The 144,179-nt window shown below is 52.5% G+C and overlaps 3 protein-coding genes across 5 annotated transcripts; 1 reads left to right on the forward strand and 2 right to left on the reverse strand.

Annotated features, from left to right (window-relative positions):
* Positions 1 to 569: 569 nt before the first annotated feature.
* On the reverse strand, positions 570 to 15,133 carry DBI (diazepam binding inhibitor, acyl-CoA binding protein). 2 transcript variants are annotated; one of them, XM_082262287.1, is made up of 4 exons: positions 15,110 to 15,133; positions 6,086 to 6,203; positions 5,228 to 5,290; positions 570 to 727 (listed from the first exon to the last, which is right to left on the reverse strand). In XM_082262287.1, the coding sequence occupies exons 1-4, from the start codon at positions 15,116 to 15,118 to the stop codon at positions 654 to 656; spliced, it is 264 nt and encodes an 87-aa protein (XP_082118413.1). In that variant the 5' UTR covers positions 15,119 to 15,133; the 3' UTR covers positions 570 to 653. The 2 variants fall into 2 exon arrangements, with proteins under 2 accessions (XP_082118413.1, XP_082118412.1); XM_082262286.1 differs by lacking the exon at positions 15,110 to 15,133 and adding an exon at positions 14,756 to 14,774.
* Positions 15,134 to 36,356: 21,223 nt separating this feature from the next.
* LOC309559221 (UPF0538 protein C2orf76 homolog) lies at positions 36,357 to 63,643 on the forward strand. The gene is made up of 6 exons (XM_082262441.1): positions 36,357 to 36,450; positions 43,283 to 43,427; positions 48,923 to 48,973; positions 49,867 to 49,904; positions 53,234 to 53,315; positions 63,517 to 63,643. Exons 2-6 carry the CDS (start codon positions 43,295 to 43,297, stop codon positions 63,591 to 63,593), a joined length of 381 nt encoding a protein of 126 aa, XP_082118567.1. The 5' UTR covers positions 36,357 to 36,450; positions 43,283 to 43,294; the 3' UTR covers positions 63,594 to 63,643.
* A 10,581-nt stretch (positions 63,644 to 74,224) lies between these two features.
* On the reverse strand, positions 74,225 to 87,111 carry STEAP3 (STEAP3 metalloreductase). 2 transcript variants are annotated; one of them, XM_082260592.1, is made up of 6 exons: positions 87,039 to 87,111; positions 86,927 to 86,972; positions 85,994 to 86,475; positions 80,279 to 80,806; positions 78,255 to 78,419; positions 74,225 to 74,532 (listed from the first exon to the last, which is right to left on the reverse strand). In XM_082260592.1, exons 3-6 carry the CDS (start codon positions 86,471 to 86,473, stop codon positions 74,254 to 74,256), a joined length of 1,452 nt encoding a protein of 483 aa, XP_082116718.1. In that variant the 5' UTR covers positions 86,474 to 86,475; positions 86,927 to 86,972; positions 87,039 to 87,111; the 3' UTR covers positions 74,225 to 74,253. The 2 variants fall into 2 exon arrangements, with proteins under 2 accessions (XP_082116718.1, XP_082116719.1); XM_082260593.1 differs by having other exon boundaries at positions 87,066 to 87,087.
* Positions 87,112 to 144,179: the final 57,068 nt, after the last annotated feature.

The raw sequence follows: 144,179 nt of genomic DNA on the forward strand, positions 1-144,179 counted from the left end.
GGACATTAGAGTGTAAGCTCCTCTGGTACAGAGACTGATGTGACTGGGGGAGGGGACATTAGAGTGTAAGCTCCTCTGGTACAGAGAGTGATGTGACTGTGGGGGAGGGGACATTAGAGTGTAAGCTCCTCTGGTACAGAGACTGATGTGATTGGCTCAGTGATCTCTGTACAGCACTGCGGTATATGGGGGGGGGGGGGGTGTAAAGTCATCCGAGGGAGTACCAAGAGTCCTGAACCCGGCTTTTAGCAAACATTTGAATGGGTCAAGTCACACAAGGCCCCGCCCCTTTTGCAGCAGCTGTTAGATGAGCTTGTGGCCCCACAATCAGACCCTCATCTACAAATACAGAACATTCCCTGAGAAGACAGTGATCATCGTTCTGCCCCCAGAGCCCCCCCAATGACTGCCCACTCCGTACATAGGAGGTCATCACTGCAATAGTGGCATCCTATACCAGAGAGAGCGTGCAGCGTCTCCATAACACCTCCCTCCTCACAGGGTCCAACAACACCACCTATAGCGCCCCCCGACTGTAAGAAGAAAATAAACTGGAGCCACAGAGGATGAAAAGTAACCATGGAGATTTATTGATACATAAGAAACCGTTAGAGGCGGACGCCGGCGGGAGAGAGGAAACCTTCACCTTCTTCTCAGCAACCGTACTTCACCTTCAACTCCTCCACCAGCTTAATGTACTGAGAGCGAGCGTCCTCCTGGCTGATCCCTGCAACCAAACAATGGGGGTCAGACAGAACAATTCCCACACATCTACAAAAAAAAGAGCACACAGGGAGGAGCTTCCCCCCAGCAACACTTCCCCATTACCCCCCCCCCTTCACCCAGCAACACTTCCCGCATCCCCATTACCCCCCCCCCTTCACCCAGCAACACTTCCCGCATCCCCATTACCCCCCCTTCACCCAGCAACACTTCCCGCATCCCCATTACCCCCCCTTCAGCCAGCGACACTTCCCGCATCCCCATTACCCCCCCTTCACCCAGCAACACTTCCCGCATCCCCATTACCCCCCCTTCACCCAGCAACACTTCCCGCATCCCCATTACCCCCCCTTCACCCAGCAACACTTCCCGCATCCCCATTACCCCCCCCCCTTCACCCAGCAACACTTCCCGCATCCCCATTACCCCCCCCCCCTTCACCCAGCAACACTTCCCGCATCCCCATTACCCCCCCCCCCCTTCACCCAGCAACACTTCCGGCATCCCCATTACCCCCCCCCCCCCTTCACCCAGCAACACTTCCCGCATCCCCATTACCCCCCCCTCACCCAGCAACACTTCCCGCATCCCCATTACCCCCCCCCCCTTCACCCAGCAACACTTCCCGCATCCCCATTACCCCCCCTTCACCCAGCAACACTTCCCGCATCCCCATTACCCCCCCCCCTTCACCCAGCAACACTTCCGGCATCCCCATTACCCCCCCCCCCTTCACCCAGCAACACTTCCCGCATCCCCATTACCCCCCCCCCCCTTCACCCAGCAACACTTCCCGCATCCCCATTACCCCCCCCCCCTTCACCCAGCAACACTTCCCGCATCCCCATTACCCCCCCCCCTTCACCCAGCAACACTTCCCGCATCCCCATTACCCCCCCCCCTTCACCCAGCAACACTTCCCGCATCCCCATTACCCCCCCCCCTTCACCCAGCAACACTTCCCGCATCCCCATTACCCCCCCTTCACCCAGCAACACTTCCCGCATCCCCATTACCCCCCCTTCACCCAGCAACACTTCCCGCATCCCCATTACCCCCCCTTCACCCAGCAACACTTCCCGCATCCCCATTACCCCCCCTTCACCCAGCAACACTTCCCGCATCCCCATTACCCCCCCTTCACCCAGCAACACTTCCCGCATCCCCATTACCCCCCCTTCACCCATCCCCATTACCCCCCCTTCACCCATCAACACTTCCCGCATCCCCATTACCCCCCCTTCACCCAGCGACACTTCCCGCATCCCCATTACCCCCCCCCCTTCACCCAGCAACACTTCCCGCATCCCCATTACCCCCCCCCTTCACCCAGCAACACTTCCCGCATCCCCATTACCCCCCCCCCTTCACCCAGCAACACTTCCCGCATCCCCATTACCCCCCCTTCACCCAGCAACACTTCCCGCATCCCCATTACCCCCCCTTCACCCAGCAACACTTCCCGCATCCCCATTACCCCCCCTTCACCCAGCAACACTTCCCGCATCCCCATTACCCCCCCTTCACCCAGCAACACTTCCCGCATCCCCATTACCCCCCCTTCACCCAGCAACACTTCCCGCATCCCCATTACCCCCCCTTCACCCATCCCCATTACCCCCCCTTCACCCATCAACACTTCCCGCATCCCCATTACCCCCCCTTCACCCAGCGACACTTCCCGCATCCCCATTACCCCCCCCCCCTTCACCCAGCAACACTTCCCGCATCCCCATTACCCCCCCTTCACCCATCCCCATTACCCCCCCCCCTTCACCCAGCAACACTTCCCGCATCCCCATTACCCCCCCTTCACCCAGCAACACTTCCCGCATCCCCATTACCCCCCCTTCACCCAGCAACACTTCCCGCATCCCCATTACCCCCCCTTCACCCAGCAACACTTCCCGCATCCCCATTACCCCCCCTTCACCCAGCGACACTTCCCGCATCCCCATTAACCCCCCCCCCCCTTCACCCAGCAACACTTCCCGCATCCCCATTACCCCCCCCCCTTCACCCAGCAACACTTCCCGCATCCCCATTAACCCCCCCCCCTTCACCCAGCAACACTTCCCGCATCCCCATTACCCCCCCCCCCTTCACCCAGCGACACTTCCCGCATCCCCATTACACCCCCCCCCCCCTTCACCCAGCAACACTTCCCGCATCCCCATTACCCCCCCCCCTTCACCCAGCAACACTTCCCGCATCCCCATTACCCCCCCCCCCTTCACCCAGCAACACTTCCCGCATCCCCATTACCCCCCCCCCTTCACCCAGCAACACTTCCCGCATCCCCATTACCCCCCCCTTCACCCAGCGACACTTCCCGCATCCCCATTACCCCCCCCTTCACCCATCAACACTTCCCGCATCCCCATTACCCCCCCTTCACCCAGCGACACTTCCCGCATCCCCATTACCCCCCCCCCTTCACCCAGCGACACTTCCCGCATCCCCATTAACCCCCCCCCCCTTCACCCAGCGACACTTCCCGCATCCCCATTACCCCCCCTTCACCCAGCAACACTTCCCGCATCCCCATTACCCCCCCTTCACCCATCAACACTTCCCGCATCCCCATTACCCCCCTTCACCCAGCAACACTTCCCGCATCCCCATTAACCCCCCCCCTTCACCCAGCGACACTTCCCGCTTCCCCATTACCCCCCCTTCACCCAGCAACACTTCCCGCATCCCCATTACCCCCCCTTCACCCAGCAACACTTCCCGCATCCCCATTACCCCCCCTTCACCCAGCAACACTTCCCGCATCCCCATTACCCCCCCCCCTTCACCCAGCAACACTTCCCGCATCCCCATTACCCCCCCTTCACCCATCCCCATTACCCCCCCTTCACCCATCCCCATTACCCCCCCTTCACCCAGCGACACTTCCCGCATCCCCATTAACCCCCCCCCCCCTTCACCCAGCAACACTTCCCGCATCCCCATTACCCCCCCCCCTTCACCCAGCAACACTTCCCGCATCCCCATTAACCCCCCCCCCCTTCACCCAGCAACACTTCCCGCATCCCCATTACCCCCCCCCCTTCACCCAGCGACACTTCCCGCATCCCCATTACACCCCCCCCCCCCCTTCACCCAGCAACACTTCCCGCATCCCCATTACCCCCCCCCCTTCACCCAGCAACACTTCCCGCATCCCCATTACCCCCCCCCCCTTCACCCAGCAACACTTCCCGCATCCCCATTACCCCCCCCCCTTCACCCAGCAACACTTCCCGCATCCCCATTACCCCCCCCTTCACCCAGCGACACTTCCCGCATCCCCATTACCCCCCCCTTCACCCATCAACACTTCCCGCATCCCCATTACCCCCCCTTCACCCAGCGACACTTCCCGCATCCCCATTACCCCCCCCCCCCTTCACCCAGCGACACTTCCCGCATCCCCATTAACCCCCCCCCCCCTTCACCCAGCGACACTTCCCGCATCCCCATTACCCCCCCCTTCACCCAGCAACACTTCCCGCATCCCCATTACCCCCCCTTCACCCATCAACACTTCCCGCATCCCCATTACCCCCCTTCACCCAGCAACACTTCCCGCATCCCCATTAACCCCCCCCCTTCACCCAGCGACACTTCCCGCATCCCCATTACCCCCCCTTCACCCAGCAACACTTCCCGCATCCCCATTACCCCCCCTTCACCCAGCAACACTTCCCGCATCCCCATTAACCCCCCCCCCTTCACCCAGCAACACTTCCCGCATCCCCATTACCCCCCCTTCACCCAGCGATGCTTACCGCATTCCCCCTTCACTCAGCGATGCATCCCACGTACCCCCCCTCCACGCATCCCCGTTCCTTCAGCCCCCCCTTCACCCAGCAACACTAAACCACCCCCCCTCCCACCTCCTGCGCCCCCCCCGGACACTTCCCACATATACCCCCCCTCACATCCAGCAACGCATCGCAACCCCCCCCCCCCCAGCAACACTTCCCACGTCCCCGTTTCCCCCCCCCCCCTCACCCAGCAACAGTTCCTGCGTCCCCCCTTCACCCAGCGATGCTTAACGCATTCCACCTTCACTCAGCGACACTTCTCACGTACCCCCCCTTCCCACATCCCCGTTCCTCCAGCCCCCCCTTCACCCAGCAACACTAAACCACCCCCCTCCCACCCAGCCAGGGACACCTCCTGCGCCCCCCCCCGGACACTTCCCACATTACCCCCCCCCCCCTTCATCCATGACACTTCCCACATCCCCATTTCCCCCCCCCCCCCAGCGACACTTCCCGCATCCCCCCCCCCCTCACAGCTTCCTGCATCACCCCCACCCAGCGACACTTCCTGCATCCCCCCCTCACCCAGCGATGCTTCCCACGTACCCCCCCTTCATGCATCCCCCCCCCCTCACCCAGCAATGCTAAACCAACCCCCCTCCCACCCAGCGACAACAATCCCTCTCTATGCACATTGAAGACCGACCACACAGATCAGGCCACACCCACACAGATCAGGCTCCACCCACCTTTCTTGGTCTCCCAGGCGTCCCACTTGGCTTTTCCTTTGAAGTCCAACATTCCCGGCCGAGCTGCAGGAGAAGGAACAGAATTATCATCCGAGGAGAACCAATCACATCGCTGATCACACAGCGACCCGACACCGACCACACCGCCGAGATCAGCGCTTTACTTGAAGTTTAATCTGATTATATACCCCCTCCCCCCCCCCCATTCTATAGGATTTGTCATCTCAAAAATACAATCACAGATCTTATTTCTTCATTTATACCCAAAGGGGTCATTACTGGGTCTCTGTGCTTCTCTATGCAATGCAGGCAGATCGTGGCTGGTGTGACATGCAAATATTAAAATGCCTTACTTAATGGGTGGAGTCAGTCTGGAGGAGTGGGCGTTCCTAAGCAAAGGCAATGCCCACATGTGATGCTGAGCCTCCATGATTGATAGAAATGAAATCCAATGAAAGGGGCGGGGCCAGGGAGAGTCAGGCTGGGAGGAGAGATGATGCTGGATGTCCTCCAGCCAGGAAAAGGGGCGGGCTCCGACTTGCTGCAGCTTCTAATGCACACCGAGGAGCTCACAGACCTCTGAGCTCTCTAAAGGGAAAAACCGAGCGTGTAATCTTCCCTGCCCCCCCCTCCCGTGTGCCCTCCCCCCACCCCCCCCACCCATCTTGTAATCTTCCCCACCCCGGTGTGACCTCCCCCATCCCCCCACTCCCCCAAAGTGTGACCTCCCCATCCCCTCCACCCTGTGTAATCTTCCTTGCCCCCCCCCCAAAGTGTGATATCTCCAATGTGTAACTTCTCCCCTTCGCACCCCCCCCCCCCCACAAAATGCAACCTCCCCCCCATCTCCTCACTCACCTGTGTTCACATCCCCCACAGTGGCCTGCTTGTAGAGGGCGTAAACCTTCAGCATCTCCTCATCACTGGGAGTCTGCTTCAACGTCTTCACCTCCTCCGCAGCTTTATCAAAATCCGCCTGCAGGGGGCGAGAGAGGAAATAATCAGATACAGGAGATTCCTCCCTTCTCCAGCAGAGGGCGAGAGAGGAAATCAGATACAGGAGATTCCTCCCTTCTCCAGCAGAGGGCGAGAGAGGAAATCAGATACAGGAGATTCCCCCCTTCTCCAGCAGAGGGCGAGAGAGGAAATAATCAGATACCGGAGATTCCCCCCTTCTCCAGCAGAGGGCGAGAGGGGAAATAATCAGATACCGGAGATTCCCCCCTTCTCCAGCAGAGGGCGAGAGGGGAAATAATCAGATACCGGAGATTCCCCCCTTCTCCAGCAGAGGGCGAGAGAGGAAATAATCAGATACCGGAGATTCCCCCCTTCTCCAGCAGAGGGCGAGAGAGGAAATAATCAGATACCGGAGATTCCTCCCTTCTCCAGCAGAGGGCGAGAGAGGAAATAATCAGATACCGGAGATTCCCCCCTTCTCCAGCAGAGGGCGAGAGGGGAAATAATCAGATACCGGAGATTCCCCCCTTCTCCAGCAGAGGGCGAGAGAGGAAATAATCAGATACCGGAGATTCCCCCCTTCTCCAGCAGAGGGCGCTGTACACAACATCCACACACAGGGGGGAGGGGCCTCATAGCAATAGACGGTGTATCCTCCCCTCCCCCCCAGCACAGAATGGATTCCTATCTATGATGGAGAACAACGCTCAGAATCCAATGCCGTGTGCGGAAAATGGAGGAAATCATTCCTAGATTGTCAGCTCTGAGGATCAGCGCCCTCTGATGCCTCCTCTATGTATGGCAACTGTACTGTCCGACCCCCCCCGGGGTACAGCGCTGCGCAAACTATCTGCGCCATATAAATCCTTTATAATGATAACTCCTGGTGGTGATTGGTGGAGGCAGGGCAGCTCCTCCCTCTGATCATTAGGTAATCAAAGTCCCCCCCCCTCCTATTGGTCAGTTAATCGTAGTGATGGATCGGCAGGGGGCACCCAATCAGAGCGGGGCTCCCCTGGGGCTCAGTGGGAGGCTTCCAATCAGAGCGGGGCTCGGAAAGAAATGCCCAATCAGAGCGGGGCTCAACTTATTAGTCAGCTTATTTTATGATTAAACTTCAAACAAAAAACTATTTGGGGTGAAGGCGGGGGAGGGGAGGGGTTTACACCTCCATTGGGGAGATTTCCCTTCACTTCCTGTCCCATCACCAAGAGGTGGAATGAGGTAGGAAAGGTAATGGGGTGTCATATTAAATGTGGAAGGGTGTGGGGGGGGGGGGTTAACATCACCCCCTCATACGTTCTCCTGTTCAGGCTCTACTGACCACAGAAAACCCCCCCCCCACCCCCAAACTTCTCTTGTATGGCATCTCCTTAATAGGACTTTTAACCCTGCGCTAATGAGTTTATTGAATGATCCGGTGTTTTATGACTCCATAGGAGACTCCGATGCCCGGTGTGGGAAGGCATTGACTATATTATACATAGAGACATAACATGAGATCCATTATTACCCCCACATTATTTGGACTCTACACATTTGCCTCTTCTGGGGGGGGGGGGGGGGGGGGAATACGGGCCGTCTATGTCCGCCGGAGGGACCTGGTTAGTCCTGGACACGCCTACCTGCTCTATCCACCAATTAGAAGCCTCTCAGGTGGGGTTACTCATGCTGGTGTTTGGCCCCCCCATGTCTGCACGGCTTATTGTGATTTCTATCCATATCGCTATATTTACTATGTAATGGGCACTATAATCCGACTATGGGGCACTATAGACCATGGGGGGTTGGTTTATCCTGACCCCATATGTGGCATGAAGTTACTGTAAATGTGATGTATATCTGTTGTACACCGATTCTGGAACAAATTTTTATTGAATTGTTCTGCAGCCGTCCTCCTGACCAACTATCTGTACCCCTGAAGAAGTGGTTTGTGCCGCGAAACACGTAGGGTAGAGGGTTGTTCTTTAGCCTGTGGTGTGTGAAACACTCAGACTTACATCCGGTGCATAAAAAGTGCACACATGCAAACGTGAGAAACACAAAGTGCACAGGGTGTGCGGAATGGTCTTCCCTCCGAAGAGGTTGGACCCTGACCTCGATCCCCCGGGGCGCAAGACTCCTGACAGGGACTGAGGTACTTCCTATGGTTTGTCTGGCTGAAACCTGGCAAACCCCGTTCTCCAGGGGGACTGCTGAACAGCCCACCCCAAGTACTGGGTGGGGCTCCCCCGAAGGGAGACCCCATGAGAGAGGGCAAACTAAGCCAGAAGGCCATATCCACCTCCTCCCAAGACGTTCAAGGCTGGGCCGAGGATCCACACCCTACAAGTCGTGCATGGAAGAAAAGGTGAAAGTGAAGTGACAAACTACAAAGAAAAACCACACACACCCAACAAAAAGGTGGGGAGGGGGAAGTGGAGAGGTGAATTAGTGCCAATGTGAAAATACAAAGGCAGGCCTTCCGGTCGGAATAAAAATTCCTCTGGTCGAAGCCAAAAGGCCTTGCCCAAGAGGCCGGTGCTGAAAAAGTGTGTGGTGCAGTGACCAAGGTGCCAAAAAACTCACAGCGAGCTGCCCCTCACCAGTGAGAATTACGGCACCCCTGGGCTGCCACCCCAGGGGCACATACACTACGGGCTTTTTCGGTCTCGGCCCAAAGGCCAGACCCAGTGTAGCCCTTTCCTAGCAGGAGGTTTGGAACGTGGACAGCTTAGGGAGAGCCCGCCTCCAACTGGAGAAAAAGGCCCCCCTTATAGGCCTGATTCAACCCAGGAGGAAAGGCCCTCCCACCGCCATCCACACTCCTCACCAATTACATCCAGGAGCAATACTAACCGGCCCAGGACTCCAGCTTTCCCGCTCCCTTCAAACTGATAGGGGCGGACCCATTCAAATCAGAAGGCGGCGGACCCATCCGGCTTTCTCTGACAGTGCTTACTTCCTGGTCCTCCAGTTACGCCCAGAGCGCCCCGGTACCTTCCAGCCCCTGCCGATACCAACCATCAGGGTCCATACCCACTGATAAGAACGGATACTACACTTCATCTTAGCCAAAAGGCCGAGAAGCGATAGTGGGTTGTGTTGTTCTTAAAGCCCGTAGCGTGTGAAACACACTCAAAAGACTTCACCCGGTGCATAAAAAGTGCACACACACAAACGTGAACACACAAAAACTGCACAGGGTGTGCGGAATGGTCTTCCCTCTGAAGAGGTTGGACCTATACCTTGATCCCCCGGGGCGCAAGACTCCTGACAGGGACTGAGGTACTTCCTATGGTTTGCCTGGCCGAAACCTGGCAAACCCCGTTCTCCAGGGGGACTGCCGAAACAGCCCACCCCAAGTACTGGGTGGGGCTCCCCCGAAGGGAGACCCCATGAGAGAGGGCGAACTAAGCCAAAAGGCCATGTCCACCCCCTCCCAAGACTTTCAAGGTAGGCCCAGAGACCCACACCGTACTCGTCGTGCAGAGGAAGAAAAAGGTGATAGTGAAGTGACAAAACACTACAAAGAAAAAGCACACACAAACAAAAAGGTGGGGGAGGGGAAGTGGAGAAGTGAATTAGTGCCTAAGTGAAAAACAAAGGCAGGCCTTCCGGCCGGAATAAAAATTCCTCTGGTCGAAGCCAAAAGGCCTTGCCCAAGAGGCAGGTGCTTAAAAAAGTGTGCGTAGGTGCAGTGACCATGGTGCCGAAAAAGCTGCCCCTCACCAGTGAGAATTAAGGCACCCCTGGGCTGCCACCCCAGGGGCACATACACTACGGGCTTTTTCTACCCCGGCCCAAAGGCCAGACCCAGTGTAGCCCTAACCTACCAGGAGGCATCAGAACTTTGGACAGCTTAGGGAGAACCTACCTTCCACTGGGGACAAGCCTTTTGCAAGGCCAGATTCAACCCAGGAGGAAAAGGCTCTCCCACCGCCATCCGCCGTTCCTTACCAATCACATCCAGGAGCAGTACTAACTGGCCACGGAAGCAATCCAGTATTCTCGCTCCCTTCAAACTGGTAGGGGCGGACCCATTCAAATCAGGAGGCAATGGACCCATCCGGCTTTCTCTGATGTGGCTTACTTCCCAGTCCCGTGGTTGTTCCAGAGCGCCCCGGTTCATTTCGGCCCCCACCGATACCAACCATCAGGGTCCATACCGACCGATAAGAACGGATACTACACTTCATCTTAGCCAAAAGGCCGAGAAGCGATTTGGGGTTGTGTTACATCTACTGAACTACCCGATTGGTAGCGGATTTTTCTGGCCCAGCAGTATTTCTCGGTGACTCCACCCTCAGAGAGATGAGGATATGTTTGTGAATCTCCAATTATTGATTTCTGTATGACGAGTCCCCCTGTCATTCGATGTATTTCCTATATTAAAGAAATGCCTTTAATAGAATCTCTGTAGCAGTGTGAGATTATATTTGTCACAAGACGGCACCCTAAAAGTCCCCATAGATGCCCCATCCTTCTTCAAATTTGTTCTCTTGTATGGATCCCTCTGCATACGAGCCCCTCCCACCTTCAGTGACTCCTCCCATTTATATATCCCCTCTGATTGGCAGACAATGCCCCTCTGTTCTGGTTATTCCACACAAAGGATTAGAGGAACTCCGCCCACACAGTGCGCTCCGCCCACCACACTGCACTCCATAACATTCCATGTCACAATCCCACCATTGTTCTCCCCCCCTCCCCCCCCATATCAACATTCAGCCTCACTCATCAGGGAAGTTGTCTAATTTGTTCCCCACACTTAGTGAATCTGTATTTATTTATTTTGCTAGCAATGATTGTAACCCCCAAATATGATATTTCCTGGAAGCCGAGACCCCGGGGAATAAAATGGGGGGGGGGTGTTATTTTTATGTCACAAATATTTATCAAACACAAAATGTACAGAAGATGAAAATAAAAAATAATAAAGTTAATAATAATAATAATAATAATAATAATAATAATAAGTGTGTGGAGATCTCAAACATGTCACTCCTAAAACGGTGCACCCCGGCAGGACCCCAAATTCCCTATCGGTGACCCCCAACCTTCACAGGTGATCAGTATGGAGAGGAGCAGGAAAGGCCCAGAGTTCATCTCTCCACATCTAAGGGGGAGGGGGGGGGGGGTCGCTGCAATTAAATGTTTTCATACACTCACCCCACACTGCACTTTATATGTGGGGGGGGGGGGGGGGCATTTTTTCTCTTATTACCATCCTATGTGATATAAGGGGCAGATGGTCGCTCCTCTATATGGAGACATTGAGAGTCTATTAGACCCGCAATGCAGCTGTTCCAGCACAGATTGGTATCCATGGTTACACCGCCAGCTGTGACCCCGGGTTAGGGTTAACTGGTGTCCCCATTGGAAGGTTTCCCCTCTGTTCCTCTTCTGCTGACAACACAAAATTTGGGATTTTCTATCACTTTTAATAACGGTAACCAGGATATGTGTGTACATACATAGGGAAAAAGTATGTGACCCCCCCCTGCTGATTTTGTAGGTTTGCCCACTGACAAATGATCAGTCTATAATTTTATTGGTCGGTTTATTTTACCAGTGAGAGACGGAATAACAACAAAAATATCCAGAAAAACTCATTTCAAAAAAGTTATAAATTAATTTGCAGTTTAATGAGTGAAATAAATATTGGACCCCTTAGTAGTTGGTGGAGAAACCCTTGTTGGCAATCAGAGGTCAGACGTTTCTTGTAGTTGGGGTCACAGAGGTCAGACGTTTCTTGTAGTTGGGGGTCACAGAGGTCAGACGTTTCTTGTAGTTGAGGTCACAGAGGTCAGACGTTTCCTGTAGTTGGGGGTCACAGAGGTCAGACGTTTCTTGTAGTTGGGGGTCACAGAGGTCAGACGTTTCTTGTAGTTGGGGGTCACAGAGGTCAGACGTTTCTTGTAGTTGGGGGTCACAGAGGTCAGACGTTTCTTGTAGTTGGGGGTCACAGAGGTCAGACGTTTCTTGTAGTTGGGGGTCACAGAGGTCAGACGTTTCTTGTAGTTGGGGGTCACAGAGGTCAGACGTTTCTTGTATTTGGCCTCCAGGTTTGCACACATCTCAGGAGGGATTTTCTCCTCTCTGCTGATCCTCTCCAAGTCATTCAGGTTTGGAGATGTTTGGTAACTCCAACCTTCAGCTCCCTCCACATATTTTCTATGGGATGAAGGTCTGGACACTGACTGGGTCACTTGAGGACCTTTAATGTGCTTCTTCTGGAGCCACTCCTTTGTTGCCTTGGTGATATGTTTTGGGTCATTGTCATGCTGGAAGACCAATCTATGACCCATCAGGCTGAGGGAAGGAGGTTCTCACCCAGGATTGGATGGTACATGGCTCCGCCCATCGTCCCTTTGATGCGGTGAAGTTGTCCCCTTAGCAGGAAAACACCCCCAAAGCACAATATTTACATCTCCATGTGTGACGGAGGGGGATGGTGTTCTTGGGGTCATAGGCAGCATTCCTCCTCCTCCAAACATGGAGAGTTGAGTTGATGCCAAAGATTTCGATTTTGGTCTCTTCTGACCCCAACACTTCCCCCCAGTTCTCCTCTGAATCATTTAGATGTTCATTAGCAGTCATCAGACGGGCTGTACCATGTGATTTCCTGAGCAGGGGGACCTTGCGGGTGCTGCAGGATTTCAGTCCTTCAATTGTTTTCTTGGTGACGATGGTCCCAGCTGAGATCATTGAGAAGACTCTCCCGTGTAATTCTGGGCTGATTCCTCCCCGTTCATCATCATTGAACCTCCACGAGGTGAGATCTTCCATGGAGCCCCAGACTGAGGAGACTGACAGTTATTTTCTGTTTCTTCCAACCAACTGTTGTCACCTCTCACCAAGCTGCTTGGCGATGGTCTTGTAGCCATTCCAGCCTTGTGTAGGTCTCCAATCTTCTCCCTGACATCCTTGGACAGCTCTTTGGTCTTGGCCATGGTGGAGAGATTGGAATCTGATTGGTGGATTCTGTGGACAGGAGTCTTCTATACAGGTAACAAGCTGAGATTAGGAGCACTCCCTATAAGAGAATCCTCCTAATCTCAGCTCATTACCTGTATAGAAGACACCTGGGGAGCCCAGAGATCTGCTGATTGGTCGGGGATCAAATACTTATTTCACTCATTAAAGCGGAGTTCCACCCATTTTTAATAGGTTGGAATACATAGATCTTTGTAATCCCCTTTAAAACGGCTTTTACCAATGGAAACTTTTTTTTTTTTTTTTGCTAGTAAATACCTTAATTTTGGCTTTATTCCTCCTCTCCTCACTTCCTGGTCCGATCGGCGATGACATCATTCGGCGATCCGCAGTGTCTGCTGGGATGTATTCTACTTGCAGTAGCTGTATCTGTACTGAGCCGTGCCTGCCCCGCCTCCGCCCCGCCTCCGCCCCGCCTCCTCTCATTGAATTGCATTGTATGAATGTATTAAGGCCGTTCTCTGCCCAGCCTCCGCCCTGCCTCCTCTCAATACAACTCAATGAGAGGAGGCGGGGCGGAGGCGGGGCAGGCACGGCTCAGTACAGATACAGCTACTGCAAGTAGAATACATCCCAGCAGACACTGCGGATCGCCGAATGATGTCATCGCCGATCGGACCAGGAAGTGAGGAGAGGAGGAATAAAGCCAAAATTAAGGTATTTACTAGCAAAAAAAAAAAAAAAAGTTTCCATTGGTAAAAGCCGTTTTAAAGGGGATTACAAAGATCTAAAGTTCCAAAAATGGGTGGAACTCCACTTTAAAATGCAAATCAATTTATAACTTTATTGAAAAGCATTTTCTGGATATTTTTGTTGTTATTCCGTCTCTCACTGGTAAAATAAACCGACCAATAAAATTATAGACTGATAATTTCATTGTCAGTGGCCAAACCTACAAAATCAGCAGAGGGGGTCACAGGGGGTGGGGTGATGCAGTGTGTAAACAAGCTGGAGCCTGAACACCTGCACATGGCTGGGGGGATGGGGGAGGAGCCTGTACACCTGCACATGGCTGGGGGGATGGGGGAGGAGCCTGTACACCTGCACATGGCTGGGGGGATGGGGGAGGAGCCTGTACACAGCTAGGGGGGGAGGAGCCCATACACCTGCACACAGCTGGGGGGAGGAGCCTGTACACCTGTGCATGGTTGGGGGGGAGGAGCCTGCACACAGCTGGGGGAGGAGCCTGTACACCTGCGCACAGCTGGGAGGAGGGATTATTAGAGTGCACTACAAAGAAGACCCCGCCCAGGTCCCTCATCGCACACAGGATGATTCTATTAGGGAATCCCCACCCCCCAGAGAGGTCACTACAACACAGATCATCAGTGCAGCCAATAGAAATACAGAAGATTGTAGAGTGGGCGGAGCCTTGTATCAGCCAATCATGATTATGAAGCTGTATGGCACCGAATGTGAATATATAGGGGTGTTAAGTGCTATACAAGTAATAATAAATAGCACACAGGTACAGGGGTGGAGTCTGGGGGCAGTATTGGGGGGGGGGGGCAGACAATACAGAGCTCTCCCCTCCCCCATATACACAGTAGCTGTGGGTGGAGCAATATATATATATATATCAGTACGGAGTACCGGTGACATGTTGCAGCACTGGGTGTAGTGTATATATATATGTGTGTGTATAGTAGAAGTATATAGATATAGTATCAGTATACAGTAGCTGTGACATGTTAGGTGTAGTATATATACAGTGGATGTGTGTGGAGCAGTATATATAATGTATATAGATATATAATCAGTATACAGTACCTGTGACATGTTGGGTGTAGTGTATGTGTGTGTGTATATATATATAGTAGCAGTATATAGATAGGAGTACCTGTGACATGTTGGGGGTAGTAGTATATAGATATATAATAGAAGTACCTGTGACATGTTAGGTGTAGTATATATATATATATAGTAGCAGTATATAGATAGGAGTACCTGTGACATGTTGCCGCTCTGGGTGATTCTCGGTCAATGGTCGCACATGGAGCTCCGCACCTTTCACTCTCTGTCCTCTGCCTCACCCCGCCCCCTCATCTCATCTCTCCTCAGCCAATCAGCGAGAGGCCGCCCGGAGCAAGTGACTTGGCAGCCATCTTGTGTGTGGCAGGGAGGACCGCAGTGTGTGCAGCACGGATCATCTTCCCCCCGGAACTGGGACCACACAGGTCCGTTCCCCTCCCCCTATCATCTCACTGTTAGAGTTGTCACCTCATCCCTTTATATCAGAACACAGAGATATTACATAGGATGTGGGGGGTGGGGAATAATCTCACTCAGTGCCCCTCTCTGTATTCTATTACCTCACATCCGGTGTAATAATGGGCGTGTCCTGATATAAAGGGATGGGGTGACACCCCTGGTTACCATGGAGACCTCCATCAATCTACTTCCTGTCATTGTTATGGATGATTCCACCCTCCATAACTCAGTGTGCTTCCAATACTCCTCCCCCTCCCCACCACCACCTGCAACATGACACTGTCAGAGGTGTATGGGGTACAAAGAGGCAAAGATCACTTCTATGGACCCCATAACAGCCAATCACATTTCAGCTGTCAGTCTGACTATATAGGGAGATGATGAGAGGAGGTTTCTGATTGGCTACATAACCACCCTGAGCTCCACCCACAATTATCAACCCCCCCCCCCATACAGTGCTGGGGGCGGAGTTCCTTTAGTGTCTGTGATGTGATTGGTAGAGCAGAGCAATCAGATCCCCCCCCCCATGTACCGCATTCCAGCTCCTCCCCCACACTGCGCTACATATGAGGGCTCCTCTCCTCACACCGCACACAGCCATTAATGTCTAAACCGCTGGCAACAAAAGTCAGTACACCCCTAAGTGACAATCTCCAAATTGGGCCCAAAGTGTGAATATTTTGTGTGGCCGCCATTATTTTCCAGCACTGCCTTAACCCTCTTGGGCATGGAGGTCACCAGAGCTTCACAGGTTGTCACTGGAGTCCTCTTCCCCTCCTCCATGATGACATCACAGAGCTGGTGGATGTTAGAGACCTTCCCCTCCTCCACCTTCTGTTTGAGGATCCCCACAGATGCTCAATAGGGTTTAGGTCTGGAGACGCTTGGCCAGTCCATCACCTTTACCCTCAGCTTCTTTAGCAAGGCAGTGGTCATCTTGGAGGTGTTTGGGGTCGTTATGTTGGAATACTGCCCTGCCCCCCAGTCTCTGAAGGGAGGGGATCATGCTCTGCTTCAGTATGTCACAGTACATGTTGGCATTCATGGTTCCCTCAATGATCTGTAGCTCCCCAGTGCCAGCAGCACTCATGCAGCCCCAGACCATGACACTCCCACCACCATGCCTGACTGTAGGAAGACACACTTGTCTTTGTACTCCTCACCTGGTTGCCGCCACACACGTCTGACACCATCTGACACCAAATAAGTTTATCTTGGTCTCATCAGAGCACAGGAGATGGTTCCAGTAATCCATGTCCTTAGTCTGCTTGTCTTCAGCAAACTGTTTGCAGGCTTTCTTGTCCATCATCTTTAGAAGAGGCTTCCTTCTGGGATGACAGCCATGCAGACCAATTTGATGCAGTGTGCGGCGTATGGTCTGAGCACTGACAGGCTGACCCCTCCCCCACCCCTTCAACCTCTGCAGCAATGCTGGCAGCACTCATACGTCTATTTCCCAAAGACAACCTCTGGATATGATGCTGAGCACGTGCACTTAACCTCTGTAGTCAACCATGGTGAGGCCTGTTCTGAGTGGAGCCTGTCCTGTTAAACCGCTGTATGGTCTCGGCCACCGGGCTGCAGCTCAGTTTCAGGGTCTTGGCAATCTTCTTATAGCCTAGGCCATCTTTATGTAGAGCAACAATTCTTTTTTTCAGATCCTCAGAGAGTTCTTTGCCATGAGGAGCCATGTTGAACTTCCAGTGATCAGTATGAGAGAGTGAGAGCGATAACACCAAATGTAACACACCTCCCCCCATTCACACCTGAGACCTTGTAACACTAACGAGTCACATGACACCGGGGAGGAAAAATGGCTAATTGGGCCCAATTTGGAGATTGTCACTTAGGGGTGTACTGACTTTTGTTGCCAGTGGTTTAGACATTAATGGCTGTGTGTTGAGTGGTTTTGAGGGGACAGTAAATTTACACTGTTATACAAGCTGTACACTCACTACTTTACATTGTAGCAAAGTCTCATTTCTTCAGTGTTGTCACATGAAAAGATAGAATAAAATAGTCACAGAGATGTGAGGGGTGTACTTAATTTTGTCAGATAGTTCCTGAGCCTGGCCTGGAATTATCTCCCTGTATTCCCTGTACAGCAGAGAGTGGAAGCCAATCAGAGGTGCTGAGGCAGAGTGGGGAGATTCTATCCAATCACAAGCTGGGGGCGGGGAGGTGACCAAACCGCAGAGAAAAGTCCGGTCACCGGTCTGGCAGAGCTGTGTAATTCTCAGGACTGGATGGACAGCTATACAAATGCTTAGTCAGATAACCCCCTCCCCCCCATATACTGTATATATATATAATTATCTGTTAGTCTGGAGCTCAGCTTTATAAGGTGTTGTAGGTGGGGGATGGGGAGTGACCCCAGGACATGTATGGGGTGAGAAGTGTTTTTTCTAATAGCTGTAAGAAGGTCATATGACCCGAGGCTGCAGCCTCCATTCCCCAGTGCCTATAATGGGGTGTTTGCTGTACAGGTCACATGACCAACTATGGGGGCTCTGGGTATTAGGGGAGCCCCTGACCCCACCCCCTATGGTGGAATATTTCCGATCCCAGCCATTGGTACACGGCGGGTGTCACAGAGATGGGGTCACGGTGGAATCGGGTGAGGGGTTATCTGGTGTGAAGTGGATCAGAGTCCACATTATATCTGCAGATAAGTCTGAGCACTGATTGGTGACATGGGAGGGGGGAGGGTAAAGTCCGGGGGGGGGGGGGGTGACACAGTGACAGTGCCAATGAAAGTGCAGATTGCGGGAGATATGATGGGTGTGGCCGGACAATTCATCGCTGTCACCTTTATCTCTAATATGGAACAGCAAACGTCACAATGTGTCATTATTCTCTAACTATATATACCGATATATATACAGGGAGAGGGTATATACAGAGGATATATATCTACAGGGGGGGATTTCTAGAGGGAGGGATACATACAGGTGGGGATATATACAGGGGAGGGATATATATATTCAGGGGAGGATATATATATATATACAGGTTGGGGGATACATACAGGGGGGATTTATACGGGGGGGAATCATACAGGGGGGATATATACAGGTGGGGGGGGGATATATATACAGGGGAGGATATATACAGGGGGGATATACGGGGGGTATATACAGGGAGGGATATATACAGGGGGAATATATACAGGGGGGATATACGGGGGGTATATACAGGGAGGGATATATACAGGGGGAATATATACAGGGGGGATATACGGGGGGTATATACAGGGAGGGATATATACAGGGGGAATATATACAGGGTAGGATATATATATTCAGGGGAGGATATATATATATATATATATATATATATATATATATATACAGGTTGGGGGATATGTAGAGGGGGGATATATACGGGGGGAATCATACAGGGGGGATATATACAGGGGAGGATAGATACAGGGGGGGATAGATACAGGGGGGATATACGGGGGGGATATATATACAGGGGGGGATATATATACAGGGGGGGGGGATATATATAAGTGCGTCTCATAGAATTTCTCTACTATATTCTACTCTTTTATTTTCTGTTATATTTTTTTCTATTCTATTCCTGAGACTTCTTTTCTATTTCATTGACTTTGGAAATCTTTGTCTTTCGAATCGAATTGGAAAACGATTTCAAATTCGAATAGGAAAAACAAAGTAAATTCCGAAAACGAATTAAACAAATTTAACTGAACAAATTAATGCAAACAACGAATCGAAACAAAACGAAACTATTTTTCCATTCTGCACATGTGGAGCTCCTTTTGTATAAATTACTGCATCAATGCGGCGGGGCATGGAGGCGGGGCATGGAGGCGTGACATGGAGGCGGGGCATGGAGGTGTGGTATGAAGGCATGGCATGGAGGTGTGGCATGGAGGCGTGGCATGAAGGCATGGCATGGGGGTGTGGCATGGAGGCGGGGCATGGAGGTGTGGCATGAAGGCATGGCATGGAGGTGTGGCATGGAGGCGTGGCATGAAGGCATGGCATGGGGGTGTGGCATGGAGGCGGGGCATGGAGGTGTGGCATGGAGGTGTGGCATGAAGACATGGCATGGGGGTGTGGCATGGAGGCGGGGCATGGAGGTGTGGCATGAAGGCATGGCATGGAGGTGTGGCATGGAGGCGTGGCATGAAGGCATGGCATGGGGGTGTGGCATGAAGGCATGGCATGGGGGTGTGGCATGGAGGTGTGGCATGGAGGCGTGGCATGGAGGCGATCAGCCTGTGGCACTGCTGAGGTGTTATGGAAGCCCAGGTTGCCTTCAGCTCCTCTGCATTGTTGGGTCTGGTGTCTCTCATCTTCCTCCTGACAATACCCCACAGACTCTCTATGGGGTTTAGGTCAGGCAAGTTTGCTGGCCAATCGAGCACAGTGATCCCATGATCATGTGACCAGGTATTGGTAGGTTTGGCAGTGTGGGCGGTGCCAAGTCCTGCTGGAAAATGAAATCAGCATCTCCATAAAGCTGGTCAGCAGAGGGAAGCATGAAGTGCTCTAGAATTTCCTGCTAGAGGGCGGAGCTGACTTTGGTGGACCGACACCAGCAGATGACACCGACCCCCAAATCATCACTAACTGTGTGACATCTATATACAATATATCACTGACTGGAGAAACCTCACACTGGACCTCATGCAGCTTAGATTCTGTGCCTCTCCGCTCCTCCTCCAGACTCTGGGACCTTAATTTCCAAATGAAATGCACAATTTTGCACAGTCAGTGATGATTGGGGGAGCCCCCCGGGAGTGTGATAATGGTACCCCCGGGGTCACAGTTCTGATCTATACACCCCTCCCCCACCGTATAAAGTATAATATGGAGTCACTGCGTCTCACATGAGTGGTGTCAGAGGGGAGGAAGTGGCGATGGGGACGCGGTAGGCAGCGGGGGAGTTGGGAAACACGGGAGCGGGCGGTGATGAAATGCGGTCTGTGATTTCACAATGGTGTCTGTACAGAGATTGGAACCCTTCCATCTGTGCCAGAGACAAAATTATACCCCTCCCCCCTCCCCCTCATCGGCATTATAATCGTTTTATTATAGAAATCCTTTTCATTCTCATCTTCATTTATACACAAAGGGGTCATTACTGGGTCTCTGTGCCTCTCTATGCAATGCAGGCAGATCATGGATGGCAGGGGGCTGTACATAGCTTCCTGATAACAACCCAGCCCCCTTCCTCTCCTCCCTCAGTACTCCTCTCAAGAGCCCATATCAAATTGTGAGAAGCTCACAGTGTGCAGTGAAATCAGAGGAAGTTATTTCAGTCCAGGGGGAGGAGCTGATACACCTGTGCAAGACTGAAGGGGAGGAGTCAGTACACCTGTGCAAGACTGGAGGGAAGAAGCCAATATACTTGTGCATGACTGGAAGGGAGGAGCCGGTACACCTATGCAAGACTGAAGGGGAGGAGGCCGTACGCCTGTGCAAGGCTAAATGGGAGGAGTAAGTACTCCTGTGGAAGACTGGAAAGGAGGAGCAGGTACACCTGTGCAAGACTGAAGAGGAGGAGCCAGTAAATCTGTGCAAGACTGGAAGGGAGGAGCCGATACACCTGTGCAAGACAGGAAGGGAGGAGCCGGTACACCTGTGCAAGACTGGAGGGGAGGAGCCGGTACACCTGTGCAAGACTGGAAGGGAGCAGACAGTACACCTGTGCAAGGCTGGAGGGGAGGAGCTGGCTGTACAAGACTGGAAAGGAGGAGGCAGTACACCTGTGCAAGACTGGAGGAAGGAGCCGGTACAACTCTGCAAGACTGAAGGGGAGGAGCTGGTACACCTGTGCAAGACTGGAGGGGAGGAGCTGGTACATCTGTGCAAGACTGGAGGGGAGGAGCTGGTACATCTGTGCAAGACTGGAGGGGAGGAGCTGGTACACCTGTGCAAGACTAAATGGGAGGAGTCAGTACACCTGTGCAAGACTAGAGGGGAGGAGCTGGTACACCTGTGCAAAACTGGAGGGGAGGAGCCGGTGCACCTGTGCATGACTGGAGGGGAGGAGCCAGTACACCTGTGCAAGACTGGAGGGGAGGAGCCGATGCACCTGTGCAAGACTGGAGGGGAGGAGCTGGTACACCTGTGCAAGACTGGAGGGGAGGAGCTGGTACACCTGTGCAAGACTGGAGGGGAGGAGCTGGTACATCTGTGCAAGACTGGATGGGAGGAGTCGGTACATCTGTGTAAGACTGGAGGGGAGGAGACTTGAGGTGGGTCCCGGGAGAAGGATATAAAGATGCACTCTAGACAAATGTAAACATGTCTCTACCAACCTGTTTAATTCTCTTCTATGATTGGTCTGATTCTGATTCTTTGAAAATGTAGTCACCGTGTTCCCCAGACTAAGCCCCACCCTCTCTCTGAGCCCACCACAGCTCCTCCCACACATATACTGAAGCATAAGAGGTAGGTTGCATTGCATAGAGTCAGGTGACAAAAGGCTGAGGTCCCACCCAGAACCGATAAGAGAGATGGGTGGCGTGGATTGGAGAGAGCACATAGTGTAGGTAAAGTATAGAGTGTAGGTAGGTCATTGTTTTCAGGGACCGGTAGCTGTCCACTGACTGTCTGGAATTCGGGCATTATCTGTACAATCGAAGATTAGTAGGGGGGAGGGATCAGGTCAATGGGGAAGGGGTCAGTTCAGTGTAGGAGGGGTCAGGTCCGTGTGGGGGAGGGTCAGGTCAGCGGGGAAGGTTTAGGTCAGTAGGGGAGGGTCAGGTTAGCATGGGAGGGGTTAGGTCTGTGGGGGAGGGTCAGGTCAGCGGGGAAGGTCAGGTCAGGTCAGCGTGGGAGGGTCAGGTCATTAGGGGGACGGTCAGGTCAGCAGGGAAGGTTCAGGTAAACAAGGGAGGGTCAGGTCAGTGTGGAAGGGTCATGTCAGCAGTGGAGGGTCAGATCAGTGTGGGAGGGGTTGGGTCCGTGGGGGAGGGTCAGGTCAGTGTGGGAGGGGTTGGGTCCGTGGGGGAGGGTCAAGTCAGTGTGGGAGGGTCAGGTCAGCAGGGAAGGGTCAGGTCAGTAGGGGGAGGGTCAGGTCAGCAGGGGAGGGTCAGGTCAGTGTGGGAGGGTCAGGTCAGTGTGGGAGGGTCAGGTCAGTAGGGGAGGGTCAGGTCAGTGTGGAGGGTCAGGTCAGAAGGGGAGGCTCAGGTCATCGGGAGAGGGTCAGATCAGTGTGGGAGGGGTTGGGTCCATGGGGGAGGGTCAGGTCAGCGAGGAAGCTTCAGGTCAGCAGGGAAGTGTCAGGTCAGTGTGGGAGGGTCAGGTCAGCAGGGGAGGGTCCGATCAGTGTGGAAGGTTCAGGTCAGCAGGGGAGGGTCAGTGTGGGAGGGTCAGGTCAGTAGGGGGAGGGTCAGGTCAGCAGGGGAGGGTCAAGTCAGTGTGGGAGGGTCAGGTCAGTGTGGGAGGGGTTGGGTCCATGGGGGAGGGTCAGCTCAGCGAGGAAGATTCAGGTCAGCAGGGAAGGGTCAGGTCAGTGTGAGAGTTTCAGGTCAGCAGGGGAGGGTCAGGTCAGTGTGGGAGGGTCAGGTCACAAGGGGAGGGTCAGGTCAGTGTGGGAGGGTCAGGTCAGAAGGGGAGGGTCAGGTCAGCGGGGGAGGGTCAGATCAGTGTGGGAGGGTCAGATCACTGTGGGAGGGTCAGATCAGTGTGGGAGGGTCAGATCAGTGTGGGAGGGTCAGGTCAGAAGGGGAGGGTCAGGTCAGTGTGGGAGGGTCAGGTCAGCGGGGGAGGGTCAGGTCAGAAGGGGAGGGTCAGGTCAGTGGGGGAGGGTCAGATCAGTGTGGGAGGGTCAGATCACCCAACTCTGAGAAGATGGAATCAGAATCCTGCGATGACTCGGAATCAGAATTTCCTGTTTCAAGCAGAACTCCGCATTTTTTCTTCTTCAGTCAGATGACCAGCATCAGTCTGCCCACTTCCTCTGAGAAAGCCCCTCCTCCCCTCCTGGAGACTCCTGGGATGTATGACATCATTGTGGCCTAGGCCAGACACCAGGAAGTACCTGAAGTAATGTATACATGTAATCTCCCTTCCTGTCTAATTACTGATACTAGCAGGATAAGAGTTCATGGTAACTGAGAGAGTGAAGTTCCACTTAGAGGTACAGCTCTGCACCACAGGCACCCCTCCTTATTCAGATTTACCAGAAACCGAGGACTTTTCCAACACAGGAGGGGTGAACCTGTAGGGAGGTAGGTGGTGGTGGGGGATCCTGTGGATGGGAATAGGTGGCCTGTAGTGAGGACCAAAGCTAAACATGGTGGGGGGGGGGACATACTATCTCTTATGGATTAGGAAGGAGGTCCTGGGGGGGGCTCAGAGGGGTGGAGCTGACCTGTAGCATGCTGACACACAGGAGGACCAGGAAATAATAAATAAATAGGAGAAAATGTAACCGCTTGCTGACTGGCCAATAGTAATTTTACTTTTGATTGGCTGAGCAGGCACAGCAAGGTAGCAGTACATCACCCCGCTAATGCACACCCCCTGGGGCACGCAGCTGTTCAACCCCATGACTGCTGTGTCTGGTGGAAACAGCGGATCCAAGTGATCGCTGTGAGTGGCCGGGGTATTGTGTGATCACTGTGACCAATCATAGCGATCACATGATAACTTGATTAAAATGACTGTCTATTGGCTTATTATTGTGATGTCTGTAATCCACCCACATAGTACATGCACAGCAGCCTTGTACCATGTGATAGCTGCAGCCAATCACTGCATCACAATAGTAAGCAAGCTTTCATGAATGAAAGCCATCCATGACAGTTAAAAGGATTGCTTATACCAGCGACCAGCACTATAACAACCAATCACAGTGCTGACACTGAGCTACTCTAAAGACAACATAAAAAAATTAAAAAGAAAGTTTAAAACATAAAATATTTTTTTTTTTTTTTTTAACATCCTCTCATACTCATAGTCATGCTCTTGTTACGAAAAAAAGTGTAAAAAACAAAAAAACAAAAGTTGTATGTAAAAAAGTTGTAAAAAAATAAATAAATAAATATATTAAAAAAAATAATAAAAGTCATGTAGGAAAAAAAAATGTATTAAAAATAAAAAAAATAGAAAGAGTTATTAATAAAAGTTGTGAAAAAATTATATATATACATTTTACAACTTTTATTAATAATTCTTTCTATATGTAAAATAAATCCACAAATCAAACCAAGGCGCACACCGGATTATTACAGTGGATCCTTTGCGCTTAGGAGTACAGACCCTAAAACAGTAAACAATATTTATATATAGTAACAATTCTTTCTTTGTTTTTGATTTTTTAATATATATATATATATATGCATATTAAAAAAATAAATAAAAAATAGAAAAAAAATAATAACTTCACTCTCTCTCAAACTGAGATTTTGGTGGGAGGTTGTAAATTTGGGTACAGTGTTGTATGACCATGACTATGAACGCGCAATTGCTAAAGTAGCGCAATCCATTATAAGATTGGTGGAAAAATCTTTCTTGGTGTGAGCGCTGCCTGTCTGCTGCCCATCTCTTTCCAGAACTTCCCAGATTCCCAGCATGCTTTGCAGCTTCTCCTCCATTTTCAAGGACTACATATCCCACGGTACCTTGCTGATTCCTGTACTGACTCCGCCTCCTGCAACTCCTCCCTTCAGGCCGCACACCTGAGTGAGATCTAAAAAGACCTCAGGTCGCATCAAAGTCGGACCAAAGTAGTGCAGGGGCCAGGGGGTACTTTGAAGTCGCACAGATATGAATGGTATGCGTTGGAAATCATGGGGTACGACGACTTGTCAAGCGACTTTTCAGTTCTAAGTCACAGGAAAAGTCGCAGAAGGGGGCCTAAACCAATGACCTGCGGGGGAGGGGGGGGGGCTTCTGAGAGAGTCACCTGTGGAAAATCCAGGGTGTTGCAGTTTGTCGCCATTTCAGGCCTCGTTCACACCGGAGCGTATTGGAATTGCGGGCAAAATCACGCGGTTCCCAGAATCGCAACAAAATGTGCAACACGCTTGCGGTGTGATTATTTCTTAATGGCACCTCAAACACAATGCGATTTTACCACAATTGTGTGCTGAAACGCACAAAAATCACGGCAAAACACACAATACCAAGCGCTCCGGGGTCCGTACCAAAATGTGCTACTTTTTTTGAGTGGATGGGGGGGCATTCATACTGAATGGTGCCGCTCCGAAAATGCACCAAAAACATTACGCTGCTCAGGTGTGAAGGGGGCGTGGCAGGCGCTGCTCAGGTGTGAACGGGGCGTGGCAGGCGCTGCTCAGGTGTGAAGGGGGCGTGGCAGGCGCTGCTCAGGTGTGAAGGGGGCGTGGCAGGCGCTGCTCAGGTGTGAAGGGGGCGTGGCAGCGCTGCTCAGGTGTGAACGGGGCGTGGCAGGCGCTGCTCAGGTGTGAAGGGGGCGTGGCAGGCGCTGCTCAGGTGTGAAGGGGGCATGGCAGGCGCTGCTCAGGTGTGAAGGGGGCGTGGCAGCGCTGCTCAGGTGTGAACGGGGCGTGGCAGGCGCTGCTCAGGTGTGAAGGGGGCGTGGCAGCGCTGCTCAGGTGTGAACGGGGCGTGGCAGGCGCTGCTCAGGTGTGAAGGGGGTGTGGCAGGCATACACAATGTTAAGGTTGCCATGTTGGGTATCTATTTACTCTGTGTAACTTCATCTTTTATGTTTTGTCAACATTTTGGGGAATTTACTGCGTTTCTGTGCATGAAAATGAACTTTAGTGTATTTTTTACTGAACATTAGCGTTTTGGAAACCATGGTGCTAATATTGTGTGCAAAAACCGCTCTGTCAGCGCGAGGGGCGAGGGACGAGGGGCGAGGGGCGAGGGACGAGGGGCGAGGGACGAGGGGCGAGGGACGAGGGACGAGGGGCGAGGGACGAGGGACGAGGGGCGAGGGGCGAGGGATGAGGGGCGAGGGACGAGGGACGAGGGGCGAGGGACGAGGGGCGAGGGGCGAGGGACGAGGGGCGAGGGACGAGGGACGAGGGGCGAGGGACGAGGGGCGAGGGGCGAGGGATGAGGGGCGAGGGACGAGGGACGAGGGGCGAGGGACGAGGGACGAGGGGCGAGGGACGAGGGGCGAGGGGCGAGGGACGAGGGACGAGGGGCGAGGGACGAGGGGCGAGGGACGAGGGGCGAGGGACGAGGGACGAGGGGCGAGGGGCGAGGGATGAGGGGCGAGGGGCGAGGGACGAGGGGCGAGGGGCGAGGGGCGAGGGACGAGGGACGAGGGGCGAGGGACGAGGGGCGAGGGGCGAGGGGCGAGGGACGAGGGGCGAGGGACGAGGGACGAGGGACGAGGGGCGAGGGACGAGGGGCGAGGGACGAGGGACGAGGGACGAGGGGCGAGGGACGAGGGGCGAGGGATGAGGGGCGAGGGACGAGGGACGAGGGACGAGGGGCGAGGGACGAGGGACGAGGGGCGAGGGACGAGGGGCGAGGGGCGAGGGACGAGGGGCGAGGGACGAGGGGCGAGGGGCGAGGGGCGAGGGATGAGGGGCGAGGGACGAGGGACGAGGGACGAGGGGCGAGGGACGAGGGACGAGGGGCGAGGGGCGAGGGATGAGGGGCGAGGGACGAGGGGCGAGGGACGAGGGACGAGGGGCGAGGGGCGAGGGGCGAGGGACGAGGGACGAGGGGCGAGGGACGAGGGGCGAGGGACGAGGGGCGAGGGACGAGGGACGAGGGGCGAGGGGCGAGGGGCGAGGGATGAGGGGCGAGGGGCGAGGGACGAGGGGCGAGGGACGAGGGGCGAGGGACGAGGGACGAGGGGCGAGGGGCGAGGGACGAGGGGCGAGGGGCGAGGGACGAGGGGCGAGGGACGAGGGGCGAGGGACGAGGGACGAGGGGCGAGGGGCGAGGGGCGAGGGATGAGGGGCGAGGGGCGAGGGACGAGGGGCGAGGGACGAGGGGCGAGGGGCGAGGGACGAGGGACGAGGGACGAGGGGCGAGGGACGAGGGGCGAGGGATGAGGGGCGAGGGACGAGGGACGAGGGGCGAGGGACGAGGGACGAGGGACGAGGGGCGAGGGACGAGGGACGAGGGGCGAGGGACGAGGGGCGAGGGGCGAGGGACGAGGGGCGAGGGACGAGGGGCGAGGGACGAGGGGCGAGGGGCGAGGGGCGAGGGATGAGGGGCGAGGGACGAGGGACGAGGGACGAGGGGCGAGGGACGAGGGACGAGGGGCGAGGGGCGAGGGGCGAGGGATGAGGGGCGAGGGACGAGGGACGAGGGGCGAGGGACGAGGGACGAGGGGCGAGGGGCGAGGGGCGAGGGACGAGGGACGAGGGGCGAGGGACGAGGGGCGAGGGACGAGGGGCGAGGGACGAGGGGCGAGGGACGAGGGACGAGGGGCGAGGGGCGAGGGGCGAGGGATGAGGGGCGAGGGGCGAGGGACGAGGGGCGAGGGACGAGGGGCGAGGGACGAGGGACGAGGGGCGAGGGGCGAGGGACGAGGGACGAGGGGCGAGGGACGAGGGGCGAGGGACGAGGGGCGAGGGACGAGGGACGAGGGGCGAGGGGCGAGGGATGAGGGGCGAGGGGCGAGGGACGAGGGGCGAGGGACGAGGGGCGAGGGACGAGGGACGAGGGGCGAGGGGCGAGGGATGAGGGGCGAGGGGCGAGGGACGAGGGGCGAGGGACGAGGGGCGAGGGGCGAGGGGCGAGGGGCGAGGGACGAGGGGCGAGGGACGAGGGGCGAGGGATGAGGGACGAGGGACGAGGGGCGAGGGACGAGGGACGAGGGGCGAGGGGCGAGGGGCGAGGGGCGAGGGACGAGGGACGAGGGGCGAGGGACGAGGGACGAGGGGCGAGGGACGAGGGGCGAGGGGCGAGGGGCGAGGGATGAGGGGCGAGGGGCGAGGGACGAGGGGCGAGGTGCGAGGGACGAGGGGCGAGGGGCGAGGGACGAGGGGCGAGGGATGAGGGGCGAGGGGCGAGGGATGAGGGGCGAGGGGCGAGGGATGAGGGGCGAGGGGCGAGGGACGAGGGGCGAGGTGCGAGGGATGAGGGGCGAGGGGCGAGGGACGAGGGGCGAGGTGCGAGGGACGAGGGGCGAGGGGCGAGGGGCGAGGGGCGAGGGACGAGGGGCGAGGGACGAGGGGCGAGGGGCGAGGGGCGAGGGACGAGGGGCGAGGGACGAGGGACGAGGGACGAGGGGCGAGGGACGAGGGGCGAGGGACGAGGGACGAGGGACGAGGGGCGAGGGACGAGGGGCGAGGGATGAGGGGCGAGGGGCGAGGGACGAGGGGCGAGGTGCGAGGGACGAGGGGCGAGGGGCGAGGGACGAGGGGCGAGGGATGAGGGGCGAGGGGCGAGGGACGAGGGGCGAGGGACGAGGGGCGAGGGGCGAGGGGCGAGGGACGAGGGGCGAGGGACGAGGGACGAGGGACGAGGGGCGAGGGACGAGGGGCGAGGGACGAGGGACGAGGGGCGAGGGGCGAGGGACGAGGGGCGAGGGACGAGGGGCGAGGGACGAGGGACGAGGGACGAGGGGCGAGGGACGAGGGACGAGGGGCGAGGGACGAGGGGCGAGGGGCGAGGGACGAGGGGCGAGGGACGAGGGGCGAGGGACGAGGGGCGAGGGGCGAGGGGCGAGGGACGAGGGGCGAGGGACGAGGGACGAGGGACGAGGGGCGAGGGACGAGGGACGAGGGGCGAGGGGCGAGGGATGAGGGGCGAGGGACGAGGGGCGAGGGACGAGGGACGAGGGGCGAGGGGCGAGGGGCGAGGGACGAGGGACGAGGGGCGAGGGACGAGGGGCGAGGGACGAGGGGCGAGGGACGAGGGACGAGGGGCGAGGGGCGAGGGGCGAGGGATGAGGGGCGAGGGGCGAGGGACGAGGGGCGAGGGACGAGGGGCGAGGGACGAGGGACGAGGGGCGAGGGGCGAGGGACGAGGGACGAGGGGCGAGGGACGAGGGGCGAGGGACGAGGGGCGAGGGACGAGGGACGAGGGGCGAGGGGCGAGGGGCGAGGGATGAGGGGCGAGGGGCGAGGGACGAGGGGCGAGGGACGAGGGGCGAGGGACGAGGGACGAGGGGCGAGGGACGAGGGGCGAGGGATGAGGGGCGAGGGACGAGGGACGAGGGACGAGGGGCGAGGGACGAGGGACGAGGGGCGAGGGACGAGGGGCGAGGGGCGAGGGACGAGGGGCGAGGGACGAGGGGCGAGGGACGAGGGGCGAGGGACGAGGGGCGAGGGGCGAGGGGCGAGGGATGAGGGGCGAGGGACGAGGGACGAGGGACGAGGGGCGAGGGACGAGGGACGAGGGGCGAGGGGCGAGGGGCGAGGGATGAGGGGCGAGGGACGAGGGACGAGGGGCGAGGGACGAGGGACGAGGGGCGAGGGGCGAGGGGCGAGGGACGAGGGGCGAGGGACGAGGGGCGAGGGACGAGGGGCGAGGGGCGAGGGGCGAGGGATGAGGGGCGAGGGACGAGGGACGAGGGGCGAGGGACGAGGGACGAGGGGCGAGGGGCGAGGGGCGAGGGATGAGGGGCGAGGGACGAGGGACGAGGGACGAGGGACGAGGGACGAGGGGCGAGGGGCGAGGGGCGAGGGACGAGGGACGAGGGGCGAGGGACGAGGGGCGAGGGACGAGGGGCGAGGGACGAGGGACGAGGGGCGAGGGGCGAGGGGCGAGGGATGAGGGGCGAGGGGCGAGGGACGAGGGGCGAGGGACGAGGGGCGAGGGACGAGGGACGAGGGGCGAGGGGCGAGGGACGAGGGACGAGGGGCGAGGGACGAGGGGCGAGGGACGAGGGGCGAGGGACGAGGGACGAGGGGCGAGGGGCGAGGGGCGAGGGATGAGGGGCGAGGGGCGAGGGACGAGGGGCGAGGGACGAGGGGCGAGGGACGAGGGACGAGGGGCGAGGGGCGAGGGATGAGGGGCGAGGGGCGAGGGGCGAGGGACGAGGGGCGAGGGGCGAGGGGCGAGGGGCGAGGGATGAGGGGCGAGGTGCGAGGGACGAGGGGCGAGGGGCGAGGGACGAGGGGCGAGGGATGAGGGGCGAGGGGCGAGGGATGAGGGGCGAGGGGCGAGGGATGAGGGGCGAGGGGCGAGGGGCGAGGGACGAGGGGCGAGGTGCGAGGGACGAGGGGCGAGGGGCGAGGGGCGAGGGGCGAGGGACGAGGGGCGAGGGACGAGGGGCGAGGGACGAGGGACGAGGGACGAGGGACGAGGGACGAGGGGCGAGGGACGAGGGGCGAGGGGCGAGGGATGAGGGGCGAGGGGCGAGGGACGAGGGGCGAGGGGCGAGGGGCGAGGGGCGAGGGACGAGGGGCGAGGGACGAGGGGCGAGGGACGAGGGGCGAGGGACGAGGGGCGAGGGGCGAGGGGCGAGGGACGAGGGGCGAGGGGCGAGGGACGAGGGACGAGGGACGAGGGACGAGGGGCGAGGGACGAGGGGCGAGGGATGAGGGGCGAGGGACGAGGGACGAGGGGCGAGGGGCGAGGGACGAGGGGCGAGGGGCGAGGGATGAGGGGCGAGGGACGAGGGACGAGGGGCGAGGGGCGAGGGATGAGGGATGAGGGGCGAGGGGCGAGGGATGAGGGGCGAGGGGCGAGGGACGAGGGGCGAGGGACGAGGGACGAGGGGCGAGGGACGAGGGGCGAGGGGCGAGGGACGAGGGGCGAGGTGCGAGGGACGAGGGGCGAGGGACGAGGGACGAGGGACGAGGGGCGAGGGGCGAGGGATGAGGGGCGAGGGGCGAGGGACGAGGGGCGAGGGACGAGGGACGAGGGGCGAGGGATGAGGGGCGAGGGACGAGGGGCGAGGGATGAGGGGCGAGGGGCGAGGGACGAGGGGCGAGGGGCGAGGGGCGAGGGGCGAGGGACGAGGGGCGAGGGACGAGGGGCGAGGGGCGAGGGGCGAGGGGCGAGGGGCGAGGGACGAGGGGCGAGGGGCGAGGGGCGAGGGACGAGGGGCGAGGGACGAGGGACGAGGGGCGAGGGATGAGGGGCGAGGGACGAGGGGCGAGGGATGAGGGGCGAGGGGCGAGGGACGAGGGGCGAGGGGCGAGGGGCGAGGGGCGAGGGACGAGGGGCGAGGGACGAGGGGCGAGGGACGAGGGGCGAGGGGCGAGGGGCGAGGGACGAGGGGCGAGGGGCGAGGGACGAGGGACGAGGGACGAGGGGCGAGGGGCGAGGGACGAGGGGCGAGGGATGAGGGGCGAGGGGCGAGGGGCGAGGGGCGAGGGACGAGGGGCGAGGGACGAGGGGCGAGGGACGAGGGGCGAGGGACGAGGGACGAGGGGCGAGGGGCGAGGGGCGAGGGATGAGGGGCGAGGGGCGAGGGACGAGGGGCGAGGGGCGAGGGGCGAGGGACGAGGGACGAGGGGCGAGGGGCGAGGGATGAGGGGCGAGGGGCGAGGGACGAGGGGCGAGGGACGAGGGGCGAGGGACGAGGGACGAGGGGCGAGGGGCGAGGGACGAGGGACGAGGGGCGAGGGACGAGGGGCGAGGGACGAGGGGCGAGGGACGAGGGACGAGGGGCGAGGGGCGAGGGGCGAGGGATGAGGGGCGAGGGGCGAGGGACGAGGGGCGAGGGACGAGGGACGAGGGACGAGGGGCGAGGGACGAGGGGCGAGGGATGAGGGGCGAGGGACGAGGGACGAGGGACGAGGGGCGAGGGACGAGGGACGAGGGGCGAGGGACGAGGGGCGAGGGGCGAGGGACGAGGGGCGAGGGACGAGGGACGAGGGACGAGGGGCGAGGGACGAGGGACGAGGGGCGAGGGACGAGGGGCGAGGGGCGAGGGACGAGGGGCGAGGGACGAGGGGCGAGGGACGAGGGGCGAGGGGCGAGGGGCGAGGGATGAGGGGCGAGGGACGAGGGACGAGGGACGAGGGGCGAGGGACGAGGGACGAGGGGCGAGGGGCGAGGGGCGAGGGATGAGGGGCGAGGGACGAGGGACGAGGGGCGAGGGACGAGGGACGAGGGGCGAGGGACGAGGGACGAGGGGCGAGGGGCGAGGGGCGAGGGACGAGGGGCGAGGGACGAGGGGCGAGGGACGAGGGACGAGGGGCGAGGGGCGAGGGATGAGGGGCGAGGGGCGAGGGACGAGGGGCGAGGGACGAGGGGCGAGGGACGAGGGACGAGGGGCGAGGGGCGAGGGACGAGGGACGAGGGGCGAGGGACGAGGGGCGAGGGACGAGGGGCGAGGGGCGAGGGACGAGGGACGAGGGGCGAGGGACGAGGGGCGAGGGACGAGGGGCGAGGGACGAGGGACGAGGGGCGAGGGGCGAGGGGCGAGGGACGAGGGGCGAGGGGCGAGGGACGAGGGGCGAGGGACGAGGGGCGAGGGACGAGGGACGAGGGGCGAGGGACGAGGGGCGAGGGGCGAGGGACGAGGGGCGAGGGACGAGGGGCGAGGGACGAGGGGCGAGGGGCGAGGGATGAGGGGCGAGGGACGAGGGACGAGGGACGAGGGGCGAGGGACGAGGGACGAGGGGCGAGGGGCGAGGGGCGAGGGATGAGGGGCGAGGGACGAGGGACGAGGGGCGAGGGACGAGGGACGAGGGGCGAGGGGCGAGGGGCGAGGGACGAGGGACGAGGGGCGAGGGACGAGGGACGAGGGGCGAGGGGCGAGGGGCGAGGGATGAGGGGCGAGGGGCGAGGGACGAGGGGCGAGGGACGAGGGGCGAGGGACGAGGGGCGAGGGGCGAGGGACGAGGGACGAGGGGCGAGGGACGAGGGGCGAGGGACGAGGGGCGAGGGACGAGGGACGAGGGGCGAGGGGCGAGGGGCGAGGGATGAGGGGCGAGGGGCGAGGGACGAGGGGCGAGGGACGAGGGGCGAGGGACGAGGGACGAGGGGCGAGGGGCGAGGGATGAGGGGCGAGGGGCGAGGGACGAGGGGCGAGGGACGAGGGGCGAGGGGCGAGGGGCGAGGGGCGAGGGACGAGGGGCGAGGGACGAGGGGCGAGGGATGAGGGACGAGGGACGAGGGGCGAGGGATGAGGGGCGAGGGGCGAGGGATGAGGGATGAGGGGCGAGGGGCGAGGGATGAGGGGCGAGGTGCGAGGGACGAGGGGCGAGGGACGAGGGACGAGGGGCGAGGGACGAGGGGCGAGGGGCGAGGGACGAGGGGCGAGGTGCGAGGGACGAGGGGCGAGGGACGAGGGACGAGGGACGAGGGGCGAGGGGCGAGGGATGAGGGGCGAGGGGCGAGGGACGAGGGGCGAGGGACGAGGGACGAGGGGCGAGGGATGAGGGGCGAGGGACGAGGGGCGAGGGATGAGGGGCGAGGGGCGAGGGACGAGGGGCGAGGGGCGAGGGGCGAGGGGCGAGGGACGAGGGGCGAGGGACGAGGGGCGAGGGACGAGGGGCGAGGGGCGAGGGGCGAGGGACGAGGGGCGAGGGGCGAGGGACGAGGGACAAGGGACGAGGGGCGAGGGGCGAGGGACGAGGGGCGAGGGATGAGGGGCGAGGGATGAGGGGCGAGGGGCGAGGGACGAGGGGCGAGGGACGAGGGACGAGGGGCGAGGGATGAGGGGCGAGGGACGAGGGGCGAGGGATGAGGGGCGAGGGGCGAGGGACGAGGGGCGAGGTGCGAGGGGCGAGGGGCGAGGGACGAGGGGCGAGGGACGAGGGGCGAGGGACGAGGGGCGAGGGGCGAGGGGCGAGGGACGAGGGGCGAGGGGCGAGGGACGAGGGACGAGGGACGAGGGGCGAGGGGCGAGGGACGAGGGGCGAGGGATGAGGGGCGAGGGGCGAGGGGCGAGGGGCGAGGGACGAGGGGCGAGGGACGAGGGGCGAGGGGCGAGGGATGAGGGGCGAGGGACGAGGGACGAGGGGCGAGGGACGAGGGATGAGGGGCGAGGGGCGAGGGATGAGGGGCGAGGGACGAGGGGCGAGGGACGAGGGACGAGGGGCGAGGGGCGAGGGATGAGGGGCGAGGGACGAGGGGCGAGGGGCGAGGGATGAGGGGCGAGGGGCGAGGGACGAGGGGCGAGGGATGAGGGGCGAGGGACGAGGGGCGAGGGACGAGGGGCGAGGGGCGAGGGGCGAGGGACGAGGGGCGAGGGGCGAGGGACGAGGGACGAGGGACGAGGGGCGAGGGGCGAGGGACGAGGGGCGAGGGGCGAGGGACGAGGGACGAGGGACGAGGGGCGAGGGGCGAGGGACGAGGGGCGAGGGATGAGGGGCGAGGGGCGAGGGGCGAGGGGCGAGGGACGAGGGGCGAGGGACGAGGGGCGAGGGGCGAGGGATGAGGGGCGAGGGACGAGGGACGAGGGGCGAGGGACGAGGGATGAGGGGCGAGGGGCGAGGGATGAGGGGCGAGGGACGAGGGACGAGGGGCGAGGGACGAGGGACGAGGGGCGAGGGGCGAGGGACGAGGGACGAGGGACGAGGGGCGAGGGGCGAGGGACGAGGGACGAGGGACGAGGGGCGAGGGGCGAGGGATGAGGGGCGAGGGGCGAGGGACGAGGGGCGAGGGACGAGGGACGAGGGGCGAGGGATGAGGGGCGAGGGACGAGGGGCGAGGGATGAGGGGCGAGGGGCGAGGGACGAGGGGCGAGGGGCGAGGGGCGAGGGGCGAGGGACGAGGGGCGAGGGACGAGGGGCGAGGGACGAGGGGCGAGGGGCGAGGGGCGAGGGACGAGGGGCGAGGGGCGAGGGACGAGGGACGAGGGACGAGGGGCGAGGGGCGAGGGACGAGGGGCGAGGGATGAGGGGCGAGGGGCGAGGGGCGAGGGGCGAGGGACGAGGGGCGAGGGACGAGGGGCGAGGGGCGAGGGATGAGGGGCGAGGGACGAGGGACGAGGGGCGAGGGACGAGGGATGAGGGGCGAGGGGCGAGGGATGAGGGGCGAGGGGCGAGGGACGAGGGGCGAGGGACGAGGGACGAGGGGCGAGGGGCGAGGGATGAGGGGCGAGGGACGAGGGGCGAGGGGCGAGGGATGAGGGGCGAGGGGCGAGGGACGAGGGGCGAGGGATGAGGGGCGAGGGACGAGGGGCGAGGGACGAGGGGCGAGGGACGAGGGACGAGGGGCGAGGGGCGAGGGATGAGGGGCGAGGGGCGAGGGACGAGGGGCGAGGGGCGAGGGATGAGGGGCGAGGGGCGAGGGACGTGGGGCGAGGGACGTGGGGCGAGGGACGAGGGGCGAGGGGCGAGGGATGAGGGGCGAGGGGCGAGGGACGAGGGGCGAGGGGCGAGGGGCGAGGGGCGAGGGGCGAGGGACGTGGGGCGAGGGACGTGGGGCGAGGGATGAGGGGCGAGGGACGAGGGACGAGGGACGAGGGACGAGGGGCGAGGGACGAGGGGCGAGGGACGAGGGGCGAGGGGCGAGGGGCGAGGGACGTGGGGCGAGGGACGAGGGGCGAGGGGCGAGGGACGAGGGGCGAGGGGCGAGGGGCGAGGGACGAGGGACGAGGGGCGAGGGGTGAGGGACGAGGGACGAGGGGCGAGGGGTGAGGGACGAGGGACGAGGGGCGAGGGGTGAGCAACCGATGTGGCGGTTTTTTTGGAATGTCATAAAACATTAAACAAATAAAATAGAAATAAAATCCCGGGAGGGAATGAAGTTTGGCGCTCGCACAGATCTGACGCTTCACCACCAGCTGAGAATCTCACAGATTTGTCTGAAGAAGCGCAAAGCGACATTTATAGAAATTGGCGCAGGGATTGGGGTACACACCGACCAATGACAGGATGGGAATAAACATAAATTACAGAGAAATAACAAAACAAACCCACAAAATAATAAAGTATAAAAAAACAAATGTGGGCGGAGCTCAGACCCCCCCCCCTCTCTCCTATCATAAGGCTTTCTTTCTAGCTGGCCTTACAATGGCCGCCTCTGTGTGTGGAGACATCGTGGACTCCTCCTCTACATTCCCCAGAGACATTCGGAACAGACAACAGGCGAATGTCATAGCAAACATGGCGGCGCCTTAGTCTGGGGACATCAGTGTAGGGAGATCTGACAGAACACCGTTTCTATTCATTAGTTATACAACTCCGAGCACTGGGAAACAAGCGGTTACCATAGCAACTGACCCCTCCCTAATGGTTATTGCATCACAGGAAGATTGTCCTTTCCCGGAAGCCGTACAGGAACCAGGTGTGTCACGTGTGTGCTGTATATAGAGCTGTATATATACTGTGTGTGATATATATATATATACTGTGTGTGATATATATATATATATATATATACTGTGTGTGATATATATATATATATATACTGTGTGTGATATATATATATAGAGCTGTATATATACTGTGTGTGATGTATATACTGTGTGTGATATATATATATATATAGAGCTGTATATATACTGTGTGTGATATATATATATATACTGTGTGTGATATATATATATATATATATATACTGTGTGTGATATATATATATATATATACTGTGTGTGATATATATATATAGAGCTGTATATATACTGTGTGTGATGTATATATACTGTGTGTGATGTATATATACTGTGTGTGATATATAGAGCTGTATATACTGTGTGTGATATATATATACTAGGAATTACAACAGTTTGTATATGTGCCTCCCACTTTTTAAGGGACCAAAAGTAATGGGACAGATTAACAATCATAAATCAAACTTTCACTTTTTAATACTTGGTTGCAAATCCTTTGCAGTCAATTACAGCCTGAAGTGTGGAACGCATAGACATCACCAGACGCTGGGTTTCATCCCTGGTGATGCTCTGCCAGGCCTCTACTGCAACTGTCTTCAGTTCCTGCTTGTTTTTTGGGGAATTTTCCCTTCAGTTTTGTCTTCAGCAAGTGAAATGCATGCTCAATCCGATTCAGGTCAGGTGACTTGGCCATTGCATAACATTCCACTTCTTTCCCTTTAAAAACTCTTTGGTTGCTTTCGCAGTATGCTTCGGGTCATTGTCCATCTGCACTGTGAAGCGCCGTCCAATGAGTTCTGAAGCATTTGGCTGAATATGAGCGGATAATATTCCCCGAAACACTTCAGAATTCATCCTGCTGCTTCTGTCAGCAGTCACATCATCAATAAATACAAGAGAACCAGTTCCATTGGCAGCCAGACATGCCCACGCCATGACACTACCACCACCATGCTTCACTGATGAGGTGGTATGCTTTGGATCATGAGCAGTTCCTTTCCTTCTCCATACTCTTCTCTTCCCATCACTCTGCTACAAGTTGATCTTGGTCTCATCTGTCCATAGGATGTTCCAGAACTGTGAAGGCTTTTTTAGATGTTGTTTGGCAAACTCTAATCTGGCTCCCCAATGGTTTACATCTTGTGGTGAACCCTCTGTATTCACTCTGGTGAATTCTTCTCTTGATTGTTGCAGGGTTCATACGGTCCTGGAAATCCTGGAAAAGTTTTGGAATTTTTAGATGACATTTTCCAGGCCTGGAAAGGTCATGGAAAATTAGGAAACACAGTAGGTTTTGGAAAAGTCATGGAATTAAATTACTGTGGGGGAGCGGTGGGGAGCGGATGCTTAATTATTTTATGAGAATTATATTGCCACATACTGTATTTACATTTCGCTGTATTAGCGTCCTTCCGGGTCCGCTGTATGCGTGTGCTGTCATTGGCCAACAGCAGCCGAAGACATGACCCAATGAGGCAGAGGGGAGGGCCGGCCGCAGTTTGCCTGGAGACACTGTGACTGGCTAGCAGCAGCAGTAACAGCCGGGAGATTATCAACCAATGAGGCAGCGGATCGGCCGCATGAACGTGATGATGACACGGAAGGGGGCGGTAACTGTTACTGCTGCTGCTAGCCAGTCACAGTGTCTCCAGGCAAACCGCGGCCAGCCCTCCCTGCTGCCTGATTGGGTCATCTCCTCGGCTACTGCTGGCCAGTGACTGACAGTAAGGGCAAACTGCGGACCCGGAAGGACACCTACCTGTACCAGTGCTATACGCTGAACGTAAAAATGCCCCCCCCCCTTAGTGCTCTTTAGCCCCCCCCCAGTGTTCTATAGCCCCCCCCCCCTATGCCCTTAAGCCCCCCCCCCGTGCTCTTCAGCTCCCCACAGTGCTTTTCATCTCTCCCCCCCCCCCCCCCATGCTTTCTGGTTCCCCCAGTGCTCTCCAGCTCCCTGGCTCCCCCCTCAGTGATTTCCAGTTCCCCCCAGACAGTGCTCTCCAGCCCCCCCCCTCTCCCCCTGTGCTCTCCATCCCCCTGGTTTTCCATGCTCCCCCCCCCCCCCGCGCCTTCTAACCCCCCTTAATTCTCTCCAGTCCCCCCCCTCCATGCCCTTCAGCTCCTCCAGTGCTCTCTGCTTCCCCTGTGCTCTTCAATCTTCTATCATGTCTGCAGTCTCTGACCTTCTCTTGTATCATGTCTGCAGTCTCTGACCTTCTCTTGTATCATGTCTGCAGCCTCTGACCACCTCCTGTATCATGTCTGCAGCCTCTGACCATCTCCTGTATCATGTCCTCAGTCTCTGACCATCTCCTGTATCATGTCTGCAGTCTCTGACCATCTCCTGTATCATGTCCTCAGTCTCTGACCATCTCCTGTATCCTGTCTGCAGCCTCTGACCATCTCTTGTATCATGTCTGCAGTCTCTGACCTTCTCTTGTATCATGTCTGCAGTCTCTGACTACCTCCTGTATCATGTCTACAGTCTCTGACTACCTCCTGTATCATGTCTGCAGCCTCTGACCACCTCCTGTATCATGTCTGCAGCCTCTGACCATCTCCTGTATCATGTCCTCAGTCTCTGACCATCTCCTGTATCATGTCTGCAGTCTCTGACCATCTCCTGTATCATGTCCTCAGTCTCTGACCATCTCCTGTATCATGTCCGCAGCCTCTGACTACCTCCTGTATCATGTCTGCAGCCTCTGACCACCTCCTGTATCATGTCTGCAGCCTCTGACCATCTCCTGTATCATGTCCTCAGTCTCTGACCATCTCCTGTATCATGTCTGCAGTCTCTGACCATCTCCTGTATCATGTCCTCAGTCTCTGACCATCTCCTGTATCATGTCCGCAGCCTCTGACTACCTCCTGTATCATGTCTGCAGCCTCTGACCACCTCCTGTATCATGTCTGCAGCCTCTGACTACCTCCTGTATCATGTCCGCAGCCTCTGACCACCTCCTGTATCATGTCCTCAGTCTCTGACCATCTCCTGTATCATGTCCTCAGTCTCTGACCATCTCCTGTATCATGTCTGCAGCCTCTGACCATCTCCTGTATCATGTCCGCAGCCTCTGACTACCTCCTGTATCATGTCCGCAGCCTCTGACCACCTCCTGTATCATGTCCGCAGCCTCTGACCACCTCCTGTATCATGTCCGCATCCTCTGACCACCTCCTGTATCATATCCGCAGCCTCTGACCATCTCCTGTATCATGTCCGCATCCTCTGACCACCTCCTGTATCATGTCCGCATCCTCTGACCACCTCCTGTATCATGTCCGCATCCTCTGACCACCTCCTGTATCATGTCCGCATCCTCTGACCACCTCCTGTATCATGTCCGCATCCTCTGACCACCTCCTGTATTATGTCCGCTAAATGTACAGTGTGTGTCGTAAAACGTTTGACATTTCGAACATGGGAGAGGCAGCGCTGTCTAGCCACGCTAAAGGTGCAAAGCACCAGTCTGCACCTGCGTGCTTGACAGCTTCTAATCTGATCGCTGGCTTTTTCACCCGTGCGCCTGAAGTGACACCAGCTTCCAGCTGCGGCAGCGGTGCTTCCATCTCATCCACTGTAAAACAAGGGACCATTTTGAGTCGCGCTGTATCCAGAAACGAAACCCTAACTGCAGAGGTACTGTACACTACAAAGATTGTCATTTATTTTAGTAAAAATATGCTGGTGTGACATGGATTTTCTTCTTATTTAACATGTATACATAGACATTTCATGAAACATTAGGTCAGGAATATTTACGTGAAGTCATGGAAAAGTCATTGAAAAGTCATGGAATTTTATTGGTGAAAATGTGTATGAACCCTGTTGTTGACTTTGACACACATACACCTACCTCCTGGAGAGCGTTCTTGATCTGGCACACATACACCTACCTCCTGGAGAGTGATCTTCATCTGACACACATACACCTACCTCCTGGAGAGTGTTCTTCATCTGACACACATACACCTACCTCCTGGAGAGTGTTCTTCATCTGACACATACACCTACCTCCTGGAGAGTGATCTTGATCTGGCACACATACACCTACCTCCTGGAGAGTGTTCCTCATCTGACACACATACACCTACCTCCTGGAGAGTGTTCTTCATCTGACACACATACACCTACCTCCTGGAGAGTGTTCTTGATCTGGCCAACTGTTTTGAAGGGTGTTTTCTTTCTCAGGGAAAGAATTCTTGGGTCATCCACCACAGTTGTTTTCCGTGGTCTTTCTGGGTCTTTTGGTGTTGCTGAGCTCACCGGTGCGTTCTTTCTTTTTAAGGATGTTCCAAACAGTTGATTTGGCCACACCTAATGTTTTTGCTATCTCTCTGATTGGTTTGTTTTGTTTTTTCAGCCTAATGATGGCTTGCTTCACTGATAGTGACAGCTCTTTGGATCTCATATTGAGAGTTGACAGCAACAGATTCCAAATGCAAATAACACACTTGAAATTAACTCTGGACCTTTTATCTGCTCCTTGTAAATGGGATAATGAGGGAATAACACACACCTGGCCATGGAACAGCTGAGCAGCCAAATGTCCTATTACTTTTGGTCCCTTAAAAAGTGGCAGGCACATATACAAACTGTTGTAATTCCTACACCGTTCACCTGATTTGGGTGTAAATACCCTCAAATTAAAGCTGAAAGTCTGCAGGTAAAGCACATCTTGTTTGTTTCATTTCAAATCCATTGTGGTGATGTATAGAGCCAAAAAGATTAGAATTGTGTCTATGTCCCAATATTTATGGGCCTGACTGTATATAGAGCTGTATAAACTGTGTGTGATGTATATACTGTGTACACTGGGGGAGGGGCGGTCATTGCTCTGAGCCAGCAGAGTTCAGGAACCATTCAGTCTGATCAATCATGTGATGTATATAGATCTGTATATACTGTGTGTGATGGATATAATCAGAGTTGTATCCATGGTAACGCTGTGTATAATCTCTCTCTTCTATATAGGATCTCCCGGAATTCCCCCCAATACCAGGAGATTGAACCCCCAGATCTGTGCTGTCACATCACTGTGTAATCAGAGACTCGGGATCGGTAATCTCTCATTTCTATGTCAGATATTTATATGAAATCCAACATGCAGGGCCGGTGCTAACACTAGGGGAACTAGGCAGCCGCCTAGGGCACAGCCATGGCCAGGGCTACATTACTCTCCTGTCACCTCCTCATCTCCGGTAGGTGTCACCTCTAGAGAGGGGGGCAGTGTGTATAGGAAGAGGGTGTAGGGTTAAAGGGGGGCAGTGAGTATAGAAAGGGGGTGTAGCATTAAAGGGGGGCAGTGTGTATAGGAAGGGGGTGTAGGGTTAAAGGGGGGGGGCAGTGTGTATAGGAAGGGGGGTGTAGGGTTAAAGGGGGGGCAGTGTGTACAGGAAGGGGGTGTAGGGTTAAAGGGGAGCAGTGTGTACAGGAAGGGGGTGTAGCAATAAAGGGGAGCAGTGTGTACAGGAATGGGGTGTAGCATTAAAGGGGGGCAGTGTGTGCAGGGAGGGGTGTTTCGGCTCTCTAGCTGAGATCTCGGTGGTATTTACAGCTGCCAGGCCAGTTGTGACGTCATAACGTTGCACCTGGGCCTCCGAGAGTCATAGAGAGTGCTGGGGACCGTCTTCCCCCGCCAGCAGATGCCTTTTTCGGCTCGCCGATCACACAGGCAAGCCAGTAGAAGCACCAGAGAGTGGCGGGGGCGGTGCGTCCCCTCCCCTGCCCTCCCGCCGCCTGTAAGAACAATCAAGCGGCTGAACCCGTTATGAAAAGACAGGATTGCTGGATATTTTGTTTAAGAGGGGTACCTCTAGAGGCTGCTAGGGGTTCCTTGAGCAATGAGTAATTTCTGCCTCTCAGGTGAGGTCCCCCTGACACCGTTGATCTTTTTAGCTATCTGTAAGAAGGGAAATCTTCCCAATGTCCATGAATGTAAGAAATTTTTTCAAGGGTTCCTCTGTGTTGAAAAGATGAAGAGAAGCTGTTCTACACCTTGAGCCAAGGTTCTGCCCCCCCCTCCCCCCCTCACCATGGTATGACTCCAGAGTGCTCCCATTGTGGATATCTGGCGCACCTCCAGCTGGGGACGCAGTCGGCTAATGTTCTGGCTGACAATGTGGTGCGTTGCCTAAGTTGGACTGCGTGTCCCCCTCAGCCATCGAATTTCTGTGTCCCTCAATAGGGAATTCCTCAACGTGGGATTTCAGTGCCTCCTGTAAAATCCATTTCTTAAGGAGCACAAGCCCCCCCCCCCCTTATCTGATCCTGCTCCTGATTCCTCCCCCCCTTTATCTGATCCTGCTCCTGATTCCCCCCCCCCTTTATCTGATCCTGCTCCTGATTCCTCCCCCCCTTTATCTGATCCTGCTCCTGATTCCCCCCCCCTTTATCTGATCCTGCTCCTGATTCCCCCCCCCCCTTTATCTGATCCTGCTCCTGATTCCCCCCCCCTTTATCTGATCCTGCTCCTGATCCCCCCCTTTATCTGATCCTGCTCCTGATTTCCCACCACACTGAGGCACACTGGGAGTGGGAGGAGTCATACCAGGCTGGTCACTGTGCCAATGTCCAATCCCTCCTGTAGGTGGCAGTATAACCCGAAGTCTCTGAATTCCGGTGTCCCTCCAATCACCTACAAGAAATAAATTTTATTGTAAATACAGAAATCTCATTTTATTATCTAGTCCTATTTTGTCTATGACCCCCCCCTCCCCCAATGTCTTCTCCTCAGTCCCCGCCTTCCTCTGTATACATCTGTCCCCATTCCTCTCTTCCAGTCCCGGGGTCACATGTCCTCTCCGGAGGTGACGGTGACGGTGCGATTGGTGCGATCCTTCCAGCATCGCAATTTCCGTCCGGTCGTCTATCATGGAGTGAATGTGGATCAGACGGTGGAGGAATTCATCCAAGACATAAAGAAAGGTGAGAGAAACATTACCCCCCACTTCAACCCCCTGGAAGATTTACCCCCCCTTACCCACTTCAACCCCGGAAGATTTACCCCCCCCCCCCTTACCCACTTCAACCCCAGAAGATTTACCCCCCTTACCCACTTCAACCCCGGAAGATTTTCCCCCTTAATGACCAGGCCATTTTTTGCGATTGGGCACTGCGTTACTTTAACTGACAATTGCGCGGTCGTGCGACGATGTACCCAAATAACATTGATGTCCTTTTTTCCCACAAATAGAGATTTCTTTTGGGGGTATTTGATCACCTCTGCGATTTTATTATTATTTTTTTTTTTTTGCGCTTTAATCACTTCTGGACCGCCCACTGCGTATTTATGTCGGTACTTTGACATTAAATACCGGGGTTATGGCTGCAGATAGCTGACATAACCCCAGTATTTTCTTAAACGGCGGGCGGTCCGCTTTCACATAAGGGTGGTCTGCTGCAGAATCCCCTTTATGGGAAGTGGGAGAGGTGTCCCCCCCCCCTCCCCCTCCCCCCCCTTCCACCACTTCCCCGTCATACATCACTTCCTAGCAATGGTTTTAAAGAGCCAAATTTTTCATCATAAAAAAAATGTCCTTTTTATTTATTTATTTTTATTTTTGCAGTGTAGATGTGAGGTCTTTGTAACCCCGGATCTCACATTATCACCGATTGTAACCTAACTGGTAAACAAGAAGGCCCAGTCCAGAAGGGGTTAAACACAAAAACCGCGAGAAGTTATAAAAGGAAAAAAAAATAAAAAATTTTTTACTTTCTGCTATAAAACATCCAAAAGAAATGTAAAAAATCGAATTTCCTCCTCAGTTTATTCCAATTTGTATTCTGCTGCATATTTTTGGTAAAAAAAAAAATCCCAATAAGTGAATATTGATTGGTTTACACAAGTTATTGCGTCTCCTAAGTGTGGAATATTTTTATTTATGTATTTTTTTTTTATTAGTAATAGCGGCAATTCAATTTTTTTTATTTATTTATTTTTTTATAGCAGGAATGTGACATTGTTGTGGACAAATTCAACACTGAGGGCCGGGTCACACTTGTGCGATGCGGGAAGGCTGCGAATATGCAGCGTGTTCCCGCATCGCACCCGCACCCTGGACAGTTCACACTGCCATATGCGATACGCAGGGGGTGTCAATTAAATGTTAACGACGCCCCCAGTTTGATCGCATATCGCAGTGCGGTCTGACAGTTCGCACAGGATCGGATCGCACAAGTGTGAACCACCATGCGATCCGATTCAGATGCGGCTGAAAAAAAGGGTCCTGTGCGTCTTTGGTGTGGGTACAAAGTGTATGGCTGAACTCGCATCCGCACCTCCGATCGCATGAAATGAAGGAGCAGTGCGCTCCGAATTACATGCGATCGCCGCAGCCGCACAAATGTGAACCAGCACTGAGTCCCGGTTCACACATATGCGGGAATCCTGCAAATCCATTGCGGGTTCCCACATCGCATTCAGCTCGCAGGCACTTCACACCGCCGTATGCGAATCGCTGGGGATATCAATACAAAGTTAATGACACCCCCAGGTCAGTTCGCATATCGCAGTATGAACGGTCAGAATCGGAACACATAGGTATGAAAACTCATGCGATCCAATTCTGGTGTGGACCCAAAAAAGGGTCCTGTGCGAGTTGTGTCCGAAAACGATGCAAATTCAGCATTTTTCTTTCTTTTTTGGTGGTATATTATTTCATCACCTCTTCAGGTTTTTTATTTATTGAGCTTTAAAAACAAAAAGGGCGACAATTTAAAAAAAAAAATATATATATATTTTTTACTTTCTGCTATAAAACATCCAATAAAAAAAAAAATGTAAAAACTCAAAATTTCCTCATCAAATCATCCCAATATGTATTCTGCTACAAATTTCTGGTAACAAAATCCCTATAGATGTATTATTATTATTATTATTATTATTATTATTATATTATTATTATACAGGATTTATATAGCGCCAACAGTTTGTGCAGCGCTTTACAATGTGAGGGAAGACAGTACAGTTACAATACAATTCAATACAGGAGGAATCAGAGGGCCCTGCTCATTAGAGCTTACAATCTAGAAGGGAGGGTCAAGTGAAACAAAAGGCAATAACTGTGGGGGATGGGCTGATGGAGAAAATAGAAGTATATTTGTTAGGTGTGGGTAGGATAGGCTTCTCTGAAGAGGAGGGTTTTCAGGGATTGTCTAAAATCTAATAGAGTAGGAGATAATCAGACAGATTGGGGTAAGGAGTTCCATAGGATTGGAGAGGCTCTGGAAAAGTCCTGGAGGAGAGTATGGGAGGAGGTGACAAGGGGGCTAGAGAGCCGGAGGTTCTGAGAGGAACGAATGTATTTTGATTGGTTTGCACAAAAGTTCAGGTCTACAAACTAGGGGAAAGATTTATTGTCATTTTTAATTTTTATTTCTATTTTTTTACTAGTAATGGCGGCAATCTGCGATTTTTTTTTTTTTTTTTTTTTTTTTTTTTTTTATAGCAGGAATGCGACATTGCAGTGGACAAATTGAACACTAACTGACCCTTTTTTTGGGGACCAGTGACATTAGTGCAGTGACAGTGCATATTTTTAACCTGGATTACTGTAGTAAGGACACTGGCAGGGAAGGGGTTAATATCTGGGGCGATCAAAGGATTAAATGTGTCCTTAGGGAGTGCTTTCTAACTGTGGGGGGAGGGGCTCTGACTGGGGGAAGACCGAGATCCGTGTTCCTGCTTATCAGACACACAGGATCTCTATCTTCCCCCTCTCACAGAACGGCCATCTGCTTGTTTTGGGAACGATCGCAGGTGGCTGGTGGACATCAGGTCCGCCGGACCCGCTGATTGGCTCCCCTTCTGTCCAATCAGCGTGTGGTCACGCCTCCAGTGGCGCATTGCGTGTCCCCTCCCCCCTAGTGGCTGTTGCAAGAAGTGACGTACAGGCACGTGATTTCACGCAATAAAACAGACCTGCTGCAGTACATGTATGTTAGGTGGTCGGCAATTAGTTAACCACTTACCGAGCAGCTGCCGCGGGTCAGCAGGTTCTTTTGAATCGCCATACTTGCAGGGGGGGGGGGGTCCTGGGGGCGCACGCCCACTCACCATCAGGGAAGCCAATCCATGGTTCCGCCGGGCAACCGCAATCGCTCCCTGTGAAGGGAGAACGGCAGTCTGCTGTTGTAAACACATCAGACCATTGTTCTCTCAGGAATCAGCACAGAGCTCCTCCTATTTGGGATCACAGGTCTCTGTGTAGATTCCATAAGCCCATCCCCCTCAGTTAGAAAACACCTCCTAGGCTCACATTTAACCCTTTTATTGCCCCCTTCCCTGCCAGTGTCATTAGTACAGTGACAGTGCATATTTTTAGCACCGATTACTGTGGTAATGTCACTGGTCCCCCCAAAAATGTCAGTTAGGGGTCCGATCTGTCCGCCGCAATGTCGCAGTCCTGCTAAAAATCGCGGATCGCCGCCATTACTAGTAAAAAAATAAAAAAATGACATAAATCTTTTCTCTAGTTTGTAGATGTGATAACTTTTGCGTAAACCAATCAATAAACATTTATTGGAATTTTTTTTTTTCAAAAAATATGTCGCAGAAAACAAATTGGCCTAAAATGATGAAGAAATTCGATTTTTAATTTTTCTTTTTCTAATGTTCTATAGCAGAATGTGAAAAATATTGTTTTCTTTTTTTCAGAATTGTCGCTCTTTTTTTTGTTTATAGCGCAAAAAGTAAAAATCGCACAGGTCATCAAATACCACCAAAAGAAAGCTCTGTTTGTAGGAAAAAAAGGACGTCGATTGTATTCGGGTACAGTGTCGCACGGCCGCGCAATTGTCCATTAAAATAACACAGTGCCGAATCCCAAAATAGGGTTATTAAGGGGGAAAATCTTCCAGTCCAGAAGTGATACAAAACTCACGCGGTGTCATTTCCATTCTTCTTTTTCTGTATGTGGGTGACGGCGCTGTCATTATTTTAATTTAAAAAAAACCATAGAAGTACTTTTTTCACTAATTGAGATCCAGCGGTCACATGACCCGGCTCTCTCTCAGCCTGTCTGCAGGGAAACATAAGCAGGAGGAGCTTTTAGTCACATGTTCAACATAAAAAAAACCAAAAACTTTGGAATGCAGAGTCAAAATAAAAAAAAATCCTATCAATAAACTGTTTTAAATTGTCATACAAATCTATATTTGAAATAAATCATTATTATTTTTTTTTTTTGCCAATAACACGGTGTGGGCAGATTTCTGCCTGTCACAGGCTGTGCCACGCCCCCTCCAGCCTGTGTCCTAGAATAAGAGGAAGGTGAAGCCTCCATTCATCTACATGTAATATCCCGCCTCCATTGTGTTTAGCTGGTTAGTGGGCATGGAGGAGGAGGGAAGGGCTGGGCTGTCATTGTGTACACGCCCACATGTGAGACTCTATAGTCACATGGGCTGCTCAGAGGTGATAGGGAGGAAATGCTCCGCATAGAAACTCACTGGGAACTGAGCATGTGCGGAGCTGCCACCACCGCTGCAAAATCCCCAACTGCATTGGGGACATGGAAAGGAGGGGGGGGATAGAGAGCAGAATACAGGAAAGCGATGTCATAGTGATGGACAGGAGGGGGAGATAGAGAGCAGAATACAGAAAAGTGATGTCATAGTGATGGACAGGAGGGGGGGATAGAGAGCAGCAGAATACAGAAAAGGGATGTCATAGTGATGGACAGGAGGGGTAGATGGAGAGCAGCAGAATGCAGGAAAGCAATGTCATAGTGATGGACAGGAGGGGGAGATAGAGAGCAGAATACAGGAAAGTGATGTCATAGTGATGGACAGGAGGGGGGGATAGAGAGCAGCAGAATACAGAAAAGGGATGTCATAGTGATGGACAGCAGGGGGAGATGGAGAACAGCAGAATACAGGAAAGTGATGTCATAGTGATGGACAGGAGGGGGAGATAGAGAGCAGAATGCAGGAAAGCAATGTCATAGTGATGGACAGGAGGGGGCGATAGAGAGCAGAATACAGAAAAGGGATGTCATAGTGATGGACAGCAGGGGGAGATGGAGAGCAGCAGAATACAGGAAAGTGATGTCATAGTGATGGACAGGAGGGGGAGATGGAGAGCAGCAGAATACAGAAAAGCGATGTCATAGTGATGGACAGCAGGGGGAGATGGAGAACAGCAGAATACAGGAAATCGATGTCATAGTGATGAGTATGAACAGCATGGAATACGCCATTTATTCATCGTTTTTTATGACGTGGGTTTAGTGACATTATAGGAAGTGTTGTGGCCGCCTCGTGGCTTCTCTCCATCCTATGCAGCCCCAGAACTAATCTGTGTTGTGCGGGGGGTGTATGACAGGTCCTCTTCACCTGTTCCCACAATAGACCTGCAGCTGATGTCCCCATCCCCCGTATCCATATCTCTGTAGGTAATGGTGTCACCGGTTTCTTTTCAGATGTGGCGGAGCGCGTTGGATTGCCCCCTCCATTTAAGAAGTACGCCTATGGTGAGTTCTCCTGCCGGATTGTCTCCTCCCCTTCCCTGGCCTCCTTTAGAAGGTGGAGCACAGAGGGGGGGTCCTGGTAATGTTGGACGTGTCCCTTACTTCTCTCTCTGTAATCTTCGCTGTACACATTGTAGTCTCACTCCTCACGCTCATACTTTTACATTGTCTTAAAGCCTAAGTGCAGCCAAAAAAAACACACAGAAAAATCAGCACAAGGGACCTGACTCAGTAGGATGTGTCCCTTGTACTGATTCTTCTTTTAGTAGAGAAGAAGAATCCACACAAGTGAAAATTCATAAGGAAAGCACAAGGATAAATCATAAGGGACTGTAAGTTATGTCCCTTGTGCTGATTCTTCTATTTGTGTGTTTGGCTGCATTAAGGCTTTAAAGTTCAACCCAAGCCAAGAAATCCAGGAAGGGTTGTCCGCCTTTTAGCTCTTTATTCAGAATAGATCTCCCTTCACTTCCCGTGTTGTCTGATACTCGTCAAATGGACAAAAAAGTTCCCAAATAAGGACACAGAGAGCAGATAAAAAGGTTTACACCAGGTTCCAAAGCGGCTGTGCTGTCCCCATCGGGGGAATTTCTCTTCACTTCCTGTCTGTGATGGATGTAGAGATTCTATGACTTCAGGGGTGAAACTGATCAGAAGACGGAGTCACAGCAGACGGCGGAGAGAACGTCTCTCTGACTTTATTTGGTACCAATAAAGTTTGTTGCGATGTAGCAAAGGAAAAAAAAAACCACAGTGGAGAGCGGCTTATGTGTTTATATTCCTGAATATACGGCCAACCCCGGAGATTGGGGGGTCTGTAGACGTGAGAGGTGGATCTTCTCCCGGAAGGTGAATGGTGGAAGGTGAATAATCATTCTGGTTTTATGTTTCTGCAGATACAATGAAGATCATCCACCAGGCGCACGGAGCCAAGGTCAGCACAGGCTCCGCCCATAACTGAAGCCTCATTGTCTTCTCATGTCACTTGTGTTTGTGTACTCATATTGGCTGCAAATTCCATAGCTCCACCAGTACCATAACTCCACCAGTACCGTAGCTCCACCAGTACCATAGCTCCACCAGTACCATAGCTCCACCAGTACCGTAACTCCACCAGTTCCATAGCTCCGCCAGTTCCATAGCTCCACCAATTCCCTAGCTCCACCAGTTCCATAGCTCCACCAGTTCCATAGCTCCGCCAGTTCCATAGCTCCACCAATTCCCTAGCTCCACCAATTCCCTAGCTCCACCAATTCCCTAGCTCCACCAATTCCCTAGCTCCACCAATTCCCTAGCTCCACCAATTCCATAGCTCCACTAGTACCGTAGCTCCACCAATACCATAGCTCCACCAGTACCGTGGCTCCACCAGTACCGTAGCTCCACCAATTCCATGGCTCCACCAGTACCGTAGCTCCACCAGTACCGTAGCTCCACCAGTACCGTAGCTCCACCAGTACCGTAGCTCCACCAGTTCCATGCCTCCTCTATTACCTTTGCTTCACAACTTCCATAGCTCCGTAACTCCGCCAGTGCCATGCCTCTGTCAATAGCATAGCTCCTCCAGTGTACCATAGCTCCACCGATTGCGGAGTCCCGCCAATTCCATAACTCCGCCATTACCATAGAACCACTACTTCCTATATTTATTTGTATGCAACTCCTTCATTCAGCACTCTGTCACGTATTCCCATCCCCCTGCCGGAATCCCCCACCGCAATCTTCATCCCGGCCTCCCCTCCAGCAAACTCTATTGGTTGTATATCCACTGTGCTGCGCTAATCAATAAATCATTCAACCAGATGTGAGCAATACAAATGGAAAGTAGTGAAAACAAATATATCTAAAAAGTCTGCACAGTAAAGGTGCATAAAGTCCGCACCCTGTGTGAGTATATAGAGTATATAGAGACATTCCACCGTAAGATCTTTACCGGTGTCACACCAGAATGGAGACTTACCATATGTGTCCGACCCTCTACAGTGTATGGTACAGGAATCCAGATCAACCACATCCCCACCAGTCCTCTTCACAATCCTCCAATGGCCTTTCAGCCTCCAGTCACACATGTTCAGAGGGAAACAAAAGAGCAAACGCTCCACATAGTGTAAGACAGTGTTTTTCAACTCCGGTCCACAGGGCACACTAACAGGCCAGATTTTAAGTATTACCTTGGGGAGATGCAGACTATAAGACTGCAATCAATGAGCAGCAAAGGATATCACCTGTGATATATTTTAGTTTTCTTGCAAACCTGGCCTGTTAGTGTGCCCTGAGGACCGGAGTTGAGAAACACTGGTGTAAGATCCCATAAAAAAACATTTTATTGTCATATATATATATATATATATTTATATTGCCCTTACAGGCTTCCACAGCTAAACATTAAAACAACAACTCCAGCCGGCTTATAGATCCTAATCCAAATCACTTCTGGTTGCATGATGATGTCAGCATGTAGCTCCGCCCTACGTGTTTCGTCACACGTGACATCTTCTGATTTGTATGAGCAGTCAGGCCATTGGAGGATTCTGAGGAGGACTGGTGGGGATGTGGTTGATCTGGTATCCTGTACCATACGCTGTTTATATTAGAGGGTCAGATCCATATGGGAAGCCTTCATTCTGGTGGAGGATCCTGGTTTGGTGTGACACCATTGAACATCTTCTGGTGGAATGTCTCTATATACTCTATATACTCACACAGGGTGCGGACTTTCTGTATCATTACTGTGCGGACATTTTAGATAGATTTGTTTTCACATTTTCTGTTTGTATTGCTCACGTCTGGTTGTATGATTTATTGATTAGCGCAGCACAGTGGATTTACAACCAATGAAGTGTGCTGGAGGGGGGCAGGGATAAAGATGGCGGTGAGGCACTCCGGTGGGGTACACGGGGTGGAAGTATGATGAATATCTCAGTGTGTTGGCTACTTTTTCATTTTTATTGACACGAGCGCGGTTTTCTTTTCACATTTCATTGGTTAAATGAAGGTAAGGGTTTGTTGTACACGTTGTTCTTCCACATAGTAAACCCCATACACACGGCCCCCACCGGATGGATCAGGTGTGCAGTAATTGGGTCCTAAAATTAAATCTTTGACGCCCAAAATCATTAAGATCTGCACAGAGTGCTGTCTCCTCCACTCTTCCAGGGATCCTCTGGACCCGGACGCATCCAGCTCTGAGAATGCACCTCTCTGTAGCTCACTGAGGTTTGCACATTTCACACTGGGACATCACAAGTCTCACACCATCAATGGGAACTGCTTTACCTGCCAAAGGATTTTTAATTCTGTTGAGCCAGTCTTGTGATCCACACAGCACAGCCAGGTCTGTGACCTCCTCTATGTTCTGGTTTAGCTCTGTAGACCAATCTTTGTCTGCGGCCAGGTGATTGGAGAATAAATTGGCATCATCATCATTGGCTCCTTCACTGTCCAGTGAGCAGCAGGTGACACCGGAGACTGTACAGGTGGATTGGGAAGTAGAGGTGTCACCGGCTCTGTGGGGTTCATTGGACTGTTGAGGAGAATTATCGATCCCTGGTCAGGTGAAGCATTTCATAGATTGGTATCTCAGGTGGGTATTGATCGGTAGACATGGTGTGTGTTTATTGAAAATGACAATTCTAAATATCTTCTCTCCCACTGCCGATGTGCAGTCACGTGAGCTCCCTCTGCTGGCTGACGTCAGAGGGGAATCTTGGCCCCTCCCACTTCTCTCCTGAGATCGGGAAAGGAGAGCAGAGGGGGGTCATGTGACCGGATAGCGGCAATGTGAGAGAAGGTATTTAGCCTCATTTTTAAACAACACACCCTGTAGTTTGTCTTTAAAAAGCAGAGGGGACACCAATAAGTTATTAATGTCACTACAACCACTTTAAAAACAACTTTATAGCTCCAGCATGAATGTGGACACTCCACCCATACGCTGTGTGACATATTTCACCCCCTGCTGGAGAGTAATTATAGAGCCTACATTTAGTAGGAAGGGAAACGCACCAGAGGAGGTTTTCGGGTGGAGAGTCCGTATTTGTATTGGAACAATAAAAGTGGTTTTAAGCCATTTGAGAAGTTGTGTGATTCATGTAATACTGTACTGGAGGAGTGTCTCACCTGTAACACACACATACCGACCAATCAGAAGTTATCTGTCTTGTTGCTATGGGATACAACACTTTACATATTATCACTTTAATAAATCCGCTCCGCAATGTTGTGACTCTCCCGAGGTGTTCATGTGGATTATCTCTGTTGCAGACCAATGAGCTGGTGGTTGGCCTGGAGGACGATGATAAGCTGATCCTGCGCAGTGGACAGACCCTGCGGGAGGCCGGCGTAGGTGAGATCTGCTTCCTTCTCTGCTCATCATTTTTCTATGGAAGAACTGCGAGTCCCACAATGTGGACCCCTCATTGTATGGGGAGGAGAGGGGGTCCCATTGCTCGCGCCACCTTGGGGGGGGGGGGGTTCTCCGGTTAGTAAAGCTGTGGCCGGCTCTGCACAGGATGGAGGTTTCAGGTCACAGAGGATCCGATCTGATCAGAGTTCTGCCTATGTTGTGTGATTGGTGATATGACGGAGGATCCTCGGTGTGGGATTAGTGATATAGCGGAGGATCCTCGGTGTGTGATTAGTGATATGGCGGAGGAGCCTCGGTGTGTGATTAGTGATATGGCGGAGGATCCTCCGTGTGTGATTAGTGATATGGCGGAGGATCCTCGGTGTGTTTAGTGATATGGCGGAGGATCCTCGGTGTGTTTAGTGATATGGCGGAGGAGCCTCGGTGTGTGATTAGTGATATGGCGGAGGATCCTCGGTGTGTGATTAGTGATATGGCGGAGGAGCCTCGGTGTGTGATTGGTGATATGACGGAGGATCCTCGGTGTGTGAGTAGTGATATGGCGGAGGTTCCTCGGTGTGTGATTAGTGATATAGCGGAGGATCCTCGGTGTGTGATTAGTGATATGGCGGAGGAGCCTCGGTGTGTGATTGGTGATATGACGGAGGATCCCCTCGGTGTGTGAGTAGTGATATGGCGGAGGTTCCTCGGTGTGTGATTAGTGATATAGCGGAGGATCCTCGGTGTGTGATTAGTGATATGACGGAGGATGCTCGGTGTGTGATTAGTGATATGACGGAGGATCCTCGGTGTGTGATTAGTGATATGACGGAGGATCCTCGGTGTGTGATTAGTGATATGGCGGAGGAGCCTCGGTGTGTGATTGGTGATATGACGGAGGATCCCCTCGGTGTGTGAGTAGTGATATGGCGGAGGTTCCTCGGTGTGTGATTAGTGATATAGCGGAGGATCCTCGGTGTGTGATTAGTGATATGACGGAGGATGCTCGGTGTGTGATTAGTGATATGACGGAGGATCCTCGGTGTGTGATTAGTGATATGACGGAGGATCCTCGGTGTGTGATTAGTGATATGACGGAGGATCCTCGGTGTGTGATTGGTGATATGACGAAGGATCCTCGGTGTGTGATTGGTGATATGACGGAGGATCCTCGGTGTGTGATTAGTGATATGACGGAGGATCCTCGGTGTGTGATTAGTGATATGACGGAGGATCCTCGGTGTGTGATTAGTGATATGACGGAGGATGCTCGGTGTGTGATTAGTGATATGACAGAGGATCCTCGGTGTGTGATTGGTGATATGACGGAGGATCCTCGGTGTGTAATTGGTGATATGACGGAGGATCCTCGGTGTGTGATTGGTGATATGACGGAGGATCCTCGGTGTGTGATTTACCTTTAAAGCATTTGGGGCCCTTTTCTCACTGCTCTGCAGCAAAATTACTGGAAAAATGCATATTTGTTTTTGCCACAATTTTTCAGAGTTTAAAATGCGTTTCTGGTGCGGTTGCCTGCACCTGTGAAAAAATGGACATCGAAAAAGACACCAAAAACGCAAATTGTGGTGCATTTTTGTTTTAACCGCAATTTTGCTATGATTTCCAATCATTTCAATGGGAAGCTGCGTTTTCAGTGCGGCTTTCAAAATGCAGCAATCAGGACTTTTCAAAACTCATCGCCGCCACAGTGCAGTGGTGTGAAAAGTCCTAAAGGATTTAAAGGGAACATTTTTCTTGCAAGGTTAAAATGCAGGAAAAACATATCAGTGTGAAAGGGGCTTTAGGGCTCATTCATTCGGGTGAATAATTCCCTGGATGCACCTGCAGGGGCTGCATGGACGCATATCCTAATCTGACATGTGGGCGGGAGCACACAGGGGGGGGGGGGGGATTTACTAAAATTGCAGTGTGCAGAATCTGGTGCAGCTGTACACAGTAACCAATCAGCTTCCAGCTTTTATTGTCAAAGCCTAATTGAACAAGCTGAAGTTAGAAGCTGATTGACTCACCTACATATCTACAGCAGATTTTACACACTTCAGTGTCTGCATTCAGATCCTTGCACCCTTTCCTGCCGCGTGCCAAACTTTGCTATGCGATTGTGTCTGTGCAGATGCTACGTGTGCATCCGCTTCTATGGGCTGCCTGCAGATCTGCATGGAGGAGGGGATTATTCACCCGTATTAAGGAGCCATTTTGGGTGAGACAAAAAAAATCTGTATTCAATGTACTTTCCCCTCCCTCTGAGGTTGCATGTTCCAAAGGGGAAAAGGTTTTTGCTGCCTCTGTAGATTTTTATTTTTTCCTAACATTGTAAGCTATGTGCGGTGCGTGTTCCTGTGCGCTGTGCGTGTTCCTGTGCGCGGTGCGTGTTCCTGTGCGCTGTGCGTGTTCCTGTGCGCGGTGCGTGTTCCTGTGCGCGGTGCGTGTTCCTGTGCGCTGTGCGTGTTCCTGTGCGCTGTGCGTGTTCCTGTGCGCTGTGCGTGTTCCTGTGCGCGGTGCGTGTTCCTGTGCGCTGTGCGTGTTCCTGTGCGCGGTGCGTGTTCCTGTGCGCTGTGCGTGTTCCTGTGCGCTGTGCGTGTTCCTGTGCGCGGTGCGTGTTCCTGTGCGCTGTGCGTGTTCCTGTGCGCTGTGCGTGTTCCTGTGCGCTGTGCGTGTTCCTGTGTATGCTCCTGTGCTTGTGCGCTGTGCGTGTTCCTGTATATGGTAGGTATTACCATGTTTAGTTGGTATTCCAGAGAACGGCACCAATCAGGGATCTGGGTTTGCAGGATGCCAGGAATTCCTGCTGGGATTAGGATTGGTGACTGCCTGGGGTGAGGGGGGCATTAGAGGTGGAGGATGGCGAGGTCTCTGCTAATCCTTCCTGTGTGATCTGCAGTCAGATGAGGATTTTATCGTGATAGATCCTCATCATCCTCATCATCCTCCTCCTCGGTTGCTCAGTGTCGGTGCAGTGTGTCATAATACAGAGTAATAGGAGGTATATACAGTACTAAACAATCCTCAATTGATATATAAAGAGGCAGCCAATACTATATAGCAGATATAGAGGAACAAGAGGCTTGTTCTGTACAGTGAACGCTGAATAACTGTCCAATCCATACAGTACATGACACTTCTGGTTTGAATGCTTTCTCCACCGTATTATTTATTATCTGTGCTGCTAATGAATGACAAAATCCCCCTATAGATGTCCAATATCTCCCGTCCTATTGAACAGAGATCTCGTTCTGTCCTGAGTGCAGTAGGCAAGGATGACCAGCAGAGGGTGCTATGTGCCTCCTTATACCTAGGAGACGTCCTGAGTGCAGTACACACAGATGGCCAGCAGAGGTCGCTGTGTGCCTCCGTATACCTAGGAGACGTCTTGAGTGCAGTACACACAGCCAGCAGAGGTCACTGTGTGCCTCCTTATACCTAGGAGACGTCCTGAGTGCAGTACACACAGATGGCCAGCAGAGGTCGCTGTGTGTCTCCTTATACTGAGCAGTGATGTTGTCCCTTCTTGGCTGCAGTACACACAGATGGCCAGCGGAGGTATCTCTGGGAGGGGGGGTTGCAGCATGTGAGCAGCTGGCGGAGGGAAATGTCAGTTTGTCTGCAGGGAGAAGATAGACACAATCTGCTGCGGGCTACACAATTGTTTTGTAGCGTGTGAGGTGGGGTGTGACTATCTTTGTTGGCGGAGGGGGGGGGGGGTAGAGGAAAATCCGCCCTATATTGAAGAAAGTGACCCTAAAGTATTCAGTTTATAGGCGAGAAATAAATCCCACGGCTCTTCAGTTTTGAGGTTTCATGCAAACATACAACCCCTCCCCTCCCCCCCCTTTCCCCATCATGGAGTCCCTTTAAGGAAGTTTTCTTTGACCTCAGGGAAACCTCCTCATAGACGGTTGTCACCAGAGCGGAGTCAGTTCACTAAGCTTTACTGCATGCGGTGAGGGTATTCTGTCACTCATTTGCATAAATTATCGCATGCGGTAAATTGGGTCCAATTCATAAAAAATAAAAATGATTGTGATATTTACCAGGAAAAAAATGTGCCGATAAATCTCTCTTATTGGGTATTGCTGGCGGTACCACATGTGGAGGACCCCCGCACTGCTTTATGACAAATAGCTGGTTGCTAAGGAGTGGGCCGGGATGACGGCCACCGCGTCCCTAACAACGGATGACTCATCAACTGTCATTGGACTTCCCCACTGACCGCTGAATGTAAAAAAAAAAAATAATAAAAATTATGAAAAAAAACCCCAGCGTGGGGTCCCCCCTAAAATCCATAACAGATCCTTATGCGGGCATCCAGCCCGGCAGGTCAGAAAAAGGGGGTGGATTAGCGCCCTCTTCCCCTCCTGACATGGGGGAGTGGGTACTTTGGGGCAGGGGGGGGGCTCTGCCCTCCCCACCCCAAAGAATGTTGTCCCCATGTTGATGGGGGGCAAGGGCTTCATCCCCACAACCCTGGCCTGTGGTTGTGGGGGGTCTGTGGGCAGGGGGCTTATTGAAATCTCAAAAGTAACAAGAGGGCCCCCCAGATCCCGCCTCTCCCCCATGTGAATGAATTTAGGGCACTTATTAACCAATAAAGTGAATAAAGACAGGAGGCGGGTTTTGACAATTCCTTTATTAAAAAAACAAAAAAATGAAAGTCCCCTGATGTAGATTTATGGTAATACACGACCCCCGCCGCACCCCCGGACCCGAAAAAAGAACCCAACAAAAATTCCACTCCCAACTAATGCTTCAGCGCTCCGCCTTCTCCGCCATGTGACAGTTCTTAAATAGGGAAGGGGCGGGGCAACCCTTTGATGTCACCTGGTGGCCGCACCCCTTGTGACGTCACCGACCAGTACATGCTGGGTCGGTGATGTCACAATGGGGAGGGGCCATCAGGTGACCTCACCCGGTGCCCCCCACTCCTTTCCTATATAAGAACTGTCACCCAGCAGAGCAGACAGACTGCAGGAGTGTGGGCACAAATGGGGGGTGACTCCCAACAACACAGCAAATGGGTTTCAACCTTTTCCAGAAAAGTTCTGTCTTTTAGATTCTTCAATCCCCTTCTCTCTGGGATCTCAGTCTCTGATCCCCCGGATCTCAGTCTCTGATCCCCCAGATATCCTGGACTCCCAGAGTATCTGCCAATCATGTCAGACGGTGTGGAGTATCTGCCCGTTACGTCGGATGGTGTCATGTATCTGTCGGTCTGCTGTATGGTATTTGATACCTACCGGCCATGTTGGATGGTGCGGAGCCCCTGCTCGTCATGTCAGGCGGTGTGGAGTATCTGCCGGTCATGTTGGGCCTTCGCTTTTCTCAACCTTTTTTGCCCCAGAGGAACCCTTGAAACCCATTTCAGGTGTCCTGGGAACCCCGCTAGGATTAGTCCTTCAGGAGTTATAAGGGAAATGCCCCTGACATTGGTTGTCGGTGGAAGGAATGACCACTTACAGTGCTGCTTGGAATTCCCCCATTACAGTTGGCCAACCTGGAACTATGAAGATACCATCAGATGGGAGGCCAACCAGCTACAGCTCAAGGAACCCCTAACAACCTCTGGAGGAACCCTGACTTCATGTTGTAAGATGTGGAGTATCTGCTGATCTTGTTGGATGGTGTTGAGTATCTGCCAGTTACGCTGGATGGTTTCAATTTTCTGTCAGTCATGCCGTTTGGTGTTGGATATCTGCCGGCCATGTTGGGCATTGTGGAGTATCCGCCCGTTGTGTTGGACAGCAGTCTTTTTCAAAGTTTTTAACCCAGAGGAAACGGGAAAGTGAAATACCCCTGGCATTGGTGATTGTGGAAGGAATGACTCCCTACAGTGCTGGTTGGAAAGCCACCTTTACAGTTAGCTAGGACTAGAAGACCGCATCAGATTGGGACCTTAACCAGCCACAGCTAAAGGAATCCCTAGGAACTTCTGGAGGAACCCTAGTTGTAAATGCCTGTTGTACGGTGTTAAGTATCTGCCCATCATGTCAGACCTCAGCCTTCCTAAACCTTTTCTACCCCAGAGGGCTATAATAATTTTCAGGTGTCAAGGAACCCTGACTAAGATTAGTCTATTGGGGGTCATAAGGGAAAAGCTCCTAACATTGGAAGTCAGTGGAAGGAGTGACCACTTACAGTGCTGGTTTGTATGCCACCCTTACAGGTGGCCACCCTGAAACTATGCAGGCATCATCAGATGGAAGGTCAACCAGCCACAGCTCAAGGAACCCCTTACAACCTCTGGAGGAACCCTAGAGCTCCACAGAACCCTGGTTGAGAAATTCATGTTGCATGTTGTATGATGTGGAGTATCTGATGGCCATGTTGTATGATAAGTATCTGCCAGTCATGCCGGACGGAGTTGGGTTTCTTTTGGTCACGTTGGACAGTGCTGGGTATCTGTCAGTCATGCTGTATTGTGTTGGATACTGTATCTGCTGGTCATGTGGGATAGTGTTGAGCATCTGCCCATCTTGTTGGAACTCAGCCTTTCTTAACCTTTTTCCCCTAGAGGAACCCTTGAAGTAATTTTTAGGTGTCAATGGACCCCCTACCAAAATTAGTCCATCAGGAGTCATATGGGAAATACCCCCGACATTGGTGGTTGTGGAAGGAATGACCACTTTCAGTGCTGGTTGGAAAGCCATCCTTACAGTTGACCAACCTGGTCAAATATCCACAGTTCAAGGAACCCCTGGGAACGTCTGGAGGAACCCTGGTTGAGACGTTCATGTTTTTTACTACATGGAGTATCTTCTGATCGTGTTGTATGGTATTGGGTATCTGCCGGTCGTGCCGGATGGTGTGGGGTTTCTGTCAGTCATGTCGTATGGTGTTGGATATCTGCCGGTCATGTTGGATGGTGTGGAGTATGTGCACGTCGTGTTGGATGGCATCCTTTTTACCCCAGAGGAACCCTTCAGGGGTCATAAGGGGAATGCCCCTGACATTGGTGGTTGTGGAGTGAATGATCCCTTTCAGTGCTGGTTGGAAAGCCACCATTACAGTTGGCTAAGAGGAACCCTGGTTGTATGGTGTTGAGCATCTGCCTGTCATGTGGGACCTCAGCCTTTTTTCTTTTACCTGAGAAACCCTTGGAATTATTTTCAGGTGTCAAGGAATCCCTCTAAGATTAGTCTATCATGAGTTTTAAGGGAAATGCCCCTGACATTGCTCAGATTGGGACAGCAACTAGCCACAGCAGAAGGAACCTCTGGAGGAATCCTAGTTGAGAATGCCTGTTGTACGTTGGTGGATATCATCCAGTCCTTGGATCGGTACATCTGCTGGGCGGGATGGTCAACTAGCCACAGCTGGAGGAACCCTAGCGTTCCATGGAACCCTGGTTGAGAATGGCAGTGTTGAGTATCTGTCGGTCACGTCGTACGGTGCTGAGTATCTGTCGGTCACGTCATACGGTGCTGAGTATCTGCCGGTCACGTCGTACGGTGCTGAGTATCTGTCGGTCACGTCGTACGGTGCTGAGTATCTGCCTGTCCTCGAATCGGTACGTCTGCCGGGCGGGATGGTCACGGGTTAAGTTGTCTGCGCTGGCCGCTTCCTGTGTGACGCGTCAGGAATGAATAAGTTGTGACTGGGGTTCCAGGGAGCAGGTCCTTGACCCGGCGGGGTGACAGCGCGGTGACTGCTCAGACGTCTGTGTGCGTGCCGCAGCCGCGTTCGCTCCCAGGTGGGTAATTAGAGGCGTTTGAAGGGAGCGCAGGAGCCGCTAATTTGTGCTTCACTTTGCATATTTCTTCAGCCGTATGAATTAAACATCAGATGAGCGCCGGCATGAAACACCTCACCCATCCCCCAACCACCGCCAGGACCGGGGCCAGAAACACCGCAATCCGGTAGGACAGAGATGGCAGAGAGATGGGGGGGATGGGTATATTGTGCTAAATACAGCAAGTGTAGATGGGGTGTAGGAGCGTGCCATCTGCATCGTGCGGTATCCCATAGCAACCAATCGGAAATTAGAGATTTAATTTAGGGACTTATTGTTTTATAAAACGCAGATTTGGAGGGCCGTCAGCTTTGTCTTTCCACTGATGGAACAGGCAGATATGCAGGATGGTCATCCTGACTTCACTGGCTGCATGCTTCTAGGCCAATGAATCATAAAGTATCAAAAACCAAACTTGTATCTACTTTGGAAGGAGTAAGAAAGGGTTAAAATTCATTTGCATCCCATTGGGGAGATTTCCCTTCATTCCTGTCTCAGAGACACAACAGGAAGTGATGGAATGCCCCATCCTTAGGTGTCAACATTGAGAGATTTGCCCTCTATTCCTCTTCTGGTGACACCTCAGAACTTTGGATTTTCCATAACTTTGTGTCTCTGTGACAACCAGAGCATCTCCCCAGTGGGGACACCGAGCAGTAAAAACATGACAGGAGGTCGACTCCTTCCACGTTCTACCCAAAAGTAATAAAATAAGATTTGGGCTTTTTAATCCACTTTAAGTTGTAGAGTCGGGGTAAGCATAGCCACCCAGAACCTCTATTGTCAATAAGATCATAAGATGGCACCTGACCCAACCCCCCATAGGATGTGACCCATAGATATGAGAGCACAGAGACCGCTCTGGTGTTGAAATGTCCTCACAATCAGAAGGGTACAGGTTAGGTCCGTAGTCCCGACAGCTGTACAATTAGAAGAAGGCAACCGCACACCAACCTTGCCTTCTTCTAATTGTACAGCTGATGTGACCCATAGGCAATAACCTGTGACTCTATGCCTATAGAATGGCCGGACCCCCATAGGATGTGACACATAGAAAAGGACCTATGACCCTATGCCCAAAGAATGGCCTGACTGCCATAGAATGTGACCCATAGAAGATGACCTGTGACTCTATGACTATAGAATGGCCTGACCCCCATAGAATGTGACCCATAGGAGATGACCTATGACCCTATGCCCATAAAATGGCCTGACCCCCATAGAATGTGACCCATAGAAGATGACCTATGACCCTATGCCTATAGAATGGCCGGACCCCCCATAGGATGTGACACATAGAAAAGGACCTATGACCCTATGCTCAAAGAATGGCCTGACTGCCATAGAATGTGACCAATAGGCGATGACCCGTGACTCTATGCCCATAAAATGGCCTGACCCCCATAGAAGATGACCTGTGACCTTATGCCCATAGAATGGCCTGACCCCCATAGGATGTGACCAATAGAAGATGACCTGTGACCCTATGCCTAGAGAATGGTCTGACCCTTTCCCCCCCCCCCCCAATCAATGTGACCCGAAAGCTAATAGAAGATGATCAGACAACCAAAGAAGATGGCCTGTGATCCTATGCCCATAGGGTGACCTGTGACCCATAGCAAATGACTTGACACCCATGGGATGTGAGCTGGGGCCCTTATGCCCGTAGATTGACCTGCTACCCATTGGATGAGACCTGTGACCTCTAGAAGGTGACCTTCTGCCCATGGGATGTGACCTATTGATGATGACCTGTGACCCTAAGCCCATAGAATGACCCGCCACCTTTAGGATGTGACCTGTGACCCATAGAAGATGACCTTCTGCCTATAGAATTATCTGCTACCCAAAGGATGTGGCCCAATGCCCATAGGATGACCTGCCTCACTTAGCATGCGACCTTATGCCCATAGATTGATGTGACACCCATAGGATGTGACCCATAGGTGACCTGTGACCTGCTCATAGGATGTGACCCATAGAAGGTGACCTGCCAATAGATTGAGGTAACCCATAGAAGGTGACCTGCACCCATAAGATGTGATCTGTGCCCCATGGTGACCTGTTGCCCATAAAATGATTTACCCCCCATAGAAGGTGACCTGCTCATAGGGTGTGACCCATAGAAGACGCCCGGCCACCCATAAGATGTGGTCCAATGCCTATAATAAGTGATCTGTGCCCCATGGTGACCTGTGACCTGCTCATAGGATGTGACCCATAGAAGGTGACCTGTGACCCATAGAAGGTGACCTGTGACCTGCTCATAGGATGTGACCCATAGAAGGTGACCTGTGACCCATAAGATGTGATCTGTGCCCCATGGTGACCTGCTGTCCATACAATGATTTACCCCCCATAGAATGTGACCTGACTCCTCAGGACGGCTTCTCCTGAGGTGGATTTTTGGGGTGTGGTGGGCGGAGTCTAATCTCTCCTCTTCTTCCTCCGCAGTCCATGAGACGGAAGTCGCCCTCTTCTGTGACGCCGACTACAGAGAGTACAAGAAGAATCCCGTCAGCAGCTGGTGACCGGAATGCTCCGCCCCCTTCTCTGGCCCCGGAGGATTCTGGGAACTCGCACACTCACTGTACTTTGTGTTCTTCTGGTCAGGAGTGATAAGACTACCAACCAATAAACTGTCTACCCAGCCCCCGCTTTGTGTACAGGTCACCAGTTCTTGGGGGCCCCATGGCGGGAGAGGACTTTGTCCGGTCACCAGGATCCCGGTACTACATCTTGGTGTGGGGGAGGGGAATATTCGTCAGGATCAGTATTGGGTGGGTGTTGGGGGGGGGGGCGGAGTTAACACTTTAAGCTGAACTCTGGGAAAACTGCTAAACCCACTGAGGAAATCCATCGAAGGGTTTTCCCTTCCATAGGATTTGTATTTTTTGTTCATCCAGTTCTGAGACTTACACAGCTCCGCTACCCAGCTGAGTTTTTGGCAGTTTAGTAACCCAGGTCTTGTCCCTCCCCCAGGCTGTGATTGGATAATGAAAAAAAAAGCAGCACACTGATGAGCTCATCTCTGGCACTCTGCTCTCCCCTTCTATCAGCATGCATTTTGGACTGCAGCACTTCTGATTGGCTTCTTGTTCTGCTTCTCCCTCTCCTAGTCTGAGCTCTGCCGTACAGAGATTATGAGAGCCGGACGGTAATTATACGGTTTGTAATAAATAATATGAACACAGATCTGTATTGGTTTATGTACGGCCGGAGTTCAGCTTTAAAGTGTATCAGTGGGCGGAGCTTTTGTTGTGGTGAAGGGTTTTATTTTCTGTGTCCCCAGTGGGGAGATTCACCCTATTTCTCCTGGTGTCACTGAAGATGTGAGTGGAAAGCCAAAAATGTTGGTGCTGTCCCCGAAACCAGTGTCCCCAAAAGAAGGATTTTCCCTCCCCCCTTGTTCTGGGGACAATGAGGGGATTTCCTCTCACTTCTTGTTGTGTCCCCCTAGCAGGAAGTGAAGGGAAATCTCCCCACTAGGGCCCAGAACAACCAATCAGATTTCAGTTGACTGAGGTCAGATCATGATGTATTGTGTTGGACTTTACCGGCCAGAAAGGAGGAAATCATTATATATAGAAAATAGTACAAATTCACTGAATACATTAAAAATCCAGATATCAGAGCGCATCTCCTATATGTAACATCACACCATTACTAAAAACAAATGGAGGACACCGTGCTTAACTCTATATGGTACTATTATAATGGTTCCTCAACAGCCAACGCGTTTCGCCAAGCGTAACTTCATCAGGGCTTTCTGAAACCTGAAATAGTATATATCTATAACAAGAGACGATCATTGTGTAATATACAGATGTATATCCACAGATAATGTACTGAGGATAACCACCACCCTAAACCATATATATGTGTGCAGGACCTGCCTCCAAATTACCCACCTAGGTGTAGGCTCCTCCCCAGCGGGCGCTGAGACATACGGGGAATGGTGCACCGTGGAGACCCCAAAATGATCTCACAAACTATGATTGGAAATTTACTCCCATTCCACCATCAATGGATCCAGCTAGGATTTCCAGATATAAATAGGGACTCATGCTTACTTCAGAGACCAGGCCTGGCCAAGTCCTCCTTTATGTAGGTCAGGGATCCTCAAACTACGGCCCTCCAGATGTTGCAGAACTACAAATCCCATGAGGCATTGTAAAACTCTGACATTCACAGACAGGACTAGGCATGATGGGAATTGTAGTTCCTGAACAACTGGGGAGCCATAAACTGAAGACCCCTGATGTAGAAGATCAGAGCAGTCCATGTATGATACGTCTGTGCAGATAATGACCTTAAAGCGGAGTTCCAGCCTCCCTCACTCACCTGTCCAACGGTCCAGTGATGCGGCCGCCCGAAGCCTCGCTCTTCTCCCTCACTCCTCTGCGGCGCCGGCATCATTGGTGTGGGCACCTGGCTGTGACAGTTTGCGGATTCACAGCCAGGTATGCACTGCGCATGCGCGAGTTGCGCTACACGTCGTGATTGGCCAGCAATCTTCTGGGACCTCCGACATGTCCCAGAAGATTGCAGGGAGGGAGGGGGAGAGGAGAACTTCCACTCAGGGCGCTCCAAGCGGAAGTAGGAGCGGGTACATGTCTAAACTAGGTACCCCCCCAAAAAATGACATGCCAAATGTGGCATGTCAGGGGGTTAGAACTGCTTAAAGCGGAAGTTCCACTTTTGGGTGGAACTTCGCTTTAATGGGATTCCTTTCACATACAATCTATATCTCCAATCCAGAATGTATCAGGACAGATATTTCTATGTATACCCGGTACAAACCTTAGTGTGCAATGTAATCTATATCCATCAGTGACTTCCCCATCAACTCCGAATCCCCCAAATGGTGAGCGTCCCCTCACACTTGTATAGGTATTACACCTGGTCACCCACCATCACCTGCAGGGTCTAAAGAAAAGGTCATTAAGATGGACAGAGAGGAAGATCAACAGCAACCCTTCAGTGTATATTCAGTGTATATTCAGTGTATATTCAGTGTATATTCAGTGTATATTCAGTGTATATTCAATGTATATTCAGTGTATATTCAGTGTATATTCAGTATATATTCAGTGTATATTCAGTATATATTCAGTGTATATTCAATGTATATTCAGTGTATATTCAGTGTATATTCAATGTATATTCAGTGTATATTCAATGTATATTCAGTGTATATTCAGTGTATATTCAGTGTATATTCAGTGTATATTCAGTATATATTCAGTGTATATTCAGTGTATATTCAATGTATATTCAGTATATATTCAGTGTATATTCAATGTATATTCAGTGTATATTCAGTGTATATTCAGTGTATATTCAATGTATATTCAGTGTATATTCAATGTATATTCAGTGTATATTCAGTGTATATTCAATGTATATTCAGTGTATATTCAATGTATATTCAATGTATATTCAGTGTATATTCAGTGTATATTCAATGTATATTCAGTGTATATTCAATGTATATTCAGTGTATATTCAGTGTATATTCAATGTATATTCAGTGTATGGTACATCCATATACGGAGCAGAGATAGGGACTTCATTACCTGCACCCAATCTTACTCTATGATGGCCCCTGATCCCCACAGTCAACTGGCACACCCTATTGCCAAACAGTCCCATTTATGCCACCTCCACCCGGAGAACGGCACTTCAAGCAATGGCATCTCAGCGCAATTGCGTAGTGCGCATGCGTCGGCGCAGCCACGTCATGCTGCTAGATTTTCCCAGGGTGGAGAAGAGCGCACCATCTAATGCCGTCTGACAACAGCAAACCGCACCGGCCCATAAGGCAGGTGGGTTCACCGTCATAAGCAAGACAAGGCCCCAAGCTCTCCCGAACTATCTCTGCTCTGTATACGGATGTACCATACACTGAATATACATTGAATATACACTGAATATACACTGAAGGGTTGCTGTTGATCTTCCTCTCTGTCCATCTTAATGACCTTTTCTTTAGACCCCTGCAGGTGATGGTGGGTGACCAGGTGTAATACGTATACAAGTGTGAGGGGACGCTCACCATTTGGGGGATTCGGAGTTGATGGGGAAGTCACTGATGGATATAGATTACATTGCACACTAAGGTTTGTACCGGGTATACATAGAAATATCTGTCCTGATACATTCTGGATTGGAGATATAGATTGTATGTGAAAGGAATCCCATTGAGGTCATTATCTGCACAGACGTATCACACATGGACTGCTCTGATCTTCTACATCAGGGGGTCTTCAGACTACGGCCCTCCAGTTGTTCAGGAACTACAATTCCCATCATGCCTAGTCATGTCTGTTAATGTCAGAGTTGTACAATGCCTCATGGGATTTGTAGTTCTGCAGCAGCTGGAGGGCCGTAGTTTGAGGATCCCTGACCTACATAAAGGAGGACTTGGCCAGGCCTGGTCTCCGAGGAGGAAAGCATTAGTCCCTATTTATATCTGGAAATCCTAGTTGGATCCATTGATAGTGAGATGGGAAGTACATTTCCAATCATACTTTTTTTGTGTGATAATTTTGGGGTCCCCATATGTCTCAGCACCCGCTGGGGTGGAACCTACACCTAGGTCAGTGTTTCTCAACTCTGGTTCTCTGAGGAGGAAAGCATTAGTCCCTATTTATATCTGGAAATCCTAGTTGGATCCATTGATGGTGGAATGGGAGTCCATTTCCAATCATACTTTGTGAGATCATTTTGGGGTCTCCGCGGTCCACCATTCCCCCTATGTCTCAGCGCCCCCTGGGGAGGAACCTTGGTGGTTATATTCCAGGTGGGTCCTGCACACATATATATGGTTTAGGGTGGAGGTTATACTGGGTACATTATATGTGGATATACATCTGTATATTAACTAGGGATCGACCGATTATCGGCAAAGCTGATCGGCACTTTCCCCGATATATCGGAATCGGCCCCCGGAGGTTACCGATATTTCGGAAAGTGCTTGTACCGGCAGCTGGAGGCCTCACCCCGGTACCGGTGTCCATAGCCGACGGTCAGCTGTCTTGTAATGACAACCGATGCGGCTTCCGCTGCTTGCCCAGGTCTCCCATCCCACCGGGCAACCCGGGCAACCATCCTGCACTGCCCTGAAGAGAAGACCCCATCAAAGCCGCATTCAGCTCTGATCGGGTCTCTATGTAAAACCAGGAAGTGATGTCATGACCTCACTCCCGGGAACTCGGCGCCACATTTAATAAAATGACCGCATTCAAAACAGACAAACTTGGCGTTTTGAATGCTTTTAAGTGCAGAGGAGGGGTTTGGGGTCTTTTAGATCCCCAGATTCCCTCCACAATAGTACCTGTCAAATATTAAAAAAATATCGGCCGATATCCGATGACCAAAATATCGTTATCAGCAATAAAAAAAAAGATATTGGCCGATCACTAATATTAACCACTTCTGGACCGGCAGGATTTCCCCCCTTAATGACCAGGCCATTTATTTTTGATTCGGCGCTGCGTTACTTTAACTGACAATTGCGCAGTCGGGCCACGCTGCACCCAAATAAAATTGATGTCCTCCTTTCCCCACCAATAATTTATTTTGGTGGCATTTGATCACCTCTGCGATTTTTATTTTTTGTGCTATAAACAATAATAGTGACAATTCTGAAAAAAAAAAAAAAAAAAAACAATATATTTTAGATTCTGCTATAGAACATTCCAAAAAAAAAAAAGAATAATTTTTCATCATTTTAGGCCAATTTGTATTCTGCTACATATTTTTGGTAAAAAAAAAAAAAAATCGCAATAAGCGTATTTTGATTGGTTTGTGCAAAAGTTATCGCGTTTACAAACTAGGGGAAAGATTTATGTCATTTTTATTTATTTTTTACTAGTAATGGAGGCGATCTGCGATTTTTGTGGTGGACAGATCGGACCCCTGACTGACATTTTTGGGGGGGGATCAGTGACATTACTACAGTAATCAGTGCTAGAAATATGCACTGTTACTGTACTAATGACACTGGCAGGGAAGGGGTTAACATAGGGGTGATCAAAGGGTTAATTGTGAGCCAAGGGGTGCGTTTACTGACTGTAGGGGGATGGGCTTGTGAAATGATCATAGAGACCTGTGATCCTATATAGAAGGAGATCTATGATCATTCCAGAGAGAAGAACGGTCAGCTGTGTTTACACCGTCCTTCTCTCTCAGTGGAGAACGATCGCGGCCCGCCGGCCCCATGGATTGGCATCCCCGCTTCCTAGTGGAGGCGGGACCATGCTCACCCCCAGCACCGCTCCTGCGAAGCGACGTATCCATATGTTTATTCACGCAGCCGAGTCAGCCTGCTGCATTATATATGTGGCAGGCGGGTAAACAATGATCCTCTCTTGTTATAGATATATACTATTTCAGTTTCAGAAAGCCCGGATGAAGCTAAGCTTGGCGAAACGCGTTGGCTGTTGAGGAACCATATAGAGTTAGGCACGGTTCCTCCATTTGTTTTTAGTAATGGTGTGATGTCACATATAGAAGATGCGCTCTGATATCCGGATTTTTAATGTATTCAGTAAAATTGTAACATTTGTTATAAATAATAATTTCCTGTCTCCTCCTTTCTGGCCGGTAACATCCGACACAATACGTCCTTATTGGTTTCCATATATATATATATATATATATATACACCACGGAGGATGGGCGGATGTTTGCCTCATATTCTCCTCTGAGATCCGATCAGTTAAAGATCAATTCTGATTGGTGGAAGCCGGTTCTTCGTCTGACCAATCCCCTTCCCTGCACAGACATTCCAGACGGGGGATGGTAAAACACATTTTTATTAAGGCACATATAATAATAAATTCCGATCACAGGGAGCGGATTGTAGAAAATGCAGCATTTGTCCGCAGAGCTGACACTTCATCACACCGGAACACTCAGCTCTTCGGATGATTGTCGTCTCGAGAAGAGACGCAGGAAGTCCTGAGATACAAATTAATACTTTCATTAAACATTTATACAATGCGACCCCCCCGGTGACACGCTGATATCGCCCCCCTCCCCCACCTCTCCTCCTCTCACTGCTGCTGCCATCAAGATCTCTTAAAGGGCCGGCTGAAATCGCCTGAGATTTGGGGCAGATGGGTGACACCAGAACTGGGATGGAGGGCAGATGGGTGACACCAATACTGGAGTGGGGGGGGGGGGGGCAGACATGTCCCACCAATACTGGGATCGGGGGCAGACAGACAATACTGACACTGCGATCGGGGGGGGGGGGGGGCAGACAGACGACACCAATAATGGGATCGGGGGGCAGAAGGGCGACACCAACACTGGCATCGGAGGCAGGCGGGCGACACTGGCATCTGGGGCCAGATGGGCGACACTGGCAGCAAGGGGCAGGCAGGCGAAACTGGCATCTGGGGCCAGACCGGCGACACCGACACTGGCAACGGGGGCAGGCGGAAGACACTGGCATCTGGGGCCAGATGGGCGACACCGTCAGAGGGGGACAGACGGGTGATACCAACACTGGGGTTGGGGGGTGACACACCACTGGGAATCGGGGGCAGACGGGCGACACTGGCATCGGAGGCAGACAGGCGATACCAACACTGGGAATCGGGGGCAAAAGGGGCGACAGCAATACTAGGATCAAACCCCCTCTGATACGATGCAGGAAGATGGCGGATGGTGTTGTGTCCCCCCCGTCTATCTCAGCATGCGTGGTACAAGGACTCGTTTCCTATGACAGATCCTCTTTATCTGCCCTGAGCAGACGCAGCCTCAGATGCCTCTCCATTCCCCGGGGGCCGGCTGTCTGTCCTCATCACATTCTGCCGCCTGCGGGGCCCCGGGCTCTCAGGATCCGTCTCAGGGGCACCATTAACATTTCACGTTTTCCTCTCATTTCACAAATCTCATCAGATGAAAGACGCCGATTCCCCGACATTCCGTCACTGCTGGGGGGCCGGGGGGTTCAGTCTGTGGATCCAGGAAGGGACCCCAGTACTCCGGTGCAAAAAGATTCATCCGGATACAACCCGGGGAACATTCACCAACCAAATCATGGACCCTCATAATGGGCACAGGGATGGGGGGAACCCCTCATAATGGGCACAGCGGGTGTACAGACCCAGGAACTCAGCACAGGGATGGTGGGAACCCCTCATAATGGGCACAGCGGGGGTCCAGACCCAGGAACTCAGCACAGGGATGGTGGGGACCCCTCATAATGGGCACAGCGGGTGTACAGACCCAGGAACTCAGCACAGGGATGGTGGGGACCCCTCATAATGGGCACAGTGGGTGTACAGACCCAGGAACTCAGCACAGGGATGGGGGAACCCCTCATAATGGGCACAGTGGGTGCACAGACCCAGGAACTCAGCACAGGGATGGTGGGAACCCCTCATAATGGGCACAGCGGGTGTACAGACCCAGGAACTCAGCACAGGGATGGTGGGGACCCCTCATAATGGGCACAGCGGGTGTACAGACCCAGGAACTCAGCACAGGGATGGTGGGGACCCCTCATAATGGGCACAGCGGGGGTACAGACCCGGGAACTCAGCATAGGGATGGTGGGGACCCCTCATAATGGGCACAGCGGGGGTACAGACCTGGGAACTCAGCACAGGGATGGTGGGAACCCCTCATAATGGGCAAAGCGGGTGTACAGACCCAGGAACTCAGCACAGGGATGGTGGGGACCCCTCATAATGGGCACAGCGGGGGTACAGACCCGGGAACTCAGCATAGGGATGGTGGGGACCCCTCATAATGGGCACAGCGGGGGTACAGACCCGGGAACTCAGCACAGGGATGGTGGGGACCCCTCATAATGGGCACAGCGGGGGTACAGACCCGGGAACTCAGCATAGGGATGGTGGGGACCCCTCATAATGGGCACAGCGGGGGTACAGACCCGGGAACTCAGCACAGGGATGGTGGGGACCCCTCATAATGGGCACAGCGGGGGTACAGACCCGGGAACTCAGCATAGGGATGGTGGGGACCCCTCATAATGGGCACAGCGGGGGTACAGACCCGGGAACTCAGCACAGGGATGGTGGGGACCCCTCATAATGGGCACAGCGGGGGTACAGACCCGGGAACTCAGCATAGGGATGGTGGGGACCCCTCATAATGGGCACAGCGGGGGTACAGACCCGGGAACTCAGCATAGGGATGGTGGGGACCCCTCATAATGGCACAGCGGGTGTACAGACCCAGGAACTCAGCACAGGGATGGTGGGGACCCCTCATAATGGGCACAGCGGGGGTACAGACCCGGGAACTCAGCACAGGGATGGTGGGGACCCCTCATAATGGGCACAGCGGGGGTACAGACCCGGGAACTCAGCACAGGGATGGTGGGGACCCCTCATAATGGGCACAGCGGGGGTACAGACCCAGGAACTCAGTAGCAGACACTGAAATATCAGTTGTGGGCGGAGTGACCCCGTAGAGTCCAGCCCACTTTGTAAAGTGCGGTAACGCTTAGCGATGTGCAGTAACCCCCGGCAACCACTCTGTGTTTCGGTAGTCATCCTTTCGGGAGACAATTTATGAAATAAGCTCCACATTTAAAGTGGAACTCCATCATCAGTATTTTGTGGGGAAGGGATGGATGAACTTCCTCTTCTGACCACAGTGGGGCCCCAGAGAGCAGGAAATCCGCAATCCATTGGGGAGAGAACCCTTTCCTTTGTTTCTGCATACACTGTTATACTATGGAGTCTGTGCGTTGTGTCCCCTCACTACCCGTCTGATGACACTGCAAGAAGTGGGAGGAAATCTCCCCCATGGAGACACCAAGGAGACCAAACCAGATCTGGATCTTCCCTGAGGGCTGCAAACTGATAGGATGTGTGGTTTGCTATGGGTTACTACAGTGATAGGTGGTGGACCCTGTGGTTGCTATGGGTTACTACAGTGATGGGTGGTGGACCCTGTGGTTGCTATGGGTTACTACAGTGATGGGTGGTGGACCCTGTGGTTGCTATGGGTTACTACAGTGATGGATGGTGGACCCTGTGGTTGCTATGGGTTACTACAGTGATGGGTGGTTGACCCTGTGGGTTGCTATGGGTTACTACAGTGATGGGTGGTGGACCCTGTGGTTGCTATGGGTTACTACAGTGATGGGTGGTGGACCCTGTGGTTGCTATGGGTTACTACAGTGATGGGTGGTGGACCCTGTGGTTGCTATGGGTTACTACAGTGATGGATGGTGGACCCTGTGGTTGCTATGGGTTACTACAGTGATGGGTGGTTGACCCTGTGGGTTGCTATGGGTTACTACAGTGATGGGTGGTGGACCCTGTGGTTGCTATGGGTTACTACAGTGATGGGTGGTGGACCCTGTGGTTGCTATGGGTTACTACAGTGATGGATGGTGGACCCTGTGGTTGCTATGGGTTACTACAGTGATGGGTGGTTGACCCTGTGGGTTGCTATGGGTTACTACAGTGATGGGTGGTGGACCCTGTGGTTGCTATGGGTTACTACAGTGATGGGTGGTGGACCCTGTGGTTGCTATGGGTTACTAAAGTGATGGATGGTGGACCCTGTGGTTGCTATGGGTTACTACAGTGATGGATGGTGGACCCTGTGGTTGCTATGGGTTACTACAGTGATGGGTGGTTGACCCTGTGGGTTGCTATGGGTTACTACAGTGATGGGTGGTGGACCCTGTGGTTGCTATGGGTTACTACAGTGATGGGTGGTGGACCCTGTGGTTGCTATGGGTTACTACAGTGATGGGTGGTTGACCCTGTGGGTTGCTATGAGTTACTACAGTGATGGGTGGTGGACCCTGTGGTTGCTATGGGTTACTACAGTGATGGGTGGTGGACCCTGTGGTTGCTATGGGTTACTAAAGTGATAGGTGGTGAACTTGGTGGTTGCTATGGGTTACTACAATGATGGGTGGTGGACCATGTGGTTGTTATGGGTTACTACAGTGATGGGTGGTGGACCCTGTGGTTGCTATGGGTTACTACAGCAATAGGTGGCAGACTGGTTGCTATGGGTTACTGTACATCCATTCTCCTATGGCCTGTAGTAGGCGCCTTTCTCACATCTCTTTCTGGGTCTCCACCTTTCTACATGGAGATTCTGGAAAATTCTGCTACCCATCATCCCCCTCCAGGAGGCCCGATGCCCCCCCATGGTTCAGTCTCCTCCTCCTCCATTGGTCTATACATTGCTGGAACATTCCGTGGACGTGTCGCTGCGATCGGAGAACCTGCCGCTGGTTTTCTTCTCCCAGCCCCGGCGGATCCGCGCCAGGTTTGTGCGGAGGCAGGGTAGGAGGAAGGCGGTGCGGGCGATGATGATGATGAACGGTAGGATGAGGGTCAGGGTGAAGGTCGGCGGCAGGTAAAACTTGTAGCGGTTTGCATCGAATGCTCGCTTCCAGCCGAAGGTCAGAGTGTGGAGAGTGGCGACCACCAGCGCGGCCAATCCCAACTTCGACTGCAAAGACAAAGGAAAGAAAAGTTGAAAGAATTTGCGCATTACGGCGGCGGAGTTCTGATTAGGAGGAATTCAGATTTGTACAGAGGGGGGGAGGGGTCCCCTGCGACCAGAAAAGTCAGGAATTAACCTGTCACAATTTTCACTTCGTTTGTAACGGAGAGGAAGAGGAAAATAATTGGAGAAGAAAAGTGGAAAACTCGTTACTGGGAAAGAAAACGCACATTACAAATTCTTCTTTAGTCTCACCGGGGACTGAGGGGGGGGGGGGGGGGGGCTGTGTGCTGCACTGAGCGCCATCCGGTCACAGCACTGCAGATGGGAAGGGGGGGGGTCACTGTACCCTCAATCTACAACCCCCCCCCCCCCCCCAAATCCACATTGCAGGGGAACTCCAATGGATTGCCTATACCACCCACCTCCCGACCGGATACCATGGATCGCCTATACCACCCACCTACCGACCGGATATCAGGGGATCGCCTATACCACCCACCTACCGACCGGATATCAGGGGATCGCCTATACCACCCACCTCCCGACCGGATATCAGGGGATCACCTATACCGCCCACCTCCCGACCGGATACCATGGATCGCCTATACCACCCACCTCCCGACCGGATATCAGGGGATCACCTATACCGCCCCCCTACAGGCCGGATATCATGGATTGAATATACCGCCCACCTCCCGACCGAATATCAGGGGATCGCCTATACCGCCCACCTACTGACCGGATATCAGGGGATCACTATACCGCCCCCCCTACCGACCGGATATCAGGGAATCGCCTATACCGCCCCCCCTACGACCGGATACCATGGATCGCCTATACCGCCGCCCTACCGACCGGATATCAGGAGATGGCCTATACCGCCGCCCTACCGACCGGATATCAGGAGATGGCCTATACCGCCCCCCTACCGACCGGATACCATGGATCTCCTATACCGCCCCCCTACAGGCCGGATATCATGGATTGAATATACCGCCCACCTACCGACCGAATATCAGGGGATCGCCTATACCGCCCACCTACCGACCGGATATCAGGGAATCGCCTATACCGCCCCCCTACCGACCGGATATCAGGAGATCGCCTATACCGCCCCCCTACCGACCGGATACCATGGATCGCCTATACCGCCCCCTACCGACCGGATACCATGAATCGCCTATACCACCCCCCTACCGACCGGATATCAGGGATCGCCTATACCGCCCCCTACCGACCGGATACCATGAATCGCCTATACCGCCCCCCTACCGACCGGATATCAGGAGATGGCCTATACCACCCCCCTACCGACCGGATATCAGGGGATCGCCTATACCGCCCCCTACCGACCGGATACCATGAATCGCCTATATCGCCCCCCTACCGACCGGATATCAGGGGATCGCCTATACCGCCCACCTCCCGACTGGATACCATGGATCGCCTATACCGCCCAACTACCGACCGGATACCATGGATCGCCTATACCGCCCCCCCTACCGACCGGATATCAGGGGATCGACTATACCGCCCACCTACGGACCGGATACCATGGATCGCCTATACCGCCCACCTTCCGACCAGATATCATGGATCGCCTATACTGCCCACCTACCGACCGGATATCAGGGGATCGCCTATACAGCCCACCTACCGACCGGATACCATGGATCGCCTATACCACCCCCCTACCTACCAGATATCAGGGGATCGCCTATACCGCCCACCTACCGACCGGATACCATGGATCGCCTATACCGCCCCCCTACCGACCGGATATCAGGGGATCGCCTATACCGCCCGGATACCATGGATCGCCTATACCGCCCCCCTACCGACCGGATACCATGGATCGCCTATACTGCCCACCTACCGACCGGATATCAGGGGATCGACTATACCGCCCACCTACGGACCTGATACCATGGATCGCCTATACCACCCCCCTACCGACCGGATATCAGGGGATCGACTATACTGCCCACCTACCGACCGGATACCATGGATCGCCTATACCACCCCCCTACCGACCGGATATCAGGGGATCGCCTATACCGCCCACCTAACGACTGGATACCATGGATCGCCTATACCGCCCACCTACCGACTGGATACCATGGATCGCCTATACCGCCCACCTACCGACTGGATACCATGGATCGCCTATACCGCCCCCCTACTGACCGGATATCAGGGGATCGCCTATACCACCCCCCTACTGACCGGATATCAGGGGATCGCCTATACCGCCCACCTACCGACCGGATATCAGGGGATCGCCTATACCACCCCCCTACCGACCGGATATCATGGATCGCCTATACCGCCCGGATACCATGGATCGCCTATACCGCCCACCTCCCGACCGGATACCATGGATCGCCTATACCGCCCCCCTACCGACCGGATATCAGGGGATCGCCTATACCGCCCCCCTACCGACCGGATATCAGGGGATCGCCTATACCGCCCCCTACCGACCGGATACCATGGATCGCCTATACCGCCCCCCTACTGACCAGATATCAGGGGATCGCCTATACCACCCCCCTACTGACCGGATATCAGGGGATCGCCTATACCGCCGCCCACCGATACAGCCAGATTTATTGATAGATATTGGAGATTATACCGGAGACACTTTTATAGACAGAAGAGTTCCTGAACAGTCAATGAGCTGTGGAGTGGAGAAGAGAGGAGGGTGAGGAAAAGAGGGTAGGGTGTGGAGTGGGGAGGAGAGAAGGGTGTGGTGGGAAGAGCAGAGTAGAGTGTAGAGTGGAGAAGAGAGTGGAGTGTGGAGATGAGGAAAAGAGTATAGTGGATATTGTAGAGGTGAGGAGAGCAGAGCAGGGTGTGGAATGGAGACAAGAGTAGACTGGATTGGAGAAGAAAGACAGTGGAGTGGAGAAGAGAGTAGACAGTGGAGTGTAGGCTGTGGAGTGGAGGGCAGGGTGTGGAGGTGAGGAAAAGAGTAGGGTGTGGAGAGGAGGCTGTAGAGATGTAGAGAGTTGAGTAGTGTGTGGAGTGGAGAAGAGTGTAGGCTGTGGAGTGGAGAGTAGTGTATGGAGTGGAGCAGAGAAGAGGGTAGGGTGTAGAAGTATAGAGGAGAGAAACAATTTGGAAAGGAGGAGAGGGTGATGGGGAGAAGAAGAGAGGACAGGAAGAAGGTTAGAAGAGAAATGGAGATGGGAGAGGAGATTGGAATGGACACAGAAGATGAGAAAGGGGTGGTCAGAGATTGGATGAAATGGAGTGGGGAGGAGAGGAGTTGGGGAAAGAGTGATGAGGGCATAGAAAGGAGAAGGTAAAGGAAAAGAGACGAATGAGGAGAGGAGACTGGAGGGAAAGGGATGTGTGGAGAGGAAAGTGTGGGGGGGGGGGGGGCATATAAAAAGGAGAGGAAGGTAGAGGGAAAGATGAAAGAGGAAAAGAGAGGAGTTGAGGGAAGCAAGTGGAGAAGAGACATAAGGGAAGATGGAGGAGGAGGAGAGATGGGAAATGAAGATGGGCTGAGGGAGGGAAGGGAGGGAGTGGAGTAAAGGAGAAGAGACGGAACATAGAGGATAGATGGGAAATGAAGATGGACCGAGGGAGGGAGTGGAGGAAAGGAGAAGAGTGTAAATGGGAGAGGAGAGGCAGCCATGATGGAAGAACAGGGAACGGATTGTGGTGAGGAGTCGGCTCCTCCTGTACACGGGATGATGGCGGCTCGCGCTTCTCACCTGGATGAAGTTGAACTCTCTCCAGTTCAGGGAATTCCCCACCGATGGTAAGGAGGACACAGCCAGGAGGGAGAGCATTCCCAGCGCTAGAATCCCCAATGAGAGATAGAGCTCCATCCTCCACACCTCCTCCTCCACCCAGGAACTCGTCACATTCTGCTTCACCTGAAACACAGACACACCTCTGATTGGACAGTGATTATCGCCTGACCTGGTCACATGACTACTGCCTAGGACAGTCATACTGCAGCCTCTATTACAGAGGGGAGCACAGCACCGTCTTTATTAACTGATCAACAGAGACCCCGGAGATATAATTATCTGTGAAATATACAGCAAGATGTTTAACCTGTGCAGGGGCCCTATGTGGCCCCTGCACAGGAACCTTCCACGTGTGGCCCCTGCACAGGAACCTTCCACCACCCACTTTCTTGTACTATGAAAAATCCCTTCACATTGTAGTATTTTGTCTGTTTATTTTTGCTGCAAAAAAAAGCCCCAACCCAACCCAACCAAACCCCACTAAACCCATCCTAACTAACCCAACCCATCCCAACCCAACCAAAGCCCGCTAAACCCATCCTAACTAACCCAACCAAACCAAACCCATCCTAACCAAACCAACCATACCTATCCCAACCAAACCCAACCCAACCAAACCAAAGCCCACTAAACCCATCCTAACTAACCCAACCCACCGAAACCAACCATACCTATCCCAACCAAACCCATACCAACCCCATCCTAACCAAAGCCCAATAAACCCATCCTAACTAACCCAACCAAACCCATTCTAACCAAACCAACCATACCTATCCCAACCCAACTAAACATATCCCATCCTAACCAAAGCCCACTAAACTCATCCTAACGAATCCAACCCAACCAAACCAAACCCATCCTAACCATAACTATCCCAACCCAACCAAACATCCCATACTAACCAAAGCCCACTAAACCTATCCTAACCAAACCCCACAAAATCCATCCTAACCAGCCAAACCAAACCAAATCATACCTATACCAACAAAAACCACCCCAATCAAACCAAAACTAACCTAACCAAACCCATCACAACCCACTAAACTAATCCTAACTAATCCAACCCAACCAAACCCATCCTAACCAAACCAACCATAACTATCCCAACCCAACTAACCCTTTCCTAACCAAAGCCCACTAAAAACTCATCCTAACTAACCCAACCAAACCAACCATAACTATCTCAACCCAACCAAACATCCCATACTAACCAAAGCCCACTAAACCTATTCTAACCAATCCAACCCAACCCATCCTAACCAAACCCCACAAAATCCATCCTAACCAGTCAAACCAAACCAAATCCCATCCCAACCATACCTATACCAACAAAAACCACCCCAATCAAACCAAAACGAACCCAACCAAACCCATCACAACCCAACTTATGCTAACCAAAGCCCACTAAACCCATCCTAACTTACCCAACCATACCTATCCCAATCCAACCAAACCCATTCCATCCCAACCCATCCTACCCAAACCCCACTAAACCCATCCTAACCAACCCAACCATACCTATACCAACCACTGCCAACCAAATCTGTCCCATCCCAACCAAACCTGTCCCATGCCAAACTACCCATCCCAGTGCAACCAAACCTGTCCCATCCCAAACAACCCATCCCAGTGCAACCAAACCTGTCCCATCCCAACCTCAGGGTCCATCCACCAGCTGTATGACAGTCACAATAAGCTATGGGCACAAGTAATCAGAGTGCTGTAGATACACCCCTAATGGACTGCAGGCACAAGTCCATGAGGAAGAAAAAGAAACATGTCAGCCAACACTTAGAATACATTTCTCCAGCTGACCTGATGTAGAGGGACAGAGACCGGACTATGCCACCAGTCCAGGGGCTATGCCACCAGTCCAGGGACTATGCCAACCAGTCCAGGGGCTATGCCACCAGTCCAGGGACTATGCCACCAGTCCAGGGGCTATGCCACCAGTCCAGGTCATTCTTGGACAGTAGACGTACCTGTTTGAATGCGTCATTGAGCAGCTGGTAGCGAGCGGAGCGTCGCATGGGAAGACACAAGCTGTAGAGCGCATGGAGGGCCGCGAAGAAGAAGCTCACCAGACCGATCTGCTTGCGGTGAATCATCCATTGGTCCAGCCAGTCCGGGAATCGCTTGTATTTGGTGCCGTTGCGCAGCTGGTAAATGGCTGCCAGGACTCCCGGCATGTAGACCAATGACAGCAGGACGTAGGCCACACAGGGCAGGGTGACGTTCATCAACTCCACCGGCATCTTGTAGAAGCGGTTCTTGTTCTCCATCAGATACGGGTGAAGAACGACTCTCACAAAGTTATACATATAGAAGAAGAAGAAGAGGCAGAGGGCGAGCGCCGCTGGGATGGTCCAGAGCGGCAGGAGGCGGTGGGGGACGTTCTCTATCTCACGGGCCGCACACAGCGCCCCCATATCCACCGGGGTGAACCCCATGGTCCGTGCAATGGAGGCTACGCGGCTCCTGGCATCGATGCTGTCCGAGCAGACGAGGACCTACAGGGGGCGGAGCAGAAAGTCATTGCAAATTCCAGACAGCTCACTCTGATTGGTTCATGGCTGAGCCCAGACAGGTTCACCTTCCATCATAAAGAGAACCGCCCCCTATTGGCACCATAACCCAGACCCCCCCCCCCATAATCTACACTGTGCCCCTCCCCCCACAATAACAAATATCAATTCTGACTCCTCCCAATTCCAACAATCGGGTGACAACAGCTTTGTGGAAGGATTTTTACAGACCGGTGTCACCCGATTCCTTCAGTGTGGGGGGGGGGGGGGATTCACCCCATCGAGCTGCAATGTCACTGCGCCCCCTCCCCCGCATTCCTATACAGCCGGGCACACAAGATTACTAGGTGGGAGGTCATAAAAATTTTATCAACTTTATCAATCAACGTTTCCTTTTTATTTCTTTTAGAAGATTCGGTTTTCATTTTTCTTTGCATCTCCGTTAATTTCCTGCGGCCTCTTCCAGCCACTTCCTGTCATTCCTCAGGTTTCCTGATAACAATGTGGTGTGACAACAGGGGGGGGGGGGGGGGATATGGACAGGACAGGGGAAGGCAGGGGGTGACATGGACAGGACGGGGGGGGGGGGGCGGAGGGTGACATGGACAGGACAGGGGGGGGGGATACATGGTCAGGACAGGGGGGGGGGGGAGGCGGAGGGTGACATGGACAGGACAGGGGGGGATACATTGTCAAGAAGGGGGGGAGGCGGAGGGTGACCTGGACAGGGGGGGATACATGGTCAGGACGGGGGGGGGGGAGGGGAGGCAGAGGGTGACATGGACAGGACGGGGGGGAAGCCGGGGGGTGACATGGACAGGATGGGGGGGGGGGAGGGGGATATGGACAGGACAGGGGAAGGCAGGGGGTGACATGGACAGGTCGGGGGGGGGATACATGGTCAGGAGGGGGGGGGGAGGCGGAGGGTGACATGGACAGGACAGGGGGGGGATACATGGTCAGGACAGGGGGGGGGGGGGGGAGGCGGAGGGTGACATGGACAGGGGGGGATACATGGTCAGGATGGGGGGGGGGGGAGGCGGAGGGTGACATGGACAGGGGGGGATACATGGTCAGGACGGGGGGGGGGAGGGGAGGCAGAGGGTGACATGGACAGGACAGGGGGGGGGGATACATGGTCAGGACGGGGGGTGGGCGGAGGGGTACATGGACAGGACGGGGGGGGGGAAGCCGGGGGGTGACATGGACAGGGTGGGGGGGGGGGACATGGACAGGACAGGGGGGGGAGGCGGAGGGTGACATGGACAGGACAGGGGGGGGGAGGACATGGACAGGACGGGGGGGAAGCCGGGGGGTGACATGGACAGGATGGGGGGGGAGGGGGATATGGACAGGACAGGGGAAGGCAGGGGGTGACATGGACAGGACGGGGGGGGGGGGCGGAGGGTGACATGGACAGGACAGGGGGGGGATACATGGTCAGGAGGGGGGGAGGCGGAGGGTGACATGGACAGGACAGGGGGGGGGATACATGGTCAGGACGGGGGGGGGAGGCGGAGGGTGACATGGACAGGACAGGGGGGGATACATTGTCAGGATGGGGGGGGGGAGGCGGAGGGTGACATGGACAGGGGGGGATACATGGTCAGGACGGGGGGGGGGGGAGGCAGAGGGTGACATGGACAGGACAGGGGGGGATACATGGTCAGGACGGGGGGTGGGGGGTGGGCGGAGGGGTACATGGACAGGACAGGGGGGGGAGGAGGAGGGTGACATGGACAGGACAGGGGTGGGGGAGGAGGGGGATATGGACAGGACAGGGGAAGGCAGGGGGTGACATGGACAGGACGGGGGGGGGGGGGCGGAGGGTCACATGGACAGGACGTGGGGGGGGGGGGGAGGCGGAGGTTGACATGGACAGGACAGGGGGGGATACATGGTCAGGAGGGGGGGAGGCGGAGGGTGACATGGACAGGACAGGGGGGGGAGGCGGAGGGTGACATGGACAGGACAGGGGGGGGGGAGGGGAGGCAGAGGGTGACATGGACAGGGGGGGATACATGGTCAGGACGGGGGGGGGGGGGAGGCAGAGGGTGACATGGACAGGACAGGGGGGGATACATGGTCAGGACGGGGGGTGGGGGGGGGGGCGGAGGGGTACATGGACAGGACGGGGGGGAAGCCGGGGGGTGACATGGACAGGGTGGGGGGGGTTACATGGACAGGACGGGGGGGGGAGGCGGAGGGTGACATGGACAGGACAGGGGGGGGGACATGGACAGGACGGGGGGGAAGCCGGGGGGTGACATGGACAGGATGGGGGGGGAGGGGGAGGAGGGGGATATGGACAGGACAGGGGAAGGCAGGGGGTGACAGGACGGACAGGACGGACGGGACGGGGGGGGGGGGCGGAGGGTGACATGGACAGGACGGGGGGGGGGAGGCGAAGGTTGACATGGACAGGACAGGGGGGGGATACATGGTCAGGAGGGGGGGAGGCGGAGGGTGACATGGACAGGACAGGGGGGGAGGCGGAGGGTGACATGGACAGGACAGGGGGGGATACATTGTCAGGACGGGGGGGGGAGGCGGAGGGTGACATGGACAGGACAGGGGGGGGATACATGGTCAGGACGGGGGGGGGAGGGGTACATGGACAGGACGGGGGGGAAGCCGGGGGGTGACATGGACAGGATGGGGGGGGGGACATGGACAGGACGGGGGGGGGGGAGGCGGAGGGTGACATAGACAGGACGGGGGGGGGGGACATGGACAGGACGGGGGGGAAGCCGGGGGGTGACATGGACAGGGTGGGGGGGGACATGGACAGGACAGGGGGGGGGGGGACATGGACAGGACAGGGGGGGGGACATGGACAGGACGGGGGGGAAGCCGGGGGGTGACATGGACAGGATGGGGGGGGGCATGGACAGGATGGGGGGGGGGAGGCGGAGGGTGACATGGACAGGACAGGGGGGGGGACATGGACAGGACGGGGGGGAAGCCGGGGGGTGACATGGACAGGATGGGGGGGGGGGGACATGGTCAGGACGGGGGGGGGGGGGCGGAGGGTGACATGGACAGGTCAGGACAGGGGGGGGAAGGGGGAGGGTGACATGGACAGGACGGGGGGGAAGCCGGGGGGTGACATGGACAGGACGGGGGGGGGGGCGGAGGGTGACATAGACAGGACAGGGGGGGGGACATGGACAGGACGGGGGGGGGGAGGCGGAGGGTGACATAGACAGGACAGGGGGGGGGGGACATGGACAGGACGGGGGGGAAGCCGGGGGGTGACATGGACAGGGTGGGGGGGGGACATGGACAGGACAGGGGGGGGGGGGGGGACATGGACAGGACAGGGGGGGGGACATGGACAGGACGGGGGGGAAGCCGGGGGGTGACATGGACAGGATGGGGGGGGGCATGGACAGGATGGGGGGGGGGGAGGCGGAGGGTGACATGGACAGGACAGGGGGGGGGGGGACATGGACAGGACGGGGGGGAAGCCGGGGGGTGACATGGACAGGATGGGGGGGGGGCATGGACAGGATGGGGGGGGGGAGGCGGAGGGTGACATGGACAGGACAGGGGGGGGGACATGGACAGGACGGGGGGGAAGCCGGGGGGTGACATGGACAGGATGGGGGGGGGGGGGGACATGGTCAGGACGGGGGGGGGGGGGCGGAGGGTGACATGGACAGGTCAGGACAGGGGGGGGAAGGGGGAGGGTGACATGGACAGGACGGGGGGGAAGCCGGGGGGTGACATGGACAGGACGGGGGGGGGGCGGAGGGTGACATAGACAGGACAGGGGGGGGGGGGGACATGGACAGGATGGGGGGGAAGCCGGGGGGGTGACATGGACAGGACAGGGGGGGATACATTGTCAGGACGGGGGGGGGGGGGGGCGGGGATACATGGACAGGCGCTGCAGATTTACAAACATTAGAAATAATGAAATCTCAGCCTTTTTTCCATTTCCAGCTTCAGAAATCCCGAATGTTTCATTCCCTAATCCAAAATATATAATCAAACTATCAAACCACCAACTCCCCCCCCCTCCCCCAGAGGTTCATTATCTCCCCCCCCCCCCCCCCACACACACTCCCCTCCGGTTACATTGTATCTTTGCCCCTCACTGGAAAAGTTCAAATCCAAACAGATCAGAACATCTGCAGGATTACAGAGAAAAGTGTGGGGGGGGGGGAGGGGATTTTAGAGAAAATTGGGGGACTATGGAGGAAATTGTAGGAAATATGGAGAGAATTGGGGGATTACAGAGAGAATTGTAAAACAATATTGAGATAACGGGGGGGGGGGGGGGTATTACAGAGGAAAATAGCAGATTATAAAGAAAATCGGGGGGGGGGGTGGGTAATCAGGAGAATTGGGGGGGGGGGATTATAGAGGAGATTAGCAAATTATAGGAGGGGGATGGGGGGGGGGGGATATAGAGGGTATGGTGGGGTTTATAGAGAGAATTGGGGGGGGGGTTAGGGGAGATTAGCAGATTATAGGGGGGATTATAGAGGGTATGGTGGAGTTTATAAAGAGAATTGGGGGGGGGTTTGGGGGAGATTAGCAGATTATAGGAGGGGGTTGGGGGTTTATAGGGAGAATTGGGGGGGGTTAGGGGAGATTAGCAGATTATAGGAGGGGGTTGGGGGTTTATAGGGAGAATTGGGGGGGGGTTAGGGGAGATTAGCAGATTATAGGAGGGGGTTGGGGGTTTATAGGGAGAATTGGGGGGGGGGGTTAGGGGAGATTAGCAGATTATAGGGGGGGGTTGGGGGTTTATAGGGAGAATTGGGGGGGGGTTAGGGGAGATTAGCAGATTATAGGGGGGGGTTGGGGGTTTATAGGGAGAATGGGGGGGGGGGGGTTAGGGGAGATTAGCAGATTATAGGGGGGGGTTGGGGGTTTATAGGGAGAATTGGGGGGGGGGTTAGGGGAGATTAGCAGATTATAGGGGGGGGTTGGGGGTTTATAGGGAGAATTGGGGGGGGGGGGTTAGGGGAGATTAGCAGATTATAGGAGGGGGTTGGGGGTTTATAGGGAGAATTGGGGGGGGGGGGGGGTTAGGGGAGATTAGCAGATTATAGGGGGGATTATAGAGAGAATTGTAGAAAATTTGGAGATAATTTGGGGGGGGGGGGGGGTTTGGCGCTCCACAATAAACCAATGAACAGATAAAAGGGGCGGAGTTACCTGTTTGTTGCCCTCTTTGGGGCCGGATTGCAGGGCCCAGGCGGAGACGACGTTGAAGGCTTTGACCACGGTGGACCGCGGGAAGATGGCGGCCAGGTACTCGGCGTTGGATTCGCGGTTGGCGTTGCTCTCCGGATTGTTGCTGACGTCCACCAGAATTTTCCCCGCCAGCTCCTCCCCCAGCGCGTTGAGGGAGGAGTAATGATCGCGGAAGACGGCCACAAAGATCAGATCTGAGCGCCTGGCGGTGTCCGCCTGGAAGGTCACCTCGGCGTCGGCGGGGAAGAGGGCGGAGCTACGCTTGGGGTTCCGACTTCCCACCACCACCTTGAATCCGGAGTAGAGGAGGCGGGCGGTCAGCGAGCGAGCGAAATCCCCACTACCCAGAATGCCGATGGTTTCCCCGCAGAGGACGCCCGAGGGGGCGGAGTCACTGCGTTCACTCGCCAACAGAGGCTTCGCCATCTCCGAGGTCACCATACCTGCAAAATATAAATATCCGATTAGGGGGAGGAGCCAGGATTGTCCCTCCCATTATATCACCCAGTGCCCCCCCCCCCAATATGATGAGGACACCCCAATATTATCTCTCTCTATAACTCCACCCAACATTGGATCCCGCCCTCTGCGATTGGCTGATTCTCTGGGATATTTCTGGGATGGGGGGCGGTAATATCACTGCCATACACCGGATATTGGGGGGCGGTAATATCGCTGACATACACCAGAGATGGGGGCGGGGTTCCTCCTTACCATCCCAGCTCCGATCCCTCATTATATATCCTCTCTTATCTCTGCTGACGTCACATATGGGAGGGGGAGGGGCTGGGACCCCCTGGGGGAGGAGTCAGTGGAGGGGGAGATAAGGCGCTGCCATACGCTGTGTCCTCAGGAAATCCACAAACTCCCCCCAATATTACCCCCCCCCCTTACCTGATTATGGGCGGAGCCAATGGGGGAATTCTCCTGACACCCGGATCTGGGGGGGGGGTAAATACAAATATTATAATATAGGGGGAGGGGAGATAAATTATAACATTGTATCCTCTCTCGGGTCACCCTCAGATCTCACCTGGTCAGTCACGTGTTCCTCCGTACAGTTCCTGGACCACGTGACCTCATCACCCCCCCAATAGTCACCCGGAGAGGGCGGGGCCTCAGATAACGAGACTGATACAATGTATCTGTACGGGGAGGGCGTGTCCGCCGATCCCCGCCCCTCTCCTCCCCTCCTAGCCCCGCCCCGCGTGTCCTGTCTATGGATCGACTGTATTCACCTTCTATATACACCGAGTATATATATATATACCAATATAAACCCCCTGTATACAATCTATATACCATCCAATATATACCCCCTGTATACAATCTATATACCCCCCATGTAAATATTCTAAATACACCCCAATATATACTTCCCCTATATATACCCCCTGTATATCTATATACCCCCTATATATAATTTATATACACCTTAATATATACTATCTCCTATATACACCCCAATATATATATACTACCCCAATATTTACCCCTGTATATAATCTATATACCCCCAATATATACCTCCCTGTATACAATATATATACACCCCATACATACCCCTTGTATGTAATCTATGTACACCCCAATAAATACTACCGCATATATACCCCCTGTATATAATCTATATACACCCCAATATATATACTACCCCAATATTTACCCCTGTATATAATCTATACACCCCCGAATATATACCCCCTGTATATCTATATACCCCCTGTATACAATCTATATACACCCCAATATATACTACCTCATACATACCCCCTTTATACAATCTATATACACCCCAATATATACCCCCTGTATATCTATATACCCCCTATATATAATTTATATACACCTTAATATATACTATCTCCTATATACACCCCAATATATATACCACCCCAATATTTACCCCTGTATATAATCTATATACCCCCGAATATATACTCCCTGTATATCTATATACCCCCAATATATACTCCTGTATACAATATATATACACCCCAAACATACCCCTTGTATGTAATCTATGTACACCCCAATAAATACTACCGCATATATACCCCCTGTATATAATCTATATACACCCCAATATATACTCCTGTATACAATATATATACACCCCATACATACCCCATGTATACAATCTATATACACCCCAAAACACACTACTCCATATATACCCCCTGTATACACCTTCTATATCCTGCCCCATATATGTCTATATATCACCTCTGTATATACACTACATACCCTTCCCCCCTGTATATATTCTCTAAACACCTCATATGTAATCTCAGATATATATATACTGCCCCGTATACACTTTATACCGGGTATCAGTAATGGGGGAGTTTGTGCAGTGATGGTCGGGGGAGGGGTTCTATGTAAAATATTTTATATATTCATCGTCCTTCCAATTATCATTTCCACTCTTTATAAATCTGCAGCCTCCATTATAATGACCTCCGATGATCCCGCCATGGAGGTCCTTGTTCAGGCACTTCCTGTTATAGGGTGACAACACTCTGTCCTTATCTCCCAGCTGTCTACCTGTGTTGTCACCCCGTCACATGCGCCCCCTTGTGGAGACTACAAGCAGTTGTGCTGACATATATTAGGCTTGGTCTGCTGCAACTTCCATTATAATGACCTCCAATGATCCCGCCATGGAGGTCCTTGTTCAGGCACTTCCTGTTATAGGGTGACAACGCTCTGTCCTTAGCTCCCAGCTGTCTACCTGCGTTGTCACCCTGTCAAACTGGCTTCCAATGAAGACTTCAGCACACATGACACAGACTCCGCCCTCTGGTGTCACCATCAGGAACCCCGCCCTGAGAAACGCCATCACCGGAGTGTATGGAGACAGGAAGTGGCTGCAAAGAGGCGGCAGGAGATCAGCACTGAGATATAACAAAGGAGGAAGAAAGGTGAAATTGGGATTGTATAAAGTAGAAATGAGAAGATTTTCTGCTACACAGAGAGGGGACTGACATCTCCGGAATATTCCGTGTGTGGGGGGGCTCAGGTTCTATTTAACCACACCCCTTTTTACCATTCCTGACATTTATTACAATGTGACCACACCCACTTTTCACCGCGGCCCATTGATTGGGTCTGAGGTGGGCGATCGGAGAACCTTCGTGGTTGTTGTGTTTGAACACAGAGGAGACGCAGATAATGGGGGGGGGGGGGGGGCACACCCAGAATTCCGATAATACGGATTGTAAGAATACGGGTGTGGGGGGCAGATAAGTGGGGGAAGGGGAGGGGCACTGACTGCAATAACTTTTGTAAAATTGTAGTGCCCCCCCATACAGGAATTGCCCCTCCCCCCCTAATTGCAGGGACTACCCCCTCCCTGCAGGATGTGCCCCCTCAGTACAGAAACTGCCCCCCCCCCAGTACAGTAAATGCCCCCCCTCCCCCCAGGGCTGGCCCAAGACATTGTGCTGCCTGGGTCGGAAAATAAAATGCTGCCCCCCCCCCCCCAAAAAAAAAAACTTCACGCCCTCCAAGAGGCCCTCGCATTCTATGGGACTATGAAAGCAGTCAGAGGAGTGTGAGTGTACGGAGTGACAGGAAGAGCAGGACAGAGCAGTGCTGAGGGCATGGTACAGGAGAATGCAGGGCTGCGGGCATGGTACAGGAGAATGTAGGGCTGCGGACATGGTACAGGAGAATGCAGGGCTGCGGGCATGGTACAGGAGAATGCAGGGCTGTGGGCATGGTACAGGAGAATGCAGGGCTGTGGGCATGGTACAGGAGAATGTAGGGCTGCGGACATGGTACAGGAGAATGTAGGGCTGTGGGCATGGTAGAGGAGAATGTAGGGCTGCGGGCATGGTACAGGAGAATGTAGGGCTGCGGACATGGTACAGGAGAATGCAGGGCTGCGGGCATGGTAGAGGAGAATGTAGGGCTGCGGGCATGGTACAGGAGAATGTAGGGCTGCGGACATGGTACAGGAGAATGTAGGGCTGCGGACATGGTACAGGAGAATGCAGGGCTGCGGGCATGGTACAGGAGAATGCAGGGCTGTGGGCATGGTACAGGAGAATGTAGGGCTGCGGACATGGTACAGGAGAATGTAGGGCTGTGGGCATGGTAGAGGAGAATGTAGGGCTGCGGGCATGGTACAGGAGAATGTAGGGCTGCGGACATGGTACAGGAGAATGCAGGGCTGCGGGCATGGTAGAGGAGAATGTAGGGCTGCGGGCATGGTACAGGAGAATGTAGGGCTGTGGGCATGGTACAGGAGAATGCAGGGCTGCGGGCATGGTACAGGAGAATGCAGTGCTGAGGGCATGGTACAGGAGAATGTAGGGCTGCGGGCATGGTAGAGGAGAATGTAGGGCTGCGGGCATGGTACAGGAGAATGTAGGGCTGTGGGCATGGTAGAGGAGAATGTAGGGCTGCGGGCATGGTACAGGAGAATGCGGGGCTGTGAGCATGGTACAGGAGAATGCAGGGCTGTGGGCATGGTACAGGAGAATGCAGGGCTGCGGGCATGGTACAGGAGAATGCAGGGCTGTGGGCATGGTAGAGGAGAATGCAGGGCTGCGGGCATGGTAAAGGAGAATGTAGGGCTGCGGGCATGGTACAGGAGAATGCGGGGCTGTAAGCATGGTACAGGAGAATGCAGGGCTGTGGGCATGGTACAGGAGAATGCAGGGCTGCGGGCATGGTACAGGAGAATGCAGGGCTGTGGGCATGGTAGAGGAGAATGCAGGGCTGCGGGCATGGTACAGGAGAATGCAGGGCTGAGGGCATGGTACAGGAGAATGTGGGGCTGCGGGCATGGTACAGGAGAATGTAGGGCTGCGGGCATGGTACAGGAGAATGCAGGGCTGCGGGCATGGTACAGGAGAATGCACGGCTGTGGGCATGGTACAGGAGAATGTAGGGCTGCGGGCATGGTACAGGAGAATGCAGGGCTGCGGGCATGGTACAGGAGAATGCACGGCTGTGGACATGGTACAGGAGAATGCGGGGCTGCGGGCATGGTACAGGAGAATGCAGGGCTGCGGGCATTGTACAGGAGAATGCAGGGCTGCGGGCATGGTACAGGAGAATGCAGGGCTGTGGGCATGGTACAGGAGAATGCAGGGCTGTGGGCATGGTAGAGGAGAATGCAGGGCTGCGGGCATGGTACAGGACAATGCAGGGCTGCGGGCATGGTACAGGAGAATGCAGGGCTGCAGGCATGGTACAGGAGAATGCAGGGCTGCGGGCATGGTACAGGAGAATGCGGGGCTGCGGGCATGGTACAGGAGAATGCGGGGCTGCGGGCATGGTACAGGAGAATGCAGGGCTGCGGGCATGGTACAGGAGAATGCAGGGCTGCGGACATGGTACAGAAGAATGCGGGGCTGCGGGCATGGTACAGGAGAATGCGGGGCTGCGGGCATGGTACAGGAGAATGCGGGGCTGCGGGCATGGTACAGGAGAATGCAGGGCTGCGGGCATGGTACAGGAGAATGCGGGGCTGCGGGCATGGTACAGGAGAATGTGGGGCTGCGGGCATGGTACAGGAGAATGCGGGACATGGTACAGGACAATGCGGGACATGGTACAGGAGAATGCAGGGCTGCGGGCATGGTACAGGAGAATGCGGGGCTGCGGGCATGGTACAGGAGAATGTAGGGCTGCGGGCATGGTACAGGGGAATGTAGGGCTGCGGGCATGGTACAGGAGAATGCGTGGCTGCAGGCATGGTACAGGAGAATGCGGGGCTGCAGGCATGGTACAGGAGAATGTAGGGCTGCGGGCATGGTACAGGAGAATGCAGGGCTGTGGACATGGTACAGGAGAATGCAGGGCTGTGGACATGGTACAGGAGAATGCAGGGCTGTGGGCATGGTACAGTAGAATGTAGGGCTGTGGGCATGGTACAGGGGAATGCAGGGCTGCGGGCATGGTACAGGAGAATGCAGTGCTGTGGGCATGGTACAGGAGAATGCAGGGCTGCGGGCATGGTACAGGAGAATGCAGTGCTGCGGGCATGGTACAGGAGAATGCGTGGCTGCGGGCATGGTACAGGAGAATGCAGTGCTGCGGGCATGGTACAGGAGAATGCAGGGCTGCGGCCATGGTACAGGAGAATGCAGGGCTGTGGGCATGGTACAGGAGAATGTAGGGCTGTGAGCATTGTACAGGAGAATGCAGGGCTGCGGGCATGGTACAGGAGAATGTAGGGCTGCGGGCATGGTATAGGAGAATGCAGGGCTGCGGGCATGGTACAGGAGAATGCACGGCTGTGGACATGGTACAGGAGAATGCGGGGCTGCGGGCATGGTACAGGAGAATGCAGGGCTGCGGGCATTGTACAGGAGAATGCAGGGCTGCGGGCATGGTACAGGAGAATGCAGGGCTGTGGGCATGGTACAGGAGAATGCAGGGCTGTGGGCATGGTAGAGGAGAATGCAGGGCTGCGGGCATGGTACAGGACAATGCAGGGCTGCGGGCATGGTACAGGAGGCTGCAGGCATGGTACAGGAGAATGCAGGGCTGCGGGCATGGTACAGGAGAATGCGGGGCTGCGGGCATGGTACAGGAGAATGCGGGGCTGTGGGCATGGTACAGGAGAATGCAGGGCTGCGGGCATGGTACAGGAGAATGCAGGGCTGCGGACATGGTACAGAAGAATGCGGGGCTGCGGGCATGGTACAGGAGAATGCGGGGCTGCGGGCATGGTACAGGAGAATGCGGGGCTGCGGGCATGGTACAGGAGAATGCAGGGCTGCGGGCATGGTGCAGGAGAATGCGGGGCTGCGGGCATGGTACAGGAGAATGTGGGGCTGCGGGCATGGTACAGGAGAATGCGGGACATGGTACAGGAGAATGCGGGACATGGTACAGGAGAATGCAGGGCTGCGGGCATGGTACAGGAGAATGCGGGGCTGCGGGCATGGTACAGGAGAATGTAGGGCTGCGGGCATGGTACAGGGGAATGTAGGGCTGCGGGCATGGTACAGGAGAATGCGTGGCTGCAGGCATGGTACAGGAGAATGCGGGGCTGCAGGCATGGTACAGGAGAATGCAGGGCTGCGGGCATGGTACAGGAGAATGCAGGGCTGCGGGCATGGTACAGGAGAATGCGGGGCTGCCGGCATGGTACAGAAGAATGCGGGGCTGCGGGCATGGTACAGGAGAATGCGGGGCTGCGGGTATGGTACAGGAGAATGCGGGGCTGCGGACATGGTACAGGAGAATGCAGGGCTGCGGGCATGGTAAAGGAGAATGCAGGGCTGCGAGCATGGTACAGGAGAATGCAGGGCAGTGGACATGGTACAGGAGAATGCGGGGCTGTGGGCATGGTACAGGAGAATGCAGGGCTGCGGGCATGGTACAGGAGAATGCGGGGCTGTGGGCATGGTACAGGAGAATGCAGGGCTGCGGGCATGGTACAGGAGAATGTAGGGCTGCGGGAATGGTACAGGAGAATGTAGGGCTGTGAGCATGGTACAGGAGAATGCAGGGCTGCGGGCATGGTACAGGAGAATGCAGTGCTGTGGGCATGGTACAGGAGAATGCAGGGCTGCGGGCATGGTACAGGAGAATGCAGTGCTGCGGGCATGGTACAGGAGAATGCGTGGCTGCGGGCATGGTACAGGAGAATGCAGTGCTGCGGGCATGGTACAGGAGAATGCAGTGCTGCGGGCATGGTACAGGAGAATGCAGTGCTGCGGGCATGGTACAGGAGAATGCAGGGCTGTGGGCATGGTACAGGAGAATGTAGGGCTGTGAGCATTGTACAGGAGAATGCAGGGCTGCGGGCATGGTACAGGAGAATGTAGGGCTGCAGGCATTGTACAGGAGAATGCACGGCTGCGGGCATGGTACAGGAGAATGCGGGGCTGTGGGCATGGTACAGGAGAATGCAGGGCTGCGGGCATGGTACAGGAGAATGCAGTGCTGCGGGCATGGTACAGGAGAATGCAGGGCTGCGGGCATTGTACAGGAGAATGCAGGGCTGCGGGCATGGTACAGGAGAATGCAGGGCTGTGGGCATGGTACAGGAGAATGCAGGGCTGCGGGCATGGTACAGGACAATGCAGGGCTGCGGGCATGGTACAGGAGAATGCAGGGCTGTGGGCATGGTACAGGAGAATGCAGGGCTGCAGGCATGGTACAGGAGAATGCAGTGCTGCGGGCATGGTACAGGAAAATGCAGGGCTGCAGTCATGGTACAGGAGAATGCAGGGCTGCGGGCATTGTACAGGAGAATGCAGGGCTGCGGGCATGGTACAGGACAATGCAGGGCTGCGGGCATGGTACAGGAGAATGCAGGGCTGTGGGCATGGTACAGGAGAATGCAGGGCTGCGGGCATGGTACAGGAGAATGCAGTGCTGCGGGCATGGTACAGGAGAATGCGTGGCTGCGGGCATGGTACAGGAGAATGCAGGGCTGCGGGCATGGTACAGGAGAATGCAGGGCCGTGGGCATGGTATAGGAGAATGCAGGGCCGTGGGCATGGTACAGGAGAACGCATGGTGGCGGACATGGTACAGGAGAATGCAGGGCTGCGGGCATGGTACAGGAGAATGCGGGGGCTGCGGGCATGGTACAGGAGAATGTAGGGCTGCGGACATGGTACAGGAGAATGCAGGGCTGCGGGCATGGTACAGGAGAATGCAGGGCTGCGGGCATGGTACAGGAGAATGCAGGGCGGCGGGCATGGTACAGGAGAATGCAGGGCTGCGGGCATGGTACAGGAGAATGTAGGGCTGCAGGCATTGTACAGGAGAATGCACGGCTGCGGGCATGGTACAGGAGAATGCGGGGCTGTGGGCATGGTACAGGAGAATGCAGGGCTGCGGGCATGGTACAGGAGAATGCAGTGCTGCAGGCATGGTACAGGAGAATGCAGGGCTGCGGGCATGGTACAGGAGAATGCAGGGCTGCGGGCATGGTACAGGAGAACGCATGGTGGCGGACATGGTACAGGAGAATGCAGGGCTGCGGGCATGGTACAGGAGAATGCGGGGCTGCGGGCATGGTACAGGAGAATGTAGGGCTGCGGACATGGTACAGGAGAATGCATGGTGGCGGACATGGTACAGGAGAATGCAGGGCTGCGGGCATGGTACAGGAGAATGCAGGGCTGCGGGCATGGTACAGGAGAATGCAGGGCTGCGGGCATGGTACAGGACAATGCAGGGCTGCGGGCATGGTACAGGAGAATGCAGGGCTGTGGGCATGGTACAGGAGAATGCAGGGCTGCGGGCATGGTAAAGGAGAATGCAGTGCTGCGGGCATGGTACAGGAGAATGCGTGGCTGCGGGCATGGTACAGGAGAATGCAGGGCCGTGGGCATGGTATAGGAGAATGCAGGGCCGTGGGCATGGTACAGGAGAACGCATGGTGGCGGACATGGTACAGGAGAATGTAGGGCTGCGGGCATGGTACAGGAGAATGTAGGGCTGCGGGCATGGTACAGGAGAATGCGGGGCTGCGGGCATGGTACAGGAGAATGCGGGGCTGCGGGCATGGTACAGGAGAAAGCAGGGTGGTGGGCATGGTACAGGAGAATGCGGGGCTGCGGGCATGGTACAGGAGAATGCAGGGCTGCGGGCATGGTACAGGAGAATTGGATGGACTGCTAGGATTGCCCCTCCCCCAGTACAGTAAATGCCCCCTTACTGCAGCAACAGCCCCTCCAACTCCCCCAGTACAGTAAATTCCCCCTCTCTGCGGGAACTGCCCCTCTCCCAGTAAAGTAACTGCCCCCTCTCTGCAGGAACTGCCCTTCCCCCAGTACAGTAACTGCCCACTCTCTGCAGGAACTGCCCCTCCCCCAGTTAAGTAACTGCCCCCTCTCTGCAGGAACTGCCCTTCCCCCAGTACAGTAACTGCCCACTCTCTGCAGGAACTTCCCCTCCCCCAGTTCAGTAACTGCCCCCTCTCTGCAGGAACTGCCCCCCCCCCTCAGTACAGTAAATGCCCCCTCTCTGCAGGAACTGCCCCTCCCCCAGTTCAGTAAATGCCCCTTCTCTGCAGGAACTGCCCCTCCCTCAGTACAATAACTGCCCCCTCTCTGCAGGAACTGCCCCTCCCCCAGTACAATAACTGCCCCCTCTCTGCAGGAACTGTAGAGAGGGGGCAGTACAGGAATTGCCCCTCTCAGTGTAGTACTTGCCACCTTACTGCAGGAACTGCCCTCAGTAAATTAAATGCCCCCCCCCCCACTGCAGGAACTTTCCCCTTTGTATTGGAATCTCCCCCTCAGTTTAGTACTTGCCACCTTACTGCAGGAACTGCCCCCTCCCCAAGTACAGTACCTGTACAGTAACTGGCCCCCTTTCTACAGGAACTACCCCCTTTGTATAGGAATTCACCCCCCTCAGTGTAGTACTTGCCCCCTCACTGCAGGAACTGCCCCCTGCCTGCAGAATGTGTACTCTTCATCAATATAGTAACTGCCCCCCCCCCCAGTACAGTAAATGCCCCCTCACTGCAAGAACTTTTTTCTCTTTTATTGCTTGAACTGGATGGACTTGTGTCTTTGTTCAACCTGACTACCAATGTAACTGCCCCCTTACTGCAGGACTGCCCCTGCCCCTCCCCCAGTACAGTAAATGCCCCTCTCTGCAGGAACTGCCCCTTTTGTATAGGAATTGCCCCCATCAGTACAGGAACTGCCCCCCCCCCATCTGCAGGAACTGCCCCCTCAGTACAACAACTGCCCCCTCTCTGCAGGAACTGCACCTACCCCAGTACAGTAAATGCCCCCCTCCCTGCAGGAACTGCCTCCCCAAGTACAGTAAACGCCCCCTCCCTGCAGGAACTGCCCCCCTCATGCAGAGATTGCCCCCTCGGTACAGGAATTGCCCCCCTTAGTACAGGATTGACCCCCCCCCATCCAGGATGGATAGCCCCGTATGGTCACACGGTCTGCTCTGGTTGTTGTTACCCCCTTGCTGTCCTCATTGGTCTGCACTTGGCTGGGGGAGGGTTCAGTTCTTGTGGCCCCTCCCCCGCGGGGCCCCTCTGTCATTTCCTCGGATTATGCAGAGAAATCCCCAGAAATTTGTTTGGCCAAAAATTTCCCTAAATGATGGAAATGATTATCGGGGGAGGGGCCCCGCCATGGTGGAGTCAGCGTCTGACGAGTTGTCAGCCATTGCTCCGCCCTGAACTGGTTTCACCAGCAGACAGATTCCGGCCAGTCCTGGATTTCCCATCCCCCCCGGTGATGCTCCCCCCCATACACTCCACCAATAATTGGCGCTCTCGCTGTAATCTGCGGTTTGCGGATTTGCGATTTGTTTGATTGAACAGAAGAGACATTTCCCAATTCCCATCCCCCGAGACGCCAAATCTCCGACAACCTCAATTTACTGCAAATCAAACGCTCTCCATTCCCTGCCCCCCCCCCCCATCCCCATCCCCCTCCCCCACAGGAGCTGATCCTGGCTGGAGATAGGGAGGTGAATTATAGACCCTAAAGGAGGCCTCCGATTCCATCGCTGACAATCTACAGCCATGACACACAATGCGCCCTCTGCGGAGCTCCTCCATAACATCTGGGTGGAGCTGGAAATATAAACTGACATGACTGGCAATGGACCCCAGAGTACAAGCTCCGCCCAATCCACCTCCAAGCTCCGCCTTTCCTAAATCTAAATACAACCAAAAATCTTTATTCAGTTTTGGATGGAAAAGTAGCAGATTGGGGAAATTTCCCTTCACTTCCTGTCCAAGAGACACACAAATAATTGTCACCGGAAACCGATGTCCCCAATGGAAGATTTCCCTTCACTTCCTGTTCTGGTGACACCGGGAACAAATAGAGGGGGAATGGGGGGCAGGGACAGCAAGAAAAACCTTATAGGGGTTCTATATACTTCCCTATTTATATTATACCCCCCATACAATATATACTCCCCCATACACTATACTCCCCCATACAATATATACCCCCCATACAATATGTTGTATACACCCCACATAATAATATCCTTCCCTATATAATATATTCTCTCCTTCTCACATAATATATATTCCCCCATACATTATATACTCCCCCTCATATAATATATACCTTCCTACATATATAACCCCCCCTCATATATTATATACCTTCCTACATATATAACCCCCCCTCATATATTATATACCTTCCTACATATATAACCCCCCTCATATATTATATACCTTCCTACATATATAACCCCCCCTCATATATTATATACCTTCCTACATATATAACCCCCCTCATATATTATATACCTTCCTACATATATAACCCCCCCTCATATATTATATACCTTCCTACATATATAACCCCCCCCATATATTATGTACCTTCCTACATATATAGCCCCCCTCATATATTATATACCTTCCTACATATATAACCCCCCCTCATATATTATATACCTTCCTACATATATAACCCCCCCCCATATATTATATACCTTCCTACATATATAACCCCCCCCATATATTATATACCTTCCTACATATATAACCCCCCCCCATATATTATATACCTTCCTACATATATAACCCCCCCTCATATATTATATACCTTCCTACATATAACCCCCCTCATATATATTATACCTTCCTACATATATAACCCCCCCTCATATATTATATACCTTCCTACATATATAACCCCCCCCCCATATATTATATACCTTCCTACATATATAACCCCCCCCCATATATTATATACCTTCCTACATATATAACCCCCCTCATATATTATATACCTTCCTACATATAACCCCCCTCATATATTGTATACCTTCCTACATATATAACCCCCCCTCATATATTATATACCTTCCTACATATATAACCCCCCCATATATTATATACCTTCCTACATATATAACCCCCCCTCATATATTATATACCTTCCTACATATATAACCCCCCTCATATATTATATACCTTCCTACATATATAACCCCCCCATATATTATATACCTTCCTACATATATAACCCCCCCCCCATATATTATATACCTTCCTACATATATAACCCCCCCCATATATTATATACCTTCCTACATATATAACCCCCCCTCATATATTATATACCTTCCTACATATATAACCCCCCTCATATATTATATACCTTCCTACATATATAACCCCCCCTCATATATTATATACCTTCCTACATATATAACCCCCCCATATATTATATACCTTCCTACATATATAACCCCCCTCATATATTATATACCTTCCTACATATATAACCCCCCTCATATATTATATACCTTCCTACATATATAACCCCCCATATATTATATACCTTCCTACATATATAACCCCCCCTCATATATATTATACCTTCCTACATATATAACCCCCCCTCATATATTATATACCTTCCTACATATATAACCCCCCTCATATATTATATACCTTCCTACATATATAACCCCCCCATATATTATATACCTTCCTACATATATAACCCCCCCCCCATATATTATATACCTTCCTACATATATAACCCCCCTCATATATTATATACCTTCCTACATATATAACCCCCCCCCATATATTATATACCTTCCTACATATATAACCCCCCCCATATATTATATACCTTCCTACATATATAACCCCCCCTCATATATTATATACCTTCCTACATATATAACCCCCCCCTCATATATTATATACCTTCCTACATATATAACCCCCCCTCATATATTATATACCTTCCTACATATATAACCCCCCCCTCATATATTATATACCTTCCTACATATAACCCCCCTCATATATATTATATACCTTCCTACATATATAACCCCCCTCATATATTATATACCTTCCTACATATATAACCCCCCCTCATATATTATATACCTTCCTACATATATAACCCCCCCTCATATATATTATACCTTCCTACATATATAACCCCCCTCATATATTATATACCTTCTTACATATATAACCCCCCCTCATATATTATATACCTTCCTACATATAACCCCCCTCATATATATTATACCTTCCTACATATATAACCCCCCCTCATATATTATATACCTTCCTACATATATAACCCCCCCTCATATATTATATACCTTCCTACATATATAACCCCCCTCATATATTATATACCTTCCTACATATATAACCCCCCCTCATATATTATATACCTTCTTACATATATAACCCCCCTCATATATTATATACCTTCCTACATATATACTCCCCCCTCATATATTATATACCTTCCTACATATATAACCCCCCTCATATATTATATACCTTCCTACATATATAACCCCCCCTCATATATTATATACCTTCTTACATATATAACCCCCCTCATATATTATATACCTTCCTACATATATACTCCCCCCTCATATATTATATACCTTCCTACATATATAACCCCCCTCATATATATTATACCTTCCTACATATATAACCCCCCCCCTCATATATTATATACCTTCCTACATATATAACCCCCCCATATATTATATACCTTCCTACATATATAACCCCCCCTCATATATTATATACCTTCCTACATATATAACCCCCCCATATATTATATACCTTCCTACATATATAACCCCCCCATATATTATATACCTTCCTACATATATAACCCCCCCCCATATATTATATACCTTCCTACATATATAATACCCCCCCCCCCCCATAAAAAATATAACCCCCTACATATAAAATACCCCCAATATAATATATACCCTCCATACAATATATACTCCCCCCTATATAATATATATCCACCCCATATACTTCCCCCTCCATTATCTACTCCACCCCCTTATAATGTATACCCCCCCCATACGATATATATCACCCATTTAATACATACTTCCCTATATAATATATTCCCCTATGCAATAACACTGTCCCATACATGATATACTCCCCCCTTATATAATATATATTCTCTTACATATATAATCCCCCCCCCAACCATCTGCTCCACCTTCTTACAATGTATACCATACAATTCCCCCCCCCCCCCCCTATCTCTATCCCTCCTCGGTGGGTCGGAGTTCCTCCGTTATCTCCCTCCACACCCGGCTCATTTGCTGAGTGGTGGAATTTTTCCCCCCCTCCCCCATGTCACACCCAGTTGCGGTCAGCGGCCTCGTATTTCAGGTTGCCTCTGATAAGCTTCATCTTCTCCATATTCCGATAATTGCATTTTCCATCTAATCCCCCAAATCTCCGCGTTCCGCCACAAACAGCAAATCCCCCCCCCCATCTGCGTCCGCGCTGCAATTTGTCTCTTTGTGTTTCCTTCTACAATTAGCGCCGATGTCTGCAGATCCCGTAATTGGCTGACGCCGCGTATCCCCGGAATGCGTCCGGTAACCCTTCGTGTCCGGGAGACCATGCACAAGATCTGGTGTGTGGGGGTCATCTGCCTATCAGATCTGGTGTGTGGGGGTCATCTGCCGACCAGACCTGGATCTGGTGTGTGGGGGGTCATCTGCCGACCAGATCTGGATCTGGTGTGTGGGGGGTCATCTGCTGACCAGATTTGGTGTGTGGGGGTCATCTGCCGACCAGATCTGGTGTGTGGGGGGTCATCTGCCAACCAGATCTGGTGTGTGGGGGTCATCTGCCAACCAGATCTGGTGTGTGGGGGGTCATCTGCCAACCAGATCTGGTGTGTGGGGGTCATCTGCCAACCAGATCTGGTGTGTGGGGGTCATCTGCCAACCAGATCTGGTGTGTGGGGGGTCATCTGCCAACCAGATCTGGTGTGTGGGGGTCATCTGCCGACCAAATCTGGTGTGTGGGGGTCATCTGCCAACCAGATCTGGTGTGTGGGGGGTCATCTGCCAACCAGATCTGGTGTGTGGGGGTCATCTGCCAACCAGATCTGGTGTGTGGGGGTCATCTGCCAACCAGATCTGGTGTGTGGGGGGTCATCTGCCAACCAGATCTGGTGTGTGGGGGTCATCTGCCGACCAAATCTGGTGTGTGGGGGTCATCTGCCAACCAGATCTGATGTGTGGTTGTCATCTGCCGACCAAATCTGGTGTGTGGTTGTCATCTGCCAACCAGATCTGGTGTGTGGGGGTCATCTGCCGACCAGATCTGGTGTGTGGGGGGTCATCTGCCAACCAGATCTGATGTGTGGTTGTCATCTGCCGACCAAATCTGGTGTGTGGGGGTCATCTGCCAACCAGATCTGATGTGTGGTTGTCATCTGCCAACCAGATCTGGTGTGTGGGGGTCATCTGCCGACCAGATCTGGTGTGTGGGGGGTCATCTGCCAACCAGATCTGGTGTGTGGGGGTCATCTGCCAACCAGATCTGGTGTGTGGGGGGTCATCTGCCAACCAGATCTGGTGTGTGGGGGTCATCTGCCAACCAGATCTGGTGTGTGGGGGTCATCTGCCAACCAGATCTGGTGTGTGGGGGGTCATCTGCCAACCAGATCTGGTGTGTGGGGGTCATCTGCCGACCAAATCTGGTGTGTGGGGGTCATCTGCCAACCAGATCTGGTGTGTGGGGGGTCATCTGCCAACCAGATCTGGTGTGTGGGGGTCATCTGCCAACCAGATCTGGTGTGTGGGGGTCATCTGCCAACCAGATCTGGTGTGTGGGGGGTCATCTGCCAACCAGATCTGGTGTGTGGGGGTCATCTGCCGACCAAATCTGGTGTGTGGGGGTCATCTGCCAACCAGATCTGATGTGTGGTTGTCATCTGCCGACCAAATCTGGTGTGTGGGGGTCATCTGCCAACCAGATCTGATGTGTGGTTGTCATCTGCCAACCAGATCTGGTGTGTGGGGGTCATCTGCCGACCCGATCTGGTGTGTGGGGGGTCATCTGCCAACCAGATCTGATGTGTGGGGGTCATCTGCCGACCAGATCTGGTGTGTGGGGGGTCATCTGCCAACCAGATCTGGTGTGTGGGGGTCATCTGCCGACCAGATCTGGTGTGTGGGGGTCATCTTCTAACCAGATCTGGTGTGTGGGGGTCATCTGCCGACCCGATCTGGTGTAGGGAGGTCATCTGCCGTCCAGATCTGGTGGGCGGGGGTCATCTGCCAACCAGATCTGGTGTAGGGAGGTCATCTGCCAACCAGATCTGGTGTGTGGGGGTCATCTTCTAACCAGATCTGGTGTGTGGGGGTCATCTGCCAACAAGATCTGGTGTAGGGAGGTCATCTGCCAACCAGATCTGGTGTGTGGGGGTCATCTGCCGACCCGATCTGGTGTGTGGGGGGTCATCTGCCAATCACATCTGGTGTGTGGGGGGTCATCTGCCAATCACATCTGGTATGTGGGGGTCATCTGCCGACCCGATCTGGTGGGCGGGGGTCATCTGCCAATCCCATCTGGTGTGTGGGGGGTCATCGAGAGATTTCCACACACACCCAACATTCCCACCACATTCATGGATTCCAATGTGTGAGATTCGGTCATACACAGAGAGATAAAGAATGCAGACACCGTCACGAGGGCCGGTTTCTGTTTTACCCCAAACATTAGACGCCACCTAGTGGCAGTTCTGGGAGAACACACCTTGTTATTGGACGAGGTCAGAGGAGAATAACGAGATTGGTTCATCCTGACAGGAAGTCCACCAATGGCTCAGATCACCGTCTCTGAACACCGAGGCCACATCCAGGATTAGGGAAAGTATCCTGCAGAAGAAGGGGTGACATTTCCCCATAGAGCTCTCGTCTGCACTTCCCATTCCATCCTCAGGAGACACGTTGTCACCTCAGAGAGGTTTCTGCACACCCAAACTTCTACGCCAACTCAGGCCCAGGAAATAACGGTGAGGCCCAACTCAGAGAATATCAAGCTGGGACCAGGAAAAGTCAGGTCTGGCCCAGGGAATATCGGGTCAGGACCAGGAAAAGTCAGGTCTGGCCCAGGGAATATCGGGTCAGGACCAGGAAAAGTCAGGTCTGGCCCAGGGAATATCGGGTCAGGACCAGGAAAAGTCAGGTCTGGCCCAGGGAATATCGGGTCAGGACCAGGAAAAGTCAGGTCTGGCCCAGGGAATATCGGGTCAGGACCAGGAAAAGTCAGGTCTGGCCCAGGGAATATCGGGTCAGGCCAGGAAATGTCAAGTCAGGACTAGTAAATGGGTCAGGCAAGGAAGTGTCAGATCAGCATCAAGAGATGTCAAGTCAGGATCAGGAAATGTTGGGTCAGGATAAGAAAAAGTCAGGTCACGACCAGGAAACATCAGGTAAGGACCAGCAAAGGTCGTGTCAGGACCATGAAATGTCAGGTCAGGCTCAGGAAGTCTTAGGTCAGGCCAGGAAGTGTCAGATCAGCACTAGGAGATGTCAGGCCAGGACCAGGAAATGTCGGGTCAGGATCAGAAAAAGTCAGGCCAGGCTCAGGAAGTCTCAGGTCAGATCCAGGAAATGTAAGGGCCAGGATGAGGAGATGTCTGGTCAGGACTAGGACATGGATCAGGCCAGGAAGTGTCAGATCAGCACTAGGAGATGTCAGGCCAGGACCAGGAATTGTCGGGTCAGGACCAGGAGATGTCGGGTCAGGACCAGGAAAAGTTGGGTCAGGACTAGAAAATGACAGGCCAGGACTAGGAGATTTTGGGTCAGGACCAGGAAATGTTGGGTCAGGACCAGGAGATGTCGGGTCAGGACCAGGAAAAGTTGGGTCAGGACTAGAAAATGTCAGGCCAGGACTAGGAGATGTTGGGTCAGGGCCATAAAATGTTGGGTTGGAACCAAGAAACGTCAGGTCAGGCCAGGGAATATTGGATTAGGACCAGGAAAAGTTGGGTCAGCACCAGGAAACGTGTGGCTAGGCTCAGGAAATGTCGGTCAGATCCAGGAAATTTCAGGGCAGGACAAGCAAATGTCAGGTCAGAAAATATTGGATGAGGCCCAGGAAATGTGGATGGGCCGCGTGCGCTCGGTTGGTCCTCCGGCGTGCCCCTCCCCCCCCCCCATCAGGTCAGAGGAGGCAGCGAATTCCTCATTTGTATCCTGCGATTCGAGGAGTGATCCGGCAAACATAAATCAATTCCCATTACAGGCGGTAATCCCGTCTATCGATGGCGTGCCGCGGGACGCTCAGCTAATCGCGCTGATTGAATTCTGCAGGCGCTCCAGGCAGAGCCGCGCAGAGAGAAGATGGCGGCGGGGCGGGTGATTGGGATTCTGCGGCCGCTGGCTGAGCGCATTCAGCGGGGGGTTTAGTGGAGTCGAGGATTTTCTTCCTCCAAAATATCTCATTACATCGTCTCCCCGGTGACCCCGCCGTGTAATAGACAGATCGGTGACCCCGCTGTGTGACAGACAGATCGGTGACCCCGCTGTGTGACAGACAGATCGGTGACCCCGCCGTGTGACAGACAGATCGGTGACCCGCCGTGTGACAGACAGATCGGTGACCCCACCGTGTGACAGACAGATCGGTGACCCGCCGTGTGACAGACAGATCGGTGACCCGCCGTGTGACAGACAGATCGGTGACCCCGCCGTGTGACAGACAGATCGGTGACCCCGCCGTGTGACAGACAAATCGGTGACCCCCACCGTGTGACAGACAGATCAGTGACCCCGCCGTGTGACAGACAGATCAGTGACCCCCACCGTGTGACAGACAGATCAGTGACCCCGCCGTGTGACAGACAGATCAGTGACCCCCACCGTGTGACAGACAGATCAGTGACCCCGCCGTGTGACAGACAGATCGGTGACCCCGCCGTGTGACAGACAGATCGGTGACCCTGCCGTGTGACAGACAGATCGGTGACCCCGCCGTGTGACAGACAGATCGGTGACCCCGATGTGTGACAGACAGATCGGTGACCCCACCGCGTGACAGACAGATCGGTGACCCCGCCGTGTGACAGACAGATCGGTGACCCCGCCGTGTGACAGACAGATCGGTGACCCCGATGTGTGACAGACAGATCGGTGACCCCACCGCGTGACAGACAGATCGGTGACCCCGCTGTGTGACAGACAGATCGGTGACCCCGCCATGTGACAGACAGATCAGTGACCCCGCCATGTGACAGACAGATCGGTGACCCTGCCGTGTGACAGACAGATCGGTGACCCCACGGTGTGACAGACAGATCGGCGACCCCGCCGTGTGACAGACAGATCGGTGACCCCGCCGTGTGACAGACAGATCGGTGACCCCGCCGTGTGACAGACAGATCGGTGACCCCACCGTGTGACAGACAGATCGGTGACCCCGCCGTGTGACAGACAGATCGGTGACCCCGCCGTGTGACAGACAGATCGGTGACCCCGCCGTGTGACAGACAGATCGGTGACCCTGCCGTGTGACAGACAGATCGGTGACCCCACGGTGTGACAGACAGATCGGTGACCCCACCGTGTGACAGACAGATCGGTGACCCCGCCGTGTGACAGACAGATCGGTGACCCCGCCATGTGACAGACAGATTGGTGACCCTGCCGTGTGACAGACAGATCGGTGACCCCACCGTGTGACAGACAGATCGGTGACCCCGCCGTGTGACAGACAGATCGGTGACCCCGCCGTGTGACAGACAGATCGGTGACCCCGCCGTGTGACAGACAGATCGGTGACCCCACCGCGTGACAGACAGATCGGTGACCCCGCTGTGTGACAGACAGATCAGTGACCCCGCCGTGTGACAGACAGATCGGTGACCCCGCCGTGTGACAGACAGATTGGTGACCCCACCGTGTGACAGACAGATTGGTGACCCTGCCGTGTGACAGACAGATCGGTGACCCCGCCGTGTGACAGACAGATCGGTGACCCCGCCATGTGACAGACAGATCGGTGACCCCATGGTGTGACAGACAGATCGGTGACCCCGCCATGTGACAGACAGATCGGTGACCCCGCCATGTGACAGACAGATCGGTGACCCCGCCGTGTGACAGACAGATCGGTGACCCCGATGTGTGACAGACAGATCGGTGACCCCACCGCGTGACAGACAGATCGGTGACCCCGCCGTGTGACAGACAGATCGGTGACCCCGCCGTGTGACAGACAGATCGGTGACCCCGATGTGTGACAGACAGATCGGTGACCCCACCGTGTGACAGACAGATCGGTGACCCCGCTGTGTGACAGACAGATCAGTGACCCCGCCGTGTGACAGACAGATCGGTGACCCTGCCGTGTGACAGACAGATCGGCGACCCCGCCGTGTGACAGACAGATCGGTGACCCCGCCGTGTGACAGACAGATCGGTGACCCCACCGTGTGACAGACAGATCGGTGACCCCGCCGTGTGACAGACAGATCGGTGACCCCACCGCGTGACAGACAGATCGGTGACCCCGCTGTGTGACAGACAGATCAGTGACCCCGCCGTGTGACAGACAGATCGGTGACCCCGCCGTGTGACAGACAGATTGGTGACCCCACCGTGTGACAGACAGATTGGTGACCCTGCCGTGTGACAGACAGATCAGTGACCCCGCCGTGTGACAGACAGATCGGTGACCCCGCCGTGTGACAGACAGATTGGTGACCCCACCGTGTGACAGACAGATTGGTGACCCTGCCGTGTGACAGACAGATCGGTGACCCCGCCGTGTGACAGACAGATCGGTGACCCCGCCATGTGACAGACAGATCGGTGACCCCATGGTGTGACAGACAGATCGGTGACCCCGCCATGTGACAGACAGATCGGTGACCCCGCCGTGTGACAGACAGATTGGTGACCCCACCGTGTGACAGACAGATTGGTGACCCTGCCGTGTGACAGACAGATCGGTGACCCCGCCGTGTGACAGACAGATCGGTGACCCCGCCATGTGACAGACAGATCGGTGACCCCATGGTGTGACAGACAGATCGGTGACCCCGCCATGTGACAGACAGATCGGTGACCCCGCCATGTGACAGACAGATCGGTGACCCCGCCGTGTGACAGACAGATCGGTGACCCCGATGTGTGACAGACAGATCGGTGACCCCACCGCGTGACAGACAGATCGGTGACCCCGCCGTGTGACAGACAGATCGGTGACCCCGCCGTGTGACAGACAGATCGGTGACCCCGATGTGTGACAGACAGATCGGTGACCCCACCGCGTGACAGACAGATCGGTGACCCCGCTGTGTGACAGACAGATCAGTGACCCCGCCGTGTGACAGACAGATCGGTGACCCTGCCGTGTGACAGACAGATCGGCGACCCCGCCGTGTGACAGACAGATCGGTGACCCCGCCGTGTGACAGACAGATCGGTGACCCCACCGTGTGACAGACAGATCGGTGACCCCGCCGTGTGACAGACAGATCGGTGACCCCACCGCGTGACAGACAGATCGGTGACCCCGCTGTGTGACAGACAGATCAGTGACCCCGCCGTGTGACAGACAGATCGGTGACCCCGCCGTGTGACAGACAGATTGGTGACCCCACCGTGTGACAGACAGATTGGTGACCCTGCCGTGTGACAGACAGATCAGTGACCCCGCCGTGTGACAGACAGATCGGTGACCCCGCCGTGTGACAGACAGATTGGTGACCCCACCGTGTGACAGACAGATTGGTGACCCTGCCGTGTGACAGACAGATCGGTGACCCCGCCGTGTGACAGACAGCTCTAACCTTAACCCTAAACCGAGCCCTTAACCCTAACTGTAGCCTTTAACCCTAATCCTAGCCCTTAACCCTAATCCTAGCCCCTAACCCTAATACTAGCTCTTACCCTAACCCTAGCCCTTAACCCTAATCCTAGCCCTTAACCCTAACTGCCTAGCCCTTAACCCTAACCCTAACCCTCAAGCTTAACCCTAACCCTAGCCCTTAACCCTAATCCTAGCCCTTAACCCTAATCCTAGCCCTTAACCCTAGCTCTTAACCCTAACCCTAGCCCTTTACCTTAATTCTACCCCTTAACCCTAGCCCTTAAAACTAACCCTAGCGCTTAGCCCTAGCCCTTGACCCTAACTAGCCCTTAACCCTAATTCTAGTCCTTAACTCTAACCTCAGACCTTAACCCTAACGGTAGCCTTTAACCCTAATCCTAACCCTTAACACTAACCCTAGCCCTTAACCCTAACGCTAGCGCTTGAGCCTAAACCTAGCTCCTAACCATAACGCTTGCCCTTAACTCTAACTATAGCATTAACCCTAATCCTAACCCTTAACCCTTGCCCTTAACCATAACCCTAGCTCTTGCAAAGTGGTTTCTCTATCCTGATTGGGTGTCATATGACGTCCAGCAGAATAGACCGTTCTGCGCGCCTCTCCCGGGGGGGCGCGCACAGCGGTGATTGGTGGTGTGGTGTGCTGGAATCTGTGCTGGTAATCAGATTACCAGTGCAGACCCTGGGGGATGTCACTAGAGCCACCTGGGATGCCCACCCATGGCCACCAGGGATGCCCACCAATGCCACCAAGGATGCCAATCAGTGCTCAGGGAACCTGTTAGTGCTCTCCTCATCAGTGCTGCCCATCATTGCCATCTATCAATGCTGCCCACCTATACCTATCAGTGCCACCTATAAATGACCACCAATGCTTCATATCAGTACTACCTATCAGTGCCCATCAATGTGACATATTAGTGCCTCCTCATCAGTGCAGGAAGAAAAGTATTTATTTACAAAATGTTATAACATAAAAAAAATCTTTTTTTTATTTCAAACTTTTCGGTCTTTTTCATCAAATACCACCAAAATAAAGCTCAATTTGCGCAAAGAAAATGACATAAATTTGGTTTAGGTACCGCGCAATTGTCATTCAAAATGAAACAGCGTTAAAAGCTGAAACTTGGCCTGGGCAGGAAGGGGGTGAAAGTGCGCAGCATTGAAGTGGTTAACCCTAATCCAACATTTTAACACTAACTCTAGCCCTTAACTCTTACTGTAGTCGTTAACCCTAACCCTAGCTCATAACACTAACCTAGCCCTTAACCCTAAATGTAGCCCTAAACTCTAACCCTAATCCTATTCCTTAATCCTAACCCTAGTCCTTAACCTTAATTTTAGCCCTTAACCCAAACCCTCGCCCTTAACCCTAATTCTAGCCCTTAACCCTAACCCTAGTGCTTAACCCTAATCCTAGCCCTTAAACCTAGCTGAAGTCTTTATCCCTAACTCTAGCCCTTAACTCTAATCCTAGCCCTTAACCCTAATCTTAGCCTTTAACCTTAACCCTAACCCTTTAACCCGAACCCTAGTCCTAAACCCTGACACTAGTCCTTAACCCTAACTAACCCTAACTAGCCTAACTTAACTTAACTAGCCTAACTTAACACTAACTAGCCCTTAACACTAACTCTACCCCCTAATCCTAGCAACGAACACTAACCCTAACCCTTACCCTAGCTGTTAAACCTAATCCTAGAATTGAACCCTAACCCTAACCCTAGCCCTTAACCCTAACTGTAGCATTTAACCCTAAACTTAGCCCTTAGTCCTAACCCTATTCCCTAACCCTAACCCAAGCCATTAACCTTAATCCTAGCCATTTCCCCTTAACCCTAACCCTAGCCCTTAACTCTAATCCTATCCCTTAACCCTAACCCTGGACCTAAACCCTAACTGTAGCATTTAACCCTTAACCCTACCCCTTAACCCTAACCTTACCACTTAACCCTCTACTTTAGTCTTTAACCCTAACCCTAGCCTTTAACTCTAACCCTAGCCCTTAACCTTAATCCTAGCCATTTCCCCTTAACCCTAACCCTAGGCCTAAACTCTAACCCTAACCTTAACCCCAATCCCAGCCCTTAACTCTAATCCTATCCCTTAACCCTGGACCTAAACCCTAACTGTAGCATTTAACCCTTAACCCTAGACCTTAACCCTAACCTTACCACTTAACCCTCTACTTTAGCCTTTAACCCTAATCCAAGCCTTTAACCCTAACCCTAGTGCTTAACCCCTAACCCTAGCCCTCAATTCCAATCCTAGCCCTTAACCCTAATCATAGGCTTAATCCCTAAACCGAGCCCTTAACCCTAATCCTAGCTCTCAACCCTAACCCTAGCCCTTACCCCAAACCCTAGCCCTTTACACCCTAACCCTAGCCCTTAACCCTAATTCTAGCCATTAACCCTAACTGTAGCCTTTAACTCTAGCCCTTAACCCTAATCTCAGCCTTTAACCCTAACCCTAGTGCTTAACCCTAATCCTAGCCCTTAACCCTAACCCTAGCCCCTAACATTAATCCAAGCCATTAAACCTAACCCTAGCCCTTAACCCTAACTCTAGCCCTAAACCCTGACCTTAGCCCTTAACCCTAACCCTAGCCCTTAACCCTAATCCCAGCTCTTAATCCTACCCCTAACCCTAACATTTACCCTAGCCTTTAACCCTGACCCTTAACTCTAATCCCAGCCCTTAACCCTAACTGTAGCATTTAACCCTAATCCTGGTCTTTAACCCTAATCGTAGCCCTTAACGCTAATCCTAGCAATTAACACTAACCCTAGCTGTTAACACGAATCCTAACCTTTAACCCTAACCCTAGCCCCTAACACTACCCCTAGGCCTTAAACCTAATCTTAGCCGTCAACCCTAACTATAGCCTTGAACCCTAACGCTAGCCCTTAACCCTACCCCCAAGCCCCTAACCCTAACTTTTGCCCTTAACCCCAAATTAAGCTCTGAACCCTAATCCTAACCCTTACACCAAATCCTAGCCCTTTACACCCTAACCCTAGCCATTAACCCTAACTGTAGCCTTTAAATCTAGCCCTTAACCCTAATCTCAGCACTTAACCCTAACCCCAGCCTTTAATCCTAACCCTAGCCCTTAACAATAACCTTAGTGCTTAACCCTAATCCTAGCCCTTAACCCGTAACCCTAATACTAGCCCTTAACCCTTATGCTAGCCCTTAATCCTACCCCTATCCTCTAACCCTAATCCTAGCAATTAACACTAACCCTAGCCCTTAACCCTAATCCTAGCCCTTAACCCTACTTCTTGCCTTTAACACTATATGTAGCCATACACCCTAACCATAGCCCTGAACCCTAATCCTAGCCCTTAACCCTAACTAGCCTTTGAGGCTAATCCTAGTACTTTACCCAAATCCTACCCCCTAACCCTAACCCTAGCCTTTAACCCTAACCCTTAACTCTAATCCTAGCCCTTAACCTTAATCCTAGCCCTTAATCCTAATCCTAGCCCTAAACCCTAACTGTAACCTTTAACCCTAACCCTAGCCTTTAACCCTAATCTTAGCCCTTAACCCTAATCATAGCCCTTAACCATATCTGTAGCCCTTAACCCTAATCTTAGCCCTTAACCCTAAACCTAGCCCTTAACCCTAATCCTAGCCCTTAACCCTAAACCTAGCCCTTAACCCTAATCCTAGCCCTTAACCATATCTGTAGCCCTTAACCCTAATCCTAGCCCTTAACCCAAACTGTAACCTTAGACCCTAACCTTAGCCCTTAAACCTAGTTCTAGCCCTTAACCCTAATCCTAGCCCTTAACCTAACCCTAAGCTTTAACCCTAATCCTAGCCCTTAACCCTAACTGTAGCCTTTAACCCAAACCCAAGCACTTAACCCTAACCGTAGCCCTTAACCCTAACCCTTGACCCTAGCCCTTAACCTTAACTGTAGCCTTTAACCCTATCCCAAACACTTTACTCTAACCCTAGCCCTTACCGCTAATCCTAGCTCCTCACCCCTAGCCCTTAACCCTAACCCTAGCCCTTAACCCTAATCTTAGCCCTTAACTCTGACCCTAGCCCTAACTTTTAGCTTTTAACCCTAACCCCAGCCTTTAACCTGAACACTAGGGCTTAATCCTGGCCTCAGCCCTTAACCCTAACCTTAGCTTTTAAACCAAGCTCTTAACCCTAACACTTAACCCTAGCCCCTAACCCTAATGCTAACCTTTAACCCTCAATTTAGCCCATAACCCTAACCCTATCCCTGGCCTTTAACCATAACCCTTTACGTTAGCCCTTAACCCTAGCCTTTGACTCTAGCCCTTTCTTATATGCCTGGCTTTTAACCCTAGCATTTAAACCTAACCCTAGCCCTATCCTTTAACCCTAGCCCTTAACCCTAACCCTTAACCCTAGTCCTAGCCCTTAACCCTAACTGTAGCCTTTTACCCTAACCCTAGCACTTAACCCTAATCCTAGCCCTTAACCCTAAATTTAGCCCTTAACCCTAACCCTTAAACCTAACCCTAGCCCTTAACCATAAACCTAGCCCTTAACCTTAACTGTAGCTTTTAACCCTAACCCTGGCCCTTAACCCTAACCTTAGCCCTTAACCCTTACCCTCCTTAAGCGCTAACCCTAGCCCTAGCCTTTTACCCTGACCCTTGCCTTTAACTCTAATGCTAGCTTTTAACCCTAGCCCTAGCCTTTAACCCGAACACTAGGGCTAAACCTTGGTCTTAGGCCTTAACCCTAGCCCTTAGTCCAATCCCATAACCCTAACACTTAACCCTACCCCTTAACCCTAATGCTAGCCTTTAACCCTCTCCTTAGCCCATAAACCTAACTCTGGTCTTTAACCATAACCCTTTACCTTTGTTGCTGAACCTAACCCTAACCCTTAACCCTAATCCTAGCATTTCACCCTAGCCCTTACAACTAAGCCTAACCCTTAAACCTAGCATTTAAAACTAAACCTAGGCCTAGCTCTTAACCCTAACCCAACCCTAGCCATTAACATTAATCCTAGCCTTTAACCGTGGCCCTTACCCGTATGCCTCTCCTTTAACCCTAGCATTTAAACCTAACCCTAGCCCTTAACCCTAGCCCTTATTCTTTAACCCTAACCCTAGCCCTTAACCCAAATCCTAGCCCTTAATCCTAATCCTAGCCTTTAACCCTAACCCTAGCCCTTAACCCTACTCCTAGCCCATAACCCTAACTGTAGGCTTTAACTCTAATCCTAGCCTTAACCCTAGCCCTATCCTTTAACCCAGCTCTTAACCCTAACCCTAGCCCTTAACCCTAACCCTAGCCCTGGAACCTGGAGACAAACTTGCTCCTACGGTCCGAGAAAATCTCCTTAGGCAACCTGCGTAAGCGGAAAACAACCTTGGCAAACACTGAGGCTCGCTCTTGAGTGGTAGGCAGCCGCTTAAACGGAACACAGTGGCACATTTTTTGAGAACCGGTCGACAACCATGAGGATAACTGTGCAACCTCGAGACGCAGGACGTTCCACAATAAAATTTGTGTCCAAGTGAGACCAGGGATTCTCCCCATTGATAATTGGATTCAGTAGGCCCAAAGGAAGGTGCGGCGGCAATTTGTTCTGGGCACAGACCAAACAAGCAACCACATTCGCAGCAACATCAGTGCAGAGAGGTGGCCACCAGGACTGATGGGAAATAGCCCAGGACATTCTTACTGGGATCACCAGCAGTCTTGAAATTGTGGTACCTGTGCAACAGTTTGATGCACAACCCCTCAGGTACAAAACATTTGCCAGCAGGTCTCTCTGTGGGAGCAGCAGGTTGGGCAGCCAAGATCTGTTCCCCAAGAGGAGAGGTTAAGTTGGTACGAATGGCAGCCAGGATATGATCCGAAGGTATGACCGGTGTCTGCACAGAGTCCTCCCTCGACAACTCAGAAATACTGGCGAGACAAGGCATCAGCTTTAACATTCTTGGAGCTGAGCAAATAGGAGAACACATAGTAAAAACGAGACAAGAATAAAGACCAATCGGCCTGATGGGGTGTGAGCCTCTTGGCCTCCGAGAGATACATCAGATTCTTATGATTGGTGAGAATGAGAACTGAAACCACAGAACCTTTAAGCAAGTGTCTCCACTCCTTGAGAGCCAAGATAATGGCCAAGAACTTTGTCTCCAATCTCGTAATTGCATTCAGCTTGAGACAGCTTCTTGGAGTAGAACCCAAAAGGAAGTAAAGGTCCATCAGGTGTCCAACGCTGAGACAGGAGGGCTCCTACTCCCATCTCAGACACATCCACCTCTAGGACAAAGGTTAAACCAGGATTGGGATGAGACAGAATGGGAGCCAAAGTGAAAGCAAACCTTGAAAGCTTGGATAGCAGCAGGCGTCCAATTGTGGGGATCACTGTCCTTGGTCAGATCTGAGAAAGTTCTGGCCAAAGAGGAAAAGTTCCTGATAAATTTCTGATAGTAGCAAACCCAAAGAAATGCTGAATGTAACGGAGACCACTAGGGCGAGGCCATTGTAGAACTGCCGAAACCTTCTGGGGGTCCATGGAGATCAAGAAATAATGTAGCCCAAGAAGGCAACCTGAGACAGGTGGAATTCACATTTCTCAAGCTTACAGAAAAGCTGATTCTCACGTAACCGTTGCAGCACCCGTCTGACATCCAGGTAGTGCGATTCAATGGAGTCTGAGTAAATCAAGATGTGGTCCAAATAGACTACCACGCATTGCGGCAACATATCACGAAAGACGTCATTGATGAACTCCTGGAAGACAGCGGGCGCATTGCACAATCCAAAGGACATCACTAGATGTTCGTAATGACCGGTTCTGGTATTAAACGCGGTCTTCTACTCGTCGCCCTCCTTGATCCTTATGAGGTTATACGTGGCCCTTAGGTCAAGCTTGGTAAAGACGGTTGCTCCCTCGAGGCAGTCGAACAATTCAGAATCAATGGAATCGGGTATGCATTCTTGACCGTGATGCGATTGAGGCCCCTATAAACAATTCAAGGTTTCAACTCACCCCCCTTCTTCTTTACGAAGAAAAAACCGACACCCGATGGAGAAGAGGACCTGCGAATGTGCCCCCGGGCAAGCACATCCGCCACGTACTCCTCCATGGCCTTATTCTTCGCAACTGAGAGAGGATAAACCCTGCCACAATGGGGAATGGCACCAGGTTGCAAGACTATGGCAGAATTGTACGGACAATGAGGGGGAAGAGTACCAGCGCGCACCTTGTCAAATACATCTTGATACTCATGATATTCAGTAGGAAACACTGAATCCGCGGAGGTACAAAACATTAACATGGATACAAACAGCGCCACACTGTGGAGACCAAGAGAGGATCTTGACCGACTGCCAATTAAAGGTTGGATTGTGTTTCTGAAGCAAAGGGTACCCTAAAATAACAGAGTAGTGTGGGGACGATATAACCTGGAAACAGGTTGACTCCCTGTGAACAGCCCCTATCACCATGTCAACCGGAACAGTCTCGTGGGTAACCTGTGTCGGTTACAGGGGTCTGCCATTAATCGTCTCGATGACTAGTGGTGAGGCTGCAAGGGTATTGAATTTTCGCAATAGCAAAGTACTGTCAATAAAGTAACCGCCAGCACCGGAGTTTACCAATGCCTGAGTAACCACCGAACCCGCTGCCCAGGAGAGAACAACTGTGATTAACGGTTTATCTTTACAGGAAACCGGGGACGAAGAAATTCCACCTAAGATCTGCCCCCGACAGGACCTTAGGTGCGAGCGTTTCCCGAACAGGTAGGACAAGATTTCAGGAAATGCCCACTAAGGCCGCAATACAGGCACCGACCCTCCCTCCTCCTAAAGACCCGCTCAGAAATGCGAGTAAACCTCAGCTACATGGGTTCACAGCCAGACGCACCATCCCCTGGAGCAGTGGCGGCCCGCCCATAGGGGGCGCAGGGGCGCCGCCCCACCAAAAACAAGCAGAAAAAAAAAAAGGTTACATTAAAAAAAAAAAAAAGTATATTCTTCGCCCACTAGGGGCACCGGACTTAGTGCTGGGTATGGGGGAGGTGGGGTTTTTGACCCCACCTTCGCCTGACAGAGGCGCCGATTGGCGCTCTTCTGGGGGTCATCGGGGCGCAGAGCAATGCGTCCCGACACACCCCACTTGTGTGGGCTGTGATTGGTCCACAGTCCAGCCTCTAATTAGGAATTGTCTTATTGGTTGTGCACAGCATCCCCAACTAATAAATCTTCCTATTGGTTGTACACAGGATCCCCTATTATTCAGTCATCTTATTGGTTGTACACAGGATCCCCTATTACTAGTGTTTTATTGGACTTGGCATATAAGGAGTTCCTCCAACCCTGTGGTCGGAGGTGATAGTGATAAAGTATGGGGATATTCCTATAATATATATATAATAAAGTGATCAGAAGGGATCCTTTAGATGTAATGTGAAATCTCAGAGCTCCAGTGTTGGAAGATCATTCCTGCAGATTCTGGGCTGCACTCCATTATCCTGCTCCCCCCCCCCCCCCGGATGGCGCCCCCTCCAGGCAGGTCTCTGTATACAGGTGGGGGTTGTTGCCCCATGCTGGCTGTGTTTGGCCTTTGCAGGGGTTGCTGTGCTCTTGTTTGTTGGGGGTGTTATGAAGTCCTGTATAATGAATGATGGATGGGGACAGAGCTGGAGGGAATTGGGGGGTGGATTGTAGACATCATTAGTAACTCTTCTGTCATTTCTCATTTCCCGCCAGCAGACAAAGTGACATAACGAGAGCCGAGGACGGATCTGCTGAGAAATCAACGCTCAATTAGAGGAGCTGACCGGGCAAATTAACGGCCGAGTGACTGGGTGACCGTGGGGTGAGGGGCCTCTACACCCCCTAATTTGGATGGGGATGGGGGGGGGGGGTCACCATGGATCCCGCCAGCTGGTAACAAGGTATAAAAGTACAGGAATGAGAGCTTTCAGTGTGTCAGTGCTGACTGTACTGCCTGTGTATGCTGAAGGACCCCCCTTTATGGGGTACATGGAGGAATATGGGGTCCCAGGACTGGTCTGTACTGCCTGTGTATGCTGAAGGAGCCCCCTTTATGGGGTACATGGAGGAATATGGGGTCCCAGGACTGGTCTGTACTGCCTGTGTATGCTGAAGGAGCCCCCTTTATGGGGTACATGGAGGAATATGGGGTCCCAGGACTGGTCTGTACTGGGGGCACCTAGGGTGGCATATAAAGGGCAGCGATAAGTCTTCCTATCACTCTTCTCATTTCTAGGAAAGTTCTGGCAGCTGAGAGGTTAACGCCATTCTCCAGGATCCTCTATTTTTATCCTCATCCTCGGGCACCGTGTCCCCTTCGATCATCGTCATCCTCATCCCAACGGCTGAAACATTCACTACCCCCGCCGGCTCATCCCAATCCATGACACAGCCAGCTGCCCCCGCTGGACCCCCTCACCCACCATAGATCTCCCAGAGATGATGTCCTAGGACTTATCCTTCCACCCCCAACCAAACATCCCATAATTCCTCCTCATATCTATTCCATACTACCAAGAGGAACGAGGAGGAGAGAGGATGGAGGGAGTGAGGAGAGATGATAGAGAGAGCGAGGAGGAGAGAGGATGGAGGGAGTGAGGAGGAGAGAATAGAGAGAGTGAAGGGGGGAGGGGGTGGAGGGAGTGAGGAGGATGGAGGGAGTGAGGAGAGAGGATAGAGGGAGTGAGGAGGAGAGATGTTGGAGAGAGTGAGGAAAGAGGATGGAGGGAGTGAGGAGGAGAGAGGATGAAGGGAGTGAAGAGTAGAGAGGGTGGAGGGAGAGAGGAAGTGAGAAGGTGGAGTGAGTAAGGAGGAGAGAGGATGGAGGGAGTGATGAGCAGAGGGGGTGGGAGAGTGAGGAGGAGAAGGAATGGGGGAAGGAGTGAGGAGGAGAGAGGATGGAGAGAGAGAGAGGAGGTGAGAGGATAGAAGGAGTGAAGATGAGAGAGGATGGAGGGAGTGAGGAGTAGAGGGGTGGAGTGAGGAGGAGAGAGGATGATGAGAGTGAGGAGGCAGGGGAAGGAGAGAGTGAGGAGGAGAAGGGATGGGGGAAGTGAGGAAAATAGAGGATAGAGGGAGTGAGGAGGCTAGGGAGTGGAGGGAGTGATGAGGAGAGGGGGAGGAGGAAATGAGGAGGAGAGAGGAAGAAGAGAGTGAGGAGGAGAGGGGGTGGAGGGACCAGTCTGCTCTTTATGCTGTACATTAGCAGAATGGTCAGGGTTATGTAATGTACAGCACAGTGCTCATGGTTATATAATGTACAGCACAGTGCTCAAGAATATGTAATGTACAGCACAGTGCTCAAGAATATGTAATATACAGCACAGTGGTCAGGGTTATGTAATGTACAGCACAGTGCTCAGGGTTATGTAATATACAGCACAGTGGTCAGGTTATGTATTGTACAGCACAATGCTCAGGGTTATGTAAAGTACAGCACAGTGGTCAGAGTTATGTATTGTATAGCACAGTGGTCAGGGTCATATGATGTACAGCACAGTGGTAAGGGTTATGTATTGTACAGCACAGTGCTCAGGGTTATGTAAAGTACAGCACAGTGATCAGGGTTGTGTAGTGTACAGCACAGTGGTCAGGGTTATGTAATGTACAGCACCGGGGTCAGGGTTATGTAATATACAGCACATTGGTCAGGGTTATGTAATGTACAGCACAGTGGTCAAGGTTATGTAATATACAGCACAGTGGTCAAGGTTATGTAATATACAGCACAGTGCTCAGGGTTGTGTAATGTACAGCACAGTGCTCACAGTTATGTAATATACAGCACAGTGCTCAGGGTTGTGTAATGTACAGCACAGTGGTCAAGGTTATGTAATATACAGCACAGTGGTCAAGGTTATGTAATGTACAGCACAGTGGTCAGGGTTATGTAATATACAGCACAGTGCTCAGGGTTGTGTAATGTACAGCACAGTGCTCAGGGTTATGAAATGTACAGCACAGTGGTCAGGGTTATGTAATGTACAGCACAGTGGTCAGGGTTATGTAAAGTACAGCATAGTGATCAGGGTTATATAATGTACAGCACAGTGCTCAAGAATATGTAATGTACAGCACAGTGCTCAAGAATATGTAATATACAGCACAGTGGTCAGGGTTATGTAATGTACAGCACAGTGCTCAGGTTATGTATTGTACAGCACAGTGGTCAGGGTTATGTAATATACAGCACATTGGTCAGGGTTATGTAATGTACAGCACAGTGGTCAAGGTTATGTAATATACAGCACAGTGCTCAGGGTTGTGTAATGTACAGCACAGTGCTCACAGTTATGTAATATACAGCACAGTGCTCATGGTTATATAATGTACAGCACAGTGCTCAGGGTTATGTAATGTACAGCACAGTGCTCAGGGTTATGTTATATACAGCACAGTGGTCAGGGATATGTAATGTACAGCACAGTGCTCAGGGTTATGTAATGTACAGCACAGTGCTCAGGGTTATGTAATGTACAGCACAGTGGTCAGAGTTATGTATTGTACAGCACAGTTGTCAGGGTTATGTAATGTACAGCACAGTGCTCAGGGTTATGTAATGTACAGCACAGTGATCAGGGTTATGTAATGTACAGCACAGTGGTCAAGGTTATGTAATGTACAGCACAGTGCTCAGGGTTATGTAATGTACAGCACAGTGGTCAGGGTTATGTAATGTACAACACAGTGATCAGGGTTATGTCATGTACAGCACAGTGGTCAGGGTTATGTAGTGTACAACACAGTGATCAGGGTTATGTAATGTACAACACAGTGGTCAGGGTTATGTAGTGTACAGCACAGTGGTCAGGGTTATGTAATGTACAGCACAGTGGTCAGGGTTATGTAATGAACAGCACAGTGCTCAGGGTTAGGTAATGTACAGCACAGTGCTCAGGAATATATAATGTACAGCACAGTGGTCAGGATTATGTAATGTACAGCACAGTGGTCAGGGTTATGTAATGTACAGCACAGTGATCAGAGTTATGTAATGTACAGCACAGTACTTAGGGTTATGTAATGTACAGCACAGTACTTAGGGTTATGTAATGTACAGAACAGTGGTCAGGGTTATGTAATGTACAGCACAGTGGTCAGGGTTATGTATTTGTACAGCACAGCGGTCAGGATTATGTAATGTACAACACAGTACTTAGGGTTATGTAATGTACAGCACAGTGCTCAGGGTTATGTAATGTACAGCACAGTGATCAGGGTTATGTAATGTACAGCACAGTACTTAGGGTTCTGTAATGTACAGCACAGTGGTCAGGGTTATGTAATGTACAGCACAGTACTCAGGGTTATGTAATGTACAGCACAGTGGTCAGGGTTATGTAATGTACAGCACAGTACTTAGGGTTATGTAATGTACAGCACAGTGCTCAGGGTTATGTAATGTACAGCACAGTGATCAGGGTTATGTAATGTACAGCACAGTACTTAGGGTTATGTAATGTACAGCACAGTGCTCAGGGTTATGTAATGTACAGCACAGTACTCAGGGTTATGTAATGTACAGCACAGTGATCAGGGTTATGTAATGTACAGCACAGTACTTAGGGTTATGTAATGTACAGCACAGTGCTCAGGGTTATGTAATGTACAGCACAGTGATCAGGGTTATGTAATGTACAGCACAGTACTTAGGGTTATGTAATGTACAGCACAGTGCTCAGGGTTATGTAATGTACAGCACAGTACTTAGGGCTATGTAATGTACAGCACAGTGCTCAGGGTTATGTAATGTACAGCACAGTGATCAGGGTTATGTAATGTACAGCACAGTGGTCAGGGTTATGTAATGTACAGCACAGTACTTAGGGTTCTGTAATGTACAGCACAGTGGTCAGGGTTATGTAATGTACAGCACAGTACTCAGGGTTATGTAATGTACAGCACAGTGGTCAGGGTTATGTATTGTACAGCACAGTGGTCAGGGTTATTTATTGTACAGCACAGTGCTCATGGTTATATAATGTACAGCACAGTGCTCAGGGTTATATAATGTACAGCACAGTGCTCAGGGTTATGTAATGTACAGCACAGTGGTCAGGGTTATGTATTGTACAGCACAGTGGTCAGGGTTATGTAATGTACAGCACAGTGCTCAGGATTATGTAATGTACAGCACAGCGGTCAGGGTTATTTATTGTACAGCACAGTGATCAGGGTTATGTAATGTACAGCACAGTGATCAGGGTTATGTAATGTACAGGACAGTACTTAGGGTTATGTATTGTACAGCACAGTGGTCAGGGTTATTTATTGTACAGCACAGTGATCAGGGTTATGTAATGTACAGCACAGTGATCAGGGTTATGTAATGTACAGCACAGTGCTCAGGGTTATGTAATGTACAGCACAGAACTTAGGGTTATGTAATGTACAGCACAGTGGTCAGGGTTATGTAATGTACAGCACAGTGCTCAGGGTTAAGTAAGGTACAGCACAGTGCTCAGGGTTATATAATGTACAGCACAGTGCTCAGGGATATGTAATGTACAGCACAGTGGTCAGGGTTATGTAATGTACAGCACAGTGGTGATGGTTATGTAAAGTACAGCACAGTGGTCCGGGTTATGTAATGTACAGCACAGTGGTCAGGGTTATGCATTGTACAGCACAGTGGTCAGGGTTATGCCTTGTACAGCACAGTGGTCCGGGTTATGTAATGTACAGCACAGTGGTCAGGGTTATGCATTGTAAAGCACAGTGGTCAGGGTTATGCCTTGTACAGCACAGTGGTCAGGGTTATGCCTTGTACAGCACAGTGGTCAGGGTTATGTAAAGTACAGCACAGTGATCAGGGTTATATAATGTACAGCACAGTACTTAAGGTTATGTATTGTACAGCACAGTGGTCAGGGTTATGTATTGTACAGCACAGTGATCAGGGTTATGTAATGTACAGCACAGTGCTCAGGGTTATGTAATATACAGCACAGTGCTCAGGGTTATGTATTGTACAGCACAGTGATCAGGGTTATGTAATGTACAGCACAGTGTTTAGGATTATGTAATGTACAGCACAGTGCTGATGGTTATGTAATGTACAGCACAGTGCTCAGGAATATGTATTGTACAGCACAGTGGTCAGGGTTATGTAATGTACAGCACAGTGCTCAGAATTATGTAATGTACAGCACAGTGCTCAGGATTATGTAATGTACAGCTCAGTGGTCAGGGTTATGTAATGTACAGCACAGTACTTAGGGTTATGTAATGTACAGCACAGTGGTCAGGGTTATGTAATGTACAGCACAGTGCTCAGGGTTAAGTAAGGTACAGCACAGTGCTCAGGGTTATATAATGTACAGCACAGTGCTCAGGGTTATGTAATGTACAGCACAGTGGTCAGGGTTATGTAATGTACAGCACAGTGGTGATGGTTATGTAAAGTACAGCACAGTGCTCAGGGTTAAGTAAGGTACAGCACAGTGCTCAGGGTTATATAATGTACAGCACAGTGCTCAGGGTTATGTAATGTACAGCACAGTGGTCAGGGTTATGTAATGTACAGCACAGTGGTGATGGTTATGTAATGTACAGCACAGTGGTCAGGGTTATGCATTGTACAGCACAGTGGTCAGGGTTATGCCTTGTACAGCACAGTGGTCAGGGTTATGTAATGTACAGCACAGTGGTCAGGGTTATGTAAAGTACAGCACAGTGATCAGGGTTATGTAATGTACAGCACAGTGGTCAGGGTTATGTAATATACAGCACAGTGCTCAGGGTTATGTATTGTACAGCACAGTGATCAGGGTTATGTAATGTACAGCACAGTGTTTAGGATTATGTAATGTACAGCACAGTGCTGATGGTTATGTAATGTACAGCACAGTGCTCAGGAATATGTATTGTACAGCACAGTGGTCAGGGTTATGTAATGTACAGCACAGTGCTCAGGATTATGTAATGTACAGCACAGTGATCAGGGTTATGTAATGTACAGCACAGTACTTAGGGTTATGTAATGTACAGCACAGTGGTCAGGGTTATGTAATGTACAGCACAGTGCTCAGGGTTAAGTAAGGTACAGCACAGTGCTCAGGGTTATATAATGTACAGCACAGTACTTAAGGTTATGTATTGTACAGCACAGTGGTCAGGGTTATGTATTGTACAGCACAGTGATCAGGGTTATGTAATGTACAGCACAGTACTTAGGGTTATGTAATGTACAGCACAGTGCTCAGGGTTATGTAATGTACAGCACAGTGGTGATGGTTATGTAAAGTACAGCACAGTGGTCCGGGTTATGTAATGTACAGCACAGTGGTCAGGGTTATGCATTGTACAGCACAGTGGTCAGGGTTATGCCTTGTACAGCACAGTGGTCCGGGTTATGTAATGTACAGCACAGTGGTCAGGGTTATGCATTGTAAAGCACAGTGGTCAGGGTTATGCCTTGTACAGCACAGTGGTCAGGGTTATGCCTTGTACAGCACAGTGGTCAGGGTTATGTAAAGTACAGCACAGTGATCAGGGTTATATAATGTACAGCACAGTACTTAAGGTTATGTATTGTACAGCACAGTGGTCAGGGTTATGTATTGTACAGCACAGTGATCAGGGTTATGTAATGTACAGCACAGTGCTCAGGGTTATGTAATATACAGCACAGTGCTCAGGGTTATGTATTGTACAGCACAGTGATCAGGGTTATGTAATGTACAGCACAGTGTTTAGGATTATGTAATGTACAGCACAGTGCTGATGGTTATGTAATGTACAGCACAGTGCTCAGGAATATGTATTGTACAGCACAGTGGTCAGGGTTATGTAATGTACAGCACAGTGCTCAGAATTATGTAATGTACAGCACAGTGCTCAGGATTATGTAATGTACAGCTCAGTGGTCAGGGTTATGTAATGTACAGCACAGTACTTAGGGTTATGTAATGTACAGCACAGTGGTCAGGGTTATGTAATGTACAGCACAGTGCTCAGGGTTAAGTAAGGTACAGCACAGTGCTCAGGGTTATATAATGTACAGCACAGTGCTCAGGGTTATGTAATGTACAGCACAGTGGTCAGGGTTATGTAATGTACAGCACAGTGGTGATGGTTATGTAAAGTACAGCACAGTGCTCAGGGTTAAGTAAGGTACAGCACAGTGCTCAGGGTTATATAATGTACAGCACAGTGCTCAGGGTTATGTAATGTACAGCACAGTGGTCAGGGTTATGTAATGTACAGCACAGTGGTGATGGTTATGTAATGTACAGCACAGTGGTCAGGGTTATGCATTGTACAGCACAGTGGTCAGGGTTATGCCTTGTACAGCACAGTGGTCAGGGTTATGTAATGTACAGCACAGTGGTCAGGGTTATGTAAAGTACAGCACAGTGATCAGGGTTATGTAATGTACAGCACAGTGGTCAGGGTTATGTAATATACAGCACAGTGCTCAGGGTTATGTATTGTACAGCACAGTGATCAGGGTTATGTAATGTACAGCACAGTGTTTAGGATTATGTAATGTACAGCACAGTGCTGATGGTTATGTAATGTACAGCACAGTGCTCAGGAATATGTATTGTACAGCACAGTGGTCAGGGTTATGTAATGTACAGCACAGTGCTCAGGATTATGTAATGTACAGCACAGTGATCAGGGTTATGTAATGTACAGCACAGTACTTAGGGTTATGTAATGTACAGCACAGTGGTCAGGGTTATGTAATGTACAGCACAGTGCTCAGGGTTAAGTAAGGTACAGCACAGTGCTCAGGGTTATATAATGTACAGCACAGTACTTAAGGTTATGTATTGTACAGCACAGTGGTCAGGGTTATGTATTGTACAGCACAGTGATCAGGGTTATGTAATGTACAGCACAGTGCTCAGGGTTATGTATTGTACAGCACAGTGCTCAGGGTTATATAATGTACAGCACAGTACTTAAGGTTATGTATTGTACAGCACAGTGATCAGGGTAATGTAATGTACAGCACAGTGGTCAGGGTTATGTAATGTACAGCACCGTGCTTAGGGTTTGGTAATAGACAGCACAGTACTCAGGAATATGTAATGTACAGCACAGTGGTCAGGGTTATGTAAAGTACAGCACAGTGATCAGGGTTACGTAATGTACAGCACATTGCTCAGGAATATGTAACGTAAAGCACAGTGATCAGGGTTATGTAATGTACAGCACAGTGGTCAGGGTTATGTAATGTACAGCACAGTACTTAGGGTTATGTAATGTACAGCACAGTGCTCATGGTTATGTAATGTACAGCATAGTGGTCAGGGTTATGTAATGTACAGCACAGTGATCAGGGTTATGTAATGTACAGCACAGTGCTCAGGAATATGTAACGTAAAGCACAGTGATCAGGGTTATGTAATGTACAGCACAGTGGTCAGGGTTATGTAATGTACAGCACAGTACTTAGGGTTATGTAATGTACAGCACAGTGCTCATGGTTATGTAATGTACAGCATAGTGGTCAGGGTTATGTAATGTACAGCACAGTGATCAGGGTTATGTAATGTACAGCACAGTGATCAGGGTTATGTAATGTACAGCACAGTGCTCATGGTTATGTAATGTACAGCACAGTGGTCAGAGTTATGTAATGTACAGCACAGTGATCAGGGTTATGTAATGTACAGCACAGTGATCAGAGTTATGTAATGTACAGCACAGTGATCAGGGTTATGTAATGTACATCACAGTGATCAGGGTTATGTAATGTACAGCACAGTGCTCAGGGTTATGTAATGTACAGCACAGTACTTAGGGTTATATATTGTACAACACAGTGCTCAGGGTTATGTAATGTACAGCACAGTGCTTAGGGTTATGTAATGTACAGCACAGTGATCAGGGTTATGTAATGTACAGCACAGTACTTAGGGTTCTGTAATGTACAGCACAGTGGTCAGGGTTATGTAATATACAGAACAGTACTTAGGGTTATGTAATGTACAGCACAGTGGTCAGGGTTATTTATTGTACAGCACAGTGGTCAGGGTTATGTATTGTACAGCACAGTGGTCAGGGTTATGTAATGTACAGCACAGTGCTCAGGATTATGTAATGTACAGCACAGTGCTCAGGGTTATGTAATGTACAGCACAGTACTTAGGGTTATGTAATATACAGCACAGTGGTCAGGGTTAAGTAAGGTACAGCACAGTGCTCAGGGTTATATAATGTACAGCACAGTGCTCAGGGTTATGTAATGTACAGCACAGTGGTCAGGGTTTTGTAATGTACAGCACAGTGGTGACGGTTATGTAAAGTACAGCACAGTGGTCCGGGTTACGTAATGTACAGCACAGTGGTCAGGGTTATGCATTGTACAGCACAGTGGTCAGGGTTATGCCTTGTACAGCACAGTGGTCAGGGTTATGTAAAGTACAGCACAGTGATCAGGGTTATGTAATGTACAACACAGTGATCAGGGTTATGTAATGTACAACACAGTGGTCAGGGTTATATAATGTACAGCACAGTACTTAAGGTTATGTATTGTACAGCACAGTGGTCAGGGTTATGTATTGTACAGTACAGTGATCAGGGTTATGTAATGTACAGCACAGTGCTCAGGGTTATATAATGTACAGCACAGTGATCAGAGTTATGTAATATACAGCACAGTGCTCAGGGTTATATAATGTACAGCACAGTGCCCATGGTTATGTAATGTACAGCACAGTGGTCAGGATTATGTAATGTACAGCACAGTGCTCAGGGTTATATAATGTACAGCACAGTGCCCATGGTTATGTAATGTACAGCACAGTGGTCAGGATTATGTAATGTACAGCACAGTGATCAGCAGAGATGTATAGTAACTAAGTAGAACTACTTCACCTCTGTACTAAGTACGGAAAGGCGGTATCTGTACTTTCCTGGAGTAGAATTTTTTTCTCCTACTTCCATTTTTACTTCACTACATTTTTTCGATGATTTCAATACTTCTACTCCGATATTTGTTTTTGTGCTGCATAGTTACTCGTTACAATTATAAAAATTACCACTGCCAGAACAGTAGATGGAGGTTTCATGAAGCTCAGAACATTGTGTATTATCAGTGCATAGGAAAATAAATGCTACTGTATGTATAAATAATAAAAAACAATATGATGTTCAAACTTTTGACTTCTTTCTTTAATAACTACATAACACAGTACTTGTACTTTTACTTTCAGTACTTGAGTGGCAAAATTTTATTAAAAAACTACTTGCAATACTTAAGTACAAAAAATGTTGAATACTTTAGTACTTCTACTCAAGTCACTTTTTGATTGAGCACTTCCACTTCTACTCAAGTATGGGTTTCCAGTACTTTATACAACTCTGGTGATCAGAGTTATGTAAAGTACAGCACAGTGGTCAGGGTTATGTAATGTACAGCACAGTGGTCAGGGTTATGTAATGTACAGCACAGTGGTCAGGGTTATGTAATGTACAGCACAGTGGTCAGGGTTATATAATGTACAGCACAGTACTTAAGGTTATGTATTGTACAGCACAGTGGTCAGGGTTATGTAATGTACAGCACAGTGGTCAGGGTTATGTAATGTACAGCACAGTGGTCAGGGTTATGTAATTGTAAAAGAGTAAAAAATTGTTGAAAGAAAAGAAAACAAATGGGATGGAATGGGGGGGGGGGGATATAAAGAAAAGTGGGGGGGGATGGGGGGATATAGAAAGAAGTGGGAGGGATATAGAGAGAAGTGGGGGATGGGGGGGGGCTATAGAGAGAAGTGGGGGGAAGGGGGGGCTATAGAGAGAAGTGGGGGATGGGGGGGAGATATAGAGAGAAGTGGGGGGGATAAAGAGAGAAGTGGGGGATGGGGGGGATTTTGAGAGAAGTGGGGGATGGGGGGGGGAGATATAGAGAGAAGTGGGAGGGGTATATAGAAAGAAGTGGGGGATGGGGGAAGATGTAGAGAGAAGTGAGGGGGGGAGATATAGAGAGAAGTGGGGGATGGGGGGAGATTTTGAGAGAAGTGGGGGGGTGATATAGAGAGAAGTGGGGGGGGGAGATATAGAGAGAAGTGGGGGGGGAGATATAGAGAGAAGTGGGGGGGTGATATAGAGAGAAATGGGGGGGGAGATATAGAGAGAAGTGGGGGATGGGGGGAGATATAGAGAGAAGTGGGGGGAGATATAGAGAGAAGTGGGGGGGAGATATAGAGAGAAGTGGGGGATGGGGGGGGGAGATAGAGAGAGAAGTGGGGGATGGGGGGAGATATAGAGAGAAGTGGGGGATGGGGGGAGATTTTGAGAGAAGTGGGGGGGGATGTAGAGAGAAGTGGGAGGGGGAAGATGTAGAGAGAAGTGGGGGATGGGGGGGGGATATAGAGAGAAGTGGGGGGGGAGATATAGAGAGAAGTGGGGGGGGAGATATAGAGAGAAGTGGGGGATGGGGGGGGATATAGAGAGAAGTGGGGGATGGGGGGAAGATGTAGAGAGAAGTGGGGGGGGGGGAGATATAGAGAGAAGTGGGGGAGGGATATAGAGAGAAGTGGGGGATGGGGGGGGAGATATAGAGGGAAGTGGGGGGGATATAGAGAGAAGTGGGGGATGGGGGGAGATATAGAGAGAAGTGGGGGAGGGAGATATAGAGAGAAGTGGGGGAGGGAGATATAGAGAGAAGTGGGGGATGGGGGGGAGATATAGAGAGAAGTGGGGGGGGGAGATATAGAGAGAAGTGGGGGATGGGGGGGAGATATAGAGAGAAGTGGGGGAGGGAGATATAGAAAGAAGTGGGGGATGGGGGGGAGATATAGAGAGAAGTGGGGGGGGGAGATATAGAGAGAAGTGGGGGGGGGATATAGAGAGAAGTGGGGGATGGGGGGAGATATAGAGAGAAGTGGGGGGATATAGAGAGAAGTGGGGGATGGGGGGAGATATAGAGAGAAGTGGGGGGGGGTGATATAGAGAGAAGTGGGGGATGGGGGGAGATATAGAGAGAAGTGGGGGGGGAGATATAGAGAGAAGTGGGGGGGGAGATATAGAGAGAAGTGGGGGATGGGGGGAGATATAGAGAGAAGTGGGGGATGGGGGGGAGATATAGAGAGAAGTGGGGGGGGATATAGAGAGAAGTGGGGGATGGGGGGGATATAGAGAGAAGGGGGGGATATAGAGAGAAGTGGGGGGGATATAGAGAGAAGTGGGGGATGGGGGGAAGATGTAGAGAGAAGTGAGGGGGGGAGATATAGAGAGAAGTGGGGAGATATAGAGAGAAGTGGGGGATGGGGGGGATATATTGAGAAGGGGGGGATATAGAGAGAAGTGGGGGGGGAGATATAGAGAGAAGTGGGGGGAATATAGAGAGAAGTGGGGGATGGGGGGGAGATATAGAGAGAAGTGGGGGGGGATATAGAGAGAAGTGGGGGATGGGGGGGGGATATAGAGAGAAGTGGGGGATGGGGGGAAGATGTAGAGAGAAGTGAGGGGGGGAGATATAGAGAGAAGTGGGGGATGGGGGGGATATAGAGAGAAGGGGGGGATATAGAGAGAAGTGGGGGATGGGGGGAAGATGTAGAGAGAAGTGAGGGGGGGAGATATAGAGAGAAGTGGGGGATGGGGGGGATATAGAGAGAAGGGGGGGATATAGAGAGAAGTGGGGGATGGGGGGGAGATATAGAGAGAAGTGGGGGATGGGGGGGAGATATAGAGAGAAGGGGGGGAATATAGAGAGAAGTGGGGGATGGGGGGGAGATATAGAGAGAAGTGGGGGGGGGATATAGAAAGAAGTGGGGGATGGGGGGTGTAGAGGGTTCTATGGATAACACATTGGAAGGATTGGGGGGGGGGACATCTCTCTCCTCCGGGTCTCGGCACGCACTGACAGATGGGTTCTCCCCGGGAATGACATTTTCATTCTCTTACATTTCCAGGAATTTTCTGCATGAAAACTCTTTAATTATAAGACTCAGAGAGATCCGATGAGGATTGTTGGTGTCAGAAACAATGTAACCTTCCCACCAACTTCCGTCCCACAAATCCGACTCATTCTTTATTGGGATCATATCAGGGTCCAACCAACTGACACTGACTGAGCAACCCTGACTGAGCAACCGACACTGACTGACTAACTGACACTGACTGAGAGAAGTGGGGGATGGGGGGAAGATGTAGAGAGAAGTGGGGGGGGGGAGATATAGAGAGAAGTGGGGGAGGGATATAGAGAGAAGTGGGGGATGGGGGGGGAGATATAGAGGGAAGTGGGGGGGATATAGAGAGAAGTGGGGGATGGGGGGAGATATAGAGAGAAGTGGGGGAGGGAGATATAGAGAGAAGTGGGGGAGGGAGATATAGAGAGAAGTGGGGGATGGGGGGGAGATATAGAGAGAAGTGGGGGGGGGAGATATAGAGAGAAGTGGGGGATGGGGGGGAGATATAGAGAGAAGTGGGGGAGGGAGATATAGAAAGAAGTGGGGGATGGGGGGGAGATATAGAGAGAAGTGGGGGGTGATATAGAGAGAAGTGGGGGGGGGGAGATATAGAGAGAAGTGGGGGGGGATATAGAGAGAAGTGGGGGATGGGGGGAGATATAGAGAGAAGTGGGGGGATATAGAGAGAAGTGGGGGATGGGGGGAGATATAGAGAGAAGTGGGGGGGGAGATATAGAGAGAAGTGGGGGGGGAGATATAGAGAGAAGTGGGGGATGGGGGGAGATATAGAGAGAAGTGGGGGATGGGGGGGAGATATAGAGAGAAGTGGGGGGGGATATAGAGAGAAGTGGGGAGATATAGAGAGAAGTGGGGGATGGGGGGGATATATTGAGAAGGGGGGGATATAGAGAGAAGTGGGGGGGGAGATATAGAGAGAAGTGGGGGGAATATAGAGAGAAGTGGGGGATGGGGGGGAGATATAGAGAGAAGTGGGGGGGGATATAGAGAGAAGTGGGGGATGGGGGGGGGATATAGAGAGAAGTGGGGGATGGGGGGAAGATGTAGAGAGAAGTGAGGGGGGGAGATATAGAGAGAAGTGGGGGATGGGGGGGATATAGAGAGAAGGGGGGGATATAGAGAGAAGTGGGGGATGGGGGGAAGATGTAGAGAGAAGTGAGGGGGGGAGATATAGAGAGAAGTGGGGGATGGGGGGGATATAGAGAGAAGGGGGGGATATAGAGAGAAGTGGGGGATGGGGGGGAGATATAGAGAGAAGTGGGGGATGGGGGGGAGATATAGAGAGAAGGGGGGGAATATAGAGAGAAGTGGGGGATGGGGGGGAGATATAGAGAGAAGTGGGGGGGGGATATAGAAAGAAGTGGGGGATGGGGGGTGTAGAGGGTTCTATGGATAACACATTGGAAGGATTGGGGGGGGGGACATCTCTCTCCTCCGGGTCTCGGCACGCACTGACAGATGGGTTCTCCCCGGGAATGACATTTTCATTCTCTTACATTTCCAGGAATTTTCTGCATGAAAACTCTTTAATTATAAGACTCAGAGAGATCCGATGAGGATTGTTGGTGTCAGAAACAATGTAACCTTCCCACCAACTTCCGTCCCACAAATCCGACTCATTCTTTATTGGGATCATATCAGGGTCCAACCAACTGACACTGACTGAGCAACCCTGACTGAGCAACCGACACTGACTGACTAACTGACACTGACTGACTGACTGAGCAACCGACACTGACTGACTGACCAACCGACACTGACTGACCAACCGACACTGACTGACCAACCGACACTGACTGACTGACCAACCGACACTGACTGGCAGACCCCAACTGACCAACCGACAAACCCACCAACACTGACCAACCAACATTGACTGACCGATAAACACCAACCGACTCTGACGGCCGACATTGACTGACTCAGAGGGTTGACATTTACTGACTGACACTGACTGACCTATCAACATTGCCCGACCAACACCGATGATCGACTGATCAACACCGACCGGCACCGACTGTCCAACAGAGACTGATAAACACCATCAAACACTGACCAACTGACACCGACTGACCAACACCGACCGACCGACACTGACCGATTAACAGCAACTAATCAACACTGACCAAAGACTGACTGACACCAACCAACACCAACTGATCAACCCCAACCAACACCGACCAACCGACACTATCTAACTGACATCGACTGATCAACACCAACCGACACCAACTGATCAACCCCAACCAACACCGACCAACCGACACTAACTAACTGACATCGACTGATCAACACCGACCGACACCGACCAAACAACACTGACCAACTGACAGTGACTGACCAACACTGACTGACCGACTGACACCAACCGACACCAACTGATCAACACCAAACCAACACCGACCGATCAATACTGACCAACTGACACCGACCGACCAACACCGACCAACTGACATCGACTGACCAACACCGACCAACTGACTCCGACCAACTGACACCGACTGATCAACACCGACCAACTGACACCGACCAACTGACACCGACTGATCAACACCGACCAACTGACACCGACCAACTGACACCGACTGATCAACACTGACCAACTGACACCGACTGATCAACACTGACCAACTGACACCGACTGACCAACACCGACCAACTGACACCGACTGACCAACACTGACCAACTGACACTGACTGATCAACACTGACCAACTGACACCGACTGACCAACACCGACCAACTGACACTGACTGACCAACACTGACCAACTGACACCGACCAACTGACACCGACTGACCAACACCGACCAACTGACACCGACTGATCAACACTGACCAACTGACACCGACTGACCAACACCGACCAACTGACACCGACCAACTGACACCGACTGATCAACACTGACCAACTGACACCGACTGATAAACACTGACCAACTGACACCGACTGATCAACACTGACCAACTGACACCGACTGACCAACACTGACCAACTGACACCGACCAACTGACACCGACTGACCAACACCGACCAACTGACACCGACTGATCAACACTGACCAACTGACACCGACTGACCAACACCGACCAACTGACATCGACTGACCAACACTGACCAACTGACACCGACTGACCAACACTGACCAACTGACACCAACTGATCAACACCGACCAACTGACACCAACTGACCAACACTGACCAACTGACACTGACTGACCAACACCGACCAACTGACACCGACTGACCAACACTGACCAACTGACACCGACTGACCAACTGACACTGACTGACCAACACTGACCAACTGACACCGACTGACCAACACTGACCAACTGACACCAACTGATCAACACCAACCAACTGACACCGACTGACCAACACTGACCAACTGACACTGACTGACCAACACCGACCAACTGACACCGACTGACCAACACTGACCAACTGACACTGACTGACCAACTGACACTGACTGACTGACCAACCGACACTGACTGGCAGACCCCAACTGACCAACCGACAAACCCACCAACACTGACCAACCAACATTGACTGACCGATAAACACCAACCGACTCTGACGGCCGACATTGACTGACTCAGAGGGTTGACATTTACTGACTGACACTGACTGACCTATCAACATTGCCCGACCAACACCGATGATCGACTGATCAACACCGACCGGCACCGACTGTCCAACAGAGACTGATAAACACCATCAAACACTGACCAACTGACACCGACTGACCAACACCGACCGACCGACACTGACCGATTAACAGCAACTAATCAACACTGACCAAAGACTGACTGACACCAACCAACACCAACTGATCAACCCCAACCAACACCGACCAACCGACACTATCTAACTGACATCGACTGATCAACACCAAACGACACCAACTGATCAACCCCAACCAACACCGACCAACCGACACTAACTAACTGACATCGACTGATCAACACCGACCGACACCGACCAAACAACACTGACCAACTGACAGTGACTGACCAACACTGACTGACCGACTGACACCAACCGACACCAACTGATCAACACCAAACCAACACCGACCGATCAACACTGACCAACTGACACCGACCGACCAACACTGACCAACTGACATCGACTGACCAACACCGACCAACTGACACCGACCAACTGACACCGACTGATCAACACCGACCAACTGACACCGACCAACTGACACCGACTGATCAACACTGACCAACTGACACCGACTGATCAACACTGACCAACTGACACCGACTGACCAACACCGACCAACTGACACCGACTGACCAACACTGACCAACTGACACCGACCAACTGACACCGACTGACCAACACCGACCAACTGACACCGACTGATCAACACTGACCAACTGACACCGACTGACCAACACCGACCAACTGACACCGACCAACTGACACCGACTGATCAACACTGACCAACTGACACCGACTGATCAACACTGACCAACTGACACCGACTGATCAACACTGACCAACTGACACCGACTGACCAACACTGACCAACTGACACCGACCAACTGACACCGACTGACCAACACCGACCAACTGACACCGACTGATCAACACTGACCAACTGACACCGACTGACCAACACCGACCAACTGACATCGACTGACCAACACTGACCAACTGACACCGACTGACCAACACTGACCAGCTGACACCAACTGATCAACACCGACCAACTGACACCGACTGACCAACACTGACCAACTGACACTGACTGACCAACACCGACCAACTGACACCGACTGACCAACTGACACCGACTGACCAACACTGACCAACTGACACCGACTGACCAACTGACACCGACTGACCAACACTGACCAACTGACACTAACTGACCAACATCGACCAACTGACACCGACTGACCAACATCGACTGATCAACAACGACTGACACCGACCAATCAACACTGACCAACACTGACCAACTGACAGTGACTGATAAACCCCCGACCGATTTTGGAGAATTCTGATATATTTGCCAGATAAAATATCTGTTATCTCTTGTTGTTTGATGAGTGACATTGATGAGAACTGTCTGTGTTGCCCGTAGCCACCAATCACCTTCCATGGCTGGTCTGAGTCGGTGTCGGTCTGGGTGTCATCCTCATCCTCTGGCTCCATATTCGCCCCCCATGTTAGTGACTCTATGACACCGGAGGAACCTGCGTTGAGAACATTGTCTGCATCTCTCCGATATGAGATATAAATGTCAGATGGGATTTGGATGTTTGTGTCCCCAGGAAGTCTCAGTGACAGAATGAGATCAGATCTTCCTGGGGGCCCAGAGATCGGCCCCCGACCTTCCAGCAGACAAAAGAGCCTCCCTGCCCCCTGCCTGAGCCGAGGATCACCACTGACAGCCAATGACTTCTCATGGTCACAGAGAAGAGGCTGAGCTGCCTGCTGTCCTCTGCTGACCAGAGACCCATAGACTGCTAGCTCTGCAGACCAGATCTATGCTCTGTACTGCGGTACAGATATCCCTGTCCTCTGCTGACCAGAGACCTATAGATTGTTAGCTCTGCAGACCAGATCTGTGCTCTGTACTGCGGTACAGATATCCCCATCCTCTGCTGACGAGAGACCTATAGATCGTTAGCTCTGCAGACCAGATCTGTGCTCTGTACTGCGGTACAGATATCCCCATCCTCTGCTGACCAGAGATCTGTAGATTGTTAGCTCTGCAGACCAGATCTATGCTCTGTACTGCGGTACAGATATCCCCATCCTCTGCTGACCAGAGACCTGTAGATTGTTAGCTCTGCAGACCAGATCTATGCTCTGTACTGCGGTACAGATATCCCCGTCCTCTGCTGACCAGAGACCTATAGATTGTTAGCTCTGCAGACCAGATCTTTGCTCTGTAGTGCGGTACAGATATCCCCATCCTCTGCTGACCAGAGACCTATAGATTGTTAGCTCTGCAGACCAGATCTATGCTCTGTACTGCGGTACAGATATCCCCATCCTCTGCTGACCAGAGATCTGTAGATTGTTAGCTCTGCAGACCAGATCTATGCTCTGTAGTGCGGTACAGATATCCCCATCCTCTGCTGACCAGAGACCTGTAGATTGTTAGCTCTGCAGACCAGATCTATGCTCTGTACTGCGGTACAGATATCCCCGTCCTCTGCTGACCAGAGACCTATAGATTGTTAGCTCTGCAGACCAGATCTTTGCTCTGTAGTGCGGTACAGATATCCCCATCCTCTGCTGACCAGAGACCTATAGATTGTTAGCTCTGCAGACCAGATCTATGCTCTGTACTGCAGTACAGATATCCTCGTCCTCTGCTGACCAGAGACCAATAGATTGTTAGCTCTGCAGACCAGATCTATGCTCTGTAGTGCAGTACAGATATCCCCATCCTCTGCTGACCAGAGACCTATAGATTGTTAGCTCTGCAGACCAGATCTTTGCTCTGTAGTGCGGTACAGATATCCTCATCCTCTGCTGACCAGAGACCTATAGATTGTTAGCTCTGCAGACCAGATCTATGCTCTGTACTAAGGTACAGATATCCCCGTCCTCTGCTGACCAGAGACCTATAGATTGTTAGCTCTGCAGACCAGATCTTTGCTCTGTAGTGCGGTACAGATATCCTCATCCTCTGCTGACCAGAGACCCATAGATTGCTAGCTCTGCAGACCAGATCTATGCTCTGTACTGCGGTACAGATATCCCCATCCTCTGCTGACCAGAGACCCATAGATTGCTAGCTCTGCAGACCAGATCTATGCTCTGTACTGCGGTACAGATATCCCCATCCTCTGCTGACCAGAGACCTATAGATTGTTAGCTCTGCAGACCAGATCTGTGCTCTGTACTGCAGTACAGATATCCCCATCCTCTGCTGACCAGAGACCTGTAGATTGTTAGCTCTGCAGACCAGATCTATGCTCTGTACTGCGGTACAGATATCCCCGTCCTCTGCTGACCAGAGACCTATAGATTGTTAGCTCTGCAGACCAGATCTTTGCTCTGTAGTGCGGTACAGATATCCCCATCCTCTGCTGACCAGAGACCTATAGATTGTTAGCTCTGCAGACCAGATCTATGCTCTGTACTGCGGTACAGATATCCTCATCCTCTGCTGACCAGAGACCTATAGATTGTTAGCTCTGCAGACCAGATCTTTGCTCTGTAGTGCGGTACAGATATCCCCATCCTCTGCTGACCAGAGACCTATAGATTGTTAGCTCTGCAGACCAGATCTTTGCTCTGTAGTGCGGTACAGATATCCTCATCCTCTGCTGACCAGAGACCTATAGATTGTTAGCTCTGCAGACCAGATCTATGCTCTGTACTAAGGTACAGATATCCCCGTCCTCTGCTGACCAGAGACCTATAGATTGTTAGCTCTGCAGACCAGATCTTTGCTCTGTAGTGCGGTACAGATATCCTCATCCTCTGCTGACCAGAGACCCATAGATTGCTAGCTCTGCAGACCAGATCTATGCTCTGTACTGCGGTACAGATATCCCCATCCTCTGCTGACCAGAGACCCATAGATTGCTAGCTCTGCAGACCAGATCTATGCTCTGTACTGCGGTACAGATATCCCCATCCTCTGCTGACCAGAGACCTATAGATTGTTAGCTCTGCAGACCAGATCTGTGCTCTGTACTGCAGTACAGATATCCCCATTGTCTGCTGACCAGAGACCTGTAGATTGTTAGCTCTGCAGACCAGATCTGTGCTCTGTACTGCGGTACAGATATCCCCTTCCTCTGCTGACCAGATAGATATAGAGAGTCAGCTCTGCAGACCAGATCTGTGATCTGTACTGCGGTACAGATATCCCCATCCTCTGCTGACCAGAGACCTGTAGATTGTTAGCTCTGCAGACCAGATCTGTGCTCTGTACTGCGGTACAGATATCCCCATCCTCTGCTGACCAGAGACCTGTAGATTGTTAGCTCTGCAGACCAGATCTGTGCTCTGTACTGCGGTACAGATATCCCCGTCCTCTGCTGACCAGAGACCTGTAGATTGTTAGCTCTGCAGACCAGATCTGTGCTCTGTACTGCGGTACAGATATCCCCGTCCTCTGCTGACCAGATAAATATAGAGAGTCAGCTCTGCCAACCAGAACTACAGCATTCACCATGGAACAGATACCCCCATCCTTTACTGAAGGATAGCTATAGAGTGCTAGCTCTGCATCCAAAATCCAGCTCTCCAGACGAGATACAAAGCTAAAGAAAGATACAAAGTAACACTATTTATAAACATTGATCAGACAGGAGATAGAGAGATACAAAGTAACATTGTTTATAAACATTGATCAGAAGGGAGATGGAGAGATACAAAGTAACATTGTTTATAAACATTGATCAGACAGGAGATGGAGAGATACAAAGTAACATTGTTTATAAACATTGATCAGAAGGGAGATAGAGAGATACAAAGTAACATTGTTTATAAACATTGATCAGACGGGAGATAGAGAGATACAAAGTAACATTGTTTATAAACATTGATCAGACAGGAGATGGAGAGATACATTGTTTCTTTTGCATCTATAATGTTCCATCTGTTAAAGTAAACTGACAGATAAGAATAATTTCAATAAAATTTTTTTTAACCCCTTATTAACCCTTACTTTACCCTAATCAGGCCTTACTCCCCCCCCCCCTCCACACATCAATTTTTGTATTTTCTTTCTGATTTTCATGTCATTTCTGCTTTTTAACCAGAAATAAATAAAAGTCTTTAGTTTCCATTTATGTTTCCTTTTTTTTTTTTTTTTTTAGTATAAAATATGCAAAAAAAAATGTTTTTTTTCCTTTTGTAAATAAGTTTGCGATGATTTGTCCTGGAATCATCAGTTTAGTGTCATTGCAAATGGAGAAATTATATAGAAAAAAACTTATTTTTTTTATCAACTGTAACAATATTTTTTTTATAACTAACACTCGTTAAAGTAGAAAAAAGTGTGTGAGGTTTTTTTTTTTTATTTTTTTTATTTGTAATGTTTTTTTTCTGGATTAAAAAGTAAAAAAAAATTTTTTTAAAGATAATATCACCTGAAGAAATCCTTGATTGTCCTGAAACAAATGATCTCTGACATTTGCTGAATGAAGTGTCCTAATGCAGAAATCTAGAAATTGCTCCGCCCATAGGGGGGCGCAGAGGGGGGAGGGGTGAACCAGCTAAAATGGCAAAACAAACCAACGGAATATTGGGAAAGTTCTGGAAGAATCAATTTCTGGGGATGATTCTCCCCCCCCCCCCCCCCGGAGCTGTCTCTGCATTGGGGGAACATTCACAAATATCAGAGATCTGAAGTATTTCTGGTCTGTGGTGTCCTCAGCGACCCCCCCAGAGGGGGATGGGAAGTGTACCCCACACTGCCCAGCAGGGGGCATACTGGAATGGTTTTCTCCCCCCTCTGACCTTCCTAATTCTCACACAAAGTTTTAATTAAGCTGCAGAAGAAGATGAGGACATGAAAGTCAATCTTCAGAATCTTCTTTCTTTAAAGAGCTCTCAGAACTCAGAAAAAAGAAGAATCCTCCAATTCCCTGCGGAGGGCGCCACAGTCAGCGCAGCCATCAAACACACCAGAACCAGAGCCGGGGGGGGGGGGGCATCAATTAATGATATGAGAAGATAATTCCCTCCGCTCACCCCCATAATTAGATACATCTCAGCTGTCAGCATTAAAAATGCCACCCCTCCCCCCTATACAATGTGCCAGGTACTGTTCTCAGTATATGAATGGACTCTGCACAGTACCACTTCTGTCCTGTATGCCGGGTGTAATTCTAAGTATCTGTTCTTATTCTGTATGTATGGACTCTGCACAGTACCACTTCTCCTGTCCTTTAATATACTAGGGATTGGCAGATGTTGGAAATGGGATGGGATCTGAGTGCAGGAGGTGGCAGTTGTTGGGAAGGGGGTGGGGTGTGAGTGCAGGAGGTGGCAGTTGTTAGGAATAGGGTGAGGTGTGAGTGCAGGAGGTGGCAGTTGTTGGGAAGGGGGTGCGGTGTGAGTGCAGGAGGTGACAGTTGTTAGGAATAGGGTGAGGTGTGAGTGCAGGAGGTGGCAGTTGTTGGGAATGGGGTGGGGTGTGAGTGTAGGAGGTGGCAGTTGTTGGGAATGGGGTGGGGTGTGAGTGCAGGAGGTGGCAGTTGTTGGGAATAAGATGAGGTGTGAGTGCAGGAGGTGGCAGTTGTTGGGAATGGGGTGGGGTGTGAGTGCAGGAGGTGGCAGTTGTTGGGAATAAGATGAGGTGTGAGTGCAGGAGGTGGCAGTTGTTGGGAATGGGGTGAGGTGTGAGTGCAGGAGGTGGCAGTTGTTGGGAATGGGGTGAGGTGTGAGTGCAGGAGGTTGCAGTTGTTGGAAAAAGGGTGAGGTGTGAGTGCAGGGGGTGGCAGTTGTTAGGAATAGGGTGAGGTGTGAGTGCAGGAGGTGGCAGTTGTTAGGAATAGGGTGAGGTGTGAGTGCAGGAGGTGGCAGTTGTTGGGAATAGGGTGAGGTGTGAGTGCAGGAGGTGGCAGTTGTTAGGAATAGGATGAGGTGTGAGTGCAGGAGGTGGCAGTTGTTAGGAATAGGGTGAGGTGTGAGTGCAGGAGGTGGCAGTTGTTGGGAATAGGGTGAGGTGTGAGTGCAGGAGATGGCAGTTGTTAGGAATAGGGTGAGGTGTGAGTGCAGGAGGTGGCAGTTGTTGGGAATAGGATGAGGTGTGAGTGCAGGAGGTGGCAGTTGTTGGGAATAGGGTGGGGTGTGAGTGCAGGAGGTGGCAGTTGTTGGGAATGGGGTGAGGTGTGAGTGCAGGAGGTGGCAGTTGTTGGGAATAGGGTGAGGTGTGAGTGCAGGAGGTGGCAGCTGTTGGGGATGGGGTGGGGTGTGAGTGCAGGAGGTGGCAGTTGTAGGGAATAGGGTGAGGTGTGAGTGCAGGAGGTGGCAGTTGTTGGGAATGGGGAGGGATGTGAGTGCAGGAGGTGGCAGCGTTTGGGAATAGGGTGGGGTGTGAGTGCAGGAGGTGGAAGTTGTTGGGAATGGGGTGGGGTGTGAATGAAGGAGGAGGCAGTTCTTGGGAATGGGGTGGGGTGTGAGTGCAGGAGGTGGCAGTTGTGAATGAGGTGGGATGTGAGTGCAGGAGGTGGCAATTGTTGGGAATGGGGTGAGGTGTGAGTGCAGGAGGTGGCAGTTGTTGGGAAGGGGGAGAGTGCAGGGGGGTGGCAGTTGTTGGGAATGGGGTGGGGTGTGAGTGCAGGAGGTGGAAGTTGTTGGGAATGGGGTGAGGTGGGAGTGCAGGAGGTGGCAGTTGTTGGGAATAGTGGGAGGTGTGAGTGCAGGAGGTGACAGTTGTTGGGAATGGGGTGGGATGTGAGTGAAGGAGGTGGCAGTTGTTGGGAATAGGGTGAGGTGTGAGTGCAGGAGGTGGCAGTTGTTCGGAATAGGGTGAGGTGTGAGTGCAGGAGGTGGCAGTTGTTGGGAATAGGGTGAGGTGTGAGTGCAGGAGGTGGCAGTTGTTTGGAATGGGGTGGGATGTGAGTGCAGGAGGTGGCAGTTGTTGGGAATGGAGTGGGGTGTGAGTGCAGGAGGTGGCAGTTGTTGGGAATGGGGTGAGGTGTGAGTGCAGGAGGTGGCAGTTGTTGGGAATAGGGTGAGGTGTGAGTGCAGGAGGTGGCAGCTGTTGGGGATGGGGTGGGGTGTGAGTGCAGGAGGTGGCAGTTGTAGGGAATAGGGTGAGGTGTGAGTGCAGGAGGTGGCAGTTGTTGGGAATGGGGTGGGGTGTGAGTGTAGGAGGTGGCAGTTGTTGGGAATGGGGTGGGGTGTGAGTGCAGGAGGTGGCAGTTGTTGGGAATAAGATGAGGTGTGAGTGCAGGAGGTGGCAGTTGTTGGGAATGGGGTGGGGTGTGAGTGCAGGAGGTGGCAGTTGTTGGGAATAAGATGAGGTGTGAGTGCAGGAGGTGGCAGTTGTTGGGAATGGGGTGAGGTGTGAGTGCAGGAGGTGGCAGTTGTTGGGAATGGGGTGAGGTGTGAGTGCAGGAGGTTGCAGTTGTTGGAAATAGGGTGAGGTGTGAGTGCAGGGGGTGGCAGTTGTTAGGAATAGGGTGAGGTGTGAGTGCAGGAGGTGGCAGTTGTTAGGAATAGGGTGAGGTGTGAGTGCAGGAGGTGGCAGTTGTTGGGAATAGGGTGAGGTGTGAGTGCAGGAGGTGGCAGTTGTTAGGAATAGGATGAGGTGTGAGTGCAGGAGGTGGCAGTTGTTAGGAATAGGGTGAGGTGTGAGTGCAGGAGGTGGCAGTTGTTGGGAATAGGGTGAGGTGTGAGTGCAGGAGATGGCAGTTGTTAGGAATAGGGTGAGGTGTGAGTGCAGGAGGTGGCAGTTGTTGGGAATAGGATGAGGTGTGAGTGCAGGAGGTGGCAGTTGTTGGGAATAGGGTGGGGTGTGAGTGCAGGAGGTGGCAGTTGTTGAGAATGGGGTGAGGTGTGAGTGCAGGAGGTGGCAGTTGTTGGGAATAGGGTGAGGTGTGAGTGCAGGAGGTGGCAGCTGTTGGGGATGGGGTGGGGTGTGAGTACAGGAGGTGGCAGTTGTAGGGAATAGGGTGAGGTGTGAGTGCAGGAGGTGGCAGTTGTTGGGAATGGGGTGGGGTGTGAATGAAGGAGGTGGCAGTTCTTGGGAATGGGGTGGGGTGTGAGTGCAGGAGGTGGCAGTTGTTGTGAATGAGGTGGGATGTGAGTGCAGGAGGTGGCAATTGTTGGGAATGGGGTGAGGTGTGAGTGCAGGGGGTGGCAGTTGTTGGGAATGGGGTGGGGTGTGAGTGCAGGAGGTGGAAGTTGTTGGGAATGGGGTGAGGTGGGAGTGCAGGAGGTGGCAGTTGTTGGGAATAGGGTGAGGTGTGAGTGCAGGAGGTGGCAGTTGTTGGGAATAGGGTGAGGTGTGAGTGCAGGAGGTGGCAGTTGTTTGGAATGGGGTGGGATGTGAGTGCAGGAGGTGGCAGTTGTTGGGAATGGGGTGAGGTGTGAGTGCAGAGGGTGGCAGTTGTTGGGAATGGAGTGGGGTGAGTGCAGGAGGTGGCAGTTGTTGGGAATGGGGTGAGGTGTGAGTGCAGGAGGTGGCAGTTGTTGGGAATAGGGTGAGGTGTGAGTGCAGGAGGTGGCAGCTGTTGGGGATGGGGTGGGGTGTGAGTGCAGGAGGTGGCAGTTGTAGGGAATAGGGTGAGCTGTGAGTGCAGGAGGTGGCAGTTGTTGGGAATGGAGTGGGGTGTGAGTGCAGGAGGTGGCAGCGTTTGGGAATAGGGTGGGGTGTGAGTGCAGGAGGTGGAAGTTGTTGGGAATGGGGTGGGATGTGAGCGCAGGAGGTGGCAGTTGTTGGGAATGGGGTGAGGTGTGAGTGCAGAGGGTGGCAGTTGTTGGGAATGGGGTGGGGTGTGAATGAAGGAGGTGGCAGTTCTTGGGAATGGGGTGGGGTGTGAGTGCAGGAGGTGGCAGTTGTTGTGAATGAGGTGGGATGTGAGTGCAGGAGGTGGCAATTGTTGGGAATGGGGTGAGGTGTGAGTGCAGGAGGTGGCAGTTGTTGGGAAGGGGGAGAGTGCAGGGGGTGGCAGTTGTTGGGAATGGGGTG

The sequence above is a fragment of the Pelophylax lessonae genome (assembly GCF_965119305.1).
Source record: "Pelophylax lessonae genome assembly, chromosome: 6".
Classification (NCBI taxonomy): domain Eukaryota; kingdom Metazoa; phylum Chordata; class Amphibia; order Anura; family Ranidae; genus Pelophylax; species Pelophylax lessonae.

Bases quoted from the DNA above. Each gene is read 5' to 3' on its own strand.
- DBI (XM_082262287.1), bottom strand. The intron at 5,291-6,085 runs GTGAGTGAGGAG...CTTCTCCTGCAG, and splicing joins TGTGGGGGATGTGAACACAG to CTCGGCCGGGAATGTTGGAC. The intron at 728-5,227 runs GTGGGTGGAGCC...GTTTGGTTGCAG, and splicing joins CGCCTGGGAGACCAAGAAAG to GGATCAGCCAGGAGGACGCT.
- LOC309559221 (XM_082262441.1), top strand. From the start codon at position 43,295: ATGTCCTCTCCGGAGGTGACGGTGACGGTGCGATTGGTGCGATCCTTC. The intron at 48,974-49,866 runs GTGAGTTCTCCT...ATGTTTCTGCAG, and splicing joins ATTTAAGAAGTACGCCTATG to ATACAATGAAGATCATCCAC. The intron at 53,316-63,516 runs GTGAGATCTGCT...CTTCCTCCGCAG, and splicing joins CCTGCGGGAGGCCGGCGTAG to TCCATGAGACGGAAGTCGCC.
- STEAP3 (XM_082260592.1), bottom strand. From the start codon at position 86,473: ATGGTGACCTCGGAGATGGCGAAGCCTCTGTTGGCGAGTGAACGCAGT. The intron at 80,807-85,993 runs GTAACTCCGCCC...CGCCCCCTGTAG, and splicing joins CCAAAGAGGGCAACAAACAG to GTCCTCGTCTGCTCGGACAG. The intron at 78,420-80,278 runs GTACGTCTACTG...TCTGTGTTTCAG, and splicing joins TCAATGACGCATTCAAACAG to GTGAAGCAGAATGTGACGAG.